Source organism: Oncorhynchus kisutch, linkage group LG2 (genome assembly GCF_002021735.2).
Source record: "Oncorhynchus kisutch isolate 150728-3 linkage group LG2, Okis_V2, whole genome shotgun sequence".
NCBI classification, from domain to species: Eukaryota; Metazoa; Chordata; class Actinopteri; order Salmoniformes; family Salmonidae; genus Oncorhynchus; species Oncorhynchus kisutch.
In genome coordinates, this window is record NC_034175.2 from 45,625,716 (window position 1) to 45,742,083 (window position 116,368).

The following is a 116,368-nucleotide window of genomic DNA, read 5'->3' on the forward strand; positions in this document are numbered from 1 at the left end:
CATATCCACTTCGCTGATCCTCAACACTGGGGCCTCACAAGGGTGCATACTCAGCCCCCTCCTGAACTCCCTGTTCACCCATGACTGCGTGGCCATGCACGCCTCCAACTTAATCATCAAGTTTGCAGACTACACAACAGTAGTAGGCTTGATTACCAACAATGACGAGACAGCCTATTGGGAGGAGGTGAGGGCACTCGGAGTGTGGTGTCAGGAAAACAACCTCTCACTCAACGTCAACAAAACAAAGGAGATGATCATGGACTTCAGGAAACAGCAGAGGGAGCACCCCCCTATCCACATCGACGGGACACCAGTGGTGAAGATGGAACATTTTAAGTTCCTCGGCGTACACATCACGGACAAACAGAATTGGTCCATCCACACAGACAGTGTGGTGACAGTGTGGTGAAGAAGGCGCAACACGGCCTCTTCAACCTCAGGAGGCTGAAGAAATTTGGCTTGTCACCTAAAACCCTCCCGGGGTGGGGTGAACAGGCAGTGGTTCGGGTGGTTCATGTCCTTGATGACCTTTTTCATGATATTCCACTCCACTGTTCCGACGTCCCCGGCTTCTAACCATAATTATTATTTTATGCATGTAGGTTTATACAGCAGTAGATATCGGCACACATATTACCATGCCAGTTCCTGAGTGAACTATGAACTTGGGTGCCTGGGAAGCCTTTAAATGTAGATTCCTTGATGTGGTGAATGTGCTGGCTCCCATTAGACGGGTCAGGGTAAAGCAGAGATCTAGAACTTGGTTTAATCATGTGATTCTAGAATCTATCCAAGCAAGGAATAAGGCCTTTAAAAAATGTAAGAACTCTCAAGAGAACCATGATTTTGTCCTATATAAATGTCACAAAAATGAAGGATAGACGAGGATGGATGAAGTTAAGAGGGGTTTCTTTGCTGAGAAAATCATTGAAAACAAAAATGACCCTAAAAAGCTTTGGAAATCATTTAAGGAACTCAGTTGTAGTTGTACTACAGAAAAGAAACTTAACAGTATTGAACTGAACATCAAAGGGGAGATGGTATATGAAAAAGCAGAGGTTGCCAATGAATTCAACTATTTTTTAAACTTCTGTTGCCAGCAAGCTGGTTAGCAAGCTGCCCACCAGTTCTGGTTTGTATGGAAGCAACCAAGTCAATAAGTATTATGTAGAGTTAGGGGTTCAGCCAAACAATTTTTCTTTTGCAAAGGTAGCAACAGCCAAAAGAGTCAGTATGCTGGCAGATCTTAAATGCTCTAAAGCCACAGGCCTGCATAACGCATATCGTTTAAGGCACCTTTCCCAGGGACATGAAACAAGCTAAAAATTATACCTCTGTATAAGAAGGGGATAAAGTCTGACCTTGTGAATTATAGGCCTGTATCTATCCTCTATTTAACATCAAAGATCCTGTAGAGAATTGTACATGAGCAAATGTATGAATATGTTAACAAACAGGGTCTAATGTATGATTTTCAGTCGGGCTATAGAAAAACATACTTCACCGATTCATGTCTACTTTACATGACTGACTTCATCAGGAAAGAGATTGATGAGGGAAATCTGTATGGAATGGTACTGCTTGATCTACAGAAGGCCTTTGATACAGTTAACCACTGTCTCCTAATCTCCAAACTGGATGCACTGGGGTTAAGCAGTATCCCTCTAGGCTGGGTAAAGTCCTATTTATAAGGAAGGGAGCAAGTAGTAGAGGTTAATGGTTCACTGTCTCAGGCAAAATCAATAAGTTGTGGCGTTCCGCAGGGGAGCGTGTTTGGCCCTCTGCTGTTTTTATTGTATATTAACGATATGAAAGATGCTCGTTCTTGCCGTCTTTTTCTTTATGCAGATGACTCTACACTTCTGGTGTCTCACAAAAGTAAAACTATGTTGGAGAGCATACTTAGCACAGAGCTTACTAACATTAGCAAATGGCTTGGAGATAATAAGCTCTCTGTACCTAGTGAAAACAATACTTTTTGGATCCAGACCTAAATTGTGTAGGTCACCTGAAATCAGATTGGAGTTAGGGGGTGAGGTGCTGACTACTAAAACCTCTGTTAGCTACTTGGGATGGTGTGAGCATGGCCAATAAGGTGCTAGGGAAGGTTAATGCCAGGACTAACTTTTTGGCTAGAAAGTCCAAGCTGCTTGATAAGGACTCCATGAAAGTGCTTGCTACTGCCCTCATTCAATGTCATTTTGACTATGCTAGTACTTCCTGGTTTGGGAGCTTATCTAAACTTATGAAGGGGAAGCTCCAGATATCCCAGAATAAGCTGATCAGGGTAGCATTGAAGGTGAGTCCACATAGGCAGGAGCTGCTTTCAGGAACTAAACTGGCTGCCTGTTAAGGCTAGGGTGTCCCAGATTAGACTAGGTTTGGTTTACAGGAGTATTCATGGTCCTGCGCCCAGATATCTAAGTGATTACTTTCCTCGTGTTAGGGTTGCCCACAATCACAGCACCAGATCATTTGTTGCTGATGTGTGCTCATACAGATTCAGGAGTAATGCTGGGAAAGGTACTTTCTTGTATACTGGAGCCTCAGAATGGAATGAATTGCCTCTGCCTATAAAAACAACATCCTCTCTGAACAGCTTTAAAAAATAAAGCAAAAATATGTTTGATATCTTCTGTGCCCATATGAATAACCCCTATGATGTAACTGGAATGATGAGATAGATGTTCTTCTTCTATGTTGTTGTTTTATTATATCACTGCCATACTGTGTTTGATCTTGTCCAGCCATCTTGTCTCAAGAGGACCATAATGGAAATAAATCCCAGACTTTATTGTGTGTTATCCTCAATGACTTTTTTCATGTGCATGTCTGGCTTTTAAGTTTTATGTGTGCTTGTTTTTTTAAATGGTCAAATTGATCAACTAAAGTAAACTACAAATCCTGCCATCTCTGCTCTGGTTTAAACATGCTAAACCACCCTCAGTGTTAGTGTGACCTCTTATAATAACCTTAACCACCAATTCCAGTCAAAACAGACAATGATAATTCAGTAAGTACTGCATTTCAATTATAAAGGGTAGATGGGGGAGCTACCCTTTATAATTGAAATGCGGTACTTACTGAATGAATGAGTTGTTCTAATGATCGAAGCTGAGAGCTGCTGGTCTCACTGCCATCCCCTTTCTCTCCTAAAACAGTGATGGGGTTGGTAGTGGCATTAGTGTAAGGAAACCCAGCACTTACTACTGTCCACTTGTAACCTCATTACTGAAAGGACATTTGATTCTGCTCTTCAGCTCTAGACTGTAGTAATGTTTGCCTTAATTCAAGTTTGCTTAGGCTAGGGTGATTGTTTGATTGGTTGCTAGGTTCCCTCCCCACTTCATCTCTCCCTCCACTACAGTCTTCTATTCAGACACACTCCACCAACCCTTCATCCATAATGGTGCACTGTGGGTAGTTGAGTTCTCTCCGGGGTAGTATTGACATGTTTATAGGTTTATTATGCCAAGGTATATGTTGAGGTGCGAGGATCAATAGGACCTTATTATCAGTAGCCACCAATGAGTAACATGAAGTTACTAAAGCTACTTATGAGTCCTGAATTGCACAGGAAGGAATAGTTCTTATTATTTAATTTTTTTCTCATTTTATTTTATTGCTATTCATTGTACGGCACAGTGCCACCCTAGTGTCATGACGTTGGCCTGGGGGTAGGTTTATAACAGTCATAAATACCTCTTCCCCCCCTTTTCCCTCTCTCTACCCTACTGGTTAACATAGAGATTCTGGGAACATCAGAAGGTGGGGGAAATGAACTATATTCTGGTAATCTGACTTTTGAACACAATTGAACATATGCGGTGGTACTTAATGAATATGATGTCAGTTCGGCTGTCATCTGAGACATTCTCATCAATGATAAGATGACATAAACTCTACAGTGGAAAGTCTACATATCAGAGTTATCGGATTCAATGGAATTGTTGTTCAATTTAAATGTTTGAATATGAAATTATTCGTGATGGGATAAAATGTGATTTTAGCTTCTAAAATGTGAGATTTGGGTTTTCATAAGGTATGGCTCTACTCAATCAGTGGCCTGCTCCTGTGAAGGGACATGGGCTATAAAACTTTTCAAACACGCCCTCCTCCTTCCTTCCTATATAAAGCCTTGACGACAATATAACCTCCTGTTCCAAGGATGTGATGACGACGGTCCGACGGTCCGATGTCAGAATGGTTCAGATAATAACTACAGAACGAAGCCAACATCAGCGTGAGCTTTGGTTGGTATGAACTTTGAACTCTTATTCACTACAGAAGTGATACCTCCTAGCCGTTGAGTTAGCAACAGCAGCTGCAAACGCAGGTTAGGAAGGAACAGGCAGAATATCCCGTCTACCATACAACAGCGTTACTACAACGTATTCAATTTACCAACAGAGACATTCTTCAAAGGACTCGGTTGGGCAACACGGCCTTCCATCTACCACCAACCTACCGAAGCGCAGCTCAGAGTATTTATTGCATTTTCCTTTTCCAAATGGGCGGTAATTTAGAATGCATAAGATACTGTATTTACGATAGCACAGCTTCGCCCTTTGTTCCGCAGTCTTCCCGCTCTTTCACTCAAACCCAGCCCTTTTCTTTTGTGTAACAAGCTGTCATATCTGTTCCGCCCGCTAGGGACGTTTTCCTTTATGATGTAATTTGTAATCAAGTTATGATTTAATTATGTGTCTGTGTAATTCTGTGTGATTAGTTAGGTATTTAGTAAATAAATAATTAAACCCAATTTTGCATTGCTGATTCAACTTGTTAGCCAGGGTTCGTGCAGATAACCAAGAATTTACAACTTTCAGATGAGACTGAATTAAGATGATGATTAATATTGACTACTGTTGATGTAAAATATTACTAGGTCTTTAAGAATTTATTCGGAAGATAACAGCTCTATAAATATTATTTTGTGGTGCCCCGACTCTCTAGTTAATTATATTTACATGATTAGCTCAATCAGGTAATATTAATTACGGATAAATTATTTTATAGAATAGCATGTCATTTCACTTCATCCGGCATAGCCAAAGACACGACACTAGGCTCAGGCACTGCAACTGCATTTGCTTTTAAAACATGTTGCATTGTTTATCTCTACTCATTGGATAATTATATACGGGTGATTCTGTAACTACGGGCACTTCCATGTCCTCAGGTCAATTTTGGGAATTTTATATAAAAAATAATCATAACAATATTTGTATGTTAAGTTCACACTGGAATCACCCCATACTTTTTTTAAACACCTCTCTGTCAAGTATTTAGCTACTTTTCAGATGCATTTTTTACCTCAATTTCACTATTTTGCCCTTGTCCCTGACCCAGACTTTTAAGCTTCCACTATGTTTTTCTATGAGAAAGCATTAATAATTACACATTATAGTATAATGTTATGTTCTACAGAAAGAGTCAATGAAATAAAATCTATATCAATATTTATTGTGAGTGTGTCCTTTATTGTCACGACTTCTGCCGAAGTCGATGCCTCTTCTTGTTCGGGCGGTGTTTCGGTGGTCGACGTCACCGGCCTTCAAGCCATCGCCGATCCATTTTTCATTTTCCATTTGTTTTGTCTCGCATTCCCACACACCTGGTTCTCATTATCCCTCATTATGTGTTGTGTATTTAACCCTCTGTTTCCCCCATGTCTTTGTGTGGTATTGTTTATCTGTTTTGATGTGTGAGTACGTTAGTCTGGTTATGTATACCCGTTTTGTATTCCGTGTTCATTGTGCCATGTGCTTTTGGTTCGCCTGAATAAAAGGCTCTGTGTGCTACCAAATACCTGCCTGACTCCCTTGCAGCCACTTACGCATACCTGACAGAATACCACACCAATGATGGAGTCAGCAGGGACAGGTACCTATAGTAGCGGAGTCAAGGAGCGTGTCCAGGAGCACACGGCTTTGATTCACCATCTCGGCATCGCTAAGGATCGCATAGTTCAGATGATGGATCACTGGTAGAGACAAGGAGGTCCTCCAGTACCTCATCTAGTACAACAGGAGTCCTCACTAACCGTCCCTCCTGTACCCGGTTCCAGTGGGATGTGTCTCGCCCTTCCCAGAGAGTATGATGGTACCAGGTCTTCCTGCTACAGACCTCTACCTGAGCACCATCTATCCAGCTCCCTCGGGAAGGGGGAGGGTGGCAGCCCTCGTCTTGTGCCTCTCAGGGAAAGCTCTGGAGTGGGACAACGCTGTATAGGGAGATGACTTCACAAACTTCACCCGCCGCTTCCGGGCATTCTTCGACTACCCTCCCGAAGGTAGAGCGGCAGTTGAAACGTTTGTTCCACCTAAGGCAGGAGACGAGGAGTGCCCAGGAGTTCTCACTGGAATTTCGGACATTGGCCGCTGGAGCGGGATGGAACGACAGGGCTCTCATCGACCATTAACGTTGATGTCCGTCGGGAGTTGGCCTGCAGGGATACCACACTTACCTTCGACCAGCTGGTGGACATGTCTATTTCGGCTGGATGACCTGCTGGTCACCAGCGGACATCCAGAGAGGGCTCTGTCGATTCCTTTTCCCAGCACCACCGCTCCGGTGCCTATGGAGTTAGGAGGTACACAGAGAGACCGGAGGAGGGGCTCTCACGTGTACCATTTGTGGCCGCAGAGGTCACACTGCTGGTCGGTGCCGTATTGGTTCCTCTAGGGTTCGAGATTTATCCAGGGTTTTGGCCAAAATCTGAGTGTGTCCCTATGTCTCTGAACATTCATCTATCTGAGGTTCACCCTCTCTTCCTCTGCCCTCCTCCTCACCTCAGTCTCCATCGAAACCTCTCATTCATGACAAGGTAACCACGATCACTCCCCTCCCTGTTTCCTGCCACCATTTCATCTATCTTCCTCAGCAGCTCTGGGACCTGAGTGACATCATCACCCCATGTGTTGGCCCTAGTGTTTAAAGCATGGTACCTATGCCCACACTTCTCCACCATCTCCTGGAGAAACCCATGTCTCACTATGTGTTCCGCTAGTGACATTCCCCTGAGTTTCTCACATTGGGTAAACACTACCATCATGTGTCTCCAGAGTATGTGGTTGAGAAGCTTGAGGGGGCCCTCCACTGTCCATACCCTGCCTTTGCGTGAGTTCAAAGGGATGACCATGAAGAAGGCATGGGGACCTGGTTGACACGTGGATATGCTGGCTTCTATGTTACGGTGGACAAGGAGAGGGTCCTGCACACTACTCTACTGGATGCATCTGTCTGATGTGTTGACCACAGTGACCTGCAGGCCGTCTATTAAACCCTTTCTCCTCACACACATCTCCACGTCCCTCCTGTCCAGGATGGTGTTTCCTGTTTGTCTCTTCTCCAGCCAATCCCTACCCAGGAGGATGATTCTTAGCTCAGGGAGATTATACTGGTCCCGTATTAGAGAGAAGAGTGTATGTTATATGAAAAATAACACACTTGAATTTTGGCATTACAGTATGACCAAATGTCAGTATTGCAATAAAACTGACTTGCCTAGTTAAATAATGGTTAAATAAAAAATATATATAAGTGTGAAGCATCTGGTTGGGGTTTCTACTCACTACCAAATATGGTGATGGGAGGAAGCCCAGTGGCAGTGGGAGAAGATGGAGTCAGATGGAATCACATTATGTTAATTGTCTCAATGATGAAACTTTGACCTCAATACAAATTTTCTGTTCCCAAAACCGGAATCTGATACGAACAGAGTGGACTAAGTTTTGTAGATTTTACCCTTTGCCAGAGTCTTAAAAACTTGCATTGTTAAGAAGGACTACAAGGGAGAATTGAGTTATTGCACAAGCTAACGTCACAGAATAGGCTTTCCCTAATGGAAATATGCAAATACCTGCTAGAAAGCACTACCCATACTCCGGCCTACAATAGAAGTTTACACTGCTCATTTTGCTCATATTTGGCAGATTCCAGTTCCAGATATACACCTACTGTGTAAATTCTACTCAGATGCTACTTTAGACTGAGGGAGGATTGCTGCGTAGGTAAGGCTTGCAATTCATTTGATTAGATTACAGATCACTTTAAGTGTGTTTTTTTCTGTGCAAAGCTGAGTATGCTTCAACAAGCACTATGTGGAAATGTATGCATCTATGTTGAAATTGTGCTGTTTATGGGATGTTTAGGTTCCAATGGTTGAAATATTGTCATCAGAATATGGTTCATGCTTGTCTCATCAGCAAGCATCTACAGTGCACCAGCAGTGCAGTACAACATTTGAAAAACTATTGTAAAATATGCTATTTGTCAGATGACTTTTTATGCGAATGTGGTAAGTTTTCACAACGCTATGTACAAAACTCAAAACAGATCATCAAAAAGGAAGTGGTTTCAAAATTCTAACCACATTTCCAATTGACTAAGTATAAAATAAGCTTGTCAAAATAATACAGACACCTTTTCACCAAACTTGATCAGTGTTCCATCTAGAATATGTTTCACATTGCAATACATGTTCAAATAAAATAATTGTTTTTACAATACAATGCTCACATCATTAATGATATGATTATCTTTTCTAATTTGTTCAAATACATTTTACTATTCATTCATCCGACTGCTCAAAATTGATAATCACTTAACTGTTTGGTCAATTTATAGATTTTAAACTGGTTTGTCTACTGCAGATTTTGAGCACTACATAATTAAACGTAAAGTATAAACATATAAAGCATGATATAAATAAATATATATATATACTATTATGATGATAACTATTATGATTTAAAAAATTATATTGATTGTATGTAACAAATGCATCCCCTAAACAGTAAACATGTTTCTAAAATGAAGTTGCTGGGATCTTTATGAAGGGAAGGTTTCACACTGCTTTACTGAAATGTCATTGCCAGTACTGTACTATTGTAATATATGCCATTTACATAGCAGGCACTTTTATGCAAAGTGACAACAGTGAATCCACACATTTTTGTATGTGACCCCAGTGGGATTCTAACACACAACTCTGGTGTTGCTAGGTGCCATGCTCTCAGTAACTGAGCCACACAGGACCACCATGTTGAATGCTGGGAATGTGGGTCCAGGTGCTGAATATTTTACTACTTTAGTGCATGTATGGGTGAATTTGTTCCCGTGCTTTTGCTCCCCTGGGGTCGGGGGACTACGTACAGACAGTGCTGTGGTTTATGGCCGGTTCGCCTGGTGTGGATCAAATCAAATCGAATCAAATTGTATTAGTCACATGCGCCAAATACAACAGCTGTAAACCTTACAGTGAAATGCGCTCATGTTGGAGCTGACAGTCTGCACTTTCGCCTGGTGGTCATTGTATCGATTCGGTTCTGGGGTGCTGAAGTGCAGAGCCAGAGCAGCAGGGAATGTGTCACTGTCCCAATACTTTTGGAGCTCACTGTATTTCACGCCTCACCTGTCCACAATGCTAGTTAATGTATAGTGAGCGTTCTGACACAAAATTATTCCTGTGCATCATCACCCAAATTGGTGCCACACATTTGTGGAAGATGAAGCGAGTTTCCCTCTTATAAATCCTTTCTTATTTTTTAAATATATAAGTGCAATACGATATTGTTAAATACAATACAGGATTGGAATACAGGTAGTAGGTGTATGATTGCCATCCCCATAAGCCAACCTCCTTCAGGCCATGGATGTAGCATGTAACGACATTAATCCAGACCTACAGCTTGGATTCGCCATGACAAAAGGTTTCTCCCCAGGTTCATGAACAATAAGGATAGTTACTGTGTCAATGAGAACCTTTGGCCAAATTCTCCAAACAGATTATCACATTGAAGCCTTTAACCTAGGGTGTTTACACACAAAGTCGTCATTAATTGAAAGCACAAGCATAATTGACACTCCTGGACTCCACACGCGACCCACAGGCAGTTAATAAACCCCAATGGAAACCCCCACTGTATAGCTTATAAAATAACATGTGCCTCTTTGAACTGTCATTGTGAGCTGTCACAGACAGTCACAAATGTGATAGGCCCATAAACAATTTGTTACATAGGCACCTCTGTCACAGACATAAAGTCTGTTAACAATTCAGAGAGGCATGAGGTAAGATTCTATCTTCTCCTGACCTAAAGCCAAGGCTATTTTCCTATCCAGTCCCAATCCCACTGACACCCAAAATCTTCTCTCTCACATTCAAATTCCTAACTTAATAACTCTGTAATCCATATAGCCTACTGGAGGATGCATTATCAAATCACGTCACTTGCCTATGCATGTCAAAATACAGCTATAATATTTTCCACGCTTCTCTGCGCTGTCTCGTATTTGTTGCCCATATGAGACCTTTGGTAGAGAACATGTGATCATCAAACAATATGACAGTAGATAGGCTATGGATATTTTTTTAGACAGAGTTGGTCTCCGTTAAAATAGATTGATATTTAAACTATTTTCACTCTTCACCCTCGTTATTCATGCATGTCAGAGCAAAAACTAAGCCATGAGGTCGAATGAATTGTCTGTAGAGCTCTGAGACAGGAATGTATCGAGGCACAGATCTAAGGAAGGGCACCAAAATATTTCTGCAGCATTGAAGGTCCCCAAGAACACATTGGCCTCCATCATTCTTAAATGTAATCAGTCTGGAACCACCAAGACTCTTCCTAGAACTGAGCAATCGGGGGACAAGGACCTTGGTCAGGGAGGTGACCAAGAACCAAAGGTCACTCTGACAGAGCACCATAGTTCCTCTGTGGAGATGGGAGAACCTTCTAGAAGGACAACCCATCTCTGGGGCACTCCACCAATCAGGCATTTGGGTGGCCAGACGGAAGCCACTCTTCAGTAAAAGGCACAGGACAGCTCGCTTGGAGTTTGCCAAAAGGCACCTAAAAGACTCTCAGACCATAAGATACAATATTATCTGGTCTGATGAAACCAAGATTGAACTCGGCGGCCTGAATGCCAAGCGTCACGTGTGGAAGAAACCTGGCACCATCCCTACGGCAAAGTATGGTGGTAACAGCATCATGCTGTGGTGATGTTTTTCAGTGGGAGGGACTGGGAGACTAGTCAGAATCAAGGGAAAGATGAACAGAGCAAAGGACAGAGAGATCCTTGATGAAAACCTGTTCCAGAGCGCTCAGGACCTCAGACTGGGGCAAAAGGTTCACTTTCCAACAGGACAATGACTGTAAGCACACAGCCAAGACAACACAGGAGTGGCTTTGGGACAAGTCTCTGAATGTCCTTGAGTTGCCCAGCCAGAGCCTGGACTTGAATCTCTGGAGAGACCTGAAAAAAGCTGTTCAGTGAAGCACCCCATTCCACCTGACAGAGTTTGAGAGGGTCTGCAGAGAAGAATGGTGTGCCAAGCTTGGTGTCATACGGTCATACCCAATAAGACTCATATTTAAGTTTTTGCAAACATTTGCAAACATTTCTAAAAAACTGTTTTTGCATTGTCATTTTGTGGTGTTGTGAGTATTGTATGAAAAATCAATTGAATCCATTTTATAATAAGGCTGTAACGTAACAAAATTTGGAAAAAGTCAAGGGTCTGAATAATGCACTGTATTCTGTCATTCTTTGAAGGAGGTTATCTAGCAAGCCTAGCAACTTTGCTCATTTGACTTTTGTTTGACTACTGTTACAAAGTTTTTATGATTCAACAAAGCCATACTCGGGATGTGTTCTGAACTTCCTGGGCGCACTCTGTGTTGAGATAGCCTACTGCTGAACGGCGCTGAATGCTGCAACAGGTATTAGACGTTCATTCATGTTTCTCATACGCCAATTTCGAAGTTGTTCCAAATGTCAAATTTCGAAGTGTTTAGGGTTAAGCTTAGTCATTAACTCCAAAATATTAAGGGTAGGTATTAGCTCAGAATGGTTAAGGTTTGGGATAGGCTTAAAATGAAATATGCAACCTTTTACACCAGAAGAAGATGCTTACGCCCATCCACAACACCCTAGCATAACTGAAACCTTCTTGAAGGTAACAGCGCTCACTGTTGCCCCTAGTGGCTGGTTTCTACATCTCCCGACATCCTCAGACATTGATGGACGTCTAATACTGACATGTATCATGGGTGACCTGGCTGGAATTAATTGAGGAACATGATAACACTCTGAATTTATAAACAGCCTGTTTCAAAATTCACAACAATGTCATTGGCGATCAAATATATACTCATTACTAAATATCAGTTTAATTTGCTCTGAAATCATTACATAGTGACGCAGCCAAGTCAACAAGGTGGCTCAGCGCTCTCTTATTTGGGGAGAACCCTGGCATAGAGACCATATCTTGGTTTTAAACGCTTTAAATGGTCACTGGATAAATATGAATTATTCCCTGTACTAAAACTTGGTAGATTTTGGGGAAAAGATTCATTTATAGCTGTAATTTATATCTGAACAATACATTTCTATTTTGCATCAATTATTGTGAAATATGTGTTCAATGAACACACCTTTGATCGCACATGGTATAGAAATGATGACAATAAGATTTTCAGCACATTTTGTTGGGTAGTGCAAGTGTATTTTCTAATGTGAAAACAGTGTAAGAATATAGTACTTTCTGCATTAAAAGTGTTACCAGTTTGGAGTTTTGTACTAAGAGTTTTGAAAATTCACCACATGCTTGTGAAAATAGCACCAAAGCGATTTGAACAAAAAATTGAAACAAAGACTTATAACTTAGGTTATTTTCCATAATCTTGTTGCATGTCATGGTTTCTTCATTCAAGCTTAATATGTTACATGGCCATTTCAATAATCCACATTATGTCAACATTTTAGTTTTCATCATTTCTGCAGTACCAATAACAGGATATCCTAAAAAGATATTGAATGAGATATATCACTCTTGTTCTTATCAGTTGATGCAAGTTCCTGTTTTGCAGAAAATGTGCTCCTTCACATTCAGGGTAAGCTCTTTCAGGAATTCTTCACTCTCAACCTAAAAATGTTTTCTGCATATGTATTTTATTCCCTCTTGAAAATAAGTATGTAATTTATTGTAAAAACAAGTAAAGCATGGTCCTGATGTTTTATTATAGGGTCTTGTGTAGAATGAAAGTTCCTGTCCGACTTTACAATAAGGTAACATTCTATTTTTTGTTCCCCTTGTCTTGTAGTTGGTGGATTGTGGTCTCATGTTCCTGCTCCTCAGTTTGACTAGGATTTCTGCCCAGAGAAAAATGTCCTTAAAGCCCACTACAATAGGTCATTACACAGGTATAGCATCTTCTTCAGATTTCACACATTTCTACATCCCATTATTACAAGGCATAGTGAATATATTGTACCTTGAACAATAGACCTCTTTTCCTTCACATGCAACTTAATCGGGTAATGTATGTTCATGTTTTGTCAGAGTCCCCATGTCAACTATGTGGCAAGTATGAAACTACTGTGACAGAGGGGGAGGCCCTTAGTTTGCCAGCCTACATTGACCTGAGTGAGTTGGTTTGGGCCAGCGTGACTGAGTTTACCTGGTACAGAAACAGAACCCAAGAGCTCCCGTCCTCTGAGGAAGAGCGTGTGCATCATCATGGACCGGTGCTCTTCTTCCTCCCCCTTTTAATCAACGACTCTGATCAGTACTACACCTACTGGTAATACAACAACTGTGTGTGTGTGTTTAGGGGTTACATTGGTAATTGAGAGCGGGGGAGCCCTGTTTGGGAGGGTGAGGGTTGAGTCTAGGGTTAGTGTTGAACCTGAATGTGTACATAGGGCTATGGTAGGCATGCACATTTACAAAGAACAAACCTTAGGGTTCCTGCATACTGATGGAAATTCTGCAGGTGTTTACATGGTTTTGAGCATGTGCCAGGTGATAGAAATTTCAACGGCAATTCTGGCACTCTAAAAAGTTGGGTAAATAATACTTTCCTGTGGATTTTTTGTCGCACAATTTGACTTACTGAAGGACCAACCACACAAAGAGCTGGTAGGGTAACATGTAATACAATTGTATTCAACATTCTGGCTTGTAAGGAAACTTTCTAAGTATATACTCTTAGAAAAAAACATTTGCTATCTACAGCCTAAAAGGTTATTGAGCTGGCCCTCAGTTAGAACCCTGTTGGTTCCCTTTTGGATAACTGGTACACTGTATATGCTTATGTTCCAGGAGAAATGCAGCAGGCACCTGTCAAATGTCTGTGACAGAGGTGATTGTTGTCAAAGTCCAACCGTTCGATCATTCAGTCCTGTTTAACGATATCTCAGAGTCAGCAGAAAACATTCCTATCCCATGTCCTGAAGCCGTGGAAAAACTATGCCAAGATGGAAAAGAGAACATAGCCTGGTATAAGGTACTGAACATGACCAGAATGCTAACACAAACCTCAAGTCTGCAAAACTATTCAACATTGGTTCTCAACTCCTGTCCTAAAGCTCCTAAGGGTTGCACCTGCTCTTGATTAGTGGAATCAAGGTGAAATAAAAAATAAAATTAAATTAAAATTAAAATTTCAGCAAAGAAGTTTGTCAAATTGTTTGTCTTTAACTTCAGAATTTCAGTCTCATTCCAAACGAGTCTGAGAGAAATCTGTGGGTGTATGGCGCCTCCAAAGCAGACGAGGTCATCTATACGTGTGTGTGCACGTGGGAGCACAATGGGACGGTTCTCAAAACTTCTGCATCCAGGAGACTAAAGATCCAAGGTATGTAGGTTGTGACTTGATGACCGCTCTGTCAATCCTCTCAGCAGTTTATTTATTTGATTTTAGCTTTGCTGAAACCTCATCCAAGATGGCAGCAGGGTCAGCAAACATGGAAACTCTAGGCTGCATTACAGCGGGTTATTAGGCTACACTAGGTACATTAGCCTCCATTTATATCAAACAGAATCAAAAACATCAAAAGTGACCCTCATATCACATGTGGTCTTTGTGACAGCAACAATCATCAATAACAACGTTTTGGATGTATCCAAAAGTATCTTTCTGACTAAACTGTGTGTTTGTCTCCTTCAGCTCCCTCTGCCTCGCATCCTCCTCAGATCAACCTGCCGAGAAACGGAAGCACAGAGACCACTGACCTGTGTAGGGATCAAACCTGGCTCAAATACTTGTGTTGTGCTTGGTTTGGTTTGCCTGGTATATCTCTCTGTCTTCATAGTATCTCTTGTTCTTCATAGACACCACAAAGAAGTTGAGGTGTGAAGCGTTTTGTGGGCAGAACATTGAAGACAACTGTCACGTGTCGTGGGAGATAAATGGAGTGAAAGTGGGCTTGCAGCAGCAAGGCTACTCGGTGAACACCACCAGGTAGGTACACACATGCACACACACACACATGGATTCATGCATACACACAAGCACACACACACTTGTTTTTGAGAACAAGGTAACAGAATTACCAAATTTCCTTGAAAACAAGACCCCAGATTCAAAGTTGAGAATTCGCTGTGTGAATGTTTTGTGTGTATGTGTTACTGTAGCGAGGTGGAGGTATCTTCAATGCGGAGTATCTTCACAGCTATCCTGACCATAAACACAGTGACTATGAGGGACCTCCAGTCAAAGTTCACATGTGTTGCAATGAACGACCAGAAATGGGATTATGCAGTGGTTACTCTCAAGCTAAGAGGTAAGTGCACACACTCTTAAACAAACATCACACAGACACACGTCACACAAACACACAAAATCACACATGCAAACTCTGTAACTTTCTTGGTGTTGTGTTCTCCCTGTCTCCCCCCCCCCCCCCCCCAACAGGTTTTATGTTTATGGGTCTATGTGTGGTGCTACTGCTCTTCTTCTTGCTAGCTGCTGTGGCCATCAAAGTCTTTGACATCGATCTGGCGCTGCTCTTCCGTGGAGTTTTCAAATGCTGTGGTCGATCTGAGGGTAAGAACATCTAGCCACCCACTGAAGTGTAATGATGCTATTTCACAAAGATATTTCATTGTACAGAAATGCTTATTCAGCCTACATGATCTATATAGTATTGGATACCATATAAACATATTACTACATATACATGGCCCACTGATTGTGCAGTGCAGTTGTCTGCAGTAGGCCCTTCTCAACAGGTCCCGGCTGGGGTCAATCCCACTGCAAGTGTAGAAGTAATGGGCAAATTTATATTAAAATAACTCAATTTCAGTTCAACTAGAATTTAATCAAATCTCTACAATCTACTCCTTTCCTGCTGAGGTTTGACAGAAACCTCTTTGTCTGTGTTTTCAGATGGGAAGGTCTATGATGCTTACGTTGTCTACCAGATGGATGGCGTAGACAAGGAAAGGGAGGAGAAAGTGTATCACTTTGTGAGCATTGTTCTGCCCACTGTCCTGGAGCAGAAGTGTGGCTTTAGACTCTTCATCCAGGGCAGAGACGACTTACCTGGAGAAGGTTGGTTCTTTCAGACTGTGTCCTACCCTCTGAGAAGCAAATGTAACAGAAATAAACATCAAAAGTTATTAACTTCTCCCGCTTCTCTCTATTCTGTTGTCCCCAGACCGCATGGAGTTGGTGGAGGCCTGCATACGGCTGAGCAGGAGGCTGATTGTCATCCTGACCCCCAGCTCAAGCACATGGTCAGACTCAGGAGGTCAAGGCTCATGTGGCCAATGGGGCTGCTCGTCTTCGCTGACCACAGCAGAAGACTATGACTGTCAGGTGGGGCTCTACCAGGCTCTGGTCCACAGTGAGATGAGCGTCATCCTCATCCAGCTGGGGGACATGGGGGAGGGTGGCTACACACACCTATCCCCTGGCCTGCAGCACCTGGTCCGCAAGAGTGCCCCCTTAATCTGGCATGAGGGAAGGCGTGGGTCGACGCTGCCCAACTCAAGCTTCTGGAAGAGGGTGCGTTACATGATGCCTTGGCCGTGCTCAACTAGTTTTGACAACCAGTTAATATGACTGTTCTATGTGAACAATCAGGTCTGAGGACTTGAAGTGCGTGTGGAGGTCTGGGTTCTGAAAATCCTTATTCCATTCATAGAAATATCATTAATTATTCCAGTGCTGTGCAGGGATATACACAGGTTAGCTGAGAACGTCACAAAAACGATGTGTACAATGTGGCAGAAGGCCGTGTGTTGTTGTGATTCTGGATGGCTAGCAACAATGACAAGAAACTGCCAGGAGGTTAGGAAGTGCAGCTCAGTTTCCACCTCATTTTGTGGGCAGTGTGCACATAGCCTGTCACATAGCCTGTCTTCTCTTGAGAGCCATGTCTGCCTACGGCGGCCTTTCTCAATAGCAAGGCTATGCTCACTAAGTCTGTACATAGTCAAAGCTTTCCTTAAGTTTGGGTCAGTCACTGTGGACAGGTATTCTGCCACTGTGTACTCTCTGTTTAGGGCCAAATAGCATTCTAGTTTGCTCTGTTTTTTTGTTAATTCTTCAAGTAATTATCTTTTTGTTTTCTCATGATTTGGTTGGGTGTAATTGTGCTGCTGTCCTGGGGCTCTGTGGGGTGTGTTTGTGTTTGTGAACAGAGCCCCAGGACCAGCTTGCTTAGGGGACTCTTCTCCAGGGTCATCTCTCTGTAGGTGATGGCTTTGTTATGGAAGGTTTGGGAATCGCTTCCTTTTACGTGGTTGTAGAATTTAACAGCTCTTTTCTGGATTTTGATAATTAGTAGGTATAGGCCTAATTCTGCTCTGCATGCATTATTTGGTGTTTTACGTTGTACACAGAGGATATTTTTGCAGAATACTGTATGCAGAGCCTCAATTTGGTGTTTGTCCATTTTGTGAAGTCTTGGTTGGTGAGCGGACCCCAGACCTCACAACCGTAAAGGGCAATGGGCTCTATGACTGATTCAAGTATTTTTAGCCAGATCCTAATTGGTATGTTGAAATGTATGTTCCTTTTGATGGCATAGAATGCCCTTCTTGCCTTGTCTCTCAGATCGTTCACAGCTTTGTGGAAGTTACCTGTGGCGCTGATGTTTAGGCCAAGGTATGTATAGTTTTTTTGTGTGCTCTAGGGCAACAGTGTCTAGATGGAATTTGTATTTGTGGTCCTGGCGACTGGACAATTTTTTGGAACACCATTATTTTGGTCTTACTGAGATTTACTGTCAGGGCCCAGGTCTGACAGAATCTGTGCAGAAGATCTAGGTGCTGCTGTAGGCCCTCCTTGGTTGGTGACAGAAGCACCAGATCATCAGCAAACAGTAGACATTTGACTTCAGATTCTAGCAGGGTGAGGCCGGGTGCTGCAGACTTTTCTAGTGCCCGCGCCAATTTCGTTGATATATATGTTGAAGAGGGTGGGGCTTAAGCTGCATCCCTGTCTCACCCCACGACCCTGTGTGAAGAAATGTTTTTTTGCCAATTTTAACCGCACACTTGTTTTTTGTGTACATGGATTTTATAATGTCGTATGTTTTACCCCCAACACCACTTTCCATCAATTTGTATAGCAGACCGTCATGAGACCCTCTCTCTCTCTCAGTCTCTCTCTAAGTCTCTCTCTGTCTCTCTCTCTCTGTCTCTCGGTCTCTCTCGGTCTCTCTCTCTCTGTCTCTCTCTGTCTCTCTAAGTCTCTCTAAGTCTCTCTCTGTCTCTCTCTGTCTCTCTCTGTCTCTCTCTGTCTCTCGGTCTCTCTCTCTCTCGGTCTCTCTCGGTCTCTCCCTCTCTCTCGGTCTCTGTCTCTCTCTCTCTCGGTCTCTCTCTGTTTCTCGGTCTCTCTCTCTCTCTCCCTCTCTCTGTCTCTCTGTCTCTCGGTCTCTCTCTCTTCTCTCTCGTTCTCTCCCTCTCGGTCTCTCTCTCTCTCTCTCGGTCTCTCTCTGTCTCTCTCTGTCTCTCTCTGTCTCTCTCTGTCTCTCGGTCTCTCTCTGTCTCTCGGTCTCTCTCTGTCTCTCTCTGTCTCTCTCTCTCTCTGTCTCTCGGTCTCTCTCTGTCTCTCGGTCTCTCTCTGTCTCTCGGTCTCTCTCTCGGTCTCTCTGTCTCTCTCTCTCTGTCTCGCTCTGTCTCTCTCGGTCTCGCTCTCTCTCTCTCTCTTGGTCTCTCTCTCTTGGTCTCTCTCTCTCTCTGGGTCTCTCTCTCTCTCTGGGTCTCTCTCTCTCTCTCTGGGTCTCTCTCTCTCTCTGAGTCTCTCTGTCTCTCTCTGTCTCTCTGTCTCTCTCTGTCTCTCTGTCTGTCTCTGTCTGTCTGTCTCTCGGTCTCTCTCTCTCTGGCTCTGTCTCTCGGTCTCTCTTTCTGTCTCTCGGTCTCTCTTTCTGTCTCTCAATCTCTCTGGAGTGGCTTCGTAAGAAGCATTTCAAGGTCCTGGAGTGGCCGAGCCAGTCTCCAGATCTCAACCCCATAGAAAGAATTTGGAGGGAGTTTAAATTCCGTGTTGCCCAGCAACAGCCCCAAAACATCACTGCTCTAGAGGAGATTTGCATGGAGGAATGGGCCAAAATACCAGCAACATTGTGTGAAAACCTTGTGAAGACTTACAGAAAACGTTTGACCTCTGTTATATACCCTTTGTTGGTAATGACAAAGTATTGAGATAAACTTTTGTTATTGACCAAATACTTATTTTCCACCATAATTTGCAAATAAATTCATAAAAAATCCTACAATGTGATTTTCTGGATTTTCTTTCTCATTTTGTCTGTCATGGTTGAAGTGTACCTATGATGAAAATTACAGGCCTCTCTCATCTTTTTAAGTGGGAGAACTTGCACAATTGGTGGCTGACTAAATACTTTTTTGCCCCACTGTATATATTGTCCTACCATGGTGGAACAGTGTTTTAAAATAAGTTACACATTGAATGTATTTATTGTCCTTTCATGGGGAACTACATTTTTCAAATAAATGATATATATCTAATTTATTTATGATCCTATATTGATTTATGGGCATGCTGTAAGTGGCCTGTGTGCAGCCAAAATGCGGTCAGAGACCTAGAGCAGCACTGCCCCCTCAAGATTTTGAGCCTGCTTGGCAGGGTTGGTCCTGCAAAGCCAAAGCCCCCTAAGGGAGAGCATACTTTACAAGGAAATTCTCAAAGCTGCTAATGAGAACCTTGACGACCTTGTACCTAGCCGGTGGGGATTCCGGAGGGGTGCCCCCACCCAGGAAGTGGCAGTGCTGGAAACACGAGCTGCAGTAACCCATGGGGAGGGGGTCACAATCAAACATTCAAAGAGGAGGTATATTATTGTAGCCCTGATGGCACAAAATCAAAAGCCTGACTGCATGGAGATGCTTGGGAATATGGTCAATACGGGGGACCGTGTTGTGGGTGTTTCAGGGAAAAGGTGTACATTTGACCTCCATCATATAGGACGTGACAATGGTTAAAAAAATCTCTCAATTTCTGCCCATTTTTTTAAACTGTCCTGCAGGCCTTCTCATACAGCTGCAACTGTATATGCATTTGTAAATCAAGACCTTTCTTGAGTTGGGCTCTGGGTTGGTGCAACTGTTGAGAAAGTGAGCCTATGGTTGTGAGGGGGGAAAGGGTTGAGTGTGTGGGTGTATGTGCGTATCCCACAACTGTTGCAAAGGAAAAAAAGAAGTTAGGGACAATATTGGATGATTCACAATAATTGTTTGCTAATATAACAATTGCAATTGCGAGACTGGTGAGAGGTAAAATCCTTTGCATAAATTGCCTACATTTACTACAAATATTAATAGATATTTATGGAAAATAAGAAATAGGATTTTTTTTAAATCAAATTGATGGCTATATATAATACAAATTGAGGTGAGGGTGATGGAAATGCATTTGGCGGTTGATCTACTTCTGTGTGCTCTTTTCAAAGGATGGATCCCAGTCTTTTCAGGGCTATAGGATACAGGGGGTCAGGGGTGGCCTGCGGGCATTGGGATGACAACCCAACTCGGGATGAGGAGGGCTTTTAGCGGGTGGAATAGTGGGGACCAATTGGAGGTTTACTTAGTAGCAATGCAAATATCATGGTACAGCTATATAGACACTCAATCATCATGTTACTTTTTATTGGTACGTTTACAAACATATATTTTGATAAATAGAATTGAAAGTTGTGTCTCATTATGGTAAGTGGTGAAATAAGTATAGCCAGTTACAATTGTAATGGCTTAGCAGATAAGAAAAGACGATCAGTATTTACCTGGATAAAAGAAGGAATATAATAATCTATTGTTTACAGGAAACTCATTCAACAATTTTAGATGAAGGTTTGTGGAAAAAGGACTGGGGGGGTGAAATATATTTCCCCCATTGTCACGTCTCTCGTCAGAAGGCATGGACCAAAGCGCAGCGTGGTAAGTGTTCATGATAAATGTATAACTCAAAACACTCAAACAAAATAACAAAGAGTGAAAACCTAAACAGTCCTGTCAGGTGCAGACACTAAACAGAAAATAACTACCCACAAAACCCAAACGAAAAAGGACAACTTATATATATTCAGCTGCCTCTGAATGGGAACCACACAACCATAGAAATAAAGAAACTAGAATGCCCACCCTAGTCACACCCTGGCCTAACCAAGATAGAGAATAAAAGCCTCTCTATGGCCAGGGCGTGACAGTACCCCCCCCCCCCCCCCCCCCTGACTCTAAAGGGGAGGGGTCCGGGTGGACAGCTCTTCACGACGGCGGCTCCGGTGCGGTACGTAGACCCCCCTCCGCCCGCAGATCCCTCCGCTTTGGTGGCGCTCCTAGCGCATGGACCTTCACTGGAGGAACCGGGCTGCAGATCATCGCCAGAGAAACCAGACCACCGATCATCCAGCTCCAGACTGGGGACCGTCGCTGCAGGCTCCTTGCCATGGATCATGACTGGAGGCTCCGGGCCATGGATTATCACTGGAGGCTTTGTGCCATGGATCATCACTACAGGCTCCGGGCCATGGATCATCACCACAGGCTCCGGGCCATGGATCATCACTACAGGCTCCGGGCCATGGATCATCACTACAGGCTCCGGGCCATGGATCATCACTATAGGCTCCGGGCCATGGATCATCACTACAGGCTCTGGGCCATGGATCATGACTACAGGCTTCGTGCCATGGATCATCACTGGAGGCTTCTTACGTGAAGCCGGAAGGAGGAGACGTACTGGAAGCCTGGTGTGTGGAGCTGCCACAGGGCTTACCAGGCTGGGGAGACATACTGGAGGCCTGGTACGTGGAACCGGAACAGGTCTCACCAGACTGGGGAGAGGCACTGGAAGCCTGGTGCGTGGAGCAGGCACCGGATACACTGGGCCGTGGAGGCGCACTGGAGGTCTCAAGCGTAGAGCTGGCACAACTCGTCCTGGCTGGATGGTTACTTTCACCCGGCAAATGCAGGGCGCTAGCACAGGACGCACTGGGCTGTGCAGATGCACCGGAGACACAGTGCGCAGAGCCGGCGCAGGATATCCTGGCCCGAAGAGACGCACTGGAGGCCAGGAGCGCTGAGCCGGCACCATCCGTCCTGGCTGGATGCCCACTCTAGCCCGGCCAATGCGAGGAGCTGGAATATAGCGCCCCGGGCTGTGACTGCACACTGGAGACATGGTGCGCATCACCTCATAACACGGTGATGTGACCAGTAACACGCTCCTCATGGTAAGCATGGGGAGTTGGCTCAGGTCTAAACCCTGACTCCGCCTATCTCCCAGTGTGCTCCCCCAAAACATTTTTTTGGAGCTGCCCCTCGGCTTCCGTGCTAGCCGTGACCACTTGTAAAATTGCTCCCTCCTTGCTGCCTCTGTCTGTTCCCATGGAAGGCGATCCCTCCCACGTCCAGGATCCTTTCCCATTCAAAATGTCCTCCCACGTCCATTCCTCCTTACCACGTTGATTGATCTTTTTGTGGTGGGTGGTTCTGTCACGTCTCTCGTCAGAAGGCATGGACCAAAGCGCAGCGTGGTAAGTGTTCATGATAAATGTATTACTCAAAACTCAAACCACATTCTAACCGGTAGGCTACCCTGAGGCGGCAGAGTAGCCTAGTGGTTAGAGTGTTGGACTAGTAACTGAAAGGTTGCAAGTTCAAATCCCAGAGCAAAATGTGCAAATTGTCCAAACAGATCATCAAGGTATATGGATTATTTTAAATATGTTATTGGACAATTAACAGATATGCCTTATTAACCTATACGGTCCAAATAATGATGATCCAAGCTTCTTTGAAAATACATATAAGAATTGATCAACCCTACAAGCAACACTAGACTCTATTATTATGGTGGGAGATTTTAATACGGTTTTAAATACCTCTACGGACCAGAAATGTAATCACATTACAAACTGTCACCCTCAGGCACTTATATATTGAAATTGGTGGATATATGGAGACTTAAAATACCCTGACCTCTCTGGCACCAAAAAAAAAAGTTTAAAAAGTGTTGATAGGGGACAGAATGCGGTCAGATCATCACATAATTGGCATATACACTGCTCAAAAAAATAAGGGAACACTTAAACAACACAATGTAAGTCCAAGTCAATCACTTCGGAAGCAACACTGATTGACAAAACATTTCACGCTGCTGTGCAAATGGAATAGACAACAGGTGGAAATTATAGGCAATTAGCAAGACACACCCAATAAAGGAGTGGTTCTGCAGGTGATAACCACAGACCACTTCTCAGTTCCTATGCTTCCTGGCTGATGTTTTGGTCACTTTTGAATGCTGGCGGTGCTTTCACTCTAGTGGTAGCATGAGACGGAGTCTACAACCCACACAAGTGTCTCAGGTAGTGCAGCTCATCCAGGATGGCACATCAATGCGAGCTGTGGCAAGAAGGTTTGCTGTGTCTGTCAGCGTAGTGTCCAGAGCATGGAGGCGCTACCAGGAGACAGGCCTGTACATCAGGAGATGTGGAGGAGGCCTGTTGTGGAATTATCAGAATTAGTTGAGTAACATAGATAAGATGTGTTATTTTCATGATATGCTTATGAGTTATTTCTCATAAGAATGTATTTTGTTGTACTATAGTGGTGGCCATTGGTAGTTATCTGTTCTATGTCAGGACTAAGTTGAATGGGCCACAGAGAGGGGAGAGGTCAAGGGGTCATCATGTGTAAACATATCTTTTCGGTGTGGCAGTGACTCCCTAATTTTCTCATCGGGGAAAGTAGGGTGACAGTGTCTGGAATCATTCTATGCTCCCTCTCTGTTGACCTATAGGGTCACTCTCCTCTCCGTGAGTTTGTCCTCTGATTGGTTGTATTTAGAATTGTTTCTATCTAAATGACAATTTGATATATATCATAGGGTGGGGGTAATGTCTTGGTACCATTTTGTACCAAGGACGAGATAAGAGCTTTGTTTAGGAGACTAAACTGAACGATAATTTATGTTTATCTCTGTCTGACAAGGGGATATTCTCTCTGAAGTAAGGTTTTTTCTCTCTGTAAGTTCCTAAGACCTGTGTTTTGTCATGTTGTCTAGGAGGGGGTGGATCTTTGCTATAAAGGATCCCATTTGCCATTGTGTGAGGCACTCTCAACTTTTCATTAGAGATACTGAAATGTTGAAAGTCAAAAGTGCTATTGCAAAAGCTTAATTATTATTAAAGGTGAAGATTAAGCATAACTCTGACTCGTGTGATTTGCTCTCTCATCAGTTGGTAATTAAGGAAATTTCCACGACAGGCCGTAGGAGGGCAACAACCCAGCAGCAAGACCGCTACCTCCCTTTGTGCAAGGAGGAGCAGGAGGATCACTGCCAGAGCCCTGCAAAATGACTTCCAGCAGGCCACAAATGTGCATGTGTCTGCTGAAACGGTCAGAAACAGACTCCATGAGGGTGGTATGAGGGCCCGACATCCACAGGTGGAGGTTGTGCTTACAGCCCAACACTGTGCAGGACGTTTGGCATTTGCCAGAGAACACCAAGATCGGCAAATTCGCCACTGGCGCCCTGTGCTCTTCACAGATGAAAGCAGGTTCACACTGAGCACATGTGACCGATGTGACAGAGTCTGGAGACGCCGTGGAGAACGTTCTGCTGCCTGCAACATCCTCCAGCATGACCGGTTTGGCGGTGGGTCAGTCATGGTGTGGGGTGGCATTTCTTTGGGGGGCTGCACAGCCCTCCATGTGCCCGCCAGAGGTAGCCTGACTGCCATTAGGTACCGAGATGAGATCCACAGACCCCTTGTGCTGGTGCGGTTGGCCCTGGGTTCCACCTAATGCAAGACAATGCTAGACTCATGTGGCTGGAGTGTGTCAGCAATTCCTGCAAGATGCTATGGCCCGCCCGTTCCACAGACCTGAATCCAATTGAGCACATCTGGGACATCATGTCTCGCTCCATCCACCAACGCCACGTTGCACCACAGACTGTCCAGGAGATGGTGGATGCTTTAGTCCAGGTCTGGGAGGAGATCCTGGGAGGTCCATACAGATCCATACAGGCACGTGGAGGCCACACACTACTGAGCCTCATTTTGACTTTTTATTTTATTTTTAATTTTACCCCTTTTTCTCCCCAATTTCATGGTATCCAATTGTTGTAGTAGCTACTATCTTGTCTCATCGCTACAACTCCCGTACGGGCTCGGGAGAGACGAAGGTTGAAAGTCATGCATCCTCCGATACACAACCCAACCAAGCCGCACTGCTTCTTAACACAGCGTGCATCCAACCCGGAAGCCAGCCGCACCAATGCGCCGGAGGAAACACCGTGCACCTGGCCACCTTGGCTAGCGCACACTGCGCCCAGCCCGCCACAGGAGTCGCTGGTGCACGATGAGACAAGGACACCCCTACCGACCATGGATGACACATTGGAGATAATAAGACAAGTACTGGAAACAATTGAATACTATGAAATATCGGGGACACCAGGCCTGGTTTTCATAGCTGATTTTGAAAAGGCTTTTGATAAAGTACGACTGGAGTTTATATATAAATGCCTAGAATATTTCAATTTTGGGGAACCTCTTATAAAATGGGTTAAAGTTATGTATAGTAACCCTAGGTGTAAAATTGTAAAAAATGTCTACATCTCAGAAAGTTTTAAACTATTTAGAGGAGTAGAACAAGGTTGTCCACTATCGGCATATCTATTTATTATTGCCATCGAAATGTTAGCTGTTAAAATTAGATCAAACAATAATATTAAGGGATTAGAAATCCGTGGCTTAAAAACTAAGGTGTCATTGTACGCTGATGATTCATGTTTTCATTTAAAAACAATATAGAATCTCTCCACGGCCTCATATAGGATCTAAATACTTTTGCTATCCTCTCTGGATTAAAACCAAATTATGATAATTTACTATATTAAGTATTGAATCACAAAAAAATGCAAATTTTACATTACCGTGTAGTTTATCAATTAAATGGTCTGACGGAGATGTGGACATACACGGTATACAGATCCCAAAAGAAAGAAATATTCTCACTCCAATATATTGTTATAGAAAGTTAGCAAAAATCAATAAGATCTTGCTACCATGGAAACCCCCTTGATTAACTCTTTAGTCATATCACAGTTTACCTATTTGCTATGGTTTTGCCTACACCTAGTGACCTGCTTTTTAAATTATATGAACAAAAAATATTCAATTATATTTGGAATGGCAAGCCAGACAAAATTAAAAGGGCCTATTTATATAACGAATATGAATTCAGAGGGCAGAAATGATTAAATATTAAAGCATTAGACCTCTCACTAAAGGCATCAGTTATGTAAAAGTTATACTTAAATCCAAAAGGGTTCTCTAGAAAATTGGTAGGAATGTCTCATCCTATGTTCAAGAATGGCCTTTTCCCCTTTATTCAGATTACACCTGCTCACTTTGGGTTGTTTGAAAAGTAAATAATCTACAAAATATAGTTATTTTTTAAACAAGCCTTAGTTGGTTGCAATTTCAGTCAATCCACCTGAAAAGACAGAACAAATAATACAACAAATATTGTGGTTAAACTCAAAAATACTAATTGATTAAAACATTTGTTTTTGAAGAATTGTTTAAAAAAAAGGTATAATTTTTGTGAATGATATAAATAGGACTGGTGGAGTTGTCACACATGCAGCTAACACAGACATTTGGAAAAGTCTGCTCTGCAGAAAAGTACAGCCAACTAATTGCAGCCTTACCACAAAAATGGAGGAGGCAAGTAGAAGGGGAAAAAAGTATGGAACTTGTATGTCGGCCCTGTATTAAAGAATATATAAGGACCAAAAACAAAAACGGACATCTGTGCCATATACAGTTGAAGTCGGAAGTTTACATACATTTAAACTCAGTTTCACACAATTCCTAACATTTAATCCTAGTAAAAAGTCCATGTCTTAGGTCAGTTAGGATCACCACTTTAATTTAGGAATGTGATAATAATAATAGTAGAGACTGATTTATTTCAGCTTTTATTTCTTTCATCATATACCCAGTGGGTCAGAAGTTTACATACACTCAATTAGTATTTGGTAGCATAGCTTTTAATTGTTTAACTTGGGTCAAATGTTTTGGGAAGCCTTCCACAATAAATTGGGTGAATTTTGGTCCATTCCTTGATTGAGGTCAGGGCTTTGTGATGGCCACTCCAATACCTTGACTTTGTTGTTCTTAAGCCATTTTGCCACAACTTTGGAAGTATGCTTGGGTTCAATGGAAGACCCATTTGCGACCAAGCTTTAACTTCCTGACTGATATCTTGAGATGTTGCTTCAATATATCCAATTTTAAGTTCCTCATGCTGCCATCTAATTTGTGAAGTGCACCAGTCCCTCCTGCAGCAAAGCACCCCCACACTATGATGCTGTCACCCCCGTGCTTTATGGTTGGGATGGTGTTCTTCAGCTTGCAAAACCCTTTTCCCTCCAAACATAAATCAAAATCAAATTTTAATTTGTCACATACACATGGTTAGCAGATGTTAATGCGAGTGTAGCGAAATGCTTGTGCTTCTAGTTCCGATAATGCAGTAATAACCAACAAGTAATCTAACTAACAATTCCAAAACTACTGTCTTATACACACAAGTGTAAGGGGATAAAGAATATGTACATAAAGATATATGAATGAGTGATGGTACAGAGCAGCATAGGCAAGATACAGTAGATGGTATCGAGTACAGTATATACATGAGATGAGTATGTAAACAAAGTGGCATAGTTAAAGTGGCTAGTGATACATGTATTACTTAAAGATGCAGTAGATGATAGAGTACAGTATATACGTATACATATGAGATAATATAGGGTATGTAAACATTATATTAGTTAGCATTGTTTAAAGTGGCTAGTCATATATTTTACATCATTTCCCATCAATTCCCATTATTAAAGTGGCTGGAGTTGAGTCAGTGTGTTGGCAGCAGCCACTCAATGTTATTGGTGACTGTTTAACAGTCTGATGGCCTTGAGATAGCTGTTTTTCAGTCTCTCGGTCCCAGCTTTGATGCACCTGTACTGACCTCGCCTTCTGGATGATAGCGGGGTGAACAGGCAGTGGCTCGGGTGGTTGTTGTCCTTGATGATCTTTATGGCCTTCCTGTAACATCGGGTGGTGTAGGTGTCCTGGAGGGCAGGTAGTTTGCCCCTGGTGATGCGTTGTGCAGACCTCACTACCCTCTGGAGAGCCACCACAATCAGTGGGCCATAGCAATGGCCATTATGGTCAAACAGTTCTAGTTTTGTTATCAAACCAGAGGACATTTCTCCAAAAAGTAATCTTTGTCCCCATGTGCAGTTGCAAAACGTAGCCAGGCTTTTTTTATGGCGGTTCTGGAGCAGTGGCTTCTTCCTTGCTGAGCGGCCTTTCAGGTTATGTCGATATAAGACTTGTTTTACTTTGGATATATGTACTATTGTACCTGTTTCCTCCAGCATCTTCACAAAGTCTTTTGCTGTTGTTCTGGGATTGATTTGCACTTTTCACACCAAAGTAAATTCATCTCTAGGAGACAGAACAAATCTCCATTCTGAGCGGTATGACGGCTGTGTGGTCCCATGGTGTTTATACTTGGGCACTATTGTTTGTACAGATGAACATGGTACCTTCAGGCGTTTTGAAATCACTCCCAACGATGAACCAGACTTGTGGAGGTCTTGGCTGATTTCTTTGCATTTTCCCATGATGTCAAGCAAAGAGGCACTGAGTTTGAAGGTAGGCCTTGAAATACATCCACAGGTACTCCTCCAATTGACTGAAATTATGTCAATTAGACTATCAGAAGCTTGACGTCAACTGTATGTCACTATGGCAGCTGTCATAGACAGGTTGGTTGTTTAGCAACAAAACAGACGTGCACAAATATGGGGCACAACAGAACGGGTTGGTTTAGATTGTTGACAACATGTAAGCTATGTTTAGTCTCCAATGTTTATTGAAAACATAAAAAAGTTACACAATGAACACTTGTTCTCTCACAAATACATTGTTACAGTTGTTGGTTAGTAAGCAAGGACATTTTGCCATATTAGCATAGACGTGACATCAGTCAAAATACCTAAAAACAAGACATGGAATCAAGAACAAGATAAAACTAGCTGAAATTAGCCACTTACTATTCCCCACATGGCAGTTTCTTGTCATTGTTGCTAGCCATCCAGAATCACAACAACACACGGCCTTCTGCCACATTGTACACATCGTTTTTGTGACGTGCTCAGCTAACCTGTGTATATCGCTGCACAGCACTGGAATAATTAATGATATTTCTATGAATGGAATAAGGATTTTCAGAGAACCCAGACCTCCACACGCACTTCAAGTCCTCAGACCAGATTGTTCACATAGAACAGTCATTAACTGGCTGTCAAAACTAGTTGAGCGCGGCCAAGGCATCATGTAACGCACCCTCTTCCAGAAGCTTGAGTTGGGCAGCGTCGACCCACGCCTTCCCTCATGCCAGATTAAGGGGGCATTCTTGCGGACTAGGTGCTGCAGGCCGGGGGGCAGGTGTGTGTAGCCACCCTCCCCCATGTCCCCCAGCTGGATGAGGATGACGTTCATCTCACTGTGGACCAGAGCCTGGAGGAGCCCCACCTGACAGTCATAGTCCTCCGCTGTGGTCAACGAAGACGAGTAGCCCCATTGGCCACATGACCCTTGACCTCCTGAGCCTGACCATGTGCTTGAGCTGGGGGTCAGGATGACAATCAGCCTCCTGCTCAGCCGCATGCAGTCCTCCACCAACTCCATGTCGTCTGGGGACAACAGAACAGAGAGGAGAGGGAGAAGTTAACTTTTGACTTTAGTAATGTTTATTGCTTCTTAGAGGGTAGGACACAGTCTGAAAGAACCAACCTTCTCCAGGTAAGTCGTCTCTGCCGTGGATGAAGAGTCTAAAGCCACACTTCTGCTCCAGGACAGTGGGCAGAACAATGCTCACAAAGTGATACAATTTCTCCTCCCTTTCCTTGTCTACGCCATCCATCTGGTAGACAACGTAAGCATCATAGACCTTCCCATCTGAAATCTCAGACAGAGAGGTGTCTGTCAAATCTCAGCAGGAAAGGAGTAGATTGTAGAGATTTGATTAAATTCGAGTTGAACTGAAATTGAGTTATTTTAATATAAATTTGCTCATTACTTCTACACTTGCAGTGGGATTGACCCCAGCCGGGACCTGTTGAGAAGGGCCTACTGCAGACAACTGCACTGCACAATCAGTGGGCCATGCTTCAGTGTGGTGACTAAGAACTAAATGTAGTAATATGTTTATATGGTATCCAATACTATATAGATCATGTAGGCTGAATAAGCATTTCTGTACAATGAAACATCTTTGTGAAATAGCATCATTACACTTCAGTGGGTGGCTAGATGTTCTTACCCTCAGATCGACCACAGCATTTGAAAACTCCACGGAAGAGAAGCGCCAGATCGATGTCAAAGACTTTGACGGCCACAGCAGCTAGCAAGAAGAAGAGCAGTACCACCACACATAGACCCATAAACATAAACCCTGTTGGGGGGGGGGGGGGACAGGGAGAACACAACACCAAGAAAGTTACAGAGTTTGCATGTGTGATTTTGTGTGTCTGTGTGACATATACAGTTGAAGTCGGAAGTTAACATACACCTTAGCCAAATACATTTAAACTCAGTTTCACAATTCCTGACATTCACTGTCTTAGGATCACCACTTTATTTTAAGAATGTGAAATGTCAGAATAATAGTAGAGAGAATGACTTATTTCAGCTTTCATCACATTCCCAGTGGGTCAGCATTGCCTTTAAATTGTTTAACTTGGGACAACCGTTTCGGGTAGCCTTCCACAAGCTTCCCACAATAAGCTGGGTGAATTTTGGCCCATTCCTCCTGACAGAGCTGGTCTGAGTCAGGTTTGTTGGCCTACTTGCTCGCACTCACTTTTTCAGTTCTGCCCAGATTTTCAATAGGATTTGAGGTCAGGGCTTTGTGATGGCCACTCCAAATACCTTGACTTTGTTGTCATTAAGTAATTTTGCCACAACTTTGTAAGTATGCATGGGGTCAATGTCCATTTGGATGACCCATTTGCGACCAAGCTTTAACTTCCTGACTGATATCTTGAGATGTTGCTTCAATATATCCTTATCATTTTCCATCCCTCATGATGCCATCTAGTTTGTGAAGTGCACCAGTCCCTCCTGCAGCAAAGCACCCCCACAACATGATGCTGCCACCCCCGTGCTTCACAGTTGGGATGGTGTTCTTCAGCTTGCAAGCCTCCCCCTTTTTCCTCCAAACATAACGGTGGTCATTATGGCCAAACAGTTATGTTTTTGTTTCATCAGACCAGAGGACAATCTTTCTCCCCATGTGCAGTTGCAAACTGTAGTATTGCTTTTTTATGGCGGTTTTGGAGGAGTGGCTTCTATAGGACTCGTTTTACTGTGGATACAGATGCTTTTGTTACTGTTTCCTCCAGAATCTTCACAAGATCCTTTGCTGTTGTTCTGGGATTGATTTGCACTTCTCGCACCAAATTACGTTCATCTCTAGGAAACAGAAAACATCTCCTTCCTGAGCGGTATGACGGCTTCGTGGTCCCATGGTGTTTATACTTGCATACTATTGTTTGTACAGATGAACGTGGAGTGGTTGATGGAGTGATGTAATTTGTAGTGGTTGAAAACCTAGTTTTAATGACTCCAACCAAAGTTTATGTAAACTTCCAACTTCAACTGTATGTCTGTGTGATGTTTGTTTTAGAGTGTGTGCACTAACCTCTTAGCTTGAGAGTAACTACTACATAATCCCATTTCTGGTCGTTCATTGCAACACATGTGAACTTTGACTGGAGGTCCCTCATAGTCACTGTGTTTATGGTCAGGATAGCTGTGAAGATACTCCGCATTGAAGATACCTCCACCTCGCTACAGTAACACATACACACAAAACATTCACACAGCGAATTCTCAACGGTGAATCTGGGGTCTTGCTTTCAAGGAAATGTGGTAATTCTGTAACCTTGTTCTCAAAAATCAAATGTGTGTGTGCTTGTGTGTATGCATGAATCCATATGTGTGTGTGTGCATGTGTGTGTGTACCTACCTGGTGGTGTTCACCGAGTAGCCTTGCTGCTGCAAGTGCACTTTCACTCCATTTATCTCCCACCACACGTGACAGTTGTCTTCAATGTTCTGCCCACAAAACGCCTCACACCTCAACTTCTTTGTGGTGTCTATGAAGAATAAGAGATACTATGAAGACAGAGAGATATACCAGGCAAACCAAATCAAGCACAACACAAGTATTTGAGCCAGGTTTGATCCCTACACAGGTCAGTGGTCTCTGTGCTTCCGTTTATAGGCAGGTTGATCTGAGGAGGATGCGAGGCAGAGGGAGCTGAAGGAGACAAACACACAGTTTAGTCAGAAAGATACTTTTGGATACATCCAAAACGTTGTTATTGATGATTGTTGCTGTCACAAAGACCACATGTGATATGAGGGTCACTTTTGATGTTTTTGATTCTGTTTGTTTGATATAAATGGAGGCTAATGTACCTAGTGTAGCCTAATAACCCGCTGTAATGCAGCCTAGAGTTTCCATGTTTGCTGACCCTGCTGCCATCTTGGATGAGGTTTCAGCAAAGCTAAAATCAAATAAATAAACTGCTGAGAGGATTGACAGAGCGGTCATCAAGTCACAACCTACATACCTTGGATCTTTAGTCTCCTGGATGCAGAAGTTTTGAGAACCGTCCCATTGTGCTCCCACGTGCACACACACGTATAGATGCCCTCGTCTGCTTTGGAGGCGCCATACACCCACAGATTTCTCTCAGACTCGTTTGGAATGAGACTGAAATTCTGAAATTAAAGACAAACAATTTGACATACATCTTTGCTGAAATAGCAGTAACACACCTGATTCCACTCATTAAGAGCCGGTGCCACCCTTAGGAGCTTTAGGACAGGAGTTGAGAACCAATGTTGAATAGTTTTGCAGACTTGAGGTTTGTGTTAGCATTCCGGTCATGTTCAGTACCTTATACCAGGCTATGTTCTCTTTTCCATCCTGGCATAGTTTTTCCACGGGGTCAGGACATGGGATAGCAATGTTGTCTGCTGACTCTGAGATATCGTTAAACAGGACTGAATGATCAAACGGTTGTGCTTTGACAACAATCACCTCTGTCACAAACATTAGGCAGGTGTCTGCTGCCTTTCTCCTGGAACATAAGCATATACAGTGTAACAGTTATCCAAAAGGTAACCAACAGGGTTCTAACTGGGGGCCAGCCGAAGAACCCTTTTAGGCTGTAGAGAACAAATGTTTTTTTGTAAGAGTATATCTAGCCTGAAACTAAGCAGTATAAAAACATGGAAGTTACGAGTCTTGGTTGGTCCTTCAGTGGGTCGAATATTGAGACAAAATATCCACAGGAAAGTATTATTTACCCAACGTTTTAGAGTGACAGAACTGCCGTTGAAATTTCTATCATCAAAACCATGTAAACACCTGCAGAATTTGTGTCAATATGCATGCATCATTGTGCATGTCCTTCCGTCTTGTGCTTGGTCAGGAGCAAACATCTTTATTGCCACACACAGAGTTCTGCATTTTGAAGTCGGTAATAATAGTTCTGTGGATATTTTGTCTCCAATTTCAAGTCGGCAGAGTAAGTTCGAATATAATTTTATTCAACGTTCATGCATGAGAATGGACCCTAAGGTTTGTTCTTTGTAAATGTGCATGCCTACCCTAGCCCTATGTACACATCCAGGTTCAACACTAACCCTAGACTCAACCCTCACCCTCCCAAACAGGGCTCCCCCGCTCTCAATGACCAATGTAACCCCTAAACACACACACACACTTGTTGTATTACCAGTAGGTGTAGTACTGATCAGAGTCGTTGATTAAAAGGGGGAGGAAGAAGAGCACCGGTCCATGATGATGCACACGCTCTTCCTCAGAGGACGGGAGCTCTTGGGTTCTGTTTCTGTACCAGGTAAACTCAGTCACGCTGGCCCAAACCAACTCACTCAGGTCATAGTAGGCTGGCAAACTAAGGGCCTCCCCCTCTGTCACAGTAGTTTCATACTTGTCACATAGTTGACATGGGGACTCTGACAAAACATGAACATACATTACCCGATTAAGTTGCATGTGAAGGAAAAGAGGTCTATTGTTCAAGGTACAATATATTCACTATGCCTTGTAATAATGGGATGTAGAAATGTGTGAAATCTGAAGAAGATGCTATACCTGTGTAATGACCTATTGTAGTGGGGTTTAAGGACATTTCTCTCTGGGCAGAAATCCTAGTCAAACTGAGGAGCACGAACATGAGACCACCATCCACCAACTACAAGACAAGGGGAACAAAAAAAATAATGTTACCTTATTGTAAAGTCGGACAGGAACTATCATTCTACACAAGACCCTATAATAAAACATCAGGACCATGCTTTACTTGTTTTTACAATAAATTACATACTTATTTTCAAGAGGGAATAAAATACATATGCAGAAAACATTTTTAGGTTGAGAGTGAAGAATTACTGAAAGAGCTTACCCTGAATGTGAAGGAGCACATTTTCTGCAAAACAGGAACTTGCAACTAGAAAGAACAAAAGTCACATTTCTCTTTCAATATCTTGTTAGGATATCCTGTTATAGATACAGCAGAAATTATGAAAATTGAAATGTTGACATAATATGGATGATTGAAATGGCCATTTAACATATCAAGCTTGAATGAAGAAACCATGACCTCTATGGAAAATATAGAGGTTTAAAAAAAAAATCATCAAATCACTTTGGTGCTATTTTCACAAGCATAAAGTGAGTTTTTTTTAAACTCTTAGTACAAAACTCCAAGCTGGTAACACTTAATGCAGAAAGTCACATTCGAAACCTTTTTGTGCATTAATTTGGTTTGGAGACGTATTTTACCACACAACCTATTATCCAAAATATAAGTTTACTGTGAAATACCATGCAAACATTTATTTAAATCAGCAAACACTTCTCAATTTAGTCATGTTAACAACCAGTTAATCCATTAGAAAAAATGCTGTACAGTAAATTGCAGTACATTACACTGTTTTCACATTAGGCAATACACTTGCAATACCCATCAAATATACTGAAAATCTAATTGCCATAATTTCTGTGATCAAAGGTTCATTGAATACATCTTTCACAATAATTGATGCAAAATAGAAATGTATTGTTCAGATATAAATTACAGCTAGGAATGAATCTTTTCCCCAAAATCTACCAAGTTTTAATCCAGGTAATAATTCATATTTATCCAGTGACCATTTAAAGCGTTTAAAACCAAGATATGGTCTCTATGCCAGGGTTCTCCCCAAATAAGAGAGCGCTGAGCTACCTTGTTGACTTGGCTGCGTCACTATGTAATGATTTCAGATCAAATTAAACTGATATTTAGTAATGAGTATATATTTGATCACCAATTACATTATTGTGAATTTTGAAACAGGCTGTTTATAAATTCAGAGTTTTATCATGTTCCTCAATTAATTACGTCCATCCATGTCTGAGGACACCGGGAGATGTAGAAACCAGCCACTAGGGGCAACAGTGAGGGATGTTACCTTCAAGTAGGTTTCGGTTTTGCTGGGGTGTTGTGGATGGGCTTAAGCATCTGCTTCTGGTGTAAAAGGTTGCATTTTTTTTTTAAGCCTATCGCAAAACTTAACCATTCTGAGCTAATACATACCCTTAATATTTTGGAGTTAATGACTAAACTTAACCTTAAACACTTCCAAAATTTGACATTTGGAACAACTTTTTGTTCGTATGAGAAACATGAATGAACGTCTAATATTTGTTGCAGCATTCAGCGCATTTCAGCAGTAGGCTACCTCAACACAGAGTGCGCACAGGAAGTGCAGAACACATCCCGAGCATAGCTTTGTTGAATCATAAAAACTTTGTAACAGTAGTCAAACAAAAGTCAAATGAGCAATGTTGCTAAGCTTGCTAGATAATATCCTTCAAAGAACGACCGAACATTTTGTTACATTACAGCCTTATTATAAAAGGGATTCAATTGTTTTTTTTCCACACAACACTGAAATGGCAACGCAAAAGCAGGTTTTTGGAAATGTTTGCAATTAAAAAATAAAAAGATATTTAAGTTTATATATATATATATATATATATATAAACTTAAATATGAGTTTTCTTGGGTATGACGCTACAAGCTTGGCACTGTATTAGAGTTTCTCCCATTCTTCTCTGCAAACCCTCTCAAGCTCTGTCAAGTTGGATGGGGAGTGTCACTGCACAGCTATTTACAGGTCTCTCCAGAGACGTTTGATCAGGTTCAAGTCCTGGCTCTGGCTGGGCCACTCAAGGACATGCAGAGACTTGTCCCGAAGCCACTCCTGTGTTTTCATGGCTGTGTGCTTACATACAAATCATGAAAATCCAGACAGAAAATATTTACACAAGAAGCAATCTAATATCACACAGTCAAAACTCTCCGTCGTTTAGTTAAGTTCACCATTCTGCGATTCTTCCTGTTGGAAGGTGAACCTTTTGCCCGTCTGAGATCTTGAGCGCTCTGGAGCAGGTTTTCATCAAGGATCTCCCTATCCCTTGCTCCGCTCATCTTTCCCTCGATCCTGACTAGTCTCCCAGTCCCTGCCACTGAAAAACAACCCCACAGCATGATACTGATGCATGATAAGAATTTGTTCTTAACTGACTTGCCTAGTTAAATAAAACTTGTATGATGTTTTAAACTTTGTATTGTACTACTTTGTGGATGTCCATCATCCATTTCGTATTTTATGTTACGAATTACAATTTGTTATGGCTAATGTTAGCTCGGTTATCTAGGTGGTTAATGTTCGCTAGCCTAGGGGTTAGAGTTAAGGTTATGGTTAGGAGTTAGATTAAAGGGTTAAGGTTAGGGTCGCAAGTAGTTGAAAAGTTTCTAATGATCTAAAATGCTAAGGTTGTCCGTGATGAGATTCGAGCATGTAACCTCTGGGTTGCAAGACATTAACTTGATATGCCTGACCAACCACCCTACTTTCATTTTTGAGTTAAGTAACCTTCTCCCTTATGTAACCATACCAAATGTAAGGTATAATACTCATTTGCATGTCCCGGATTTACATTTACTATGTTACGTCCAGGCTGCAGTCTGCAGTAGTTTAGGAGTTGTGGGGCAAACGATTGAGCTCATCTCCACAGTGTCCTTCCCATAATTCCAAACTACAATACCCATCAGACACTGTCGCAGTCCAACCTCTCCTTCAAATATCTATCAGTCCAGGGTTGCGTTTCGAAAATCAAAGTACACAGCCCTCGGCCCTTGGGTGAATCCCCGCGGCCATATTTCTTGTCGGTCCAAATTATTAGCAGGGTAGTTTGCAACGGTAGCCCCTCAGCCCTCATTTCTAATGGAGTTTGCAAGTGTACAATTATGTCCACTTCGGGGCCTGAAACGCCCCATAATTAAATTTGCGATGATTGTACACCAGCTAAGAAAAGTCTTCCAAAACGTCAATATGTAGTCAACATACAAGTGTAACTAAAAACAAATGTAAATAAGTTAGAAATTGTGCTACTAATGCCCAAACACGTGTCATAAAATCGATTTTGTTTTTGTTTGGTTAGCTTCTGGAAATTGTATAAATATTTTTTTCTTATTCACACTAATGTTAGTTTGCTAATTAATTTGCTAGCTATCATACAGTAGGTATATATTAATAATTATATAGTTAATATAAAGTAGACATACAATCATGATTGACATAGCGCAAACAAAGCACCCACAAGCTACCAATAGCTGAAAACACAAACATCGCGGGATGATCGAGTGACAAATTTCCAGGCAAGGGTGGTCCATTTAAAAATGATTCCTTCCTCCCTAGCCCTGCAACTCGTCAGACATCAGAAGTATCCACTTCATTTGATGGATGTGCAACATAGCTTCAGCGTGTAAATCAGCTAGAAAGATGTGTCAGCAATCGAGTAATTGTCTCTGGCCCCCTTCCAGTTAGGGGGAGTGATGAGCTCTACAGCAGAGTCTCAACTCAATTGCTGGTTGAAAACTTTCTGCCCATCCCAAATGATAGCATTTGTAGATAATTGGCCCTCTTTCTGGGACTCACCCACAAGCAGGACCAAGCCTGGCCTGCTGAGGAGTGAAGGACTCCATCCTAGCTGGCTGGGAGCTCTTTTCTTATCTACCAACATAAACAGGGCTCTAACTCCTCTAGCTCCACAATGAAATAGGGTGCAGGCCAGGCAGCAGGCTGTTAGCCAGCCTGCCAGCTTAGTGGAGTCTGCCACTAGCACAGTAAGTGGTCAGCTCAGCTATCCCCATTGAGACTGTGTCTGTGCCTCGACCTGGGTTGGGCAAAACTAAACATGGCGGTGTTCGCCTTAGCAATCTCACTAGTATAAAGACCTCCTCCATTCCTGTCATTATTGAAAGAGATAGTGATACCTCGTATTCACATCTCAAAATAGGGCTACTTAATGTTAGATCCCTTACCTCAAAGGCAATTACAGTCAATGAACTAATCACTGATCATAATATTGATGTGATTGGCTTGACTGAAACATGGCTGAAGCCTGATGAATTTACTGTGTTAAATGAGGCCTCACCTCCTGGTTATACTAGTGACCATATCCCCCATGCATCCCGCAAAGGCGGAGGTGTTGCTAACATTTACGATAGCAAATTTCAAATTACAGAAAAAAATACATTTACGTCTTTTGAGCTTCTAGTCATGAAATCTATGCAGCCTACTCAATCACTTTTTATAACTACTGTTTACAGGCCTCCTGGGCCATATACAGCGTTTTTCATTGAGTTCCCTGAATTCCTATCGGACCTTGTAGTCATAGCAGACAATATTCACATTTTTGGTGACTTTAATATTCACGTGGAAAAGTCCACAGACCCACTCCAAAAGGCTTTCGGAGCCATCATCGACTCAGTGGGTTTTGTCCAACACGTCTCTGGACCTACTCACTGTCACAGTCATACTCTGGACTTAGTTTTATCCCATGGAATACATGTTGTGGATCTTTATGTTTTTCCTCATAATCCTGGACTATCGGACCACCATTTTATTACGTTTGCAATTGCAACAAATAATCTGCTCAGACCCCAACCAAGGAGCATCAAAAGTCGTGCTATAAATTCACAGACAACACAAAGATGCCTTGATGCCCTACCAGACTCCCTCTGCCTACCCAAGGACGTCAGAGGACAGAAATCAGTTAACCACCTAACTGAGGAACTCAATTTAACCTTGCGCAATACCATAGATGTAGTTGCACCCCTAAAAAATAAAAACATTTCCCATAAGAAACTAGCTGCCTTGTATACAGAAAATACCAGAGCTCTGAAGCAAGCTTCCAGAAAATTGGAACGGAAATGGTGCCACACCAAACTGGAAGTCTTCCGAGGAGCTTGGAAAGACAGTACCATGCAGTATCGAAGAGCCCTTACTGCTGCTCGATCATCCTATTTTTCCAACTTAAATTAGGAAAATAAGAACAATCCGAAAAAATATATATACTGTCGCAAAGCTAACTAAAAATAAGCATTCCCCAAGTGAGGATGGCTTTCACTTCAGCAGTAATAAATTAATGAACTTCTTTGAGGAAAAGATCATGATTATTAGAAAGCAAATTATGGACTCCTCTTTAAATCTAGGTATTCCTTCAAAGCTCAGTTGTCCTGAGTCTGCACAACTCTGCCAGGACCGAGGATCAAGAGACACTCAAGTGTTTTAGTACTATATCTCTTGACACAATGATGAAAATAATCATGGCCACTAAACCTTCAAGCTGCATACTGGACCCTATTCCAACTAAACTACTGAAAGAGCTGCTTCCTGTGCTTGGCCCTCCTATGTTGAACATAATAAATCAGCTCTCTATCCACCGGATGTGTACCAAACTCACTAAAAGTGGCAGTAATAAAGCCTCTTGAAAAAGCCAAACCTTGACCCAGAAAATATTTTTAAAGATATCTTCCATTCCTCTCAATTTTTTTTAAAAAGGCTGTTGCGCAGTAACTCACTGCCTTCCTGAAGACAAACAATGTTTACGAAATGCTTCAGTCTGGTTTTAGACCCCTTCATAGCACTGAGACTGCACTTGTGAAGGTGGTAAATTACCTTTTAATGGCATCAGACCGAGGCTCTTCATCTGTCCTCGTGCTCCTAGACCTTAGTGCTGCTTTTGATACCATCAATCACCACGTTCTTTTGGAGAGATTGGAAACCCAAATTGGTCTACACGGACAAGTTCTGGCCTGGTTCAGATCTTATCTGTCAGAAAGATATCCGTTTGTCTCTGTGAATGGTTTGTCCTCTGACAAATCAACTGTAAATTTCGGTGTTCCTCAAGGTTCCGTTTTAGGACCACTATTGTTTTCACTATATATTTTACCTCTTGGGGTTGTCATTCGAAAACGTAATGTTAACTTTCACTGCTATGCGGATGACACACAATTGGTACATTTCAATGAAACATGGTGAAGCCCCAAAATTGCCCTCGCTAGAAGCCTGTGTTTCAGACATAAGGAAGTGGATGGCTGCAAACGTTCTACTTTTAAACTCGGACAAAACAGAGATGCTTGTTCTAGGTCCCAAGAAACAAAGAGATCTTCTGTTGAATCTGACAATTAATCTTAATGGTTGTACAGTCGTCTCAAATAAAACTGTGAAGGACCTCGGCGCTACTCTGGACCCTGATCTCTCTTTTGACGAACATTTCAAAACGGTTTCAAGGACAGCTTTTTTCCATCTACGTAACACTGCAAAAGTCAGAAACTTTCTGTCCAAAAATGATGCAGAAAAATGAATCCATGCTTTTGTTACTTCTAGGTTAGACTACTGCAATGCTCTACTTTCCGGCTACCCGGATAAAGCACAAAATAAACTTCAGTTTGTGCTAAATACGGCTGCTAGAATCCTGACTAAAACCCCAAAACATTAGTTTTACTGCTAACCTACAAAGCATTACATGGGCTTTCTCCTACCTCTCTCTCTGATTTGGTCCTGCTGTACACACCTACACGTACGCTACGGTCACACGACATAGGCCTCATAATTGTTCCTAGAATTTCTAAGCAAACCGATGGAGGCAGGGCTTTCTCCTATAGAGCGCCATTTTTATGGAATGGTCTGCCTACCCATGTGAGAGACGCAAACTCGGTCTCAACCTTTAATTCTTTACTAAAGACTCATCTCTTCAGTGGGTCATATGATTGAGTGTAGTCTGGCCCAGGAGTGTGAAGGTGAATGGAAAGGGTCTGGAGCAACGAACCGCCCTTGCTGTCTCTGCCTGGCCGGTTCCCCTCTTTCCAATGGGATTCTCTGCCTCTAACCCTATTACAAGGGCTGAGTCACTGGCTTACTGGTGCTCTTTTATGCCATCCCTAGGAGGGGTGCGTCACTTGAGTGGGTTGAGTCACTGATGTGATCTTCCTGTCTGGGTTGGCGCCCTGCCCTTGGGTTGTGCCGTAGCAGAGATCTTTGTGGGCTATACTCGGCCTTGTCTCAGGATGGTAAGTTGGTGGTTGAAAATATCCCTCTAGTGGTGTGGGGGCTGTTCTTTGGCAAAGTGGGTGGGGTTATATCCTTCCTGTTTGGCCCGGGTATCATCAGATGGGGCCACAGTGTCTCCTGACCCCTCCTGTCTCAGCCTCCAGTATTTATGCTGCAGTAGTTTGTGTCGGGGGGCTAGGGTCAGTTTGTTATATCTGGAGTACTTCTCCTGTCTTATCCGGTGTCCTGTGTGAATTTAAGTATGCTCTCTCTAATTCTCTCTTTCTTTCTCTCTCTCGGAGGACCTGAGCCCTAGGACCATGCCTCAGGACTAACTGGCATGATGACTCCTTGCTGTCCCATCTGATATCTGTCCCAGATATCAGCTGATGTAGGAAGGGCTATATAAATACATTTGATGGCAGAGGGGTTAGAGTGTCTTTTAAGTGTTTGGAATGTTGCCCAGCTGTATGTATATATTTCCAGGACAAATACAGAGAAGTTTTAATGTTATTTGACATTTTCTAACACTGGAAAGTTTTTATTGGAAAAATCCAACTCTAACTCCGTAGCGGTGCATGGGTAAAATGTGTTGTGATAATTGCGTTGTTTGTTCTATAACCTGTTAATTCATATGCCTTGCGACCGTGACAAAACCCAAATACATTCAACCACACCTTTGTTTTTATCACAAAACCAGATAGCAACCTCTGTCCAGTGAAGTCCACAATGCATAGTGCATGTACAGTAACAAACCGTTGCATGGCCAAGTAAGTTTCCAACATTTTCGGACCACTAAACAACTATTGACTTAGAACCACAGAGTTACCGCAAGTTACAAAGAAAACATGAGCTGCCTCCACTATTCCATCACCATTTCAACTTTAACATTTAAACATAATCAAATCACCTCTGCTTGGTCTAATACAGTGACAACTAAAATTTACACAATAATTTAGTCCAGTCAACGTAAGATAAATATAATGTGGCTGTCTGATTTCTGTGTGCATGTAGAAAAACATGTTGACTCACCTTACTTGTAGAAAGAAAAAAACGTTTTGTCATTAGCGTTTATCATTTTGTCATACAGTACACGCTTTACATGTTTGTTGTCCTAGGCTTCCTGGCTAAAATGCTTGTTCGCTAGCCAAACCAAATATGTTTATAACTAAACCAAGATAGACCACATCTTGTCCTTTCAAAAAAGAACAAACGAGTTATAGTGGGCAGAGCCAAGCATGCGCTAGCACACGTGCCTATTTCCGTTAGGGAACGTCTACTCTGAAGTGCGCGTGTGCAATTACCCAATTCGCTTTAACACTCCTTCTGAACGACCCACTTTTTTACAACTTTGGCAAAGGGTAAAGTCTACAAAACGTAGTCCACTATGTTTGTAACATATTCTAGTTCTGGGAACATAACATTTAATTTAGATCAAATGTTTAATCGATGAGAAAATTTGCAGAACGTCTGCCAAAATCCATCTCTCCATCTTCTACCACTGCCAGCCACTGCGCTCCCTCTCACTACCATATGTGGTAGTGAGTGGAAACGGCAAGCGGATGCTTCACATTTATACATCCGGTGAAATATCTCATTGTTTTGTGGCATAACTTCAATTCGTGGGCAATGTTATCTAGTTAACATTAACCTTCTACATATAACTACATATAACTTAGATCCTCTCAGGCCAGGCACAACAATGTATGAATTAATGGTTGGATCAGATTTGCCGTTATAATCATTGGCCAGTACGGAGAATTAAGTAAAACCACAAGTCCAAATCCCTATCTCCAGTCGTGTCTAATATAGGAAAGGGACAATTTTAGCTAGCTGGCTAGCTAGCCACCGGCGGACAGCAACACAATGAGTTGCAACAATTCAAGTTTTTCTGTCAATGACATGGAGTAAGTTTTGTAGACTTTACCCTTTAGTTATGATTATTTAATTTATCTTAAAATATATATATACATATAATAATAATATATATATATATATATAATAATCTAGGGCCTCCCAAGTGGCGCTGTATCACAGTGCTTGTGGCGTCACTGCAGACCACTGCAACCAGCTGTGACCGGGAGTCGCAATGGACGGTGCACAATTGGCCCAGTGTCGTCCGGGTTAGGGGAGGGTTTGGCCAAGGGGGCCGCATGACAGGACCTTCGCCTCTCCCAAGCCGGTTGGAAATCACAACATTGGGGGTAAAATACCCCCCCCCATATTAGTTTTTGTAGATTGTTTATTTAAAAAAAAATGCAATTCAATTTTGATCACACATTGAAGAAATCCAGGTCTGAAGACTTGGCAAGGCAGGTATTAGTCACACGCTTCACACAGCCATATCACATTGAAACACCCATGTGTTTCAAATACCCATGGTTTATATGCAAGTCCTACCATAGACTTGGACTATGTGTGTTCCAAACTCTGAGGAGCTGTATATAATAGAAATGTACAATTTACATAATGTAAATTATGAATATGTTGTATTGACTGAAATGTTAATTGTATTTAGCAGAACCTTTGCTCACATGCTTTGGCAATAACAGACCGTTTGAATGACAAGCTGAGAGTCAACTATCAAATCTTACGCTGATACTATGATGTCTAAATGGTGTTTTCACTAAGGAGATGGGAAAACACAAATAATAATAGATCTCTTGCACAAGCAGGTTGAAGGGAGTGGGTCTCTTCAGTACAGTCTTCAACTGTATCGGAAGAAAATACTGTACACTGGATTGCAACCTCAGCCCTTTATTATTTAATCTTAAAAGCCATCAGTGACTCCAGGAAGTCTTGCAATACTATCTCTAGGAGAGAGCTTGTTAAGTATTTTTCGAGAATGACAGTAATTAATCAGGATTTCTTAACTGTAGCCAAGGCCCTATTACTTTTTGCATGGTTTGCAATCAGTTCATGCTCACTAAGGGATTATTGTACAGCCTGGCAGTGGAACAGCTGTTCCATTCACTCTGAATTTGCATCTGAATAATAAAAGCTTTTTGACGAAGTGGATAAATGCTTTTTTAAGGCACATCATTCTAAACGTTACTTGATGTTAGATTAGCATTTTTGTATGGATAATTTTCGGACATTTGGTGTTCAATGACATCACAGAAATCATTAGATCCACGACTGACTACCTATATAACTGTGTCTGTCAGTCAATGTAATTTGCTTCATGAAGATGTGTTATCTTTACTGAACGAAATGTCATTTCTCAGCAATGTGGGTGGAGTTACATTACAGTCAGGATAAAACTGGACTTTGACTGTTGACCAGCATGTCAAAACGAAAGATAATGGAAAGGATATATATTAGGGTTCAATGAGTATACTTCAGGGAAGTCCAACAAAGGGAGAAAGAGAGAGAGAAAGAGAGGTACTAAATGGCTTCCAGAGCAAAGAGACAGAATGGTCAGTTACTGAGTTATATCTACCTTTTTCAGTGCATTGCTTATAGTTTTCTCACATTTTATTTACAGTATATAGGCCTCACCATCAATAGTCATATGTTATGTTGATTCTAGCTAAAATGTTGGTCATATATTGGAAATTTGTTAATACTGTAATGCCTAAATTCAAGTCTGTTATATTTTATAAAACATGTACTCTTCTCTCTAATAGGGGACCAGCGTACTCTCCCTGAGCTGAGAATCATCCTCCTGGGGAGGGACTGGCTGGAGAAGAGTCAAACAGGAAACACCATCCTGGACAGGAAGCTGTTTGACACCAGGAGGGGCGTGGAGATGTGTGTGAGGAGACAGAGTCTAGTGGATGGCCGGCAGGTCACTGTGGTCAACACATCAGACAGATGCATCCAGTACTCTGTGCAGGACCCTCTCCTTGTCCACCGTAACATAGAAGCCAGCATATCCATGTGTCAACCAGGTCCCCATGCCTTCCTCATGGTCATCCCTTTGAACTCACGCAAAGGCAGGGAATGGACAGTAGAGGGCCCCCTCAAGCTTCTCAACCACATACTCTGGAGACACATGATGGTAGTGTTTACCCAATGTGAGAAACTCAGGGGAATGCCACTAGAGGAACACATAGTGAGACATGGGTATCTCCAGGAGATGGTGGAGAAGTGTGGGCATAGGTACCATGCTTTAAACACTAGGGCCAACACATGGGGCAATGATGTCACTCAGGTCCCAGAGCTGCTGAGGAAGATAGATGAAATGGTGGCAGGTGGTCCTGCTTATGTTGTCATGAATGAGAGGTTTTCAATGGCAATTGAAGTTAAGAGGATGGCAGAGGAGGAGAGGGCGAGTTTGAGACGGATGAAGGTACAGAGACAGAGGGAAACACTCAGATCTCTGCTCAGGGGTGAGGATCGGAAGAATTCAAAATATATACTGTATATATATTTCTTTTTACCAAATTGGTTTGGTACCATATCTGAAATCATGCAAATAGATTGTAATCTAAAATAAATATCTCCCATTTAGGTAAGTCCCACCAACTATCTGAAGCTGAACAGAGAATCATGATAGTGGGACCTCGATTGGTTGGGAAGAGCTCATCTGGAAATAGCATCCTGGGTAAGAAAACCTTTGAGGCTGGACACACGACTTCACACAGTGTGAAAAGACAGGGTGACATCACCGTAAGACAAGTCACAGTGGTGGACACACCCGGGTGGCATGGGCGATACTGCACTGAGGACACTCCTGAAGTAGTAAGAATTGAGATTACCCAAGGTGCATCTCTTTGTGCTCCCGAGCCGCACGCTGTCCTCGTGGTCGTACGCTGTGACGAAACATTCACAGGGACAGACAGGTCAAGAGCAGAAGAAAAACTGAATCTGATTGGTCGGTCAGTCTGGAGTCAAGCTATAGTGTTGTTCACCTGGGGAGACAAGCTTGGCGACACAGCCATCGAACTTCACATCGAGAGATGGCCTGCCCTTCAGTGGCTTGTCGATAAATGTAGCAACAGGTACCATGTCTTTGATAACACAAGCCCGGCTGGAGGCTCTCAGGTCACAGAACTTCTGGAGAAAATTGAGGAGACAGTGATGGGAAACGATGGTGAACACTGGCTCAAAATGTACTGGGAGCTCAGGGAGAGCAAAAAGAAGTTGACAAAAAGCTCTGAGGAGATTGGGGGAAGACTAGAGGAGGAAGAGAGGGAGAATGACAAGCTTAAAAGGATGATTGAAGAGGAAGAGAGGAAAGTAGAGGAAATGGATAAGCGATATGAGGAGAAAGCTGGAATGTTGAAAGAGATGGAGCAGAGAAACACAATGAGAGAAAAGGAGATAGAAGACAGACATTTGGAGTATGAAAGAGAGAAGGAATCCCTCAAACAAATGTGTGTGGAGAAAGACAGAGCATTGGATCAGATGGAGAGGAAGCATGAAAGAGAAAGTAAAGAACTGAGAGACAATATAGAAAACCTGGAAAAGAGAAAGTCTGAAAGAGAAGAGGAGTTGAATGCCATGATTGTTGAGATACAGAAGGAGTTACAAGAGAATAAACAAAGGTATGAAATGAAAGAGGTGGAGATATCAATGCTAGAGAGAGATGTAGCGGAGCTTAAGCAGCAGAATAAAGTGAGAGAAGACATGATCAACCATGTGAAGATTAAGGAGGATCGAATACAACTGCACAGAGTGGAATCTACAGCACCCGCGGACATGGTAGACAACTCTTATCTAAGTGAGTGCGTTAACTGCCTCTATATCAGATCTCATTTAGCTATAAATGTAGTTAAATAAAGTAAAATATGGTTGTTGTTCATGCTAAATTATAATGCATGTGCTCTCTTTTACAGAGACTCAACATAGAAATTTGAGAAAGACACAGATGTTGTCACAGAAGGATGGTGAGAGGCAGAGGAACACAGCAGGACGAGAGCAGAGAGTTGGAGATGAACAGAGAGAAGCACCATGGTTGAAGATTGGGGCAGCAGTACTGGGGGCAGTGGTTGGGGCCATGGCTGGCTCTGTGAGGTCACCACTAAGTGCAGCCACAGGGACTACTATAGGGGCTGCAGCAGGGGTTCTGCTGGGGAGTTTACTGATACAAGAGGAAGAGGCCAGAGATAATAAAGTGGTGTCTGATTCCCCTGAATGCCCCTATTTAATTAAACATTAAAATCAGGATTGGTGGGTCCCCAGCGGGACATTTGAGCTAACGTAGGCTAATGCAATTAGCATGAGGTTGTAAGTAACAAGAACATTTCCCAGGACATAGACATATCTGATATTGGCAAAAAGCTTAAATTCTTGTTAATCTAACTGCACTGTCCAATTTACAGTAGCTATTACAGTGAAAGAATACCATGCTATTGTTTGAGGAGAGTGCACAGTTTTGAACATGAAAAGTTATTAGTAAGCACATAAGGCATATTTGAGCAGTCTTGATACAACATTTTGAACAGAAATGCAATGGTTCATTGGATCAGTCTAAAACTTTGCGCATACACTGCTGCCATCTAGTGGACAAAATCTAATTTGAACCTGGGCTGGAATAATACATCATGGCCTTTCTTTTGCATTTCAAAGATACATTTCAAAGATGGTACATTTGTTTTTTAAACAGTTAGTTTCTTCTTTGTATTGTCTTTTACCAGATCTAATGTGTTATATTCTCCTACATCCCTTTAACATTTCCACAAATGTAAAAATCTTACCTTTCAAATGGTACCAAGAATATGCATATCCTTGCTTCAGGGCCTGAGCTACAGGCAGTTAGATTTGTGTATGTCATTATAGGCAAAAATTGAAAAAAAGGCGGTCGATCCTTAAGTTAACCATTGAAACAAGCATTTCGCTACACTTGCATTAACATCTGCTGACCATGTGTATGTGACCAGTACAATTTGATTTGAATTGAACAGTTGACCCAGCACACTGTAGAATCTGTTTGAGAAGCAGAATAGTAGTTCTGAGACCGGTAAAAGGTAAAAGGAGCAACTAACGTCTTTGAATGAGGTGATAGTTTGCCCAAATTACATATGGTTTCCTAATTACCTTGGGTGACGTTCCAGAGCTTTTCCTAGACCGTGGCGCTAAGGTTATCTTTCATCAAATGCCCACGTTTTTTTATGATTTTGTTTACCTGATTTGTCGTATACTTTTATGTCTTTTGTATTTATACTGCTGCAATCAAATGACTCTATATTGAGACAGTAAAGAATTCCTGTATCTGAACTTGGTATCTGAGTATTGTTTTCACAGAGGCTTCGGATGCATAGCAATATGCCTGTATTGACCATTATAATGTATAATCATCTATAGAGGATTGTAATGGATGGGGTAGGAATAAAGATGATCATCTCAGTTTCAACTGACTATGTTTTGCGATTGGATATGAAATTAATGGTTGATAAATATTTACTACTGGGTCTCACTTTGACAATTTAACAATCCCACTCCCATTGTAGCGACAGATACACTTCAATGTATTCAGAAAGACAAACATTATGCTGACTCGGACACCAGTGATTTCGGCTTACTTGAAAATGTTGACGTCTCCCACCCCCTGGGGGCTTTGGAGCATTGTACCATTTAGACCAGTTAGTTCAGTGCTGATGCTCGCAAAATTAATCTTCGTAAAGAGTGAGAGCGCACATGACTCGCATCTAACCAATGAGCCTGTGACTGGCTAGAGGGGGTCGTAATCAACCATATCCAGCTACATAGGCCTGGCCTCCAGGTATTTGTCCTCCCCCAGAATCCCTCGCTCAGAACTAGTCAGATCGAGATGTGTAACGAGATCCACGTTTCAGTGCAGAAGGAGTGGATGGAGGGAAAGAGGGAAGAAGGGAAGGAGCAAGGTAGACGGGAGGAGAAAAAAAGTGAGCGGAGAAATAGAATACCGCCAGAGGTCAACTATGACGAAAGGTCACGATGATTAAATATTTATATCAGCAACATCAACACAGGCGCAACAACATCGCTGTAATTGAAAACTGAATACGTAAGCAGTTCTGGGAAAACTCAACCCCTCCCAAGGATCGGATTTGCTGACCAAACCTTTGTTTAGAGAAAAGCAGGCTGTTGACCAGGGACCACTATTTCTGCTTTAACTCCTCCTAACCTGTCTGGTGAATAAGATAGCTTGGACCTTAAATAAAGGTTCAATCCTTTTCTTTTTTTAATTAACCAAGTTGAATCCTTGCCTCAACTTCATCGATTTGGTCTTTCTGCATTACTGCAGTCATTATTTTGACCAGCTAATGTCTTAATTTTGACAAGTCAGGTCACTCCAAGTCATAATTCATCTTTCCAAAATCTAGCTGTTAGACAAATATCAAATATTGCAATGACATGAGATCAAGTTAATTCAATGGTAAATGTCTGTTGAATAATCTCCAGTGACATCGATGTTGCAGTGTTCCATCAGTATATTTGTTGCGGAGTGCGACTGAAACAACTTTTCTTTTCCCATTCAACCATGTTGAAAACCATGTTTTCATTTTTTTAAATGCTTATTTAGCATTTAAAATGCTTTTTTTTTCTTCTACGAGTTGACTGACAGCGTGCATGTAAATGGATTTCAGTGTGTGTGTTTTTTCTCCGAGTCGCATCTCCCCACAGCGCCTCTCAATACTTTACTGACTAGGACCAGGCAGCTGGGAAAGAAGAACCACCTGGTTGAGTGGACTGACGCCTATCAGAGGGCCTTTGAGGAGCTCAAGTGAATGCTGGTGAGTGCCCCTATTCTAGCATTTGCTGACTTCTCCTTACCATTCAAACTGTAGGCAGATGCTAGTCTGGGAGGCTTAAGTAGGTGCTGTCCTTTCTCAGACACCAGGGCACAGAGCATATCATAGCCTGTGCAAGCTGAACCCTATGTCCCATTGAGCGCATTGACAAGAACTATAGTTCTTTCAAATTTGAACTATTGGGCCTAACACAGCCTGTTTCTGACAAATTCACAACTGCAGCCACTGTCTATCACAAAAAGCAAGACCAGAGGTAAGAGCCGCTTTGGTTTCTACTGTCACCTCTCATCCTCTAGAGGTTCTTGCTATTAATTACCTGTCATTAGGGTGACCAGGAGACACACACCCATATAATCTGGTCATGGTGGATGTGTTCTCTCGGGTTTGCATGGGTGGTGCCCATCAGAAATCAGACTGCTAGTTTCACTGTTAAGGCATTATGGCAGCATGTAATACAGCCCCTCGGATGTCCTGAGCACATTCACTCAGACCGAGGAGCTATGTAATATGCATAAGGAGCAGCTTTTGAGTCAGCCATTGTTGCCAAACTGAGTAAGATGTATGGAGCCACACCCTACTGGCCACAAGGTAATGAGCCAGTAGAAACATTTAACCACACGCTATTGTCCCTTTCATGTTCACTAGAGGAGGAAGAACATACCCACTGGGTGTACAAACTCCCTGAGCTGACACATGCTTACAACAACAGTGTTAATCAAATCGAATTGTATTTGTCACATGCGCCAAATACAACGGGTGTAGAGCTTACAGTGAAATGCTTACAAAATGACTCCACTAGTCTGTCTCCTGTCTATGTGATGTTTGGCAGGCATGCCTGTCTCCCAGTGGACATGGTAATGGGAGACAACCTTACCGACCAGGGGGAACACAAGAAGCTACAGCGGGCCTATGAAACTGTAGCAAAACAAGCAGAACAAAGACAAGACAGAGACTAATACTGACGCGACAGATGAGCCAAGGTATTGCCTCTACTCCCAGGAGAGAGAGAGACACTGAGAAACTTTAGTTGGAGGGCTCAGGGTAAGTTGGCCCCAAGATGGAGACCAGAACGCTTTGTAATAGTTGCCCCCTTATTCCCAGATGACCCCGTGTACAGAATTAGGCCTGAAGGACAGGAAGGACCAGAACGGACAACTCACAGGAATAATTTGAGAATATGCCCTTACCCTGTTGTGGCGTGGGTGCTGGCGCCACAGAAGATGCCAGCACCCACGGAACCTCCAGGGTTAGGTGCCTGAAAGGGTGCAGGAACCCAGGTCTCAACCGGAGCCTCCAGGAGAGATGCCTGAAAGGGTGCCAGTACCCAGGTCTCAACATGACCCTCCAGGAGAGGTGCATGAAAGGGTGCCAGTACCCAGGTCTCAACATGACCCTCCAGGAGAGGTGCATGAAAGGGTGCCAGTACCCAGTTCTCAACATGACCCTCCAGGAGAGGTGCATGAAAGGGTGCCAGTACCCAGGTCTCAACATGACCCTCCAGGAGAGATGCCTGAAAGGGTGGATCAAACAAACCCTACTCAATAGGGCCGAGGAGAGTCGAGGACAGAGGACCAAGAAAGAAAGTCCATGAGGACCAATCTAAGGGTGATGTCTGCCCGATATTGCAGGTCAGTAAGGTTGGTCAGCACAACAACCCATCGCGGAGGGCAACTGAAACTCTTTTCCTTTTCCCATTCAAGTGTGAACCATGTTTTCATAACAACCACATGATTATTTGACTGTTTTTCCTTTGAGTTGATTGCCAGCGTGCGCGCAAATTGATTGTGTGTGTCTCCCCCAGGTCCGAAATGAAACACAGCTAAGGCTGATTCACCTGCTTATTGCCCTTCTGCAGAATGTGAAGCGGCGCCGGCCACGATTTTGAGTGTCCTCTTTGCAATAGACTCACCTGGCTGTCATTGGTTGGTAGTCCGGCAGTATTTCTGGTACTAGGTTCTCGATGTAGAGAACGGAGGAACTCGGCGCTCATTCATGGGGTAGTGCCTTGATGGACAATTGATTTTTTATTTTTTCTTAAACCTTTTAATCTATGGAGGAGCTTGCTTGTTTTACACAATGTTTTGGATGTCAATGAGACATATCGCGAATGGACAGACTGGACAGGTGGACAGGTGCTGTGATAAGAGGGGAGTGAAATCACAAGCGAGTAGGCTACAATCATATTCACCCCAAATGACTCTGTGCCTTGCAAGATTGTCCTTTGGATGTTCTCACGTTCTTTCTGGTGCCTCAACTTCTGTCTCTCTGTCTAAGCAGGCTCTGTGGTGGCAGAGAAATTGACCCTGCTAGTGTGGACGTGTAGATCCTATTGGACACTGTGGACTCTTAAAGCACCAGGTTCCGGTTTCAGAAGATCCTGATTTTGGAGCGACTCTTAAAGGACCAGTGGCTCATTTCAGAAAATACTATTTCCCACTTCCCTCAACCACCCTCACCTGAAGATCAAGAAACTGTCTACTGGTGAATTGGAGAGATCAAATCTGTGTGCCTTTCGTCCTCTTTTACATTGGTCTTAATCTTCCTTTCTACAGAGGTTCAAGCCCTCTTTTAAACACTAGGTGGCGTAGTACGGCTACAGACTACACTGTGACGTATGCTCCAGCTACGTAGGACCCCGTTTTTTTCCGGGCTGGATATCAATGCCAATAAACATCCCACAATGACACTCTTTAGCCGTTGTGAGTGGGAACAGAACAGAACAGGATGTATTTGGGTGATGATTCACTCGTCCCTGGCCCTCAGTCTGCAGGACAGCCAGCTAATTGGGCGGTCATTATCTCAATATATCTGGCTTCCCTTTAGCCAGCCAAGCCTGACAAAGATCATATCTCTAAATGGAGCATTATATCCATAACAATGTCCCTTGGGCACACTTGGTCATGTTGGTTGCTTTTTTGCCTTGTTATTTCGAAGGAATAATAGGATGAGATGGGTCATGTCTAAATGTTTCTTATCTTATAGGTCGAGAGCGGATAGACCCCTCTCCCCTCAGCTAGTCATCATCAGATTCAAAGTGACGTCCACTCCGCCTCTCGTTGACATATGCCTAAAAGAACCGAAACATATACCCTTTCAATTGAAAAATAAGACAAATTGAGGACGTTTCCCTTGGCCATATGTCAGAAAGCCACAGGATGCATGGATTATAATCACTGCACCCCTCTGCTCTTATTATGGGCCTTTTCCTTGTCACTTTCCCTCACATTATCTGTAGGCTCTGCACTATACAGTTGCAATGGCACAGTGGTGATGTCAGCATTTTGCTTTGGGTAACACCATCAAATCAAATCAAATGTATTTATATAGCCCTTCGTACATCAGCTGATATCTCAAAGTGCTGTACAGAAACCCAGCCTAAAACCCCAAACAGAAAGCAATGCAGGTGTAGAAGCACGGTGGCTAATCTCCCTAGAAAGGCCAAAACCTAGGAAGAAACCTAGAGAGGAACCAGGCTATGTGGGGTGGCCAGTCCTCTTCTGGCTGTGCCGGGTGGAGATTATAACAGAACATGGCCAAGATGTTCAAATGTTCATAAATGACCAGCATGGTCATATAATAATAAGGCAGAACAGTTGAAACTGGAGCAGCAGCACGGTCAGATGGACTGGGGACAGCAAGGAGTCATCATGTCAGGTAGTCCTGGGGCATGGTCCTAGGGCTCAGGTCCTCCGAGAGAGAGAAAGAAAGAGAGAAGGAGAGAATTAGAGAACGCACACTTAGATTCACACAGGACACCGAATAGGACAGGAGAAGTACTCCAGATATAACAAACTGACCCTAGCCCCCCGACACATAAACTACTGCAGCATAAATACTAGAGGCTGAGACAGGAGGGGTCAGGAGACACATGCCATCCAATACTATTAAACATTTTTCGAAGAGTTCCTTAAGTTTGCTGTTTGTTGAGTAGCTTAATAAGCCTAAGAGCGAGTGAGAGCGAGAGATTCAAATTGTATGTGGTGAAAGTGACAGAGAGATGGCTTCCGCCCCTAAATGTATATTGTAATGTACACATTGTTCATTTTGTATAGACAAGCTGTTCCTTGTGAATTATGAAAGGTTAGGGCATAAGTCCTATGTGATCTCTGTTGCTCAGTCACTAACCTGGGGGAAGGAGTATGATGGAGACACAGCCCACTGAAGCGTAACCATGGTGTAAGGACCATCACAATATTGTGACTGTTCCTCTTCCCCTCCTCTCCCTCTTCCCTTCTCAACCCACACGGCCTGTGTTCCCCTCTGGCCCGCTGGTCACAAAGCATTACGGTAAGCTCTGTGGGCTGAGACGAGGCTGCTCAGTCTGGGTCACTCCACTATTAAGGCTGAAACAGCACCGACAGGAGCATCCTTAGCTAACCCAAATGTATATCTTCTCTTTTCAAAAGCCCCAGCCAAGCCACGGGCTACAGAGACTACTGAAACAGCACCGACAGAAGCCTCCTCAGGTAGCCCAACTGTATCTCTTCTCTTTTCAAAAGCCCCCAGCCAAGCCACGGGCTATATAGACTACTGTGCACAGAAAGATAAAACAAACATACAAACAGAAAGCATCAAGCTCAAATACAGTAGTCTGCTTTTTTCACAACGTCAGTGATGTCAAAAGCAAAACTTTTATTTTACCAAAATAATTAAAGAGGACTAGAGCCATCTTTCTAAAATAAAAAAGCTTCTACTCAGCCTTACCATGTCTGGTTTTCGGCCTGGGGTATGAGGATGAAAAAAGCAGCCGTGGCCTACTCTGAAATTCCATTAAGAAGCAGAGAGAGAGAGAGAGAGAGAGAGCAGTCTAGTCAAAGAAGCAATATGTGTCAGTATGGAGGAGAGAACAGTGAACAGGCTATCCCTTTTAAAGCCTGTGTGAATATTTCTAAAGTACTGATGCGGTAGAGCCGGAGCCAAAGTTCAAAACATCATAAAGAGATACTGTATTTTAGTCTCCCTCTCTGATGGGATTCATGCTATTAATTTAACTCTCCATTGGCCACGGTGGTTGGACCCAAAGACACTTCAAATAAATATGCCTTGTTAAAGATAAATCTCACTTGAACACATTTGCCAAATAATAGTAATATTATTCAAGTTTCAATGTGATTGCAGAAGTCCTTTATTTCAAAGGACCAAAGGGATACATTTCAAAAAAGCAGTCAAAGGACATGGGTAAAAATGTATCCATTTTCTATCATTATAACATCTGCACCTGCTCCTGTTAGCATGTTAATGTCAATTCAATGTGACTACGTAAAAGACCAAATAAAGTTCTGAAAACATTAAATCCCTTGAGTGTCAGTAGTTTGGCACAATGTTGTAATCTCAGAAGAGTGACATGAGAGTAAGTACAGTATATGTACAATCAAAACTGAGTCAATACAAGAGTTGAAGAAGCAGTGTGTTTTCAAAAAAATAGTGCTTAAAACAAGTGAAATGACACAGAACCTAATTACATACCTGTATTTCTCAAAACCATTGTTTGTTTTAATGTACAATTTTTTTTTCATCACATTGTTAATAGGTCACATCGATCATGTTAAATATATCAAACATTTTCATAGTAAAAAAAAGAAATGTTGAAAAGAAAGTTGATTCTGAAAACATGTAACCACTTGTATCACATTTAAACTTAAAACTCATAATGATAACAATAATAATGACAATAATTATTGTAACAACTACAAGGAGAAATCTCTTTTCAGCATCTTCATGATGACATACTTCTATTCAGCATTACTTCCCAATCATTTACTATTTACATAAAACATTCAAAATTGTATCCTTCCAGAAGAGACCTTATAATACTCACGTTTGGTTTTCAATGTTTACAAATCTGTCAGTGAACTGTCATTAGATCGTCATCTTAAGACCGGAATAGTTGTTGGAAACCTATAGATTCTGACAATATACTTCCTCTCTCACCAAGATGTTACCCTCTAATGTATTGTATGTTAGAGGACATGAATGACAATTGATGAAAACGTAATTGTTGTAAAATAAATAAATACTGAGGTCAAATGAGTGTCTTCTGCTAGTTCAGTCACAGTTGACTTTAGTATTGGACAAGCTCTAACCCAGAGGTACAAGATGTCAATGACAACATCAAAAGGATAATTCAAGTGAAATAAATATTATTATGACAATTGTATAGAAGTGTATGTGCCTGTGAGGACATCAACCCATCACCTGAAATATAATACCATTTATTTTATACAAAAAAAGACAATTATTGTTACAGATTCTCCAACATACATCAGTAACAGCCACCTTAAATATTAAAACATAAAAAAATTAAAATAAAAATGGACCTAAATAAACCTGGTATCCCCAACCGACTTCCGTATCAGCATCAGTGGGTGGTTGAAATAAAGTGCAGGATATTCTAGACCAAATTCAGATATTCTAAACCTTTTAAAAACCTTTTTTTACTTGACATCACGTATCTCATTTTCTAAGACAATTCATTACATTACCCATTACAGTAAACTTGAGCATTGACCTTTGCATTTGAAAGTTACATTCCTATTGTATGACAACTCGTAACACTGATGATGATGTCATGTGTCACAAATCATAAAGATGATGGTGCCATTAGCATCTATACATGCTGGGGTAGGTAGTGTCTCCTTGACTACCAATTACCATGCTGTACTTCAAATGGGAGGAAAAAGAGAATGCTTTTTTTAAAACATGAAAAACACAGAAACAACAGTTAAAAGACTCTCATTTACTGTGCTATTTAAAAAAAAACGTATTAAAACTCAACTTTAGCGCTCTGACAGCATATTATAAACAAAGGACTCAAATGATAATTATGTTATTATAAAACATCAAACAAAACAAAAAGTACCGAAAACATTTAGGCCTACGTCTTGTTTTTGATCCATGTTATCAACTAGTTGTACAGTACAAGGCTGGTCCAGTGGTAGGATGGTTGGTTGTGACCCTCCTTGAGTCAGTCAGTCAGTCAGTGTCCCCTGGTGGTCCCCAGTCAGAGGTAAAAGCCTGAGGACTGGGCATCAGGGAGGCTGGATAAAGTGTCAGGGCAGGGGAGCTGGCCGTTAGAGGGCACCACACCATTCCCATTGGGCAGAACACAGCCTCCTGAGTAGGTCCCGTTAAAAATGCAGCCATTTTCCATCTAAGAAAAGAGGAAGAAGAAGAAGACATGGAAACAATGACGGGAAAGTGCATGTCAGCTTGTGAATGGTATATGACCGTTGATGGTTGATTAACAGATTAACACATGACATATCTATGACTGCATTGTCAGAAGTATTGGCGATTTAATCAAGAGTTGTTGAAAGATACATTCTCAATATCAAACCATCAAAAATCAAACATCTAAAAAATTATTTTTACCTTACCCAGATTGTGATTCGCAGTATTCATTCTTGAAGTTATTCTTGAATTAATCGTGATTGTAATGATTTATCTAAACACATTGTGGCCGTGAATTGCAATTGTCCTGGTGTGAACTATGGATAACCACTGTCACTTCCGACTAATTTGCCTCAAATCTGGGATCACGTACTTGTCAGTTCCCTTTAAGAAGTCTCCATTAATTCAATGCACGGTCTGAATTGCAGTTCCAGGGGGTCAGTAGGGCATTAGAGAGTACGGTATGTATGTACAGTGCCTTGCGAAAGTATTCGGCCCCCTTGAACTTTGCGACCTATTGCCACATTTCAGGCTTCAAACATAAAGATATAAAACTGTATTTTTTTGTGAAGAATCAACAACAAGTGGGACACAATCATGAAGTGGAACGACATTTATTGGATATATCAAACCTTTTTAACAAATCAAAAACTGAAAAATTGGGCGTGCAAAATTATTCAGCCCCTTTACTTTCAGTGCAGCAAACTCTCTCCAGAAGTTCAGTGAGGATCTCTGAATGATCCAATGTTGACCTAAATGACTAATGATGATAAATACAATCCACCTGTGTGTAATCAAGTCTCCGTATAAATGCACCTGCACTGTGATAGTCTCAGAGGTCCGTTAAAAGTGCTGAGAGCATCATGAAGAACAAGGAACACACCAGGCAGGTCCGAGATACTGTTGTGAAGAAGATTAAAGCCGGATTTGGATACAAAAATATTTCCCAAGCTTTAAACATCCCAAGGAGCACTGTGCAAGTGATAATATTGAAATGGAAGGAGTATCAGACCACTGCAAATCTACCAAGACCTGGCCGTCCCTCTAAACTTTCAGCTCATACAAGGAGAAGACTGATCAGAGATGCAGCCAAGAGGCCCATGATCACTCTGGATGAACTGCAGAGATCTGCAGCTGAGGTGGGAGACTGTCCATAGGACAACAATCAGTCGTATATTGCACAAATCTGGCCTTTATGGAAGAGTGGCAAGAAGAAAGCCATTTCTTAAAGATATCCATAAAAAGTGTCGTTTAAAGTTTGCCACAAGCCACCTGGGAGACACACCAAACATGTGGAAGAAGGTGCTCTGGTCAGATGAAACCAAAATGTAACTTTTTTGGCAACAATGCAAAACGTTATGTTTGGCGTAAAAGCAACACAGCTCATCACCCTGACCACACCATCCCCACTGTCAAACATGGTGGTGGCAGCATCATGGTTTGGGCCTGCTTTTCTTCAGCAGGGACAGGGAAGATGGTTAAAATTGATGGGAAGATGGATGGAGCCAAATACAGGACCATTCTGGAAGAAAACCTGATGGAGTCTGCAAAAGACCTGAGACTGGGACGGAGATTTGTCTTCCAACAAGACAATGATCCAAAACATAAAGCAAAATCTACAATGGAATGGTTCAAAAATAAACATATCCAGGTGTTAGAATGGCCAAGTCAAAGTCCAGACCTGAATCCAATCGAGAATCTGTGGAAAGAACTGAAAACTGCTGTTCACAAATGCTCTCCATCCAACCTCACTGAGCTCGAGCTGTTTTGCAAGGAGGAATGTGAAAAAATGTCAGTCTCTCGATGTGCAAAACTGATAGAGACATACCCCAAGCGACTTACAGCTGTAATCGCAGCAAAAGGTGGTGCTACAAAGTATTAACTTAAGGGGGCTGAATAATTTTGCACGCCCAATTTTTCAGTTTTTGATTTGTTAAAAAAGTTTGAAATATCCAATAAATGTCGTTCCACTTCATGATTGTGTCCCACTTGTTGTTGATTCTTCACAAAAAAAATACAGTTTTATATCTTTATGTTTGAAGCCTGAAATGTGGCAAAAGGTCGCAAAGTTCAAGGGGGCCGAATACTTTCGCAAGGCACTGTATGTCTCTTTCATGTTGTTGCACTGGCGGATGTACTATGCCAACTAGAGTCAATGTCCCAATAGGCCCTGTTATGAATGCTCCAAATGTATCCACTCTCTGTCCATCAGAAACAATGGGACAATCCACTTTGAACTGAAAATGCTGACTGGATTTTTCTACAGGCGTCACTGAAAGCCTGCCGCTGGCCTCTATCCCCACCCCCTCTTTGCCTGAGCCTCTGTGTGTCTTTATTAGGCAATGGTACAGTAGCAGAGCAAATTCGTAGGTCAGGAAAAAAAGGAAAACAACTCAGGCTGGTCAGAAGGCCTTTTATCTTAGATTCATACTGGTGACCCTGAACATACAAACAGAACAAGTGGCACAACATGAGTGGTGGTAACTGTTCCTTGACAGATTCCTACTTTCACTCCTCCTCACTCTCGTCAACAATAAGATCATTATTTTGTCCCCACTTCCTTACGATTATTTAACAATAAACTCTCCTCCGAACGCAAAGTGCTGAAGAGGGTAGTGCATACGGTCCAGTACATCACTGGAGCCAAGCTTCCTGCCATCCAGGACCTCTATACTAGGTGGTGTCAGAGGAAAGCCCTAAAAAATTGCCACCCTAGTCATACTGTTCTCTCTGCTACCGCACGACAAGCGGTACCGGAGCGCCAAGTCTAGGTCCAAAAGGCTTCTTAACAGGTTCTACCCCCAAGCCATAAGACTCCTGAACAGCTAATCAAAGGGCTACCCAGACCCCTCTTCTACACTGCTACTCTCTGTTTATTATCTATGCATAGTCACTTTAACTCTACCTACATGTACATATTACCTCAATTACTCCCACTAACCGGTGCCCCCGCACATTGACTCTGTACCGGTACCCCCTTTATATAGCCTTCCTTGTTATTTTACTGCTGTTGTTTAATTATTTGTTACTTTTATTTTCTATGTTTTACTGTTTTATGTTTTAACTTCTTAAAGTGTTGTTGGTTAAAGGGTGTCACGTCAGTCTGGGAGTCGAGATGGCAGGCGGAACATTTCTCGATCACCCCAGGTGAGTCAGCACCAAACTCACCCAGAACCCCCTGTTGGTCACATGTTTGTCTTGATTTTTTTTCTTACATTTTTCCCCTCTTCCCAGCATAGGGCGCTAGTCGATTCAGGCGCAGCTGGGAACTTTATGGATCGCGGACTCGCTATTAAATTAGGTGTTCCACTTGTGCCGATAGATTCTCCCTTTCCCGTGCACTCCCTAGATAGCCGGCCATTAGAGTCACCGGTGGTCAGGGAGACCACGATCCCACTGGACATGGTAACGCAGGGGAATCATAGGGAGCGTATCAGTCTCTATATTATTGATTCGCCTGCGTTTCCAGTGGTGTCAGGGATTCCCTGGCTGGCCCGGCACAATCCTACAATTTTGTGGAGACAGGGGGTTCTCCAGGGGTGGTTAGAGGAGTGTTCTGGAAGGTGTCTGGGAGTTTCCGTCGGTGCCACCTCGGTGGAAAGTCCGGACCAGGGTCCCACAGTGTGCATTCCCCTCGAGTATACCGATTTGGCAATCGCTTTTAGTAAAAAGAAGGCGACTAAATTACCACCACATCGACCGGGAAGGGATTGTGCGATAGATCTCCTGGTAAACGCTGCGCTTCCCAAGAGTCACGTGTACCCATTGTCCCAAGAGGAGACGTTGGCTATGGAGACATATATCACGGAGTCTCTGGGACAGGGGTACATTCGGTCCTCCATTTCACCCGTTTCCTCAAGTTTCTTTTTTGTGAAGAAAAAGGAGGGAGGATTGCGTCCGTGTATTGATTATAGAGGTCTAAATGCCATCACAGTGGGGTTCAGCTACCCACTACCTCTCATTGCTACGGCAGTGGAATCCTTTCAGGGAGCGCAGTTCTTCACAAAATTGGATCTCAGGAGCGTGTATAACCTGGTGCGTGTTCGGAAGGGAGACGAGTGGAAAACCGCATTTAGTACCACATCGGGCCACTATGAGTACTGCGTCATGCCGTATGGGTTAAAAAATGCTCCAGCCATTTTTCAATCCTTTGTAGACGATATTCTCAGGGACTTGCACGGGCAGGGAGTGGTTGTTTATATCAATGACATTCTGATCTACTCAGCCACTCACGCCGCGCATGTGTCTCTGGTACGCAAGGTGCTTGGTAGACTGCTGGAGCATGACCTATACATCAAGACTGAGAAGTGTGTGTTCTCCAAACGAGCCGTCTCCTTTCTGGGTTATCGCATTTTCACCTCGGGGGTGGAGATGGAGGGTGACCGCAGTAAGGCCGTGCGTAATTGGCCGACTCCGACCACGGTAAAAGAGGTGCAGCGGTTTTTGGGTTTTGCCAACTACTACCGGAGGTTTATCCGGGGTTTTGGCCAGGTAGCGGCTCCAATTACCTCACTGCTGAAGGGGGGCCCGGTGCGGTTGCGGTGGTCAGCAGAGGCGGACAGAGCTTTCAACAAGTTGAAGGCGCTGTTCACGGATGCACCCGTGTTGGCGCATCCGGACCCCTCTCTAGCATTCATAGTGGAGGTGGACGCGTCCGAGGCTGGGGTGGGTGCCGTGTTATCACAGCGCTCGGGTACGCCACCAAAACTCCGCCCCTGCGCTTTCTTCTCGAGTAAGCTCAGCCCAGCGGAGCGTAACTATGATGTGGGGGACCGGGAGTTGTTAGCGGTGGTCAGGGCTCTGAAGGTGTGGAGACACTGGCTTGAGGGGGCTAAGCACCCCTTTCTCATCTGGAGCGACCACCAAAATCTGGAGTATATTCGGGCAGCTAGGAGACTGAACCCATGGCAGGCAAGGTGGGCCATGTTTTTCACTCGATTCCGGTTCACTTTATCATATAGACCGGACTCCCAGAACGTGAAGGCGGACGCACTGTCCCGCCTTTACGACACAGAGGATAGGTCCACCGAACCTACTCCCATCCTTCCGGCCTCAAAGCTGATGGCACCGGTGGTATGGGAGGTGGACTCGGACATCGAGCGGGCGTTACGGGCTGAACCCGCGCCTCCTCAGTGTCCGGCGGGGCGGAGGTATGTGCCGCTTGGTGTTCGGGACCAACTGATTCGGTGGGCTCACGTCCTACCCTCCTGGGGTCACCCTGGGGTGAGGAGGACAGTGGGGAGCCTTCGGGGGAGGTATTGGTGGCCTACCTTGGCTAGGGACGTTAAGGTTTATGTCTCCCCCTGTTCGGTATGCGCCCAGAGTAAGGCTCCTAGGCACCTTCCTAGAGGGAAGTTACAACCCCTCCCCGTTCCACAACGGCCATGGTCACATCTATCCGTAGATTTCCTGACCGACCTTCCCCCGTCTCAGGGCAACACCACGGTTCTGTTGATTGTGGATCGGTTCTCTAAGTCCTGCCGTCTCCTCCCGTTGCCCGGTATCCCAACAGCCCTACAGACTGCGGAGGCATTATTCACCCACGTCTTCTGGCACTACGGGGTGCCGGAGGACATCGTTTCTGATCGGGGCCCCCAGTTCACGTCCCGAGTATGGAGGGCGTTCATGGAGCGTCTGGGGGTCTCGGTCAGCCTGACCTCCGGTTATCACCCCTAAAGTAATGGGCAGGTGGAGAGAGTAAACCAGGAGGTGGGTAGGTTTCTGCGGTCGTACTGCCAGGACCGGCCAGGGGAGTGGGCGAGATACATCCCCTGGGCTGAAATGGCCCAGAACTCACTACGCCACTCCTCTACTAATGTGTCCCCCTTTCAGTGTGTGTTGGGGTACCAGCCGGTCCTGGCACCGTGGCATCCGAGCCAGACCGAGGCTCCTGCGGTGGAGGAATGGGTGCAGCGCTCCAAAGAGACCTGGAGGGCCGTCCAGGAATCCCTTCAACAGGCTAGTGGACGGCAGAAAAGGAGTGCTGACCGCCACCGCAGTGAGGCCCCCGTGTTTGTACCGGTGGACAGGGTCTGGCTCTCGACCCGAAACCTGCCCCTCCGCGTGCCCTGCCGGAAGCTTGGGCCGCAGTGTGTAGGGCCGTTCAAAGTCCTGAGGAGAATAAACGAGGTGTGTTATTGATTACATCTCCCTTCCTATTATCGTATTAACCCCTCGTTTCATGTGTCTCTCCTCAGGCCGGTGGTAGCTGGTCCCCTACAGGACGGTGAGGTGCTGGAGGTCCCTCCTCCCCCTCTGGACATCGAGGGGTCCCCGGCGTATACGATACGGGCCATTCTGGACTTGAGACGCCGGGTGAGGGGCCTGCAGTACCTCGTGGTCTAGGAGGGGTACGGTACGGAGGAGAGGTTCTGGGTACCCACCAGGGACATTTTGGATCCGTCAATGTTGAGGGATTTCCATCGCCTCCATCCGGATCGCCCTGCACCTCGTCCTCCGGGTCGACCTCGAGGCCGGTGTCGGCGCGCTGCAGGAGCCACACGTCAAGGGGGGGGTACTGTCACGACTCCGACCGAAGGACACTCCCCTTCCCGTTCGGGTGGCGATCGGCGGTCGTCGTTGCCGGCCTACTAGCTGCCACTGATTATTTCCTCCCCCTCCTTATGTGTTTATTGAGTGCACCTGTTTTGAGTTAGGTAGTTAGTAGTAAGGCTTTATTAGTCAGCCGGCTCCTTGTGCGGGATTAATTATTGTGACCGTCTGTTTGGTGTACTTATGTGCACGTCTATGGGTTTTGTGTTTTCCCATTTTGTGGGTTTTTTCTGGACAGTTTAAGTCCACCTGTTTGGGGCATTTGTTTGTTCAGTACGCCCTGTGTTTTCGTGAGGGTTGGCTTATGTTTGCCGTTTCTCTGTGCATTAAAATAGCACTCCCCTGAACTCTCTGCTTCCTGCGCCTGACTCCTCACCCACTACACTCAGACCGTTACAAAGGGCTTGTAAGTAAGCATTTCACTGCAAGGTCTAAACCTGTTGTATTTGGCGCATGCGAGAAATAAAATTTGATTTGAAAATAAACAATGCAAAGCAACTAGGGGGATGATTCAGAACTTTGTCTACCACTGTCCAGTTGTCATGGCCTCCGAGGCCCTCTGCTAGGGACCATTGTCCCAGCTAAAGCCTCCGGCTCCGTGCTTCTACACCTGCATTGCTTGCTGTTTGGGGTTTTAGGCTGGGTTTCTGTACAGCACTTTGAGATATCAGCTGATGTACGAAGGGCTATATAAATAAATTTGATTTGATTTGGATCATGCACTGGTCTTCAAATCAATATGAAGGTTGGGGAAGAAGATGTAAAAACTGATGAACCCTTGTGCAAATCATCTAACTCTTAGGCAGTGCATATTCAATTAGGAGACCCATAACCCTAACCTTAACCCTACCATTCACAGTAAAAAAAAAGCCATAACCTTACCTTAACCCTAAATGTAACTCATTTCCATCCCTAGCCCTACCATCAACTCTAATGACACTGTCAGGAGCTCTCACCCAAAGGAATAGAATTAGAATATATTAATATATAATCACTGTGGTCTCACCTTACTGTGGTTGGGGTCGTGAGGGATGTCAGAGGTTACCATGTCATAGGCCTCCAGTGAGGGCAGCTGTCTATAGGACTGTCCAACCCCCAGGGTCTGCTCCAGGGTAGTGTTTGGCGGAGGGCACTGCGAGAGGCTGGACAGCACCTGAGCCAAGGGAGGGGGCAGCTGCTCCTGCTGCTGCTTGTGGTTCATCCTCTGGTAGGATGAAACGGCGGCCTCTGTCCCCTGTTGCTCCTCGTTCCCCCCATACGAGCATTCGTTGATGATATAATCCATGCCTGGATTATCAGCCATAGTGAAATTCATACAAGCGTCTACGGTGGGTTGTGTGACGGGAGGTATGTGGCCATTGCTGAGGCAGGGGTTGCTGTTCAGGGTGGTTTCCCCAAGGTGGCTGTAGCTGTAGTCCTGCCACTGCTGTTTACCAGCTGGGTGATGCTCTGTGTGTGTGTTTGGAATGCCATACACTCCGTTGAGATTGGCGTCCGGCTGTTTGGCATGGCACAGAGGGAGCTGGCTCTGGACTATGTCCTGCTGTTGATGCTGCTGGAGGTAGTGTTGGTGCTGGTCGGCTTGCCGCCGGTGAAGATCCCCATCCGGCTCTGACGCCATTCCATTGAACAGAGACTGGGGGGTGTGACAGTGGTCAACCGGGACCCCTGTACTGGCTAGAATGTGCTGGGATGTCCATTGTCCATTGTGTATGGGCTGACTCTGCCCCTGGAGTCCATGCACCACAGGATGGGGCAGGTGATTGTTATGCTGGGCCCAGTCTTGGACCACCACCCCTGGTCGCATGCTGAGGTACTGCTGCATCTTCTGGGAAAGCTGAACTATGGGTGCCTGCCCCACTACGGAAGACTTATGAGGAAGGTATTGAGAGTGCACATTGGTGGCAGAAGTGGGATTACTTTCAACAGGTGCCTTTGTTGTTGTTGTCGTCGTTATTGGGGCAGTTGTACCCGGGATAGTGGAGGGCACCTGGCCCCCGTCCTCTGCCGCGTCTGTCTTTGCCTCCAGGGAGTCGTGGATGTAGGAGAGGATTTCGTCGTTGGTCAGCAGGTCATCCAGGGTAGGAACCCGCTCAGGGTCCATCTCCACCTGGATCATCCTTTCGTCCAGCAGCAGCAGCTCCAGGTCCTCGGCGCTCAGCCCCAGGCCCTCCAGAGCCCCAAAAAGCTCCCCATTGGAACAGGCCTCCCCGTTGCCTCTGTCCCCTTCCCTGTCCACTGCACCCCCCTGACCCTCCAGGGACAGGGAGTCTAGGGTCGCCAGCAGTGGATCAAAGCTTGACGCCGGCTCTGGGAGACCCGGACCCACTACACCATTGGATGACTCATCCCAGCCCTGGAGCAAAGCAGTGGGGTCGGAGTTAGAGAGGCCGACCCGGTCCCCAAACAGACTGCTGTGGAAGGACAGCTTGGGCTCCAGGGCCGGCTGGCAGACGTACACAGACTTATCCTGACTCATCAGCACCCCCAAGAGGGAGCCTGGGTCCAGGCCATCCCTGGAGACCCTGTCAGTCCGTCCCTTCTTGGAATTGCTGACGTTATTCTCAGAGCCCTGGGCACCGTCGTTGAAGCGTGCAATTGGGTGGTTAGACTGGTAGAGCAGGGCCTCTCCCGTCGCGAAGGTGAAGGGGAGGTGCATGGATCGTTTACATAGGTGCTCGCCCCCTTCCTCCTCCCTAGATGGACAGAAAATAAACAACACCTGTGAGATTGTCATGGTCGGAATTCACCACTGTTTAAACGGCCTGTTACTGTACTGCCACATGATGGGTCATGCATGGAAACTGATCTGAAAATGGTCTCACTGAGATCATACACACACGATAATCCCTGGTGTTCTCGTCACATTAGAAAAACACAACTATTGTCACGAATCCCGCCGAAGATGGTGCCTCTTACTGTTCGGGCGGCGCTCTGCGGTCGTCGTCGCCGGCCTACTAGCTGCCACCGTTCCCCTTTTCTGTTTCATTTAGTTTTGTCTGATTAGTTGCTCCTGTTTCTTGTTTAGGTTTTGGGCAATTTAAACCCGGTTGGCCCGCCGGCTTTTGTGCGGGCTTGTTTTCTGTTATTTGATGTGTGTGATTTCTATGGAAGTATTTTGTTCTCGTACCGTTTTCGTCTTGTTGTTTTGGACTGGGTCTTATTGCGCCCGTGTGTGTGGCGTTGACCGACACTAGTTCTTGGGAATAAATATTCCACATATCAACTACCCTGCTCTCTGCGCCTGACTCCTCCACCCACTACTTCTAGAAGTACATGACAGAAGCCCGCACCAAACCCATGGAGTCAGCAGGAGCAGCGACCACCCATCTTCCATCGATAGAAGAGCGTGTCCTCCATCATACAGCCGTCCTCCATCGGATTGGTTCGGCGATGGACCTGATGATGGAAAGGATGGAGCGATGGGAGAGAAGTGGTCTCCCAACATCCACCCCAGCTCCCCCACAGACGACGACCGCCGAGCGCCGCCCGAACAGGAAAAGGCACCATCTTCGGCGGGATTCGTGACAACTATGTCATAACTGTGTCCCTATAGCTATTAGGACAGTGAATATTTCCTGGCCATATGACCTGAGTCGGAAAACCTACTGTTCCCAGACAGTGTGTGTATTTGGGGCTGGATGTGACTGGGCCCAGGGGAGTTCACGTACATCAGAGGCCTCTGCGTGGCGATGATGTAGTCTGGTTTGCCGTTCTTGTAGACCAGCCTGGCGTTGGCCTGGACCCACTTCCAGCAGTTGTCCTTGGTGAGGAGTCTGAACACGGTCAGACCGCTCTCTCCTGTCTTCATCACTGAATCCACAGGACACAGTCTTTTAGAGTGAGGCGTACACATGGTAAGTAGTACATTTTGTCAAAGCTACAGTACTCTGCAGAAGTGACAATGGGTAGAGTTCTACTTCTGTTCTACTTAATGATTCTAAATACATATCTAGCTAGCTATCATTGCCTTATCGTTGCCATAAGATTGTGCTCTAGCAAGGAGCAATGGTTGGTAGATTTATTTGTTTAAGAAACTAATCTAGGAAAAATGTCAATGTGAAGGCAGAGTAGGTAGCTAGATAAGCTAGGTAGTCCCTGTAATATTTCTATGTAAGTGTGGGGCTGTGTTGGTAGCTATAGTGCCTTCAGAAATGATTCACACCCCTTGACTTTTTCCACATTTTGTTGTGTTACAGCCTGATTTTTTAAAATGGATTACATTTTGATTTTGTGTCACTGGCCTACACACAAAACCACACAATGTGAAATATGACATTTTTAGAAATGTTTACAAATTAATTAAAAATGCAAAGCTGAAATGTCAATAAGTATTCAACCCCTTTGTTATGGCAAGCCTAAATAAGTTCAGGAGTAAAAATGTGCTTAACAAGTCACCTAATAATTTGCATGGACTCACTCTGTGTGCAATAATAGTGTTTAAAATAATTTGAATGACTAACTAATCTCTGTAACCGACACATACAATTGTCTGTAAGGTCCCTGAGTCGAGCAGTGAATTTCTAACACAGATTCAACCACAAAGAGCAGGGAAGTTTTCCAATGCCTCGCAAAGTAGGGCACCTAAAGCAGACACTGATTATCCGTTTGAGCATGGTGAAGCTATTAATTACACTTAGGACACCCAGTCACTACAAAGATACAGGCAACCTTCCTAACTTAGTTGATGGAGAGGAAGGAAACCGCTCAGGAATTTCACGATGAGGCCAATGGTGAGTTTAAAACATTTACAGAGTTGAATGGCTGTGATAGGAGAAAATTGAGGATGGATTAACAACACTGTAGTTACTACACAATACTAATCTAATTGACAGAGTGAAAAGAAGGAAGCTTGTACAGAATCAAAAATAAGGCATCCTGTTGGCAATAAGGCACTAAAGAAAACTGCAAAAAATTTGGCGAAGAAATGTACTTTATGTTCTGAATACAAAATGTTATGCTTGGGGCAAATCCAACACAGAACATCACTGAGTACTACTCTTCATATTTTCAAGTATGGTGGTGGCTGCATCGTGTTATGGGTATGCTTGTCATCAACAAGGACAAGGGAATATTTTTTTATAAAAAGAAACAGAATAAGGCTAAGCATAGGCTTGCTTTCCAACAGACACTGGGGGACAAATATACCATTCAGTAGGACAATAACCCAAAACACAAGGACAAATATACACTGGAGTTGCCTAGTTACAGTTTTTACTTAAATCAGCATGCAAATCTATGGCAAGACTTATAAATGGCTGTCTAGCAATGATAAACAACTAACCAACAGAGCTTGAAGAATTTTTAAAAGAATAATGTACTGATAATATTGTACTGTCTAGGTGTGCAGAGCTCTTAGAGACTTACCCAGAAAGACTGAGAAAGGTGATTATAATATGTATTGTCTTATGAGGTTGAATACTTATACTTTTTGTCTTCCACTGACATTACAGAGTATTTTGTGTAGATCATTGACAAAAAATGACAATTAAATAGATTTTATCCCAGCTTGTAACAGAACAAAATGTGGAAAAGGTCAAGGGGTGTGAATACGTTCTGAAGGCACTGTAAATGGATCATTGCTGGTACTCTGCTCATGTAGTGGATTTGTGGGCCTATCCTATCGGCTCTGCGGCTTTGCTCAATCTGCTCCGTAATCTACTGGGATTACTTGGGAAAGCTGTCCGAACTCTGTGACCACCATCTTTGACCTGGTCAGACCCGTCCTCACTGATGTTTGAGGACAGAACCAATTCAACCCAATCCGAAATAAATACTCCCATGTTTATATTTCAAAGCTTGAACCCCTAAATAACCTGATGATAGATAGACATAATAGACATGAGGCTTACTTCGGACATGGTTCTCAGCACAGTACAACATATCCGCTGCATGGATAAACTGATAGCCGGAACCTCGCACCCGAAGTTCAGCTTCAGTATACCCAAGCACAATTTTCCCCCTGCAAAAAGGATAATGTCAATAAACATGGTTTCACTTCATATGATAACAAGTGCTACATTACAATAACATTATGACTGTGACAAATTACAGTCTATTCAGTACTATTGTACATCAGTCCAGTTATTGGTCCCATGTGGCTCAGTTGGTAGAGCATGGCGCTTGCAAAGATTGTGGGTTCGATTCCCACAGGGAGCCAGTATGAAACTACGCTCTGGGTAAGATGTATATGTATTTCAATGATTGCAACTGCCACAACATCAGCATGATAATGAGCAAGTCAAAGTGAGCGTACTTTGCATCACATGCCATGGGGGTGAAGTCCAGCTTGTGTTTGGTTCTGAAGATCATGTTCTTGGTCCTGATCTCCAGGATGGAGGGGGGCTGGAGGGGCGTAGCGATGGCAAACAGGGCCAGCTGGGGGGGCGCCTTGCCCCCGTTATCCTGTCGCTGGTTCTGACCATGCAGGAACTTCAGCCTGCCCTGCAGACTTAGGGCCTGGCAGGGTGGGAGAATGCAAACATTTGTTTAAGACATGATGTATATTTTCGTCTTTGATTGTCCGTGTGTTTGATTCTCTGTCCAAAGCCCATCTGACAATATGTTTAATTGAATCTGATGTCCATGTTAAATACATCAAAATCGCATTGTGACGTATTAACATGTCACACTAATTCAATGTGAGCTTGACTCTGGGTGAGCCTAAAAGACTGTTAGACACACACTATTCGGGGATTGAAGGCATTTGATTGGGGTGAGGGGTGTTAGGTCTGGTTGATGGCTGGGGTGGCAATAACACCTACCAGGAAGCCAGAGGAATTGTCCAGGAGGCATCGGAAGCGACACACAAAGTTCCTCTCCAGGAAGGAGGAGTTCTCTGGGGGGAGCTGCTCAGGGTTATAGGTCACAGTGGCAGTAGTACTGCTGTCCGGCTCCGCATCTGTGGGTCAGAAGATATGACATGTTCAGACCAGGCGTTACCATCAAAATCCTCTAACCACCTATTTCACTATACTTGGAAATGATCCTCAAGATTACAGTATACAGTTCAGTCATACAGTAGAAACAGAACAAATCTGTGCCACTTCCCTAAAATGGTAATACAAACAGTTGAGGTAATCACTGATAAAACTGCTCATTCATCTCATTAAATAATAATAATTTTTATGTTCGTAAAGGAATTCATCAACACAAAAAGCTAAAAATGAGTAAACAAAGCCTTATTCAATATCTCTCAGCACATTGAAACTGCTAACTGTGCTGCTTTTGTTCTGTTCTGTTCTGTATGTGGCCTCTCTCTGGAGTAATTATTGACCCGACTGTGGTCCTCTTCTCCCAGCTCTGTTGAAAATACACTAATGTAATTAGCCCGAGAGGCTAATGTAGTCTTTGCACGCCATGTGACAGCGTCCTCTCTACCAGAAGGAAAACCTTGCAGCATTACCCCTAGTGGAGAGGTAGTTCGGTGCAGAGGCCTGAGCCTTTCTCAAAAAAAATGTGCAACAAGGATGGAGAACCCGTGGTCTAAGGTTTTAGATGTTTATGAGCAGTTATTAGTTATAGATGTTTACAAGGTGTTATAACGGCATTTGCAATGCATTATGAAGAGGGTATTCATAGAGGTCTAACATTGAGGCACAAGATCACCTGAGGGGGTCTCTCCCAGTGGGGTCACAGGGGCCACGATGTCAGGTGGGTTGAGGGCCCAGTGGAGGTTACTCCTCAGCTCCTGCTGGTCCTCAGTATGAACCAACTCATACACACTCTGGTGCATAACATCAGTCTGTGGAAGGAGAGAGAGGCAGGAAGGAGAGGGAGTGAGAGAAGGAAGGAAGGAGGGGGTAGGGAGACAAAGATTGGTAGATTATATAGAGACAAACAACATAAAGGTTTTGGAAATATACATATTATAAAGACATTTAAAATAAAGATTATGGAAAGCATGCACAATACAGACACACAAAATCTATATTATTGAGGGCATCCTTATGCAAATTACATTGAGGGAACTTCAGACACTATACTGCTAAACTGAAGGAGTGATGTTATGGGAACATCACTATAGTGAAAGAGTCTGGGATATACTGTATCTCCAAGAGTGTGTTGAATTCCCAGTGTCTCAGTGTGTACTGAACTTCTCCAGGGTCTGAACTTCATACAGTAGACTGCATAATGTGTGAGAATTGTTTCAATCCTTCGTGCCTCTACTATCCCTCCATCCTCCCATCCATCTCTTCAGCGTCTGTGGCGCTGTCGTGCTGGCTAGTGCTGCTGCCCACTATCCACTACCATGGCTGGTGGTTTCTTTTCACTAAAGGTCATGCTATTAATAGACTGGTCTCTCCCAGTTTCTCGCTGTGGACCTGCTGAGCAGAATATGACTACACACTGAGCAGGCAGGGGCCACAGCCCAGACAACGGCCCCCGACAAATCGCAGCAGACACCGCACGCAACCCCCAACCCCAAACCACAACCATAATGCCAATTAATATTATGTTCATTTAACCAGGTTTATACAGGTTAGTCTCATTGAGATAAAATCTATTTTGCAAGACCATAGCATCTATAAGCAACTGTCTCTACACGGAAAACCTCTACAGTTCTACAGGGTAACATTGGATGTCCGTATTGCATGTAATTAATGATCAAAACCTAGATCAGAGATGACCAGGTGTCGATGGAGGATTATGCGTTAACGTTTGCAAACATGCATGCCAATGCTGCACTGGGGTTACCCAGCTGTAGAATGAATGCTATTATTCAGTCAAGACCACAAAGATGATCAAGCTGCCTCACCAGATGCCTGCTTGTCCATTATGAATGAGCTGAGAGACAGAACAACCTGGTCATGTTTTAGGGATATAACCTTCACTGGGCTACGGAAAGGGAGGGGGGACAATCTGTACGGTACCTGGTGGAAGCCCAGGTAATCCTGGATGGTGTGAGAGGAGTAAAAAATGGTCCCATCATTAGTGACCACAAGGATGAAGCCGTTCAGAGCCTGTAGGTCAAACATGCACGAGATGAGGAAAAATTGTTAGACAACACAATGATCACTTATTAAACTTCTGTTAGGCTTAGTCCTCCTTTCTTAGTCCTTCCTTAGTCCTCTCATATCTCCGGGTTCTGTTAGAACATGCATCTCATTCACAATTCTGCTGTGTGTTTTGATTACTTTAGCAAAAATGTGACTGTAGTGGTGGTCATGCAGATGTAGGATATTAATTTGATCACTCTTCTGTTGCTGAGAATTTTGTAGCACCGCAGGAAATGCAGATGAGTTTGTGATTTACATAAATTCACGGAAAACCTACACTAACACACAATTATATTAACGTTATTGCACTTTTCATGAAGCCTACTTTTGACCAGCTAATAGCCTAACCACCCATCAAGCAACATTATGGACTAAAATGTCTAATCCTTTTCCTGCAGGATTATTTTGCTGTGACAACATAGGTCAAATTATGATCCCACATTTGTATGTATCCTACAGTGAGATCGTTGCACTCTAAACCCTAAGAGAGGATGAGGTGTTGTCAGTATACTGTATGCAAGGCAGGGTTGTTCTGAACTAGAGGTAATCAAATAATATCAGGAATAAGAGATTAGTCACTCATTTGTTTTATCCCAAACAGGAACAGCTGCTCCCATGTTTCCACCCCACTAACCACACACACTCCCTTGCCCTTGCACACAAGAACATTTAGTGACCAGACTTACAAACAGGCATATAACCATATTTATTAAAACAAAACAGACATTAGCATGTTCATCCATCACCTGATCTGCTAACACTCACACAAAAACCCAGGCCAACACACACACACACACACACACACACACACACACACACACACACACACACACACACACACACACACACACACACACACACACACACACACACACACACACACACACACACTAACACTAGCTGACATGAACAAACTCATGTACGGACAGTGCAATGGGTGCAAACACAGAAAGTACACTCAGTCTTCCCAGGGGCTGAGCCATGACTAAAGTATGGCGATGTCATGTTGCTCTTTCACTAATAATCAGTGATTCACCCCAATTATCTGCACCAGATCCTCTGTGTGTAAGCACTGCAGTCCAGCAAAACACAAACATCCTCATGTCAGCTTGGATGGTTTGTACAACATCTTGGAAGTACAGTAAATAGCCAGATTCCAGGGTCTAATGTCCCAGGCATTCAGCAACTACAAATTAGTGAAGTGAAATAAATGTTGCAAGCCTCTAGTGGCAGACACCCTATGAAGACTGTTCCATATACGTTGAAGCAGTGAAGTAGTCAAGTCACTAAACCTTGAGTCAGAGTCGAGTCCCAAGTCCCTAGTGTTCGAGTTCTTTGTATTGCTCTCCAATCATTTTTTTTAAAGCAACACTTCATTACAGTGTTGCACATTTGTAAGGCTAAATAGATGGTAATTTTCAATGAAGAACAATTGTGTGACTTGCTTCAGCTCTTCAAAAGTATTTTTGTGGTAGTTGAAGAAGTGAAATATAGTCAAAGTTAAATATATTAAAATATCTGGTCTCATTACTTTGATAAGACTACTATAACAACCGTATTACTTTGGATACACTCAGACTACTACACTTTTGCTCGTGAGGAATTAGAAAAGTTTTAGCCTATCATTTGGTGAGAGAAATATGATGGTGCACCTTGTGGGAGAAGTTTAGAATTGTGTTAGTGTTGAAAAATCGAGGATGGTGTAGTAGAGGGAGTGACTGTTTTATAAATAGTGGATAGTATACTTCAGAGGGAGACCAAGTAGAGGTAAGTAGCCCAGAGGTGCTAGTAGCTGTACATTGCAGTAGTAATACTGAATGTTTAAGATAGGTAAGGTCATGGGTAGCTATAATAAGTGGGGTTGTTATTGTAGTTTGGTTAGTGAGTATGGGGGCTGGGGTGAATTGCATGGCATGAGAAGTTGTGGGAATTTGTAATAATAGGGCCGTTAGAACGTATAAATGTAATCAAAAAGTTGTATGCAAACACATTGGTGCTAACCAGTCTGCACGTTTCATAGTTTGAATGGCATTTCTCACTTAAACGGTGTAAGAGGAGTAGCGTTGCAAGGAATAACTACAATAAAGTCTGAAATAAGTGGTACATTATTTAAAGGGTGTCTGCTTTCGCAAGCCACACTAAATAGACAATAGAGCTATCAAACATTTGCTGTTGTAGCTGGTATGTTGAATTATCGAAAAGAGAGTGATTTTCTGAAAAGAAAGTCCGATTCGCCACTGGTCAAGTCTAAGGTGGGTCATGAGTCATAAATATTGTGACTTAAGTCTGAGTCAAGTCAGAGTCCTGGACTCGAGTACTAAAACACTGCATTGAAGTGAGTATTTAATATCCTTGAACTCTTGCAATTAGAGAACCACAATTTGTGCAAGCTAGATTGTAGACTTCCTGGATGAGCAGAATAGAGATCACATCTCTAATGGGTCTCCATTTGAGCATGCTTGTACCATATGAACACTTACAGTATCTGCCAGCATTCTGCAGAACTACTTTCCCACTTGAAGGTAGTGTTAGGCTTCTGGGGGACTACTTTGAGTCAGTCTGTCTATTTTCAACAATGACAGTGAAGGGCGAAAACTCAATTAATCTGTTTTGCCTCTCTTTTCCTCCTCCTCTCCTGCTGTAAATAATGAATGACCTCACAGCTCCTCTATAATTCACTACCAAGTGTCTGACGTTGAACTACAGAGAAGAAAATGAGGAGAGAGAAAATCAGACATGGTCAGAAATAGCCCTCTTCACCGTTCACCTTCTCTGCTTCTTCCCTTAACCTTGCCTTTTCTTCCTGTCTCCCACTCTTTTACAATGTCCCATGGCTGTTATCTCAATCTGACTAAAACATTCCATCTTGACTAATTCCTCCTCCCCAGAATGAGCTTTCATGCTTCATTACTAACACATCTGAGAGATGTAGGTTTATCTTAATAATGAAACTTTGTTCATAGAGCAGGGATGGCTGGCAGACTGTTTCCTCTGCTATACTCTGGAATTCCACTGTGCTGCACATAGAGGGGAACTGGACTGGAAAATCAATGACTCTAGCGTATCCAAAAGAGATTTGGCAGCCAACTAGCTCACTCTCCACTCAATAACACATATAGAGAAACAAAATTAAAATAGCTCCCTAGAGTTGGAATTGTAAAGTAAATGAAATGACAATGAATACTAGAATGACAAATTGAGGTGTAGCGTATTAGAGCCTTGGGAATTAATAAGCAGATGTACATTTCCGTCATTTAGCAGACACTCTTATTCAGAGCGACTAGAGTTAAATGCCTTGTCAAGGGCACATGGACATATTTTTAACTAGTCCGCTCGGGGATTCGAGCCAGCCGCCATTCAGTTACTGGCCCAAAACACTCTAACTGCCTAGGCTACCTGCCCTGTTACATGTTGAATTAAAGATAAAGTGCTGGCTAATGAGTTATGAGGTTTATCCAACATTTCATCACTGGATATTAAGCCTTGTAGTTCCCAAAAGAGGAGAGAGTGTTTTTTTAGTTTTTTTTTTAGAAGATTCCACATTTTGATGTTTATTATTTTTGAAAAGGAGATATTTTCTCAAGTGCTTTGGTGTCTATCTTGCAAAAATATCCAAAGGGGCATGTTAAGCCACATGGTTAGCCGACTCAGCTGACTCCAAGTGGCACTCACACATTTCATATGTGAGCCTCAGACAGACATAGACAGGAGCAGACATATTGACTGATACGCTATCCCTGAGTCCCTGTCTCTCTGTCCAAACTGATTTTCTGCTAAAAGATAAAACATGAACGTGGTCCAGACTCATTCACGCGCACGCACACACGCACGCACGCACGCACGCACGCACGCACGCACGCACACACACACACACACACACACACACACACACACACACACACACACACAGCGATTCAGCTGGCAGTGCAGTCAGCTGAAGTTAGGCCATGACAAGCCCTTAGCGCTGACCTGCAGCAAGAGTTCGCCTTCAGGCAGCCAACTATCGGCCAATCCCGTGGCTTTGCCGTTGTCATCGCTACCACCATTGGCCAGCTCTCCGTTGCAAGTACAGTTCTTCAGGGCTACTGCAGAGAGAGAGAGAGAGAGAGAGAGGGAGAGGGAGGAAGAGAGAGAGAGGGAGAGTGACAGGCGTTAGTCCTGTAATAATGTTTACAAAGCACTGCTGTGAATGTCAGAATGCTTTATGTTTAGTACACTAACCACACTGTACGCACGACAGGATCCCAGCTCATAAAGGTTTCCTCAAATAGCATCTTAAAAATTACTATTACTATGACTACCTTTTATCTTTGTCTAACCTGGTTACATCATAATGGCTTGGGAGCCAACACATCAGCACATTCATGGTTGAAAAAAAGAACGGAAGGTCATCTCAGCGTTCTAAACAGACTGTGATGCTTTGAGAGTTCTCACTGATTTTTCACCTATTTATTTGTGGTCATTCACCTTAAGACTCATAGTGCATGGTGTCAAAAAAATATGAAATCACTGGTCTGTTGTAAAAGTAGTCTTCAGTAGCAACACACAGCAATAGTCTTTGGAAAATTCTGTCGTCCAACAGCGGAGAGTGAAATGAAAAAATTAAATGCAAATTGAAACATCTTTGACACGCAATGATATTCAACAATCACAGTGACACGTCATTCATTGTGCAAACCGTAGCCTCCTGTCTATGGCAGAATTAAGAGAAAACAGCATTGCTGGAGAAGCAGCACTCAGAGGGAGAGTGAGAGAGACACATTAATGCTGCATCAGAGTGAAATGAGGTGACAACTCCTTCGGGCGTCACTATATTTGCACTTTTCTTTCTCTGCTCGCTGAGCTCTATCCCCCTCTCCCCTCCTCCCTCTCCCATGCTCCTTCTTTCGACTTTACCGTACCATCCTCCCTCAAGTCATCCAAGAATAGTCTCTGAAAATTAATCTCATTCCACTAGAGGGAGTCCTCTAGTCCAGGGGTTCTTAAACTTTTTCAGCCTGGGACCCAAATGAGAAATTCTATGTTTTCCTGGGACACAAGCTTATTAAATATGCGTAAATATTGGTACATTTCATTACCCTTATGCCTAAAACAAATGGAATATAGAAAAAAAACAAAGACACAATGAAATGAAATAGCCATATAAATAGCTATTCATGTATATTGTTCCCCATTAAAAACACTCTTACATATCTGTCTAGGTTGGAACTGTTGCTGTTAAAATACAATAAATAACTTTAATTCTGAACTGGAATAAACTGATTGACCACATCACACAGATGTATAACAGAACACACACACAGGCACAGTAACAGTACAGGTGAAAAATGATCCGGCTTACTGTAGAAAGTAATGTTGAAAAAAATAAATTGGAACTGTTGCTGTTAAAATACGATAACTATTTGTTTACTCTGAACTGGAATAAGCTGATAGATCAAATCGCACAGGTTGAAGTTTTCAACAAGCATGTCTATTCTGGACCCAGGTAATGACAGTGTAACACGGAGGTCATGCTCAGTCTTGAGACTGTTTCTGTACTTGTTTTTTAAGTATGCCAGAGTTTACAACCCTGACTCGCATAGGATAGTGGTGCCAAATTTGCCCAGAACATCTACTCATTTCTCAGTCAGGCAGGAGATCACTTCCTGCTGTAGATGAGCAACCCAGACCAGTGTGAGTGTTTGCCTCAAAAAGCATCTTGCTTCAATATGTTTTATCCCAGTTCAGAATAAAAATTAGGACTTGTATTTTAACTGCAACAGTTCCAATCTAGATTTGTTTCCAATAATACATTCTACAGTAATATGTACAGTAGGCCTGGTTGTTTGTTTCCAATAATAAATTATACAGTAATATGTACAGTAGGCCTGATCATTTGTTTCCAATAATACATTCTACAGTAATATGTACAGTAGGCCTGATCATTTGTTTCCAATAATAAATTATACAGTAATATGTACAGTAGACCTGATCATTTGTTTCCAATAATAAATTATACAGTAAGATGTACAGTAGACCTGATAATTTGTTTCCACTAATACATTCTACAGTAATATGTACAGTAGGCCTGATCATTTGTTTCCAATAATACATTCTACAGTCATATGTACAGTAGACCTGATCATTTTGCATCTTCGTCTATATTTACTGTTACTTATGGTTGCACCATCAGTAGCTTGCTGGATTGCTTTGGATAACGTTAGCTATTAGCTGTGTACAAGGTCTGGGTATTGTTTGAAAGAGAAACTCACATCTACTAGTATGAGAGATAATACTCCCTTATTTCGCTTACCTGTTATAAAATGACAACAATGCCTTGCTAGCTGACTTACTTTTCCACTGTTTCCTGAAGCATTATTCCCTGTTCTGCAATAACTCCCTAGGTTTACCCTCATGCTGTGGATGTTTGGACAGGACACTGTCGTTTTATTAATTTGTTCGTATTGAGACTCATTACTAAGCACTTCCCCGTACAAAACACATGGTGGGCGCTCCTCGTTATTTCTCAAAGTTTGTATGAAACCAAGAGAGAGAAACGAATTGCCGTATTTGCGTTTGATGACAACTGAGCTCAGTCAGAACTTGTGGTTAGCTTGAGTCCATTTGATGACAATGGTAAGTGGTGGCGAGTGGGAATGACAAGTCAGTGACTGACAGCGCATCATCTGCTGCTGAACGACAGCATTGCAGCGTGTGGGTCGCGGAATGATCTTCAAGAAAACTACAGAAAAGAATATCCGGTAAACCACGAAGCACACGGGCATCTCCCACTTGCGCAGCTGCCAAACTGAGCAGAGAACACTGCTAAGCAGAGAACGCACTGAACAGTGAGCGCAGTTGCACTTGGCCAAATCAATTCCAGTAATAAATTATATAATTATACATTTACTCTGACACGTTGCGACCCACCATTAACACAACATTTAAGAAAGGATGCTCTAGTCACCTCGGGAAACAGATTGTAGAGAATTATGTAATAATAGACTCACATACTTTATTTTAATTTCAACCATTTCAAATCAAATCAAATCATTTCATCATCATCAAATTTCAACCATTTGATGGCTATGATGTACTAAGTGCTTTGCTAAAGATGCAGGGGCTGATTCACTTAATCCCTTTTTATTGCAGCTCTCTGCCCCACTTATTGCAGAACCGTTGACCTATATCTTTAATTGGACAATTGTTTCTGGTGTTACCCCTAAGATTACCCCTTACATAACAGAGGACATCCTTCTGACTTAGATAACTTCCGTCAAATCTGAAAATTATATTGCCTTTCCAAAGATTTTGAATCCCTGGCCAATAACTTGTTGAACTTTTCACTCCATTCTTAATGTGCACCAATCCATGTTTTAGACCTGGACAAAGCGCTGTTTCAGCCACTGCACTTGTTTTTAGATAGTGTTAAATTGCTTAGATCATAAAAATCACTGTGCTGCCTTGTTTATTATATACCTTCCCAAGGCCTTTGACACTGTTGACCATCACACTCCAATTCAAATGTTGACTGAAATATGCCTGGATCAGGCTTCCTGCAAGTGGTTTGAGAATTATCTGTCAGACAGGACACAATGTATGATTTCTGATGGTGAGAAGTCTAGGTTCCTGTATATTATTAAAGGTGTACCAAAGGGGTCAGTATTGGGACCTGTTCTCCTTGCTATTTAAATAACTAACACTGGCCTACCTGTTAAAAAGTGTAATATGTATCTGTATGCAGACGATACTATTATGTATGCCATTATCCCAACTGTAGACCAGACATTGTTAGAGCTGCAATCTGACTTTGTTGCCTTACAAAAAGCCCTGGTTGGTTAAAAACGTGTACTTAATGTGGGCAAGACAAAATATACACTATATACAGTACAGTCAAATGTTTGGACACCTCATTCAAGGGTATTTCTTAATTTTGTACTATTTTCTACATTGCAAAATAATAGTGAAGACATCAAACTATGAAAAAACACATATGGAATCATGTAGTAACCAAAGTGTCAAAAAAAGAAAAATATATATTTATATTGGACATTTTCAAAGTAGCCACCATTTTCCTCGATGACAGCTTTGCACACTCTTTCCATTCTCTCTAGCAGTTTCATGAGGTAGTCATCTGGAATGCATTTAATTTAACAGGTGTGCCTTGTTAAAAGTCAATTTGTGGAATTTCTTTCCTTTTTAATGCGTTTGAGCCAATCAGTTCGGTTGTGACAAGGTAGGGATGGTATACAGAAGATAGCCCTATTTGGTAAAAGACCAAGTTCATATTATGGCAAAAACAGCTCTAATAAGCAAAGAGAAATGACAGTCCATCATTACTTTAAGACATGAAGGTCAGTCAATCCGGAAAATGTCAAGAACTTTGAAAGTTTCTTCAAGTGCAGTCGCAAAAACTATCAAGTGCTATGATGAAACTGTCTCTTATAAGGACCACCACAGGAAAGGAAGGCCCAGAGTTACCTCTGCTGCAGAGGATAAGTTCATTAGAGTTACCAGCCTCAGAAATTGCAGCCCAAATAAATGCTTCACAGAGTTCAAGTAACAGACACATCTCAACATCAACTGTTCAGAAGAGACTGCGTGAATCAGGCCTTCATGGTCGATTGCTGCAAAGAAACCACTACTAAAGGACACAAATAAGAAAGAAGAGACTTGCTTGGGCCAAGAAACACAAGCAATGGACATTATACCAGTGGAAATCTGACCTTTGGTCTGATGAGTCCAAATTTGAGATTTTTGGTTCCAACCGCCATCTCTTTGTGATGATCTCTGCATGTGTGATTCCCACCATGAAGCATGGAGGAGGATGTGATGATGTGGGGGTGCTTTTCTGGTGACGCTGTCAGTGATTTATTTAGAATTCAAGGCACACTTAATCAGCATGGCTAACACAGCATTCTGCAGCGATACGCCATCCCATCTGGTTTGTGCTTAGTGGGACTATCATTCGTTTTTCAACAGGACAATGACCCAACACACCTCCAGGCTGTGTAAGAGAGATTTGACCAAGAAGGGAGTGATGGAGTGCTGCATCAGATGACCTGGCCTCCTCAATCACATGACCTCAACCCAATTGAGTTGGTTTTGGATGAGTTGGACCGCAGAGTGAAGGAAAAGCAGCCAACAAGTGCTCAGCACTCCACCAATCAGGCATATATGGTAGAGTGGCAAGACGGAAGCCACTCCTCAGTAAAAATCACATGACAGCCTGCTTGCAGTTTGCCAAAAGGCACCTAAAGACTCTCAGACCATGAGAAACAAGATTCTCTGGTCTGATTAAACCAAGATTGAACTCTTTGGCCTGAATGCCAAGCGTCAGCATTGTGGTGCCAGCATCATGTTGCGGGGATGTTTTTCAGCAGCAGGGACTGGGAGACTAGTCAGGATCGAGGGATAGATGAATGGAGCAAATTCCAGAGAGATCCTTGTTGAAAACTTACTTCAGAGTTCGAAGGCGAAGGTTCTCCTTCAAGACAACGACCCTAAGCACACTGCCAAGACAACGCAGCAGTGTCTTCGGGACAAGTCTCTGAATGCCTTTGAGTGGCCCAGCCAGAGACGGTACTTGAAACGTAATCGCTGCCTAAGGTGCTTCAACAAAGTACTCAGTAAAGGGTCTGAATACTTATGTAAATGTCATATTTTTTTATTTAAAAAAAAATTCTAAAAACTTCAAAAATATTTTTTTGCTTTGTCATTATGGGGTATTGTGTGTAGATTGATGAAGGAAAAAAATATTGAATCAATTTTAGAATAAGACTGTAACATAACAAAATGTGGAAAAAGTCAAGGGGTCTGAATACTTTCGGAATGCCCAGTAAATGGTTTACTGCTAAGGTTAACACTATGATCACTTATACAATGCAATGTACTGCAATACAATACCATATTCTATCCCAACAATCTCCACAGAAGCGATACAGAACTGTATTAGTTACAAACAAAAACCATGGCTTTTCAACTTCGGAGAGTTTTCTATTCAATCAATCTATTGAGTCAGTCTCTCATTGATTCATTGAACGAACCCAACAAACGGAGAAGAGATGATGGGCGAATGAAAGAAAAGTTTGGAACCCTGATGATGTCATGGAAATGGGACCAGCGGTTGGCCGTATTCATCTCTGGCCCCTATAACAACACCGTGCTGTGACCCAAGACAACCCTTGACTCCTAAGGTGATGTCTTGACATGATTGTGTGAATGGGGTCTGGGTCAGCCCTTTTGTTCTCTGTGAAGGGCCACCAGAAAAAAAGAGTAGGAGAGGATTGGAGGGCTGCGGCCGACAACTGATGACATAAGAGCTTTTGTATGGGTGTTTGACAGGGCTTGGACCTCTCACACGGAGCTTTAGTGCAAGCCGTTGAGTGGACACACTGACCTAATTCCCACACCATTCTCTCTATCAGGGGTTTGACATATCATATCATCTTATGGACATCAGACATATCATATGGATTGTGAGTATTTGTGAGTTGAAAATGTCCATGCCCTAGATCTTGTTGTGTTACTGTACCAACTCAAACGAGCATCCATTGACCCTAAAGACAAATGGTCTATGTCCACCATCACATCAACGCTAAAAACGTGCTTGCAGAAAGTAGAAATCATTACCTTCCATAATAGGTAACCATACATTGATATTCCGATCTTAAGCTAGCCCTTTCATGATCTGTTGACATACATTGCATAACGCAGCGACTGGGTATGTAGCAAGCTGTATTACCCAGGCTCAGTGTCATGTCCTTTGGCCTGAGAGGCGTTTTGTCAGCCAGTCTGCTGCGGTAAACGTTGTTGTTATTGATGCCATTGTAGTAAGTCACTGCGCTTTGTGGTGCTGCTCTGTCACATGGCTCTCCAACGCATCCATGAGGAAAAAGATATGCCTCCAAACTGATTACTGAAGCCCTACTGTGTTGCCTGGGCTTTATTTTCACTGACAAACTCATAAATTATAGATCAACTAAATATATTTTACATTGGTTTCTCATTAGCGGTGCTGGGCTTCACACTTTGGACAGAGTACGATCCATAAAATGGACATCCTTTATTTTTGACACTTGTTACTCCTTGTTTTTCTACTTAACTCGCTCAACAAATCCATTACTATGCAATCACAACATTACCATGTACTGTAATTACAGTGTACCTACACAGCAATAAGAGCAACGTTATGTAAAGTCTTAAACAGGTGTAGGGTAGTGTGTACACTTATTACTATGAAATTATTAACGAGGCACCAGTCCAGTTATTGAACAAAATGGCCTTCTAAGAAGACCCCACTTCTGAGTTATTTTCGTAATAACTCTATCAGACTACAATTAGAATAATAGTAATAAATTGATTAATCTAAAGGTATGAATTATTTGATAATCATTTGGAGTTATTTCCCAGAATAATAAGACCAACACAAGTTATTTATACAATCAACATTTAATAACACAAATCAAAATATATACAAACATAATGAGAAGGATCATAGGAAATAGATTGAAAGTAGTAAAGACCTCGAGATTCTGAATGTTACGATGTTGTACTCAATCTGCAATCAAAGTCTGTTGTGGTTTCTTGATTGTTCAGGCCACATGGAGGAGAACAAAGGAAGAAGATGGCTGTGTCCTTTCTGGTTGAGTTGGGTGGTTCCTCCTTCAGGTTGCTCCTTTGGTTCTGAGTTGGTGTCCTCATGCTTGTTGCTCTTCAATGCTGGCTCCTTGCTTGAGTTGCAGTTGTGCTCTAATTGTCTTCTCCTTCTTTCTTAGAAGATGGATAGCTTAAATGTACCGTTCAGGCTGCACAAGCTCTTTAAAGACCAAGTCTCCTTCTGAGATTGTTTAGTGCAATGGGCTCTTCCGTCTCAATTTCTGTACTGGATTACAAGTACTATTCTCTAAAAGGTACTTTCCCTAACTTATCAGTTCACCAGTACTTTGCCAATGAAGGTGAAGGTCCAGGCACTGTGGTGAAGGTCCAGGCCCTGTGCCTACTGAACAGGTTTTTCTCCCTCCTTGAGAGAGGTCCAGCTTGAGAGGTCACATGGTATCGCTTGGTATCGCTTGTAGTCTTGTGAGGTCACATAGTATCCCACCTAGGTTTGAAGAGACACTTTTATGACCCTTTGTCTTGGAGAGAGAGTATAGATGGATGGAAAATAGTGTGGAAATCTACCAAAAAACTATTAGGCAACAACAAATTCAATCCCTTCTAGACAATTTCCTGGACAAAATGTTTCACTGTAATAGTGAAGGTGTAAACTTAACAGTAGAAAACCTCAACAGTATATTTTGTCATGGTTCTGTAACGACAGACCCTGGGAGACGAGAAGCAAGTACAGGGTGTGGATATAATAATAAATAGACATGAAACAAAACAAGAACAGTGTCTGGACAGGAGAAACATAACTTCAATGCTGACTCAGGAATGAAACTGAGGAAGTCACAGATATAGGGGAGGTACATTTAAATATATATATATATTTCTCCTTTATTTAACCAGGTAGGCTAGTTGGGAACAAGTTCTCATTTACAACTGCGACCTGGCCAAGATAAAGCAAAGCAGTGCAACACAAACAACAACACAGAGTTACACATGGAATAAAAAAAAACATACAGTCAATAACACAATAGACAAAAAGTCTATATACAGTGTGTGCAAATGAGGTAAGGCAATAAATAGGCCATAGCGGTGAAATAATTTCAATTTAGGAACTAAATACTGGAGTGATAGATGTGAAGAAGATGAATGTGCAAGTAGAGATACTGGGGTGCAAAGGTGAATAAAAAAATAACAGTATGAGGATGAGGTAGTTGGATGGGCTATTTACAGATGGGATATATACAGGTGCAGTGATCTGTGAGCTGCTCTCAGCTCTAAGCTGATGCTTAAAGTTAGTGAGGGAGATATGGGTCTCCAGCTTCAGTGATTTTTGCAATTCGTTCCAGTCATTGGCAGCAGAGAACTGGAAGGAAAGGCCACCAAAGCAGGAATTGGCTTTGGGGGTGACCAGTGAAATATACCTGCTGGTGCGCGTGCTATGGGTGGGTGCTGCTATGGTGACCAGTGAGCTGAGATAAGGCAGGGCTTTACCTAGCAAAGACTTATAGATGACCTGGAGCCAGTGGATTTGGAGACGAATATGAAGCGAGGGCCAGCCAACGAGAGCATACAGGTCGCAGTGGTGGGTAGTATATGGGGCTTTGGTGACAATACAGATGGCACTATGATAGACTCCATCCAATTTGCTGTGTAGAGTGTTGGAGGCTATTTTGTAAATTACATAGACAAAGTCAAGGATCTGCAGGATATGATGATGTGATGGAGTCCAGGTGAGTCACATAATTAAACGCAGGTGCGTGTAACGATGGTGGCAAGTGTGCGTAATGACGAGTGAACTGGTGACCTCCACCACCGGAGAGGGGGATTGGGAGCAGATGTGACAATAAAGTAATTGAGAAACCTATCCAACCAAAAACATAGAGACCCAGAAAACCTGAGCCTACGCCTTCACTATGGTGAATCACTAAAACAAAACAGAAATACACTATACACTACTTCAATGTAATTGAAGAATCCATAGAATCTAACCACTTCTGGGAAAATTCTAAACAAACAACAACATGAAGAGGTATCTATCCAAAACGGAGATGTATGGATATACCACTTCTCCAATCTTTTTGGCTCTATAACAAAGTACAAACAGCAAAAACATATACATGATCAAATACTAGTATTAGAATCAACTATTAAAGACTACCAGAACCCACTGGATTCTCCAATTACATTGAATGAACTACAGGACAAAATACAAACCCTCCAAACCAAAAAGACCTGTGGGGTTGATGGTATTCTAAATGAAATGATAAAATATACAGACCACAAATTCCAATTGGCTATACTTAAACTCTTTAACAACCTTCTCAGCGCTGGCATATTCCTCAATATGTTTTTTCTTTTTTTTCTTATGGGTGGATCAGCTTAATATTGCGGAAAGAATATTGGTTCCATCAATGTAATTGTCTGTATCATTTCCAATCCCCCACATATACACATATATACATACACATACCTATAGAGACATATATACTTTTTAAAAAGAATATACCTCTATTATTGTTCCCCGCAAACCCTACCACCGATCCCCCAATAAGTAAACTAATAAACACTTCGGCGTTGACCTTCAATTTATACATCTTATACACATTTTACAGACACAATCTATTTTACAATATTTGAAAACAGGGACTGATCAACCAAGGACTGGTCACCACAATCCACAAAAGTGGACAGACCACGTATTTACCCTGCACACCCTAATTGACAAAGGAACAAACCAAAACAAAGGCAAAGTCTTATCATTCTTTGTTGATGTCACATCAGCCTTCGATTTGGCTCCCCCTCCTGTCCAGCTCCTGTCCAGCCCTTCACTCATCAACCCTGGACTTGTCTTGTCATCATTACACACACCTGGTTCCAATCCCCATTCTACCACTGTATATATACTCCCATACACTGCCATTTGTCTTTGTCGGTCATTATACATGTTACTTGTTTTCCTGAGAGGAATCTCTCCTACTATTTCCTGAGTAGTTTATATTTTGCACTTTGGGTTCGCCCTGTGCCTTTTTGTTGATGAAGATATATTTAGAGCAGCACAACAGCGTTTGGGATTCGTCCCGCTTTGTTCTACGGTGCTTAAATAAATTCAGTAGTTCTAAACCTGCGACTGCCTACTCCTCTCTACACCAGTGACAGTTGACTTCAAAAAAGCTTTTGACTCAATTTGGCATGAGGGCCTGCTATACAAATTGATGGAAAGTGGTGTTGGGGGAAAAACACAAGACGTCATAAAATCCATGTACACAAACAAGTGTGCGGTTAAAATGGGCAAAAAACACACACATTTCTTTCCACAGGGCCGGGGGGTGAGACAGGGATGCAGCTTAAGCCCCACCCTTATACATTACTAGTCAAAGGTTTGGACACACCTTCTCATTCAAGGGTTTTTCTTTATTTGTACTTCAAAAGGACACCAACAAGACTTGCTTGGGCCAAGAAACACAAGAAGCAAAATGGACATTATACTGAAGGAAATCTGTCCTTTGGTCTGATGAGTCAAAATGTGAGATTTTTGGTTCCAACCGCCGTGTCTTTGTGAGACACAGAGTAGGTGAACTGAGGATCTCCGCATGTGTGGTTCCCACCATGAATCATGGAGGAGGATGTGTGATGGTGTTGGGGTGCTTTGCTGGTGGCACTGTCAGTGATTTATTTAGAATTCAAGGCACACTTAATCAGCATGGCTACCACAGCATTCTGCAGCGATATCCCATCTGATTTGTGCTTACTATCATTTGTTTTTCAACAGGACAATGACCCAACACACCTCCAGGCTGTGTAAGAGCTATTTGACCAAGAAGGAGAGTGATGGAGTGCTGCATCAGATGACCTGGCCTCCACAATCACATGACTTCAACCCAATTGAGATGGTTAGGGATGAGTTGGATTGTAGAGTGAAGGAAAAGCAGAAAACAAGTGCTCAGTATATGTGGGAACTCCATCAAGACTGTTGGAAAAGGATTCTAGGTGAAGTTGGTTGAGAGAATTCCAAGTGTGCAAAGCTGTCATCAAGGGATATATGTTTTGATTTGTTTAACACTTTTGGTTACTATATTATTCTATATGTGTTATTTCATAGTTTTGATGTCTTCACTATTATTCTACAATGACGAAAAACCCTTGAATGAGTAGGTGTGTCCCAACTTTTGACTGGTACTGTATATCAACGAATTGGCAGGGGCACTAGAACAGTCTGCAGCACCTGGCCTCACCCTACTAGAATCTGAGGTCAAATGTCAACTGTTTGCTGATGATCTGGTGCTTCTGTCCCCAACCAAGGAGGGCCTACAGCAGCACCTAAATCTTCTGCACAGATTCTGACCTGGTCCCTGACAGCAAATCTCAGTAAGACAAAGATAATGGTATTCCAAAAAAGGTCCAGTTGCCAGGACCACAAATACAAATTCCATCTAGACACTGTTTCCCTAGAGCACACAAAAAACGATACATATCTCGGCCAAAACATCAGCGCCACTGTTAACTACCACAAAGCTATGAACGATCTGAGAGACAAGGCAAGAAGTGCCTTCTATGCCATCAAAAATAACATAAATTTTGACATACCAATTAGGATCTGGCTAAAAATACTTGAATCAGTTATAGAACCCATTGCCCCTTATGGTTGTGAGGTCTGGGATCCGCTCACCAACCAAGATTTCACAAAATGGGACAAACACCAAATTGAGACTCCGCATGCAGAGTTCTGCTAAAATATCCTGTGTACAATGTAAAACAACAAATAACGCATGCAGAGCAGAATTAGGCCGATACCCGCTAATGATCAAAATATAGAAAAGAGCCATTAAATTCTATAACCACCTAAAAGGAAGCGATTCCAGGAGAAGAACCCCCTAAGCAAGCTGGTCCTGGGGCTCTTTTCACAAACACAAACAGACCCCACAGAGACCCAGGACAGCAACACAATTAGACCCAACCAAATCCTGAGAAAACAAAAAGATAATTACTTGACACATTGGAAGGAATTTACAAAAAAAACAGAGCAAACTAGAATGCTATTTTGGCCCTAAACAGAGAGTACACAGTGGCAGAATACCTGACCACTGTGACTAACCCAAAATTAAGAAAATATTTGGCTATGTACAGACTCAGTGAGCATAGCCTTGCTATTGAGAAAGGACACCGAATGCAGACCTGGCTCTTGGGAGAAGACAGGCTATGTGCACAATGCCCACAAAATGGGGTGGAAACTGAACTACACTTCCTAACCTCCTGACAAATGTATGACCATATTAGAGACACATGTTTCTCTCAGATTAAACAGACCCACAAATAATTAGAAAACAAATCAAATGTTGATAAACTCCCATCTATTGGGTGAAATACCACGGCGTGCAATCACAGCAGCAAGATTTGAGACCTGTTTCCTCAAGAAAAGTGCAAACAGTGAAGAACAAAAACCATTGTAAATACAACCTATATTTATGTTTATTTATTTTCCCTTTTGTACTTTAACTATTTGCACATCATTACAACACTGTACATAGACATAATATGACATTTTAAATGTCTTTATTCTTTTGGAACTTTTATAAGTGTAATGTTTACTGTACATTTTTTGTATTGTTTATATCACTTTTGTTTATTATCTATTTCACCTGTATTGACAATGTAAACATGTTTCCCATGCCAATAAAGCCCTTAAAAATTGAAATTGAATTGAGAGAGAGAGAGAGAGAGCTTGGAGGAACTCAGTAGACCATAACAGTTCAGCATTATAGACAGACAGTAAAAGGATGTTCAAGATTGTTCAACATATGACATTAAATCAACATCTCACTAAACAGAGAAATCCAAATGTTAACACAACACTACGTTTTTTCCCCCAACATTCCTCATCCAAAAAGTAGGCCACCACCTGCCTGGCTAAATGTCCAGAGGAGGACAAAGAGCATCTATGGTTATCAGGCTTCAGTGGGCAGCAGTGTACATAATGAAAAACATACATGGCCATCTCCTACATATGGCATAATAGTGCTCCTCAAATCCTTGAGGGCATTTCTTGGTTTAGCCAAATATGCCTAACTTAGCATAATGGACCTAGAGAGCCACCAGCCAACGAGCAATAAAAACATAAAAATACATATTTCATAGGATGCCCCTATGTACTACCACTTCCACCCAAAACCATTGTCGGATCTCCAGACCAATGTGTGTGCTTTCTTTGTGAGTGACTACACATTACCTTTACTATTTCTTGTTAATTTTCTAATATTTCCTTATTTAAAGCCTATTGGCTACAGCAAAACTAGACAGAACTGGCCTCCTACCTCCACCCTCTCATAATATGTGAGGCTGAGAATTTGATTAAGCAAACCCGACAAATAAGCAGTGACCCTGAAAATTGGACAGCTTGTGAAAGGGCCATGGACTCTAAAATTCAGCATCGCTGACTTGTCATCAGTGTGTGGTGTGGTAGGAGGAGGGGAGTGGGGTTGAAGTAGTGGGGTGAGTAGGGAGGGAAAAATGTGGATATACAGTGCCTTGCGAAAGTATTCGGCCCCCTTGAACTTTGCGACATTTCAGTCTTCAAACATAAAGATATAAAACTGTATTTTTTTGTGAAGAATCAACAACAACTGGGACACAATCATGAAGTGGAATGACATTTATTGGATATTTCAAACTTTTTTAACAAATCAAAAACTGAAAAATTGGGCGTGCAAAATTATTCAGCCCCCTTAAGTTAATACTTTGTAGCGCCACCTTTTGCTGCGATTACAGCTGTAAGTTGCTTGGGGTATGTCTCTATCAGTTTTGCACATCGAGAGACTGAAATGTTTTCCCATTCCTCCTTGCAAAACAGCTCGAGCTCAGTGAGGTTGGATGGAGAGCATTTGTAAACAGCAGTTTTCAGTTCTTTCCACAGATTCTCGATTTGGATTCAGGTCTGGACTTTGACTTGGCCATTCTAACACCTGGATATGTTTATTTTTGAACCATTCCATTGTAGATTTTGCTTTATGTTTTGGATCATTGTCTTGTTGGAAGACACATCTCCGTCCCAGTCTCAGGTCTTTTGCAGACTCCATCAGGTTTTCTTCCAGAATGGTCCTGTATTTGGCTCCATCCATCTTCCCATCAATTTTAACCATCTTCCCTGTCCCTGCTGAAGAAAAGCAGGCCCAAACCATGATGCTGCCACCACCATGTTTGACAGTGGGGATGTTGTATTCAGGGTGATGAGCTGTGTTGCTTTTACGCCAAACATAACATTTTGCATTGTTGCCAAAAAGTTCAATATTGGTTTCATCTGACCAGAGCACCTTCTTCCACATGTTTGGTGTGTCTCCCAAACATGTTTGGTGTGTCTGGCAAATTTTAAACAACACTTTTTATGGATATCTTTAAGAAATGGCTTTCTTCTTGCCACTCTTCCATAAAGGCCAGATTTGTGCAATATACGACTGATTGTTGTCCTATGGACAGAGTCTCCCACCTCAGCTGTAGATCTCTGCAGTTCATCCAGAGTGATCATGGGCCTCTTGGCTGCATCTCTGAAAAGTCTTCTCCTTGTATGAGCTGAAAGTTTAGAGGGACGGCCAGGTCTTGGTAGATTTGCAGTGGTCTGATACTCCTTCCATTTCAATATTATCGCCTGCACAGTGCTCCTTGGGATGTTTAAAGCTTGGGAAATCTTTTTGTATCCAAATCCGGCTTTAAACTTCTTCACAACAGTATCTCGGACCTGCCTGGTGTGTTCCTTGTTCTTCATGATACTCTCTGTGCTTTTAACAGACCTCTGAGACTATCACAGTGCAGGTGCATTTATACGGAGACTTGGTTACACACAGGTGGATTGTATTTATCATCATTAGTCATTCAGAGATCCTCACTGAACTTCTGGAGAGAGTTTGCTGCACTGAAAGTAAAGGGCTGAATAATTTTGCACGCCCAATTTTTCAGTTTTTGATTTGTTAAAAAAGTTTGAAATATCCAATAAATGTCGTTCCACTTCATGATTGTGTCCCACTTGTTGTTGATTCTTCACAAAAAAATACAGTTTTATATCTTTATGTTTGAAGCCTGAAATGTGGCAAAAGGTCGCAAAGTTCAAGGGGGCCGAATACTTTTGCAAGGCACTGTATACTGCTGAGGTACCTGGGACTGAGAATGGAGCTCCAACTATGGGCATCCAGACACCCTCCCCCATCCCATCTCTGGGCTCATGACCCAGAAGCCATATTGGAAGCGATCCAAGCCTTCAACATGGAGGCATCACATCACATTGTGTTTAGTGACTCTTTCTGTGGAGGAGAACTCATAACCCGATCCAGGTATGTTGTTTGGGATTTGTCTGACAGAGAGGCTTGCTTGCAGCAAAACCGTAGGAACCCATTTCAAAACACTGACAATATTTATCAAATGGTTGACGATTTTCTATTTGTCCCATCATGCTATTTACAAGTGGATTACAGGGATGTTCTAGAGCTCTTTGCATCCCTTCAATTTGCAGCGCCAATCCCTTCCTGACACTGGCATCTGGCCATAGCGTTAAAAAGGCCACTTGATACACTAATGTGGATGATAGACACAAAGACAAAACAATGACCTAGCCAAAAAACAGAATTAGTAAAAAAGCATCCAGCCACTCGATAAAATGTTACCAAATAAGGCATTTAGTTCAACATGAAGGGCTTTTTTCAGTCACATTTTATTTGGAGTACTGCACTCATTGATAAACCTGTTCCATTCAAAAACCCCAATGCAGTTCACACCTTTCGTTTGAGACTGGACAACGGAGCTGAGTCCTATGTTTGCATCACCAATGAGGTTCTCGATTGCCACGTTATGCAGAATAACAAGTGCAGGACCCTGAATTATGAAATGGTTCTATATTTGGATAGCATCAGCGAAAAGCATTAAAGCCAATGGTGGGGTGGGACCATAATGACACAGACCCCTTTTAGAAATGTGATGTACAAAGAGCCATGGCTGTGTGTATTGGCCATGGGGGAAACTGCCCCACCCAAATGACCCAGATGGGAGACATGATTGGGTAAAAACTGGGGAAGCGGAGGCCAAGGCTAACATTTACTTTGGATCGCTGCCCGAATCAAACCACCCATGCTAACACCAACCAAGCTCTCTCTGTGAGCGTGCATGTCTGTGCTTCTGAATTGCTGTGTTTAGAACAACAGAGCCAGAGAAAGAGAGGGACGTAGAAAAAGAGAACGTGTGTGTCAGCACATACAGGTAACTGCCAAAATAAAGGAAACACTCGAGTAAATGAGGTATACAAAGTATATAGAAAGCAGGTGCTTCCACACAGGTGTGGTTCCAGAGTTAATTAAGCAATCAAAACATCCCATCATGCTTAGGGTCATGTATAAAAATGCCCAGTTGCCCATAATGTTGACTAACATTTGCAGAAGAAGAGATTACATTTATATTTGAGTAATTTAGCAGACGCTCTTATCCAGAGCGACGTACAGTTAGTGCATTCATCTTAAGATATCTAGGTGGGTCAACCAAATATCACAGGCATAGAAAGTACATTTTTCCTCAATAACATAGCTATCAGTAGAGTCAGAGCTAGAAGGGGGTGACCCCCCCCTGCACTTGACCCAGTGCAAGTGCTGGTGGGGGTGAGGAAAATTATTTAAGATACTGTTTAAAGTGATAGGGTTTCAGATGTTTTCGGGAAGATGGGCAGGGACTCTGCTGTCCTAGCTTCAGGTGGAAGCTGGTTCCACCATTGGGGTGCCAGGACAGAGAAGAGCTTGGACTGGGCTAAGCCGAAGCTGCCCTCCCGCAGGGGTGGGAGATTAGACCAGTGGAAATCTGTACTTTGGTCTGATGAGTTCAAATTTAAGATTTTTGGTTCCAACCGCCGTGTCTTTGTGAGACGCAGGGTAGGTGAACGGATGATCTCCGCATGTGTAATTCCAAAAATGAACAAGGCACACCTATTAATTGAAATGCATTCCAGCTTACTACCTCATTAAGCTGGTTGAGAGAATGCCAAGTGTGTACAAAGCTGTCATCAAGGCAAAGGGTGGCTACTTTGAAGAATACTTTTTTTAAACGCTTTTTTGGTTGCTACATGTTTCCTTATGTGTTATTTCGTAATTTTGATGTCTTCACTATTATTCTACAATATATTAAAAAAAAGTACAAATAAAGAAAAACCCTTAAATGAGTAGGTGTCAAAACTTTTGGCTAGTACTGTACATTGGTGTGCATATGTCTGTGTGTTAATTATTCTAGCACTGTGTGAATGGCCTCTTTTTCTGACTGTCTGGGAGCAAATATAGAACATTTCAACTCCCTCGGCCTCGACACACTGTAGTGCACGAACACGCGATGCACACAGCCCCGCACCCACTGATATACACATGGATGCACAAAACACACACACAAGTTAACAAGAACATGCGGTGGCTAATGCAGGCAGTAAGCACGAAACACTGCACTGCCTATTTGTCTCTGAGTTCTGATAACATGTTCACATATTTAGAGGTAGGGGCTGGAGGGGCGGTCATTACCCAATGTCCATGCCTTCCCTTCGGTGCACAGCATTCCACAATGCACCAGGCCACATGACAGACTGGGGGATGGGGGTTGGCTTAGCTCGGGAAGAAGGGGATGAGGGGGAGGAGGGGAAAGAGAGGGATGAAGGGATCACCCACTGCTGATCATGGAACCCGGAAAGAGAGAGAGCTCTGCTTTTTCTCATCTGAGTGCAGATGATGGACAGAGAAGGGGGAGGGGTTGGAGGGGGGAAGGGAGGTATGGGGGTCCTTGAAAAAGCCTCTGTGATCCGAACTGAACAACGCCAATGAGTATCATGACATGTCACAAGACTTTTACAACAGGCATGCAGCTTATGTAACAAATCTGCATCCAAATACTACAACGACTTGTGACTATTTCCAGCTTGTTCACAGGATTTGGATACATGCCTTGTCACATTGGCAGTATATATAGAACACTAAAGGTTGTTTACACAATTATGACTTGGCATTATTCACTGAGTGTACAAAACATAAGAAACACCTGCTCTTTGCATGACATAGACTGACCAGGTGAACCCGGGAGAAAGCTATGATCCCTTATTGATGTCACCTGTTAAATCCACTTCAATCAGTGTAGATGAAGGGGAGGAGGCAGGTTAAAGAAAGATTTCTAAGCCTTGAGACAATTGAGACATGGATTGTGTATGTGTGACATTCAGAAGGTCAATGGGCAAGACAAAAGATTTAAGTGCCTTTGAACAGGGTATGGTAGAAGGTGCAAGGCGCACCAGTTAGAGTGTGAGAACTGCAACGCTGCTGGGTTTTTCACGCTGATCAGTTTCTTGTGTGTATCAGGAATGGTCCACCACCCAAAGGATATCCAGTCAACTAGACACAACTGGGGAAAGAATTGAAATCAACATGGACCAGCATCCCTGTGGAATGCTTTCAACACCTTGTAGCAAAAGGGGGTGCAACTCAATACTAGGAAAGAGTTCCTAATTTTTTGCACACCCTGTGTATAATGGCATTATGTTGACACATTTCAGTGCAGATGTAGCCTATAGAGACATGTGAAGCAAAAGTAAAGCACTGACTAAATCCATTTGATTTGATTGATGTATATTTAACCCCATGTCATGTTTCACACAAGAGCAACTCCACATTTACATTCAACATACAACAGCATACAACCATAGAATTAGAATTAGTCTAACCACAAATTTGAATCGTAAACATACAACACAGCCATACCATTGTCATGGGGCATATTGCACTACATTATTTATTTTCTATATCTATGTCCTGATCAATGAAGAGTTGCATAACACGTGTGTCCTAGGTCTGCATGTCCATGTTAATTTGTATTGCTGCCTGTGCCTATTTATATACTAAAGCCATTCTAAGCTTGCCTTTACATTGGATGCCTTTACATTGGATATAATCAGTGGTGTAAAATACTTAAGTAAAAATACTTTCAAGTACGTTTCAAGTCGTTTTTTTGGGTATCTGTATTTTACTATTTACATTTTTGACAACATCTACTTTATAATTTTTTTAAACCTTTAGTTTAAGAACAAATTCTTATTTACAATAACAGCCTACTCCGGCCAAACCCAGACGACGCTGGGCAAAATGTGCGCCATCCTATGGGACTCCCAATCACGGCCGGATGTGATACAGCCTGGATTCAAACCAGGTACTATAGTGATGCTTCTTGCACTGAGATGCAGTGCCTTAGACCGTTGAGCCACTCGGGAGCTCTAAAGATATTCCTAAGGAAAAAAAAATGTAATTCAATTGTGCCGTCTGGTTTGCATAATATAATCAATTCGAAATGATTTATACTTTTACTTTTGATACATAAGTATATATTTTAAACCAGATACTTTTAGACTTTTACTCAAGTTGTATTTAACTGGGAGACTTTCACTTTTATGTGAGTCATTTTCTATTGAGGTATCTTTACTGTTACTCAAGTATGACAATTGGGTACTTTTTCCACCACTGGATATAATGGCACACCTACATGGAAACTTGTGAATAATTAATTTGACTGATTTCCTGATATGAACTGTAATTCAGTCAAATCTTTGTTGCGAGTTGCGTTTATATTTTTGTTCAGTATATGTTGAACCAAAGGCTAATGGTGCCTTAAAAGCAGGGTTGGGGAGTAACTGATTTCATGTAATCAGTTACATATAATCTGATTAAATATTTTGTGAAACTGTAATCAGTTACGTTACCAGTTAAATTATTGTAATCAAATTATAGATACTTTTGAAAAACTAGATGATTACTTCTTGGATTACTTTTATATGTTATGTTTGCAAAAACATCAAATTTGATTTGTTACATGGTGTAGACCTTACAGTGAAATGCTTACATTATGATACCTTACTGTTTTCTCAATGACATTCAACTCAGCATTGAGTTTAAGTTTCTTCCACCTAAGCGAGTCTGACCACAAGCCCGAGACCATTATGATGACACACCAAATGCATTTGATGGATCCTTTTTGTCTTCTTCTAATGCCTCTTGGGGGGGGGAATCAAAAAGTAATCCGATTATGTTACTAGTAACTGTAACCGATTACATTTAGAATGTAACCTACCCAACCCTGTTGACAAATGTTTTAATTCTAGACCTGAGATGACATTCGGGAGTAAGGCCTTTAACATCAATGAAAACATGTTCCTATGGTGACAATAGCAATGATCTTAGTAATAAGAACACTTTTCTTATCACTTAATTGAGTCGTTCAAGAAAGACCCTTGTTGGGATATTCTTACTAAACCGTTTTTTCCCTATTCTCTGTGGTGAAAGATAAGAGAATGAAACAAGATTTTAAAACTAGTGGTTGAGTTGTGATGTATGGAGCAAAAGTTGTTTGCTAATTCCAGTATTAGTCTGAACATGCTGGCGAACATCCCTCCAAAGCAAACAGAATCCTTTCAGAATCCACAGGGATTATTCATTCTAATCTCAATCTATATTTACAGCATATGCCAAAGGTTTTAGTGCACTACAATCATAACAACCATACTCCTATAATAGTATCACTGGATTACACCTGTTATCCTAAACAATGGACCTGCATATCCTCCACTCTGTCTTAAGGTGCAGCTTTTGATAAGAAATGAAAAATATGGACTTGTTGAGTTGTGTAAATTGCACATGCCATTTTAGATTTATGAGCATTAAAGTAGGCCATGATGCCAAAAATGCACTGAAAGAAGAACAACATTAAACATCAGCACAGCTGTTCCATTTGCACATAGTGGCCATTAGGCCTAACTCCTCAATTTTGTTGATAGAATCAAACTATCAAGACATTTTATCAGGGTGTTCTCAGAATCAGACGCTCTGAAGTAACCTCTGGGTAAAACTACTACTTAGATAGCTTCACACCAAAAAACACATGACTCCATTGAAGGGGAGTGGGTCAGATGTAATATGGCGCCGGAGCAGAAGGCAGATGTTTTACATGCCCCCAACCGATTGTGTTTTTTTTTGTTCGCTTATCTGCGTTTGTTTGTAACTTGTTTTTTTACTCTTTTTGTACATAATGTTGCCGCTACTGTCTCCTATGACCGAAAATACAGTGGGGCAAAAAGTATTTAGTCAGCCACCAATTGTGCAAGTTCTCCCACTTTCATCATAGGTACACTTCAACTATGACAGACAAAATGAGGGAAAAAAAATCCAGAAAATCAAATTGTAGGATTTTTAATGAATTTATTTGCAAATTATGGTGGTCCACTGCCCTTTCCCACCTGGACAAAAGGAACACCTATGTGAGAATGCTATTCATTGACTACAGCTCAGCGTTCAACAACATATTGCCCTCAAAGCTCACCAATAAGCCCAGGACCCTGGGACTAAACACCTCCCTCTGCAACTGGATCCTGGACTTCCTGACGGGCCGCCCCCAGGTGGTAAGGGTAGGTAACAACACATCTGCCACGCTGATCCTCAATACAGGGGCTCCTCAGAGGCACGTGCTCAGCCCCCTCTATTTGCATTCCCCCCCTCTCCACACCACTGCCACTCTCTGTTGTCATCTATGACTAGGTCAATTTAATTAACTCTACCTACATGTACATACTACCTCAACTAATCGGTGCCCCCGCACATTGACTCTGTACCCCCCTGTATATATTGTTATTTTATTTTTTACAGCCACTCTTAATTACTTGTTACTTTTATCTCTTATTCTTATCCATATTTTTTGAAACTGCACTGTTGGTTAGGGGCTCGTAAGTAAGCATTTCACTGTAAGGTCTACCTGTTGTACCTGTTGTATTCGGCGCATGTGACTAATACAATTTGATTTGATCAGCTACCTAAGGATGAGGAAGTTCCGCAACAGAAAGCAAATTAACAGAGGGAAGGATGAAAATAATGACCAATCCTGCCTCCTGGTTTAGTTGCAAGTAAACTCAGCTTTTCCAGGAATCCCTTTAGTGCTCTTATTGGATAAGTTAAGTTATCTGAGGGCCTCGCAGGAGAAACGTGTGGTGACATGGTGCCCTTTTCACCCATCTGTCTTTACAAAAAAACAACTCACAATAGAAGGGCCATACCTCGCTCCCAGGGGGCCCCTGGGCATCTTTGTTGGAACAACGGAATGAAAGAAAAGGTGGTTGTTACAAATTTAGGGCAAGTGTATTTCCATTGTGTTGTACTTATGTGAAATAGTGTCATACAAAACATGGATGTCTATTTATAATGCTGGAGGTTGATGCACTTGGGTTTGTGTCAACAGAGTTATTCAGCCTTCCAGTTCAGTCGTCTAATTATACCTTCTAAATGAAGGGCTTTCACATTTACACCGCCCAAATTATTATGAGTGCATTTGATTTGTGTACTCATTTTTGTTCATCATCTGACTGCCAGGCTGGACGAAGAGTGGCACCGTGCTACCGGTACAGCGAGCCAGAGAGAAACACAACTGGAGCTTGGCTTGTCTGTGGTTGTTAGTGTGGGGACCTCCATCACAGCGGGAGTGGTCCATTAACAGAGGAAACACTGACAACATATTAGAGTCCAGAGCCAGAGCTCCGAGAGGGCTTCTTTCAGACAAGCTATACAGCTTTACACACAGTTCTAACTGCTGCAGTCTTATAGCAGCAGCGGGAAGCCATAGTGTGTGTGAGTCTACAGTATGTGTGGCTGTTAATGTATGTCAGAATGACTTCCTCCCCTATTCCACATATAGGGAGACTTGGGAGTGGAATTGCAGTTGACATGCTGACTCGTGCACACACACGCGCACACACACAAACACACACGGGGGAGGGGAGGGGAGGAGGAAGGGGGGTTGGAGATTGCACAATAGCAGACTAATAAGCATATCATTAATTCTCAAGGGTGAAATATCAATGAAAAAGAACTTACAAAGCCACCAGCAAAACTATGACAGTATTGCATTAGTGTTTACGCTACAGTAAATATCTAGCAGAATATATTACCATAAACAGCAGTTGATGGGTGCGTGCATGACATAATATACAGAAACACATTCTAAATGGACACGTTGACATTCAAACAAAATCCAAATAACCTGAGGCCACCATGGTGTGTCACATGGACCTGGAGTCACAGAGATGACACCCCAATGGCACCCTATTCCGTGTATAGTGCACAACTTTTGACCAGGGTCCATAGGGCCCAGTCTATAGGAAATAGGGTGCCATTTGGGACACAGACACCACCAAGCTCCTTCCATCTGAGACCAGGATGTTATAACCTCCCATGTTTCGCTGTGATGAAATTACACCTGCCCCTGCTCCTGGTGGCTGTGTTGTGTAGATTCTGGGTGCGGGTAATCATGGGAGTGAATTGTTGTTTGCTCTAGTTGTAACCTGCTGAGCACAGGGGGCAAGGTCTCTAAGCACAGGGGGCAAGGCCTCTAAGCACAGGGGGCAGGGCCTCTAAGCACAGGGGGCAAGGCCTCGAAGCACAGGGGGCAAGGCCTCTAAGCACAGGGGGCAAGGCCTCTAAGCACAGGGGGCAAGGCCTCTCTGGGTAGCCACCCGCCTGGTCCAGTTGCAGGATAGAAGGAATCTACTTAGGGCTTGGACACACTGGTAGCGTTTGCCGGCCGAGAGTACTTAGCATCTCTGAACAGAGTGCTGGCTGTAATTTGCAAACCGAGCGCAAACTGATTCTACATTTAGAATCGTGGGGAAATGTTGTCAGTGAGACGTCCGCCAGCAGGTCATCCATAAAACACACCACCTCGAATGAACGGCAGATCAACGGCAGATCAACATTTGGTGCGGTCCCTTAACACCCAGAACAGAACATATTTAATTTGTAACAGGACAGAGTACTGTCTTTATCTGAGACATTAGCATGGACCAAACCAAATGCTGCCTAATGTACCATAAAATATTTTCACATCCAGTCCATCAAAAATGTAAACAGCAGCTGTGAGAGAAGCTGTGGCCTAGTCTATAGGGGAGAAATGCCTATGCATACTGTACACAGAATAATTTGGTATTTACTGGTGGTGCTTTAGGTTATAGCCACTCCAGCACTTATTCCTTAAAGGCCAAATGCCGCTGTTTTTATATCAATATCAAATAATTTCGGGGTAACAATTAAGTACCATACTATACCATAATTTGCTTTTTAGCAAAAAACTATTTCTCAAACAAGTATTTTGCTAGGACTGCCTGGGAATGGTTTGAGTGGGGAGGGGAAAACTGAAAACAAGGTGTTATTGGCAGCGAGGTTTGGAACTCTCGTTGTTATTGGTCTATTAACCAATTTACTGCATGGTGATGTCACAAAAGCCTAAACTCCCACTCATGCAAATCTGCAGCTTAGAAGGTCCTGTGTATATTGCATTTTCAACAGGAAACTAACACTGATCACATTTCTTAACACTTGTACATTGTTAGTTTCATCAGCTGTTGTACAATATGATACAAAACATAGGAAAAACTGCATTATGACAGCACTTTGCCTTTAAGGCTGGTAGAGGAGGGATGCAAGAAGGCCTAAAGACAAGGGAGAGAGGAGGCAGCTGGGATGGATAATACTGTCGGACGGATTATACGGGCTCTGCTAGGCTTTGTTCAACTTGTACAAGACATTTAATTACACACACAGCAACAACATTGGACTATGGTACAACACACACATCCTGCTGCCGAGATAAACAAAATACAACAGAGGGCATCTGAGGTATTAAAGAACAATACAGAACATGGCGTCCCTACCATAGCACAATGCTAGTTCACTCCGGTTGTTATTACTAAACCAACAATACACAGCATCAACTGCAGGTAGACTTCATTCATTATTCATTCATTCGGGGTGGTAGGGTAGCCTAGTGGTTAGAGCGTTGGACTAGTAACCGAAAGGTTGCAAGTTCATATCCCCGAACTGACAAAGTACAAATCTGTGCTTAGAGGCCTTGCCCCCTGTTCCTAGGCCTTCATTGAAAATAAGAATTTGTTCGTAACTGACTTGCCTAGTTAAATAAATAAAAAATTAACAGCAATTAGTTGGGTGGTGATGGCTACATGGACTACTAGCCACCATACAGATGCATTAATGGTAATGAAGAACTAAACCAACTCTCCATAAACCAGCCACCCTAAACCCAGCACACAGAGCAGCATTTGGTCTGTGTACATACAACAAATTATGGTGGGACACAGACACAGCGAGAGACTATGAGCCTGCAGGCAGGCAAGGGCCATGATCGGCTGCAGGTTAAGGTTCACTCTCCTCATGTACTTCATGAACAACGGCAATGAATCACTGACTATTGTCATGACGTTGGCCTGGGGGTAGGTTTATGACAGTCATAAATAACTCTTTCCCCCTTTTTCCTCTCTCTACCCTACTGATGTTACATTTGCAAAACACTTGGTTAACATAGAGATTCTGGGAACATCAGAAGGTGGGGGGAAATGAACTATATTCTGGTAATCCGACCAATGGAACATATGCGGTGGTACTTTCAAATCAAATCAAATCCAATTTTATTTGTCACATACACATGGTTAGCAGATGTTAATGCGAGTGTAGCGAAATGCTTGTGCTTCTAGTTCCGACAATGCAGTAATAACCAACAAGTAATCTAGCTAACAATTCCAAAACTACTACCTTATAGACACAAGTGTAAGGGGATAAAGAATATGTACATAAAGATATATGAATGAGTGATGGTACAGAGCGGCATAGGCAAGATACAGTAGATGGTATTGAGTGCAGTATATACATATGAGATGAGTATGTAAACAAAGTGGCATAGTTAAAGTGGCTAGTGATACATGTATTACATAAAGATGCAGTAGATGATATAGAGTACAGTATATACATATACATATGAGATGAATAATGTAGGGTATGTAAACATTATATTAGGTAGCATTGTTTAAAGTGGCTAGTGATACATGTATTACATAAAGATGCAGTAGATGATATAGAGTACAGTATATACATATACATATGAGATGAATAATGTAGGGTATGTAAACATTATATTAGGTAGCATTGTTTAAAGTGGCTAGTGATATATTTGACATAATTTCCCATCAATTCCCATTATTAAAGTGGCTGGAGTTGAGTCAGTGTGTTGGCAGCAGCCACTCAATGTTAGTGGTGGCTGTTTAACAGTCTGATGGCCTTGAGATATAAGCTGTTTTTCAGTCTCTCGGTCCCAGCTTTGATGCACCTGTACTGACCTCGCCTTCTGGATGATAGCGGGGTGAACAGGCAGTGGCTCGGGTGGTTGTTGTCCTTGATGATCTTTATGCCCTTCTTGTGACATCGGGTGGTGTAGGTGTCCTGGAGGGCAGGTAGTTTGCCCCCGGTGATGCGTTGTGCAGACCTCACTACCCTCTGGAGAGCCTTACGGTTGTGGGCGGAGCAGTTGCCGTACCAGGCGGTGATACAGCCCGACAGGATGCTCTCAATTGGAAATCTGTAGAAGTTTGTGAGTGCTTTTGGTGACAAGCCGAATTTCTTCAGCCTCCTGAGGTTGAAGAGGCGCTGCTGCGCCTTCTTCACGATGCTGTCTGTGTGGGTGGACCAATTCAGTTTGTCTGTGATGTGTACGCCGAGGAACTTAAAACTTACTACCCTCTCCACTACTGTTCCATCAATATGGATAGGGGGGTGTTCCCTCTGCTGTTTCCTGAAGTCCACAATCATCTCCTTAGTTTTGTTGACGTTGAGTGTGAGGTTATTTTCCTGACACCACACTCCGAGGGCCCTCACCTCCTCCCTGTAGGCCGTCTCGTTGTTGTTGGTAATCAAGCCTACCACTGTTGTGTCGTCCGCAAACTTGATGAATGAGTTGGAGGCGTGCGTGGCCACGCAGTCGTGGGTGAACAGGGAGTACAGGAGAGGGCTCAGAACGCACCCTTGTGGGGCCCCAGTGTTGAGGATCAGCGGGGTGGAAATGTTGTTGCCTACCCTCACCACCTGGGGGCAGCCCGTCAGGAAGTCCAGTACCCAGGTGCACAGGGCGGGGTCGAGACCCAGGGTCTCGAGCTTGATGACGAGCTTGGAGGGCACTATGGTGTTAAATGCCGAGCTGTAGTCGATGAACAGCATTCTCACATAGGTATTCCTCTTGTCCAGATGGGTTAGGGCAGTGTGCAGTGTGGTTGAGATTGCATCGTCTGTGGACCTATTTGGGTGGTAAGCAAATTGGAGTGGGTCTAGGGTGTCAGGTAGGGTGGAGGTGATATGGTCCTTGACTAGTCTCTCAAAGCACTTCATGATGACGGAAGTGAGTGCTACTGGGCGGTAGTCGTTTAGCTCAGTTACCTTAGCTTTCTTGGGAACAGGAACAATGGTGGCCCTCTGAAGCATGTGGGAACAACAGACTGGGATAGGGATTGATTGAATATGTCCGTAAACACACCAGCCAGCTGGTCTGCGCATGCTCTGAGGGCGCGGCTGGGGATGCCGTCTGGGCCTGCAGCCTTGCGAGGGTTGACACGTTTAAATGTTTTCCTCACGTCGGCTGCAGTGAAGGAGAGTCCGCATGTTTTAGTTGCGGGCCGTGTCAGTGGCACTGTATTGTCCTCAAAGCGGGCAAAAAAGTGATTTAGTCTGCCTGGGAGCAACACATCCTGGTCCGTGACTGGGCTGGTTTTCTTTTTGTAAACCGTGATTGACTGTAGACCCTGCCACATACCTCTTGTGTCTGAGCCGTTGAATTGAGATTCTAGTTTGTCTCTATACTGACGCTTAGCTTGTTTGATTGCCTTGCGGAGGGAATAGTTACACTGTTTGTATTCGGTCATGTTTCCGGTCACCTTGCCCTGATTAAAAGCAGTGGTTCGGGCTTTCAGTTTCACACGAATGCTGCCATCAATCCACGGTTTCTGGTTTGGGAATGTTTTAATCGTTGCTATGGGAACGACATCTTCAACGCACGTTCTAATGAACTCGCACACCGAATCAGCGTATTCGTCAATGTTGTTGTCTGACGCAATACGAAACATATCCCAGTCCACGTGATGGAAGCAGTCTTGGAGTGTGGAATCAGATTGGTCGGACCAGCGTTGAACAGACCTGAGTGAGGGAGCTTCTTGTTTTAGTTTCTGTCTGTAGGCAGGGATCAACAAAATGGAGTCGTGGTCAGCTTTTCCGAAAGGAGGGCGGGGCAGGGCCTTAATGAATATGATGTCAGTTCGGTTGTCATCTGAGACATTCTCATCAATGATAAGATGACAAACTCTACAGTGGAAAGTCTACACATCAGAGTTATCGGATTAACATGGAATTGTAGTTCAATTTAAATGTTTGAATATGAAATTATTTGTGATGGGATGAAATGTGATTTTAGCTTCTAAAATGTGAGATTTGGGTTTTCATAAGATAGGGCTCTGCTCAATCAGTGGCCCGCCCCTGTGAAGGGACATGGGCTATAAAACTTTTCAAACATGCCCTCCTCTCCCTTCCTATATAAGCCCTTGACGACAAGATAACCTCCTGTTCCGAGGACGTGAGGACGACGGTCCGATGTCAGAATGGTTCAGATAATAACTACAGAACGAAGCCAACATCAGCGTGAGCTTTGGTTGCAAATGGTATGAACTTTGAATTCTTATTCACTACAAAAGTGATAGCTCCTAGCCGTTGAGTTGCAAATGAGGGTTAGGAAGGAACAGACAGAGTATCCCGTCTACCAAACAACGACATTACTACAACGTATTCAATTTACCAGCAGAGACATTCTTCAAAGGACTTCAAAGGACTCGGATGGGCAACACGGCCTTCCATCTACCAGCAACCTACCGAAGCGCAGCTCAGAGTAAATATTTATTACATTTTCCTTTTCCAAATCGGCGGTAATTTAGAATGCATAAGATTCTGTATTTACGATAGCACAGCTTCGCCCTATGTTCCTCATTCTTCCTGCTCTTTCACTCAAACCCAGCCCCTTTTCTTTTGTGTAACAAGCTGTCATATCTGTTCCGCCCGCTTGGGATGTTTTCCTTTATGACGTCATTTGTAATCAAGTTATGATTTAATAATGTGTATGTGTAATTCTGTGTGATTACTTAGGTATTTAGTAAATAAATCATGAAACTCAATTTTGTATTGCTGGTTCAACTTGTTAGCCAGGGTTCGTGCAGATAACCAAGAATTTACAACTTTCAGATGAGACTGAATTAAGATGTCAATTAATATTGAGTGCTATTGATGTAAAATATTTATAGGTCTTTAAGAGTTTATTCGGAAGATAACAGCTCTATAAATATTATTTTGTGGTGCCCCGACTCTCTACTTAATTACATTTACATGATTAGCTCAATCAGGTAATATTAATTACGGATAAATTATTTCATAGAATAGCATGTCATATCACTTAATCCGGCATAGCCAAAGACACGACACTGTCAAGGAAGGAACTACGCTAATACAGTTACACAACAAAGATATGAGGGCTTGTCAGCATGCTTTAGCCTTTGACGCTGAAATACAATATCAACAATATATTTTGACAGGCTGAAGACGTGTTAGACCCCTAATACAATAATCAGTTAACCTATAGTGCACCTATCATGATGTTTCATTTTCAAGCAAAGTTAAGCAATTTCAGAGATTAAACAACCTCTTGATGACCCGAGAAATGACTAGATTTACCAAGGTAAGAATACTTTCATATGTCTTTTTCAATTGATTAAAGCGATAGATGATATAATCCCATAACTAAGATCTGGTCTGGATTCACCTCCCCCCCACCCCTTCGGGCAGCGTTTCCCAAACTTGGTCCTCGGGACCCCAGGGGGTGCATGTTTTTGTTTTTGCCCTAACCACTACACAGCTGATTCAAATTATCAAAGCTTGATGATAAGTTGATTATTTTAATCAGCTGTGTAGTGCTAGGGCAAAAAAACTAAACGTTCCGGACTGAGTTTGGGAAACCCTGCCTTGGGGCATCTCCAACCCTCTCCGCAAAGTATTTGTGCATGTGCACTTAAGGCATCCCCCCCCCCCACACTGGAAAAAAACTATGCATTTGCAATATCTCCCCCCAACACACTGGTATCACGAGCCTCGGATCCCATCCGTCTCACCCCAAACAGCCATTTCAAAAAGCTACACTCTTAAACAAACATTGCTCTTCCTCCATTTCATAAATTCTTTAAACTCTGAGATTTCTCTCAATTATTAATGCTTTGAGTACATCCAACGCCCGCATTGCAGCATTCTCTTTAAAAGATCACTACCTAAAATAACAGTGTCTTTCCCTCACAACATAGGAGAGAAAAAATACAAATCCGTCCTCCTTGCATGCAATTCTTTTGTTCACTCACACACACTTCTCGGTTTTTAATGGAGACCCTGCTTTCTCTTCCATCCTTAACTCCAAATACAGGCAGAGTTACGGGCCTCTATGAAATATTGAGGCCCCTTCTTCTTCGCCAGGATGAAATAATGTGATGGCTGCTGCTCCAGCTGGGGCTCTTTCCTTCCACATCACAGCTGATATGTGCTTTGAAGGCATCGGGAAACACAGGCCACATGAGAGACTCAGGAGCTTTATTGTTTTGACATCTTCATAACAGTTCTAGGGATGGGAGCATGAATGAGGTTTACAAAGCCACAGTGACTCCACACAGTGCTTCCCATGACGATGCACAGCAATTACTGCTCTGTTCAACTACTTAGTGTACAGGCAAGACAGCAAGGCAGCACAGGTATGCTGAAAGGGGCTCAGGCTAACTGCTCTGTCAGCTCTATGCTCTGATGCTGTTTAAGTAGAGCATATTTTTAGGATAGGCTTTAGCTACATGCTGTAGTAGCCCTGTGCTATGGTAATGCGCCCTTGTTCTGTACAAAGTGAGGGATCAGTGGCCCCCTGTTTGCATCCAAGGAGCATCCTTATGTCTAGACAGAAAGCACTACATTTCAGGAAGCACTCGATTGAGAACCTCAAACTAAGGGCCCTATTCAATCAATAGTTCAAGAGTAATAAGGGCGTTTTTTGTGGACTACTTCTTACCAGTGAAGAAGTTCTTGGCCCGGAGGTAGCTGACACTTAGGCGGAGGATGGAGAGTTTGTCCAGGCTGGTGGTGACCTCCTCTGGGAAGGGCAGAAGGCTGGCCAGCCTCTCCAGCTCTCCATTTAGACGGTCCCGGTGGCGCTTGGAGGGGTTTGACTTGGCCCCTTCTGATGGGGGCTGTTTCACCCTGAGAGAGAAGAAACCATTCATTGAAACATAATATTTTTACAGAAAATTCTAGGTAGGTCTTCTGATAAAATATAATGATGGTTGTTCCTTATTAGGGCATTATTAACAATTATTAGCATTATCAATATTTTTTTACAAATGATCATTTTGTAGAAATAAATAAATCATTCAAATAATTTTAAAAAATGTTTTAGAGAAACATTACAATTATGAAAACACATAAGGAAAATACAAAACATGAATTTCCATGTGTGAATGACATAATGGTTTTTATTGTTAATACACTTAGACTTATCATGTATAGTGCTCCAACAACCCACTCATGCTTTAACAAATCATTTCAATAAATGCCTCCAGAGCATTGAATGCACTGCAGGCATTATACCATGAACAGCAACACATTCTCCACTCACAACAAACAATGTTGGTTCAACAAAGATGTATGTATGTAAACAGATGTTAGGCCTATATTCATGTTAGACCAATTTTCCATATTAAATTAGTAAATTACTAAATAGGCTTATTTAAAAAATAATAATACACAGGCTATAAATGGAAATGTAATAATAGTAAAAAGCCATTTGTTGTATGAATTTGCACAGTGCATTTTGACGCATGAATGGTTCTATTTCAGTGAGGAATTCCAGCAGGTGCAAGTGCTCTTAAATATCTGAAAGTTCTTGCCTTATGCATCTGTACCTCAATCACAAACATTGGACATTGTCCGATTCGTTTCCATCAAACATGTTTTTACCCAGAACCAACGAAAGGCATAAAGGCATAAAATAACAAATGCAAAAACAATCATTTATGAAGACAAGTGAAACGTTCGAGAGCATGCTACTTTACGCTTACTGGGAAATCGAATTAAATATCGAATTACGATCACATTAGATATCCAGAAAATGTTGTACTATTGATTTATGGTAGCCTATATATTCTGTAACAAATGAATACTCGTATAGTCAAATAAACTGTTATACAATGTGAGTGCCTGGACGAGGCCTTTCTGACACTGTCCTGTAGGGCGCACTAAAAGTTGTTTATTTGTCCTGTTGTGCGCCATCGATGTATCAATTTAACTCAGGTTAAAATATGCTATTTAAGTTTGCACACTTGATGACAAATTGACATCTATTTCGAGCTGTCATAGGATGGCCTACTTACAACGGGCACTAAAAGAGTATAGCTGGTATGGGTGCAGGGTTTAAGAACATTACGCTATTTCTGTTTGCAAAAATACCTTTCAATTCATAGAAATACAATGTACTTACGCTCTCTGGACTGGTTTTCTCCTTTTACGTCCAGCATACATGATGTGGCTGTATTGCAAGCCCGATGAATCTCCCAAAAATGATATTAGCGTACAGTTGCCTTCGAGCTACATATAGCCCACAATAAATGTTGTTATACTAATCCTTCAGATGAAGAACGTAAACACATTCGCGAGAGGCCAACCACATCTAAACGAAAAACAACAAACAACGCTACTTTTAGTTTATATTTTCTCATTTAACTGTGCGCTGATCCAGAGATGGGTGAATAATTAAAATTTCTATAAATGCATGGTGATGCATGGCATCGTTGCGCGCTCAGATTGCCATCCAGACTGCCTCCGTTAAAATTGATCAAATGTATTAAAGTTGCAATGCTGTTTATAATCCATCGACAAGCTTAATTGGTCTGCAAAACAATGCTTCAAACCAATATACAACCCCAGTAATTATTCTCCTCGTCTAGCGGAATGGTGATCTTGATGTGCAATGCCAGTGCGTTTAGAAAGGCTTAATCCTCTTCCATGCACCTTCTATGCACCTTTCCAATGATTTCCCAGGCAATGTTTTTCATATTTTACACTGATAATAATCGAACAAGGTTGTTAGGATATTTTATATATTGTATATTAGTTCAATGCTAAACTTCCGCTATACCCAATTATCGAGTCAGGTTCGGGCACGCGCATCACCCTGCTAGGGTCCGGGGCACAGATTTAGACGGGCACGCGCAATAGGCATGAGGCAAGCAAGAGAGGTCTGCGGGTGCATTATGAGAAAATCTCCTGGAAACACAAGCAACCACGTCAATGTTTGCGCGTTCCTGAGCGGCCTGTTTCGTCCAATCAGAGTGGAGATGAGAGAGTAGAGGTTCATGTTGAGCCTAAGTGGCCTTTGCTGTATTTGGGTCAGAGGTTAGACTTTTAAATAATGAAACCATGCTATTCTAAATTCATGGTTTAGCATAGCCATGGTGTTGAGATGCAATGCATTAAAAAGTGTCCACATTTCTACACTTTTGTGCCATAGCATACATTTGATTCATTCAAATGTCTACATACCTGCTGATATGTTACAAAATCCAAACACAGGCCTACCTCTTTGCATATAGATTCATGATTAATCTGATTTCTTTTTGTTGTTGTTTTCATTTATAGGCATGCTTGTAATAGCATGGGAACTGTGTCTGTCTAGATCAAGGCCTAATACAATCTTTTACTGCTGGAAAGCAGCTGAGCTTCTCATAATCTTAACAAAATGTACACAGGCAGGCTCAAGTGAATGCTTTCACAAAATAAAACTATGATAATGCATACATGGAGTCATGTGACTGGCGATCCCGATGCTGAGAGAGCAGGGCCTATATATCCTGTGCTACGTGAAGATGAGAGAGACACATATAGAATCACTGTATGTAGAGAAGAGCCTTTTGATTCTCAGTACAACGCAGTTAGTGGCTGGTAGCTCTCCATACATATCATTGAGCCTGCACCACAAATATGTTGCTTATGATTTTTTCATGGCTTTTGGGGAATTGTACATTCTGTGTAGTTGTACCAAAATGAAGCAGTGTACATAATATGCTAAACGAGATGAAAATAGTACAAAATGGGTATGGTTTGGGACATTTTGTTTGTTGTTGGAAAGCACTTATACTATAAAAAATAAATATCAACTACAACCAACCCGCAATTCTCACTAGCATTTCAAAATGTCAACTGTCAGTCCCACCACCGCTCAGAGCAGACCAAATATGATGACTGGTGGCATTGTTCATCTTCCCTGCTTTCACTCTTCTTGTATTCAATGAGTGGGGACCTGGCAGTTTTGCTTAGTTGTTTGTCAGTTCATTTGTTTGTTTGCTCTGAAACACAAAACACCAAGCCAAATGGATAGCAGAAATCCCATGGGCCATGATGAGTGTTTCTGCCAGGCCAGCCAGAGAGATGTTGTGTGTTTGTTTAGACACAACCAGTCCCAGGGGCCATCGCCTCCTTTCCCCTTCTCTCCTCCTCTCTTCACTACCACAGCTGTGAATGTGTTTTCCATGCTCACTCAGATCCCAGCAGGACCAAAGAAAAAAATTCAAGCTGTGTCTCTTTTTTTTGTGCAAACTGCAAAGGGCTTTTTGGCTAAGTGAGTACACTTGGTAGTGAATACAATACTCAATGTGTTATTGTGTCTGAGGGAGGTGTCAAATGTGTGATTTTCTGTCTCCTCTGCACCTTATTCCAAAGCTGTGAATGGTTCATAAAGGTTAACTTTTTGCACTGTGGTAACCATCACGCAGTGTTGGGGAAGCTACTCTGAAAATATAGTTTACCAAGCTACCAATTACTTCACACTGGAAGAAGAGAAGATACACTAAAGCTGCTCTTAAGGAAAATATAGCTTAATGAACTAAAGTTACTTTGAAAAAGTAGTTTACTACATCCAAACTACTTTGTGAAAAATTGTCATATGTAAAATCTGAAAAGTCATAGACTACAAATTGCAAAAATAGATCACTTTGGAGTCATATAGCTTATTAAACACAAAAATTATGTTTAAATTGAGAAATGGGCAGGTCTGATGCCCAAAATGAAAGGAAATGATTGCCTACTTCACCTATTTTATTGTATTTTTTGCAACAACAAAAAAGTACTGCTTAGTTCCAGTAGTTAGCTAGACTGTTACATGGCAACAACAACAAAAATTAACAACTGAAAACACTACTTAGATTTGAATTTAGTTGAACTACAACCAAGCTACTGCAAAATGATAGACACTGGCTATGTACAGATATATTTATAGATTACCTATGATAGAGTACGTAGAGATATGGTAAATCTGGTGAGTATAAAGGTCCTAATAATTAAATGTATGTGGACTATCTTTTAGCTACCCAAGGGAAATGAACTTCCAGCCTTCTGGTTGCACCGCTAGCCACAGTCCCAAGATACTTTACTCACTTGGAAGTGATTGTAATGCACTTATCTAGGCTGGGATCATTTAAACTGTAATACATTCATAAGCATTGTATAACACCCTCATGACAACTGCATTATAAACATTCATGAAGATCTTTTGAATGTTATATAATGCTTGTAGATGTGTTACCTTATAAAAGTGTTATAAAATCTCTGTCTGAGTGAGTGAACACCCAAATGAAGCAGAACAAGTGGGATTTCCAATGTATATAATGATTATGCCATTTAGCAGACATTTTTATCCAAAGTGATTTACAGTCATGCATGCATACATTTTACGTATGGGTGGACTCAAACCTACACGTTACAAGTGCCATGCTCTACCAACTAAGCTACAAAGGACCACTTGCATTGTCAAAACCCACTGGATGTCGAGTAGAAAACTATTTAAAATAGTTGGTTCTCCTTTTAAATTGCGTGACGTGTCTCCATTGCACAAGTGGTATTTTATTAGATTTTTTTTTACTATATTGTAATGAAATAGCAGGGAGAAGGTCTTGATGCTCGTGCGGCACGGACGATTTCCGCCTTTATAACCCCGTGATCGTTACAATATTAAATCTGTTCTCAATTTAAGGATAATGCACGAGAAAACAGTGTTTGGAGGATATATTGGCATAGGTGTTGTTAGGTTCGACATAAATCTACGGTTATTACCCAAGCCGGCTGGTTGTTCGTTTTATCAGTTCGGTTGCTAGAGACGCGATCCAGTCGTTCAGTCTTTTTGTTCCTTATCTATGGTCATTCGTTCTAAATGTTCCATCGCCATACTGGCCGGCAACGTTCTTATCCCTTGCTAGCTAGCCAACCACGACTAATTTACAGTCACGTCAGAAAGTGCAGCCAGAATAATAGCAAAGTAGCTGTATTTGCATTTGTTTAAGCTATTTTCTAGACATTTATTTGGATACATCCATAACAATGAGTTTAATGATGCGCGATTTCGCCTGGCATAGAAAATGTGCTCACTTGTCAGGACACTGTTCAGAGGAGCTAGCCAACAACACAGGAAAACTAGCTGCACTTCGTTTCGTTTGACCTTCTTTCAATTGACATTTCTTTGTATATATCCATAAAAAGTATGACAGCTCATTCATGATTTCAACTGGTCGAGAAACGCTGCCTGTCTGTCTCCACCCGACTCACGACAGTCAGATGGAACAGAGTAAATAGGCATTTGTCACGCCTTGGTCTTACTATTTTGTGTTTTCTTTCTTTATTTGGTCAGGCCAGGGTGTGACATGGGTTTATTTTGTGGTGTGTTTTTGTATTGGGGTTTTAGTAGGTATCGGGATTGTGGCTGAGTAGGGTTGTCTAGGAAATTCTATGGCTGCCTGAGGCGGTTCTCAATCAGAGTCAGGTGATTATCGTTCTCTGATTGGGAACCATATTTTAGGTAGCCCGGGTTTCACTGTGTGTTTGTGGGTGATTGTTCCCGTCTCTGTGTTTGTCACAAGATAGGCTGTATAGGTTTTCACGTTCCGTTTGTTGTTTTGTAGATTTAAGTTATTTCATGTATCGTTCATATTTAATTAAAGAACATGTGTAAACCACCACGCTGCATTTTGGTCCGCTTCTCCTTCTACAGACGAACGTCGTTACAGCATTTTAATCTCATAGATTTAGCTGGTGGAAATTTGTGGAATAGACACGGGCTGGAATGTGGTTTTAGCCAATCAGCATTCAGGATTAGACCCACCCGTTGAATAAATGCACAAAATTTCAAATGTTTGACTGTTGCTATAAGAAAGACAAAAAAACTTCACTAGATAAAGTCTAGCCTCCTGCAGTTCTTATTCCCAAATCTTGTAGAAAGCACATGTTCTGTAACTATAGATTATCCCATATTCATAAACTGAGACATGCAACATGCTGTATCAGCAGGAGAGCATTTTGTTTAAGACATTAAGCCATTGAAAACCTTTATAAATTCGGATGTGAAATCACGTCTTAAATTCCCCAAACTCAATGATATCAGCAAGGAATGCAGCTGCAGTAGAACAATGATCACTTTCAAAACCACAACTCTTTAAAAAAAATTGAAATCCTTTTTTCTTTCTTGTACAGTCTCCAAAGCTAGCAAAAATCCACTGTAAAGAAAATAGAAAAAGAGAGAATTCCCAATGAGGGGTTGGCAAAATAGCTTGCGTGAGAGTATAATATTATGCACAGCTGATTGTAAGATTGGATTTCTCTGTTTTCCTTTGCCTTAATTCTTTCATTTAAGTAGAGCACTGGAGTTTTCTTTAGGGGTAGCTCGAGTTACCTTCAAACAATCCATTTTCTCTGCTGGAGCAAATTCATCTTAGATAATCAAATGTGGGACATTTATTTCTGTAGTTCTGTGGGATACTTTGGTGAAAATACTATAGCACATGTAACCCCGTGTATCCATGCACTGTGTATGTGTGATTGTTAACATACAGGAACCCTGTACTGTCTGTTCCTTTGAGTGCACATCCCTCAATGTACACAAGTAAATGAGAAGACAAATGAGAAGAAAATGCAGTGAAACTTCTTATGTCCTATAGTGACTCGGTGAATCAGGGGGATCTGTTTGTGAACAATGCCCACTCTCCCTCTCTCTATGATTAATGACTAAGTAATAGTCAGAGTCTGCGCCAGGGCTTTTATGTGAGTTGTGCCTGCGGGCTGGGCCGGGCAGCATGGTAGGGTATGATTGACGTTGCTGTGTGCCAACCTGTGGCTGCAGGGGCATGGAAACCTCATCAAACCCAGCCGTCTCTGTCTCTCTGGTCTCTGCCTGCCACAGCGCAACAGCCCTGATCCCGTTATTATAAAACCATAGCAAGACTAATTCACTGATTGAGGATAGAAGTGGTTTCGGGGCAAGTTCAACTGATGCAGATCCAGAAAGAGGTACTTTGGATGCGCAGAGTGGGGTTGAGAGGTGATAATGATGTCATAATGCAGACCCAATGAGAATGGTGCAAAGACGTATCATTTATTGGCAGATACAGTACTTGTCTGTGAGTGATTGAAGTTTGGCATTCATCAATAGGGCCAGGTTCTTTCATGTCTATTTATGGTTGTAACAGATATTATCTCATTTAATTTGTTTTGTCAACGGTAACATTTGCTTAGATGTTTTATTATT

General features: G+C 42.6%; 4 protein-coding genes across 4 annotated transcripts; 2 read left to right on the top strand and 2 right to left on the bottom strand.

The window, feature by feature from the left end:
* The first annotated feature begins 7,900 nt into the window (after positions 1 to 7,900).
* LOC109902640 (interleukin-1 receptor-like 1) lies at positions 7,901 to 17,136 on the top strand. Its single transcript, XM_031795979.1, has 12 exons — positions 7,901 to 8,018; positions 12,864 to 12,911; positions 13,122 to 13,221; positions 13,361 to 13,601; positions 14,123 to 14,306; positions 14,507 to 14,657; positions 14,970 to 15,038; positions 15,134 to 15,263; positions 15,437 to 15,585; positions 15,717 to 15,848; positions 16,191 to 16,355; positions 16,462 to 17,136. The coding sequence occupies exons 2-12, from the start codon at positions 12,867 to 12,869 to the stop codon at positions 16,866 to 16,868; spliced, it is 1,773 nt and encodes a 590-aa protein (XP_031651839.1). The 5' UTR covers positions 7,901 to 8,018; positions 12,864 to 12,866; the 3' UTR covers positions 16,869 to 17,136.
* A 12,066-nt stretch (positions 17,137 to 29,202) lies between these two features.
* LOC109867241 (interleukin-1 receptor-like 1) lies at positions 29,203 to 43,154 on the bottom strand. The gene is made up of 12 exons (XM_020456300.2): positions 42,871 to 43,154; positions 34,857 to 34,901; positions 34,547 to 34,646; positions 34,167 to 34,407; positions 33,323 to 33,506; positions 32,994 to 33,144; positions 32,609 to 32,677; positions 32,384 to 32,513; positions 32,057 to 32,205; positions 30,677 to 30,808; positions 30,148 to 30,312; positions 29,203 to 30,047 (listed from the first exon to the last, which is right to left on the bottom strand). Exons 1-12 carry the CDS (start codon positions 42,901 to 42,903, stop codon positions 29,608 to 29,610), a joined length of 1,839 nt encoding a protein of 612 aa, XP_020311889.2. The 5' UTR covers positions 42,904 to 43,154; the 3' UTR covers positions 29,203 to 29,607.
* Positions 43,155 to 46,315: 3,161 nt separating this feature from the next.
* LOC109902646 (GTPase IMAP family member 4-like) lies at positions 46,316 to 49,138 on the top strand. The gene is made up of 2 exons (XM_020499182.2): positions 46,316 to 47,506; positions 47,622 to 49,138. The coding sequence occupies exons 1-2, from the start codon at positions 46,333 to 46,335 to the stop codon at positions 47,942 to 47,944; spliced, it is 1,497 nt and encodes a 498-aa protein (XP_020354771.2). The 5' UTR covers positions 46,316 to 46,332; the 3' UTR covers positions 47,945 to 49,138.
* Positions 49,139 to 55,626: 6,488 nt separating this feature from the next.
* Positions 55,627 to 110,927, bottom strand: LOC109902655 (aryl hydrocarbon receptor-like). The gene is made up of 11 exons (XM_020499205.2): positions 110,282 to 110,927; positions 108,818 to 109,005; positions 77,210 to 77,325; positions 73,115 to 73,204; positions 71,850 to 71,985; positions 71,006 to 71,142; positions 70,498 to 70,700; positions 70,094 to 70,203; positions 67,913 to 68,054; positions 65,248 to 66,937; positions 55,627 to 57,669 (listed from the first exon to the last, which is right to left on the bottom strand). Exons 1-11 carry the CDS (start codon positions 110,320 to 110,322, stop codon positions 57,520 to 57,522), a joined length of 3,003 nt encoding a protein of 1,000 aa, XP_020354794.1. The 5' UTR covers positions 110,323 to 110,927; the 3' UTR covers positions 55,627 to 57,519.
* Positions 110,928 to 116,368: the final 5,441 nt, after the last annotated feature.

Bases quoted from the DNA above. Each gene is read 5' to 3' on its own strand.
- LOC109902640 (XM_031795979.1), top strand. From the start codon at position 12,867: ATGCAAGTTCCTGTTTTGCAGAAAATGTGCTCCTTCACATTCAGG. The intron at 13,222-13,360 runs GTATAGCATCTT...ATGTTTTGTCAG, and splicing joins TACAATAGGTCATTACACAG to AGTCCCCATGTCAACTATGT. The intron at 14,658-14,969 runs GTATGTAGGTTG...TGTCTCCTTCAG, and splicing joins CAGGAGACTAAAGATCCAAG to CTCCCTCTGCCTCGCATCCT.
- LOC109867241 (XM_020456300.2), bottom strand. From the start codon at position 42,903: ATGACAAAACGTTTTTTTCTTTCTACAAGTAAG. The intron at 34,902-42,870 runs GTGAGTCAACAT...TGTTCTTTCTAG, and splicing joins TTTTTCTTTCTACAAGTAAG to TTGCAAGTTCCTGTTTTGCA. The intron at 34,408-34,546 runs GTATAGCATCTT...ATGTTTTGTCAG, and splicing joins TACAATAGGTCATTACACAG to AGTCCCCATGTCAACTATGT.
- LOC109902646 (XM_020499182.2), top strand. From the start codon at position 46,333: ATGATAGTGGGACCTCGATTGGTTGGGAAGAGCTCATCTGGAAATAGC. The intron at 47,507-47,621 runs GTGAGTGCGTTA...TCTCTTTTACAG, and splicing joins GGTAGACAACTCTTATCTAA to AGACTCAACATAGAAATTTG.
- LOC109902655 (XM_020499205.2), bottom strand. From the start codon at position 110,322: ATGTATGCTGGACGTAAAAGGAGAAAACCAGTCCAGAGAGC. The intron at 70,204-70,497 runs GTACGCTCACTT...TCCTTTTTGCAG, and splicing joins CCCATGGCATGTGATGCAAA to GGGGAAAATTGTGCTTGGGT. The intron at 57,670-65,247 runs GTGAGACCACAG...CTCTTTTCTTAG, and splicing joins ACGACCCCAACCACAGTAAG to ATGGAAAATGGCTGCATTTT.